The 144179-nt window shown below is 40.1% G+C and overlaps 9 protein-coding genes and 3 long non-coding RNA genes across 16 annotated transcripts; 2 read left to right on the top strand and 10 right to left on the bottom strand.

The window, feature by feature from the left end:
* Positions 1–32804: 32804 nt before the first annotated feature.
* Positions 32805–56936, bottom strand: LOC119502755. Its single transcript, XR_005210156.1, has 5 exons — positions 56066–56936; positions 53198–53291; positions 51577–51930; positions 35852–35971; positions 32805–33297 (listed from the first exon to the last, which is right to left on the bottom strand). It is a non-coding gene; the product is annotated as an uncharacterized LOC119502755 (long non-coding RNA).
* A 254-nt stretch (positions 56937–57190) lies between these two features.
* On the bottom strand, positions 57191–61110 carry hoxa1a (homeobox A1a). The gene is made up of 2 exons (XM_037794435.1): positions 60242–61110; positions 57191–58705 (listed from the first exon to the last, which is right to left on the bottom strand). Exons 1-2 carry the CDS (start codon positions 60852–60854, stop codon positions 58338–58340), a joined length of 981 nt encoding a protein of 326 aa, XP_037650363.1. The 5' UTR covers positions 60855–61110; the 3' UTR covers positions 57191–58337.
* Positions 61111–65813: 4703 nt separating this feature from the next.
* On the bottom strand, positions 65814–69441 carry LOC119503013 (homeobox protein Hox-A2a-like). 3 transcript variants are annotated; one of them, XM_037794432.1, is made up of 3 exons: positions 68127–69441; positions 67526–67724; positions 65820–66943 (listed from the first exon to the last, which is right to left on the bottom strand). In XM_037794432.1, the coding sequence occupies exons 2-3, from the start codon at positions 67611–67613 to the stop codon at positions 66192–66194; spliced, it is 840 nt and encodes a 279-aa protein (XP_037650360.1). In that variant the 5' UTR covers positions 67614–67724; positions 68127–69441; the 3' UTR covers positions 65820–66191. The 3 variants fall into 3 exon arrangements, with proteins under 3 accessions (XP_037650359.1, XP_037650360.1, XP_037650362.1); XM_037794434.1 differs by having other exon boundaries at positions 68245–69441; XM_037794431.1 differs by having other exon boundaries at positions 65814–66943; positions 67526–69441.
* Positions 69442–71411: 1970 nt separating this feature from the next.
* On the bottom strand, positions 71412–107018 carry hoxa3a (homeobox A3a). Of its 3 annotated transcripts, XM_037794428.1 has the most exons (6): positions 106914–107018; positions 99483–99568; positions 93475–93602; positions 82045–82106; positions 77542–78121; positions 71412–73104 (listed from the first exon to the last, which is right to left on the bottom strand). In XM_037794428.1, the coding sequence occupies exons 5-6, from the start codon at positions 78002–78004 to the stop codon at positions 72317–72319; spliced, it is 1251 nt and encodes a 416-aa protein (XP_037650356.1). In that variant the 5' UTR covers positions 78005–78121; positions 82045–82106; positions 93475–93602; positions 99483–99568; positions 106914–107018; the 3' UTR covers positions 71412–72316. The 3 variants fall into 3 exon arrangements, with proteins under 3 accessions (XP_037650356.1, XP_037650357.1, XP_037650358.1); XM_037794429.1 differs by lacking the exons at positions 93475–93602; positions 99483–99568; positions 106914–107018 and adding an exon at positions 83435–83973; XM_037794430.1 differs by lacking the exons at positions 82045–82106; positions 93475–93602; positions 99483–99568; positions 106914–107018 and adding an exon at positions 80185–80789.
* Positions 80789–86350, top strand: LOC119503018. The gene is made up of 2 exons (XR_005210236.1): positions 80789–81276; positions 85536–86350. It is a non-coding gene; the product is annotated as an uncharacterized LOC119503018 (long non-coding RNA).
* Positions 89178–93442, bottom strand: hoxa4a (homeobox A4a). Its single transcript, XM_037794437.1, has 2 exons — positions 91600–93442; positions 89178–90320 (listed from the first exon to the last, which is right to left on the bottom strand). Exons 1-2 carry the CDS (start codon positions 92036–92038, stop codon positions 89983–89985), a joined length of 777 nt encoding a protein of 258 aa, XP_037650365.1. The 5' UTR covers positions 92039–93442; the 3' UTR covers positions 89178–89982.
* hoxa5a (homeobox A5a) lies at positions 100957–103500 on the bottom strand. Its single transcript, XM_037794436.1, has 2 exons — positions 102217–103500; positions 100957–101281 (listed from the first exon to the last, which is right to left on the bottom strand). Exons 1-2 carry the CDS (start codon positions 102818–102820, stop codon positions 101031–101033), a joined length of 855 nt encoding a protein of 284 aa, XP_037650364.1. The 5' UTR covers positions 102821–103500; the 3' UTR covers positions 100957–101030.
* Positions 107019–107129: 111 nt separating the features above from the next.
* Positions 107130–110865, bottom strand: LOC119503017 (homeobox protein Hox-A7-like). Its single transcript, XM_037794438.1, has 2 exons — positions 110189–110865; positions 107130–109232 (listed from the first exon to the last, which is right to left on the bottom strand). The coding sequence occupies exons 1-2, from the start codon at positions 110565–110567 to the stop codon at positions 108907–108909; spliced, it is 705 nt and encodes a 234-aa protein (XP_037650366.1). The 5' UTR covers positions 110568–110865; the 3' UTR covers positions 107130–108906.
* A 3779-nt stretch (positions 110866–114644) lies between these two features.
* Positions 114645–121091, bottom strand: hoxa9a (homeobox A9a). Its single transcript, XM_037795200.1, has 2 exons — positions 117089–121091; positions 114645–115733 (listed from the first exon to the last, which is right to left on the bottom strand). Exons 1-2 carry the CDS (start codon positions 117651–117653, stop codon positions 115489–115491), a joined length of 810 nt encoding a protein of 269 aa, XP_037651128.1. The 5' UTR covers positions 117654–121091; the 3' UTR covers positions 114645–115488.
* Positions 121092–121732: 641 nt separating this feature from the next.
* On the bottom strand, positions 121733–128476 carry LOC119503408 (homeobox protein Hox-A10-like). The gene is made up of 3 exons (XM_037795197.1): positions 128184–128476; positions 123482–124529; positions 121733–122782 (listed from the first exon to the last, which is right to left on the bottom strand). The coding sequence occupies exons 2-3, from the start codon at positions 124362–124364 to the stop codon at positions 122508–122510; spliced, it is 1158 nt and encodes a 385-aa protein (XP_037651125.1). The 5' UTR covers positions 124365–124529; positions 128184–128476; the 3' UTR covers positions 121733–122507.
* Positions 128477–130243: 1767 nt separating this feature from the next.
* Positions 130244–133037, bottom strand: LOC119503409 (homeobox protein Hox-A11a-like). Its single transcript, XM_037795199.1, has 2 exons — positions 132199–133037; positions 130244–130886 (listed from the first exon to the last, which is right to left on the bottom strand). The coding sequence occupies exons 1-2, from the start codon at positions 132854–132856 to the stop codon at positions 130654–130656; spliced, it is 891 nt and encodes a 296-aa protein (XP_037651127.1). The 5' UTR covers positions 132857–133037; the 3' UTR covers positions 130244–130653.
* Positions 133038–135308: 2271 nt separating this feature from the next.
* Positions 135309–138512, top strand: LOC119503433. The gene is made up of 2 exons (XR_005210312.1): positions 135309–135776; positions 138120–138512. It is a non-coding gene; the product is annotated as an uncharacterized LOC119503433 (long non-coding RNA).
* The last annotated feature ends 5667 nt before the right edge of the window (positions 138513–144179 follow it).

The following is a 144179-nucleotide window of genomic DNA, read 5'->3' as shown; positions in this document are numbered from 1 at the left end:
ATGAAACAATGCAATGGTTTTATGTCACTCTATCTTCAAAGTGATTGTGTCCGTTCTCAGATGGATTGAATAACGGGGAGGAATCTGTTGTTTGCTCGCGTTATAAACAAACTGTAAAATGATCCGGCTCAAAGATGCATCTCTCAGGCCATCTGGGAAACACTATCCCTCACACTATTAACAGGATCTGTAAATATTGTGATGTTGGAACTGGTGGAAACGCTCATGTCAAACAATTTTTTTGAGCAGAATGAGACGGGTATGGCAGCTTGGTGGTTATTTCCTCCCTTGTTATATATTCCGTCTTCTAATTTCCATTGATTCAAAGTTTGAAACTGCTCTATGCAGCATTATGAGTGAAAAATGACAGATTACTGTTATTTTCAATATCAATATAGGGTGAAATACAACCACAAAATAAACTGTAACTGCCCTCCTCTTATCACATTAAGTAGACAGTAACACAATTTTTGGCCATAGTTACACTGTGTTTGACTTGGTGCTACATAATGTGGCGTTGGCAGTGCACCCCTCACTAACCCCCACCTTCTCTCTCTATTCCACACACACATGCACACACCACACACACTTAAAACCTTTTGCCTTTAAACTCAGGATATGAGTCCTGAGTGAGAGCAATAAAACCAGTCCAATAAAACGGCCCTCTGTTTCTCCTACTGCAGCTCCTTCTCTTCTCTCTACGCATACTGTATGTATGTATTTAGGTTTTAGGGTATTTACTGATTGTATGTCAGAATCAGGACTGTTATGTACACAAGTAGTGGAAAAAATAGGTGTATATATAAATATTTTAGAAATATATATCAGCAATGACCAGCAATAAAATACAAATAAAATAGTAAAATAAAATAAAACATCTATATTCAAGTCAAGTGTTCTGGAAGTTGTAAACAATACAAATAGTGCAAAGAAATAAATGCTGGATGGATATACATGGACTGGATGATTATGTACAATATGCAGTGGTGGATTAAGGTGGTCAGGGGGCCCGAGGCTACTCTTTGTATGGGCCCCCCACCCTTACTCATCATGCTTTAACGTTACCAAAAAAGAGTAATTTAGTACCATGTATAAAAGCTTGCTAGGAATATTACACCCTCACACACACACACTCAGGGAAAACACACACATTGAGACAGCCTTTAATCTAAACCTTGAAATATCTAGTCAATTTAGGGATTTTGTTTTTGTGCTCCGTGATCATATTTTCTTTCTGATATTTCTTGCCACTATTCTGTCCGGTATAGTGATTATTACAAAGCCAAATTCACCTTATGAACCTGGTCACATCACGGGGCCAGGCTCATAAGGTCAGTTGATTGGGTAGATGTGTCCCACTTAATTTTTTAAAATGTTTCTTATCTGCCAAAAGGGGTACATTTTTTTTTGTTTTTTTCTCTGAAGTACGTTTAAATAATTAAAAATAATCTGGGGCCCTTGCAAACATGGGGTCCCTAGGCTGCAGCCTATAGGCCAGCCTGTGCATTTATCCACCCCACAGACAATATGTACATTATTGTGGACAAATTGTGCATTAAAGAGTGTTCAGAGTGGTCATCTATCTGTCTTGTATATGTGGTATAAGTATACTTTACTTATATTTAAGTAATATTATTGTCAGGATATTAGATTAAATAATAAACAGTTGTACTTTTAATGACCAGAATGCAAATCTTAACCCACAGTTCACAAATATTTTATCTGCAGTCCTCATCCAAAACAATTTACAGTGTGACAAGGCGCATGGCTGTTTCTGGGATCAAACCTCACATCTTACAGATACAGGAAAGCCTCAATGCTGCAATTCAGAGATACATAACAAATCTGTAGGAGCCGTTTCTGTTTATTGTCATGGCATGTGGGCATATTATGTTGATGAGATGTATTGCAGTATTATTTTGGACACTTGGTGGCGGTCATTAGAGGCACAGGGTCGTAGTGTAGGGGGCATAGGTGACAGGAAGAGGAGGGCACACAGTTTACACCACACCGACCAGAGGAAAAAAAGAGCAACAACATTTGGAAAAACTGGTACGTGCATTCATTTCTATGTTTAAACTACTTTAATAAACAACAAACTAAACTGCAAATAATAACGACTGGAAATCGGTTGTATTTTGCGTAAAATCGAAAAAGATTCCTTCCTACCTGAGTATGATGGCAAATGAGAAAAAAGATACTGGAACAGTTGAAAATTGCCACAACAAAGTCTCGTCCAACTTTTAGAGGAATATTTCCAAAATGTCATCAGAGGACTCCAAATACTAATATAATGAAAATTTAGAAAAAAACACAATAGATTCAAAATCACTTAGCCATCCACACAACATTAATGGCTGAACTATAGTGTAACAAATACATGTCAGGATATAATAGGCACTTTACGCACATAATGCTATAATGGTATTTGGTCATACTGATATTTCAAAAATAGCATTGAGTATATCAAATGACAGAGAATGACAATAAACTGAGGGATTATTGCACAATGGGACTAAGACAGAAAAAAAAAAAAATCATGTCATCAGAAATCTCTTGAAGAACTCTCGCACATATAGTCCAAAAAATTGCATTCTTAAAAAAAAATATGTAGGTTGAAATCCAAAAGACTTGAGTCTCACATTCAGGAAAACATATTTCAAAACCTTTTATGAATTTAGAGGAAAAGGTCCTTACTTCCTTCTCTATAAATCCTTCCACTATGCTTATGTAAATCCTCCACTAATGAGAACAAAATCTCTTTCACAACATGCAGTGATGGAATAAGTACTCAGATCCTTTACTTAAGTAAAAGTAGCAATAACACAGTGTAGGAATACAGTTACAAATAAAAATACCGCAATCAAATTTTGACTTAAGTAAAAGTACAAAAGTATTAGAATCTAAATGTACTTAAAGTACCAAAAGTAGAAGTACTCATTATGCAGAATTTATAAGCCCAATTTGGAGTCCTTGTAAGATTGGAATAGTATTTTGTGAAGTGGAAGGTGTCATTGCGTTTTTCCCGCCGGTAGATGGCAGACTTGAATGAATAATTCTTGCAGAGGTATAGAGGAGCGCGCCTGGAGCTCCAGGGAGCGCGCAGCAGCAGCAGCCGGCTGCTTTCCTTCCTGCTCGGATCTTCCACCTCCGCGCGTCGTCTCGTCTCTTCGGGTGAAGAGTTCATGGTGCGGGCTCGTCGGCGGGCGGATGATGATGCGAGGCCTCGTGTCAGAGTCTAATCTCATTTTGCAGCGCGGTGAGAGCGACATGTTATATTACTGGAATCAGGGAGGGAGGGGGGCCCTAAAGAAAAGCTTTGCCAATAAACAAAAGTAACGGGCAGCTTCTCATTTATAACTATTAGGAACACTTAACCTTATGGTCAGGTTATGGTTAGAGATAAATCCACCAGCCATTTACTGCAGCGTTTTATTGAGAGGATACATACTGAATCATCGATATTAGATTTTAAAAATAAAAGATATTTTATTGGGGGCCTATTTGCATCTTTTAGTGTCCACTGCAACTTATGATGAAATAGACACACACACACATACACACACGCACTATAGTGAGATGCACTGAGTTATTCCACTATTAATGTACTGTTGATCAGACTGTACTTAAAACTCTGCAATACTCAGTGCACCTGTTTCTTCCAAATAAGAAGCCACCTCCATCACAAACACACACACACACACACACACACACACACACACACACACACACACACACACACACACACACACACACACGCACGCACACGCACACGCACACACAAAGAGCCACCACAAATTGTACCATGGTGCCGGAGCCAAACAGGGTTTGCTGTGTCCTTCAGTGTAAAGATGCACTTGAATGATAATGGCCAGTAGGGAGCACTCTGTGTAATCATAATGACCCATCTCCTATGAGTTATATCAAGATTTGTCCATATGAATTATGTTTCTGCATCATATACATACATTTAGGAATGATAAAAGTCTACTTTTTGTGTATCATCCGAGGTGTTTTTTCGTGGTGTGTGTTGTTGTGCAGTGCAGGGAAGAGGCGAAATTGCTTCAGATAAGAGAGCAGCGTTGGGTTTGTAGTTTGTTTCTATGCATAAGAACAAGCTATATGTTGGTTGTGATGTCCTGTAGTCAGATGGATATCTCTGATTTTGACGCAATATGTTTTGACAGAGAATGACAATAAACTGAGGGATTATTGCGCAATGGAACTAAGACATTTAAAAAATAAATCATGTCATCAGACATCTCTTGAAGAACTCTTGCAAATATAGTAAAAAAAAAAATTGCATTCTTAAAAGAAACTATGTAGGTTGAAATCCAAAAGACTTGACTCTCAAATAGAGGAAAACATATTTCAAAACCTTTTATGAATTTAGAGGAAAAGGTCCTTACTTCCTTCCCTATAAATCATTCCTCTATGCATATGTAAATCCTCCACTAATGAGAACAAAATCTGTTTCACAACATGCAGTGGTGGAATAAGTACTCAGATCCTTTACTTAAGTAAAGGTAGCAATAACACAGTGTAGAAATACACTGTTACAAATAAAAATCCTGCTTTAAAATTTTGACTTAAGTAAAAGTACAAAAGTATTAGAATCTAAATGTACTTAATGTACCAAAAGTAAAAGAACTCATTATGCAGAATGGGCCATTTCAGAAAAATATATATCATATTACCGGATTATAATTAGTGATACATTAATGTGTTCATCCCTTTTAATGTTGCAGCTGGTAAAAGTGGAGCTTATTTGAATGACTTTATTTAATGCTGGGTTACTTAACCTATAGTTAAAATGTGTAGTAATAATCTAAATCTGCAAAGTAACTATTAACTAAAGTTGTCAGATAAATGTAGTAGAGTAAAAAGAACAACATTTAACTCTGAGATGTAGTGGAGTAAAGTATTAAGTAGCATAAAATGAAAATAATGTACTGTGCAAAATTGTATTTAAGTACAGTACTTGAGTAAATGTACTTGGATACATCCCACCACTGACAACTTTGTACATTCAATTTGAAAGCCTCACAATTTTCTCTTAGTACAGCTTCAGCATAATATGTTCATTTTGTACTTCCAGTGGCTGAGAATTTCCATAGAGAGAAGTCACAGAGGAGAAAAGGGGTTCTTCAAATTCTGGTTGAGTTTCTGCTGTTCCACATTTCCACCAGTAGTTGGCAGCAGAGGACTAAAGCTGAGGATCACGGCTTCATCCAAGCACTCACTCTCACCTCCTCTGCTGCTAACATCGCCTGCATCTTCATCTCTTTTGGCACCTTTTACATGCTACTAAGTTTCATAAATTGCTTATATATGCAACTCACTTATTTGAGAGTATGTGCCACATATTATTCTAAAAATTGATTGTAATGTTACCGTTAACACATTAGCAACTGCACAAATTATACATAAGAAGGAGATGTGATGATCACTACATGATGTGGAATGTAGTGATAGCAGCAAAAAATAAGGCTGAAAAGCATTGGTGATCAAGTAACTGATGTATTTTCCAAGTTGCTTGAATACGATTCCTCTTCTTCTGCACTGATTAGGTTAATGCTCTCACACACACACACACACACACACACACACACACAAGGCAAGAGAACCAGACAGACACTACAGGCTGTGCTGCATGTGTCACCAGTCTGACCCAGACTGCACTTCCTGCTCACCAGACAACTATCGCCCTGTAGTGACACACACACACACACACGCACTTGCACGTACACGCACACACTAGCAAGAGAGCCGACACCAGATGGAGGTGCTGACATAGACAGAGCTGATAACGGGGTTACCCTCATCATTCCCACTTACACCCTGACGACTATGGGCCTCACACACACACACACACACACACACACACACAGACAGACACACACACGAGTCAGCGTGTTATCTGTGGTCATCGGCCCCTGCTCGCGTCACACTCCTGTCCCCTTATCAGCACCTCTTTGCTCCGAGCTGTATTGCTCGTCCTCCTGAGAGAGACACAGAGCGAGTGTGTGTGCATACAGTATGTGTGATTGTGGAGAAAGGGGTTGTGGTAGACGTGTGGATGCCTGGGCGAAGTGATGGAGGGAGGAAGTGTGGAAAGATAGCGCGGGTGCAGAGGGCAGCAGACAGACACCCAGCCTGGCAAAAGAGAGACGTTGTGAGAGAGGACGGCGGCGAGTGAGACTGGAGAGGATGTGTGGTCTGATTACAGAGGCGACTGTGTTGCCGGCCAGATGTGCTGCACCTCTGTATCTCCCCCCTCAGTTCTCCTGCTCTAATTCTGTCTCCCCGCAGCCGTCTCTACTTGGTCTTTTCTCACTAACTTTGACTCCTGGCCTTTTGCTCGGCTCCGTATCCTTCCTGCCGCAGGGCCCCTTCTGCCTTCATTCTTTCCCACAGCCGCTCTCACTCATCTGTTGTGTCCTCATCAGCTTTCCTCTGCAACTATCTCAGACTTTACAGTTAAAGCGAGACATTAGGGAATAGATCATCTGTGCTGTTTTTAGGGGGGTGGAAAAGGAAGTTGCATGGGCATGATTTGTGTGAATCTATGTTTTTCTTCCACCTCTAAGATCCCGTCCTCTCTCAACCCCTCTTCCTCCTCCACCTCCCGCCTCTCTCTGACCATTTAGCTCTAACAAGTGCTCTCATAGTTAATGAAATTTCCCTGTCTCTGCTCAAATTTCTGCGATTAATCTTACTGTCCCTTCTCCCACTTCTCATCCTCTCACCTCTTAATAACACCCCCATCTCTCTCTCTCTCCTCAGAGAAGCAAGAATTCCTGCCTTCCTCTCTCATCTCTTTATCTTTCTCCCCTTTCTCTCTGTTTCACCCCCCCCCCCCATCCTCTATTTTAATTTGCTTGTGTGTAATCATATGCACAGCAGAAGAGGACGAGGAAGAAGAGGAGGAGGAGGAGGAGGGCTCGGCCAACATTTGCCTAAGGCTCCGCAGCCTGGATCGATAAGTGGTCTTAAGTTTATCTGATTTTTATCAGCGGAGCCGACAGGGGGGCAGGTCGATGGGCTGTGCCCGCGTCAAGTTGACCTTTTCAGGGACGACGGCGAGAGAGCTCCCCCTGGGACCCCCACGGTCCCCTGTCACCGTCTGACTGGCACAAGTCTGTTGCGCTCAACGACAAAGTCTGCAGAGACGTCTATATCAGCGCCCGGCGCGGCTGACAGGGCCTGGCTGTTGTATTTATAAACTGTCCTTTGGCCGTGACACTTTGCCAATGATCGGGCCCTAATTTATGCAGGCAAATCTCCTCGGTGCAAAAATGAAAGCTAATAGAGTCATTAGCCGCTAATTCGAGCCGGGATACCTTGTATAAATTGGCTTACTTTGTAAAGCCCTCCCCCGATAATACCCTCCCTCCTCCTCCTCACCCCAGCACTCTCCCCTGTCTCTCTCTTTCATCTCTCACCCAGACCACAGCATACCATCACACACACTCTGAGCACACACATTATTTCAGTGCCTAAATGGTTGATGGTGTGTGTTTGTTTAATGGTGTGTGAGGCAAGATATCTAATGTGTGTGTGGTGCAGAGCAGAGGTTGTTTCCACCTCCGTATAAAATATACATACTCAATGTACCAGAGATGTTACACCGAAGAAGTGAGCCCGTGCATGCATGTGCGTACGAGCATGTGTGCTGCCGTCCTGCTGTCCGCGGCCCCAAAGCTGTTAGTGCTGATGTGTTATTGTGCCGCCTGATGGCTGATTATGACATTAAATGTTTATGAGCATTGATCAGCGATAGCCCCAAAGTGAGAGGCATTTCATATCCTCACTGGCCACTGCTTAACAGCATACTGATGGATGCACAATAATCTCCAATACGACTGAGACCTGCACACGCTGCATATAAACACATGCACACGCAAGCACATATTCAAACACACACAGGCTCACGGACACACGCAAAAACTCATAAGTCCGTGCTCTTACAGTTATACACAAACATGAGAGGATGCATTGTAGACATGACATTATTTATTGGTCAACTGCCATTTTCTTTACTCATTCTTTACATTCACATCTCTACATCTCGTGCTCAACTCTTTAAAAGATTTGAAAGCTGGATACTGCATGTTTATCTCCAACCACACAGGAATTGTAAAGGCAGTAAGACACCATATAGATCACAGTTACTTAATAGTTTGTGATCACACAGGAAACTTTGTTGAATGTGACTGCACAGGGCGGCATCACTATGAATAATGTCCATATTGGTTCTGACACATAAAGTAGTGTGCCCGTAGTGAGGATGGAAAATAAAAGTGTTTAGGTCAGGGTGGAGGAGGGGCGTTTAGCATGTCGTTAATCATTTTACTTACCTTAATTATGATCTTTCCCTAACCATAACCAGGTGTTTTAGTTGGCCAACCCTAACCACTCCTTAAAGGGACTATTTGTAAGATTCAGAAATGCTGCTTAACAGCGACACCTGTGGCCTTGAAATCAACGAAAGTCAGCATCGAGCTCGCGCTTGCTCGCTCTACATAGACATGAACGAGCATCGCTCAAAAGAGTGAGGCGACAGACGTCAGCTAAAACCACAATATCACTCTATATTTCACCTGCTTGGCAGTAATGTTAGCAGACCAGACGAAGGTCTCTCCATGAATCAATGCTGGTCCTAGTGTTGGCTTTTCCTGCTCAGCGCAGGCTTCAGCAGCAGGGCTCCTCAACGAGTTACGTTATTGCCTCCCGACCGCAGCAGGCAGCCAAAGACGACGGCACCCGGTCGGTAACGAGACGATAACGTAACTCGTTGAGGAGACCCGTCACTTCCCAAGACACGGAAAACCTCTGTTGGTCTGGAGGAGCTGCAGCATTTATTTCTGCACAAACGTCCACTCTACATTCACTAGATATTCTCAGAGCTAAACTAACTCTTCTGCAGTGTGTAGTGAGCGCGCCTTCACGTCTAGAGGTGGAGCGAGACAGCGAGGACGCGCGCGCTGTCTGAGTGAAGGAGAGCAGGCAGCGGAGACGAGGCTCCGGCCACACGCGAGCGCGCATATGCGAATGCGCATGTGTGCCGACCCGCTACATTATACGCTTAAAAAGTTACAAACAGTCCCTTTAACCACTGTTTATTTGCCATTAACGACCTTTACCTAACCCTAACCATACTGTTGTTGCCATGCAAAAATATTGCATAAAGTGAATATTTTAATTCTGTTGGCACTGGACGAAAAAAATGGGTTTTGCAGAATCTTCCAATATCAGTATTCTTGTTTGACAATAGGATTTCTATACATCAGTTTTGTCTGTTTTGTACAGTGGTGTGTCCAATAACCATCATGTATCCAGGCAAACCATATTATAAATAGAATTTTATATCTAAAAATGTATAAAAGGAAATCTAGGGGAGCCAGAGGACTGGAGTAATTACCAAGCAGCAATGTTTATCTTAAGAATCTATAGAAAATATTCTATTCAATAAATGTTTGTTTATACCTCATTCTGTTCTGTATATGTCTATTTATTCTGAAACCGACAGAGCAAACTGTTTTAAAGGAGGGAGGGATGTAGTGGGAGCGCTGGAGTGTCAGGTCCGACTGTGTGGCAACGGCAAATGGTTTACATGGCTCACAGGTCAGGACTGGCTCTGTATGCAACCGTTGCGGAAAAAAAACACGGGTGGCCAGCCTGAGAAATTTACTGACCTAAACTAATGTTGGAGTGAATAGCATGTATCCTCCATCACTGAGTGTCTCTCTCAGTGCATATGTATGTGTTTAGTAGGATAAAGAGAGCATGCGTTGATATGAGTAAAGCAGATTTGGGGAGGGCCCATTCACCGGACCTTTTCAGGCCATTTTCTGGCCTGTTTCCTGGATTTTGAAGTGCATATGTTCCATGTTGAATAGGTATACAGTTTAGCTAGACAAGACAGACAGGCAGACACAGTCATTTTAACACAGGCATATGCAGAAGTGCAAGAAATAGCATTCAGATAGTTTTATTTCTTTCTGCTAGTGATTGCGGCCAATGGAGGAATACTGTGGCAGCAGTGGGCAGCTCCCAGGTGTGGCTGTCCAGCTGTAGGACTGTGAAATGAAGGGTTTGCTGGAAAAAGAGCATGCATACTCAGCAAAGTCCTTGCAAGATAAAAATACAAGTTGTACATTTTTTTTTTTTTATTAGACTTTCAAATGTTTCAGTAGAGACAGGGAAAGTGATGAAAATCTGTTTAGACGAGCATGGATTGGGATTTGCAGACCTGTAATCATAGGTGCTGTGCCTCATAAGCAGAATGTGCTGCTGTGGTATCCAATAGCTACCAAGTTGGCCTGAACAACCAGCTATATAAGACTATTTATGATGTGAGTTATTGGAAATTAGGACAAGCTTTCCATGTGAGTTAGTGTGAAGCTAAATCTCTAATGCCAGCTATGACATATGCAGAATCTCATGCAGGAAGACCACGCCAGCTGTTTAAAAGAAGATCCAAAATTCCTGCATGTTTTCTCTGGAAAAGCTCACCGTCCTGACAGCAGGTCCAGGAAACATCCCACACACCCCGTAACAGCAGGCAGCAGATGGAAACGGCAACGTGGAATCACAAAATCTATTTTCAGACGCACTGGAAGTCACATATGGGAATAGGATCACAGACTTAACTCTTCATTAAGATAGTTAATCATCTATATTATTAACAATATGAAAAACTGAAACAATTGTGTTTGGCTCAAATTGGAGAGCTCATGGGACGGGCTGCCCAGATGTTCATTAATCCGATCATCTAAATAACAAATCATCCCGAAACTTTGGAAGCCACTTTCACTTTGTCATGTGGAGGAATCTGCTTTCTGCGGTTGGAAAACGTCCCCGAAATGTGCTGAAAAGAGTTTATTTGGCTAATACTTGAATGAAAAATACTTGATGCCTTTGATCTGTATACATGCACAAATCAAAAGCAGAACACAGCTCACCTCATTGCGCCCCCTAATTTGAATATGCAATCAAACTTTTTCTCAGACTTCAAGGATTGAGAAATAAATAATTAAGTCAATCCAATTACTTAATTAATTATTTCATTAATCATGTGCTCACACATTTCCTTCCCCTCCATTCGTCATGCGGCTCAATGGCTTCATTACGGATCAATGTGGAGCCGTCCACATCAAGAGTCGCACTGTCATCGTCAAGATTAATCAAGATGCTGCCTGCATGCAGAATGGGCTTCGGAGCCGTTGCTATGGTAACCGGCGTGTAACACCGTGAATCTAAAAGTGTTGAGAGATGACACGGGGATTGAATGTTTGCATAAACTAACTGGTGCTTAAAATGGATAAAATGCTGAGAATGATCATACACTTGTCAGAAAAAACTGTCCGGACAGAGCAAATAGTAAAATAAAAAAGAAACAAGTGGGGTTTTGTAGCCAAAGAAAATTGGAAGAAAGATGAAATGGCTGCAACAAAAATGTGCCACTAAGACTTGGATGTCACTCTGCATTCCAGACTGTGGTGAGAAAATTGTTCCAAGATTGAAAAATCAAATACCACCCTCCATGATATCATAGACAGAATCAAGGGTGTGTAGTTCGGTCATCCAAGAAGAGCCATAAGCTGCATCTTTAAAGGTACAGTGTGTAGGTTTTGGCGGCATCTGGTGGTGTGGTTGCAGATTGCAACCAACTGAGTACTCCTCCGCTCACTCCTCCCTTTCCAAGACTATGGTAACGTGAGCCGCCGAGGGCAAAACCGTTGTAACGCCGTTCACCTCGCTCAGAGGCCATCCTTACCATAATAACACTTTAGGAGCAACGGAAGTCAGCTGGTGGTACCACAGTTTTGCACTCTGCGGCTCACGTTACCATAGTCTTGGAAAGGGAGTCGGAGAACTACGGTGGCCTTCAGGTAACGTAAAAATGCGAAAAGGCTCGCTCTAGAGCCAGTGTTTGTTTGTCCGTTCTGGGCTACTGTAGAAACATGGTGGAGCAACATGGCGGACTTCGTGAAGAGGACCCGCTCAGTATGTAGATATGAAGTGCTCATTCTAAGCTAACGAAAACACAATGATTCTTAGTTTCAGGTGATTATACACTAATGAAAACATAGTTATGAATACTATGCTCAATTTCTGCTAATAGATCCCCCGAAATGTTACACACTGTTCCTTTAACCAGTTTGAGCATCAAAAAGTTCAAGTATTCAGTTTCCTCAATACATGTTTGTGAGTCAAATACTGAAACATGGATCACTCTTATAGGTCCATTTTATTATTGGGCATTTTTTCTTTTACTCATTTGATACAGTTTAATCACATACAGATTTTTAGGCATTTACAGCAAATGTGGATTTGATTGCCAATTCCCTATACAGTCTAAGAGCCTATAGGGCTTTACAAAATATATATAAATAGTAATAATGTAGGAAAAACATCTAATCAGGTAGAAGAAGTAGAAAGACCAGAGTGAAGATAATTGTGTACATGAACACATGGGTAACGCACTGTACAGAATACTGCAATGTTAGCATGCTGTTAATTACTTAATTAATTAAGGAGTAGTAAGGTGACGTTATTATAGAGCGACAAAGTCAGTATAGGGAGGTCGGATGGGTCAACAAAACACCAGATGCTAACACGGGAGACAGCTGTTTCCCATTTCAAACCGTTAGTGAACATAGTTTATTTGCATTGTTCCCTAACATTAACTACTTGCTTATTACCATGATGACAAAGGTCATCTAACCTTAGCAAAGTACTTATGTTTTGAACCTAAACCATTATCTTTCCCTAAACCTCACCAAGTCAGTTTAGCTTAGTTTTGCCTAAACGTTAACCAAGCCTTAACCATAATGCTGTCACATCATAAAGCTGATTTATATTCCAACAGTGATTTGTTACAGTTTCTACATCATTTTCACAGCAAAGAGAATTGAGCAAGGTTAGGTTTTAAACATGGTTAGAAGATTGAATGGACATTTGAAAGCCTTTTTTTTTGTTGTCTTGTCATGTTAGCTAGGTAAAAAGCCGCATGCATTTTGGGAAAACTTTAAACCAACACACATTAAAGTAGCAATTAGCTTTACATTGATACAAAAACATACAACAGAACACATACAGCGGATACAGAGGTCATGCTTGTTGTCATTTCAAAGTCATGGGTCTTTCTATTTACAACGTATCCTCATACAACGGTTCGTATGATATCTTACGATAAAGGTATTTCTCCTTTTTTTGTTCGTTGTCCTGCCAATGTCCAGCAACATGTGTCAATTTCCGCTTGTTACATGAATACAGTCTTTTCAAAATAAACCTCCATCTTCACAGGAAAGAACTTCCTTAAGTTCAGGCAACAAAACTACTTAGTTAGGTTTAGGAAAAGATTGTGGTTTGGGTTAAAATAACTCCAGAAGTGGTGTTACGTAACTTACGGGACAAATAAATCAATGCTGACTTTTGGTTTCACGCAAGGTACGAACACCGGTCTCCTGGGCAAAAGCTCGGTATTTTAGACCCACCCATCTACCTCGACCTCCTCCCGGCGTTCACCATTCTTTATATTTCCTGGCTCACAATTACATGAATTGCACTTAAATTGATTTTGTGGGATATGCATGAATTAAGTGCACTGCCTTTCGTAGGTATAGCCTGCTATTTTACAATCTGTTGACACAGTAGGCATTGAAATGTGTAAAGTTTGACCAGACTGATGAGAAACAAGTTGCGTGACTAAAATTTGGATAAAAATCTTTAAATTAATAATGTGGTCCTGCCCTGCTTTTCGGTACACAGAGTGCCAGCAGCAACCGATATCCGGTCCAGAGCAAAAGACGGCCTGACTGTGAACAGTTCCAGCTGACACGAAATAAAGGAATGAGTGAGTGGATGAATGTCAAACTGGTCTGACTGAAGCTGCTTCGGAGGTCTTTGCTGTCTCACCTGTGACCGCGCAGCTGTTTGTGCATTAATGTATGTGTGCTTGCACATCTGCATATTTGTGTGTTTCAGAGTGTAGACAAGAACAAACACAGGAGCTGCAAGACGAGAGAATAGACGAGAGAGGAGGATGAGGGGAGGGAGGGAGATCTTCCCTGTTTTAAGTCTAAATTCCTCGTTTATTTGTTTGATTAATTTGCGCGATGGCATGCTGTAACCCCGTTCTGTCACAACGCCTCCTTCACTGGGGTTTATTTTAGCAGGGCGGTAAGTGGCCCCATAATGTCACCGTAATACTGGGTCAGGCTTTTCCGAATGGAGGGATGGGACTAGGGGGGAAAGAGAGAACAAGGGATGAGAATGTGTGAGATGGGAGCAGGAGGAGGAGGAGGAAAACGTCCCTCGTTCATCTTCCGAAAGTGAGTGTTAAAATAACACCTGGCCTGACTGGAATCACTGTGGGTGTGCTGGAAGGATCTGCACAGCAAGCTAACAAGAACTGTCAGTGGAGATGCGCACACACTCACAGAGAGAGAGGCTAAAGCTCCATCTTAAAAGTGAGAATTCGTATTGCTAACACGCATGTGAGGGACCTGAACCTGCAAGCCTTCATCTGTCAATATCCTCGGAGGTCAAAACCTCTTGGTGAGGATGCAAATGGATGAAAATGTGCCATTTCACAGGGCTGTGTGTGTGTATGCATAGATTGTGTGTAAGTGCATGTGTGTCTCTGAGGTAGACGGTAGTGTTTAGAGGGATAGAAGGAGAGACATCTTGCATATTCAACGCTCTGTCGCCCGGCTGTCATCGGCCAACTGAGCGCTGAGGAGATAGGGAACTAGTCAAATTACCGGCCGTGCTCGATTCTGTCTCCCGCACTGACAAGTCTGTCAGAGATGGGATTTAATCTCTTAATAACGAACAGGGCTGGGGATGTTTTTTCTTCCTTACATCTCTTACTCCTCCTCTCACTCTTTTTCTTTTGACCATCTTCTGATCACATCTGGTCATGTCGACAAATCACACGCATCTCCGAAAGAGAAATATCCATGTCTGAATATCTTATATTCCCCGCTCTCTTCCCTCTGTATCTCTCCATCCCTCCATCTCTCCGTCTCTAATACAAGCTGTCGTGCTAGATCATGATTGATCAGGGCCTTAGTGGCCAACGCCGGCTCTCACTCTCCCCGCCGCGGAAATGAATGGGGATCAGATGCGCTCCGGCTATGAAGTTGGACGCTGAGTTATTGGTGACTCGAGATCGAGAGAGGAGGAGAAGGAGAGATGAAAATGAGGAGGAGGCAGATGAAACGAGATGAGAATCTACTCTGGGATGTATTTGCTCTTAGAAGTTTTGTGATTTCCGGGAGGAGTTACGAAACACTTGAATTCATGATACCAAGTCCTCGTGCCTGTGATATGAGAAAAGCCCATACTTGTATCTCTCTGCATTTTTGTTTCTGCTTACCTTTAAAGGAGCAGTATGTAGCATTTCGGCTATTAGCAGAAATGGAATATAATATTCATAACTATGTTTTCATTAGTGTATAATCACCTGAAACTAAGAATCGTTGTGTTTTCGTTAGCTTAGAATGAGCCCTTCATATCTACATAGGTAGCGGGTCCTCTTCCCGGAGTCCACCATGTTGCTCTGCCATGTTTTTACAGTAGCCCTGAACGGACAAACTAAACACTGGCTCTAGAGAGAGCCTTTAAACTGTGATAACGTGAGCCGCAGAGTGCAAAACCGTGGTACCGCCAGCCGCTGCCTGACTTCCGTTGCTCCTAAAGTAGTTAAACGTCCAAGTAATCCTACAACTATGCATAAAATGTTGATGTCTACTTATCTTGTCATTTGCTGACATAATGAGGTCGGCTTTGGCATAACTCATTGAGTAATGCTGTTTTTTTTCATTCTTCTCACAACTACTTCTGTCACTTTTTGCATTTTGAAAATCCATGAATGTCTGTCTGTCTGAGAAACTGTCCGAAAGCGTGCGCCATTTACCCCTTTGGTACTTTTTCGTCACATTTCACCCCTCATCCAGCCTTGACATGTTGCAATTAGGAACAGGAATAAACATTTTAGACGTGGTCGGATGACACTGACATGTCGTACGAACTGGTTTGTTTGAATAGTAATGGGTAATTAAAACTGGCTTGGCAACCAGGTTGTAATGTGACTTCACCTGACACTTCTCTGCTTTGTTATGAACACGTGAATGAAGGAAATAAAGAAAACAGTCTTTGCATATTCTTTGCAGCGCAATACTTTAAAGCCAAGTAAACACCACATCACTGAATGGTTGTTGCTTCCTTAAAGGAAACCTGCAGGGTAATAACTCAGATTTTACTTTTGAATCTACAGCCATCGGTTCTATTGGTTTTAGACAACACGTTCTCATCCCAACTCGTCACATACTGACACTTTGTCAGACATCTCGCGCCAATTTGATGTTGCAGGAAACACATGCTCAGAGTTGTGAATTAAACAAAACACTTACATAGATTTCGGCAACAAAACCACTTAGTTAGGTTTAGGAAAAAACAACGTAGTTGGGCTTAAAATTACTTCGTTTTTACACTGAATTAACAGCTGACTGTTAGGTGAAACGTAACGCATGGGACACGAACAGCGGTCTCTTGGATGAAAGCCTTGTGTTGTTGGACCCATCCACCACCACTCCCATCTGCCCTATGTGTATCTTTCACTCTTTAAACTACATCACCACAGCACTTTCCATGTGCTTTTACTGTTGCCACGGATGGGTTTACATTGTAGTTAATGAAAAGTCTGGTGTGTCTGCTACCGCCACTAAAGGGTGCCTTGTGTGCCAGTGGCCGTGACAAAGCATCTGTATTTGACGCCTTGGGAATGAGAAGGGGCTGTTATAGAACCAACGGGAAAATTAACATGAGTAGTCAGGTGATGACAGATTATCTACACCACTTATTTGGTATAACAAAAAGCGAGCACACCTTTACTGTATGAGTTCGCACAACTATGGAAGTCCAGGAAGTCGGTCTGTGAATTGTGATGGATGTTTACAACAGAAGTTTTGGTAATAACTTTACCGATGTCCTTTGTTTGCTCTGCAAAATAAATTCTAACCTGCAGATTTGCTCGTGTTTGTTGCTCCGTTGGACCTATTCTTAGCTCTAATTAAATCCTAGTTTTCCAAGAAACCAATTTGTCCAGCCCATCTGCAGCAAGAGTAAACGCTCAGAGAAAGTGTTGTGGTGATGTAGTTTAAAGTGTGAAAAAGACACACAGAGCGGGTGGGAGGGGAGGTGGATCGGTCCAACAAACACAAGGCTTTCATCCATGACACCGCTGTTCACGTCCCACGCGTTACATTTCACTTTACAATCAGCTGTTCGTTCATGTCCCGTGTTCACAATGTCAAGTAACATTTTCACTGCACAAACAAAGTAATTTTAAGTCCAATCATGTTGTTTTTTCCTAAACCTAACCAAGTGCTTTTGTTTTGCCTAATCCCAAATAAGTGTTTTTGTTGAATCCACAACATTAAGCATGTGTGTACTGCGACCAAAAAGTGACGCCAAGGGATCTGAGAATGCGTCAGTATGCGTCAAGTTGGGATGAGAACGTTTTGATTTGTCTGACTGATTTAGGTGATTAATTGATGACTAGTTATTGTCCATATCAGGCAGGGGTTTGTTAAATAATAACAGTTTTATCACTAGCTGTTTGATACTGAAAATGTTTATGTCACACACTTTAATTCTCAAACAGTGTTTTTCCAGCCCCTCCCTCCTACCTGCTGGCTGTGAACTCAGCATGTGATTGGTCCCATGGTCCCAGAGCTTTAACACGAACGGTCCACACCTCGCACCCTCAGGGTTGCAGCTGCCCCCCCTCCTCCTCCATTCCGTATGGCAGTCACTATGGCGACAGTTGTAACTCTGGTGATTAATGCCCCAGGAAATGAAAGTGTTGCCAGGGACGATGTGGGAACATTGTAACTTCCTGTGTTCCGCGGAGGCTGGAATGCTTTGGTGTCCGACATCGAGCCTTTAGCTAATTAGCTAAATCAGCTCGCTGGGGCTTAATTAGAAGCAGCTCGCAGACACACCCGTGTCCAGGGGCTCTTTAATTACCCTCAGGTTCATTAGGAGAGAAGGGCCTCCAGCTCTAATTAACTGGCTCTGTGCACCTATAAGGTGTGTGTGTGTGTGTGCTTTTGTTATGTGTGTATGAATGCGTGTTTGTCACCCATATGATACTAAAATTAAAAGACTCACTAAACTGTGCTGCAAATACGGTAAGCAGATCACAGAGTAGTAGAGATAGAGTAGTGAAAGACAGGGTAGATAACTGGATAAGAGATAGTGATAGAGATTTCTGCAGCCAGTGAGTGACAGCTTTGTAGAGCAGTAGAAAGGGGATGGAGAGGCAGAGTGAAGGAGTGTAACAGAGTGTGTGAGAGGAAGTGATGAAGATGGAAGGAGAGAGATGGTGCCAGTCTTGTGTAAAGGAGGAGTGTGTTATCTGTCCTTTCATGGCGGTTGTCAGCCGGAGAGGCCAAATGCCTTCATGTTGTCTCACCATATACTAACAGCAGTAATTGGAGAGACAGGGTGATGGAGTGACGACACACTCGCACTACAGTGCACGACATTATACAAGCAGAGAGATGCAAAAGCATCCGTACACATCATCTGTTTCTGATTGCAAAATATACAATTGATAAAAAACAACTACACCTTAAAGGATTGGAATTGCTTATCTTACAACAGATCATCGAGAATAGACCCTTTTCACAATGAACATTTTGACTTGTTATAGTAGGAAAAGCACAGGTGTTAGCGATAACATTTACAAAGTCTCTGCTCTATTCAACGTATCCTCATCATTGTTTCGTTTGATATCTTACGACAAGTTATTCCTAATTTTTCTTGCGTTTTCCTACAAATGTCCAGCATCAATTTCTGCTCAAGTCTTTTCAAAAATAAACTTCCGTCTTCACAAAAAACAACTTTGTTAGGTTTTGGCAAGAAAACCACTTAGTTAGGTTTTGGGAACAAAACTACTTAGTTAGGTTTTGAGAACAAAACTACTTACTTAGGTTTAGGAAAGATCGTAGTTAAGTTAATTAGGGAAGTTACGTGACAAAAACTGTTTAGTAAGGTTAGGAAAAAGATTGTGGTTTGGGTTAAAACAACACTGGAAGTGGCGTAACAGAAGCATGGAAGTTACGTGACAAATAAATCAACACTGACTTCTGGTTTCACATGGGACAGTCCGGTGTTTTTGACCCACCTATCCACCCTGACCTCCCCCCTTTGCGGCGTTCGCTGCTCTTTATAATTCGTGGTTCACAATTACATGGATTACAAACAAACTGATTTTGTGAGATATACACAAATTACAGTGGATTACTTTTCATAGGTATAGCTACGAACGGTGTATGAGAACAGCCTGCTTTATTCAAGTGTCCCAGTAAGTCATAACAGTGTGACAATGAGCCAGCATGCACAATACCAGGAGCCTGAAACTGGAGCAGCTAAATGGAATTCAGCCATCATTTATTTTATTATTTAAACCTGTACTTTTACTGTGAGATGTCAAAATGTCTTGTGTGAAAAAGGCATAGGGTGTACAGTTGTCGAGAATACAATTTACAAGCAAGCTAAACTGGGCTAGGCAGAAGGTTACTTTATCCAATCAAAAACATTGCGGCAACTGCCCTCATCAATAGACATTTCTCATGGCAAACATGTTGGCATGTCATAGCAGGAAAAGCACAGGTGTTAATAATAACATATATGAGTGCACTCCATAGTTCCAGGGTGCTGGTGTTGTACATGCTGGCTCACTGTCATGCCTCACTGGGGCTTTTAATGGAACAGAGGTATCATTAACGGAATTGGTATCATCTGCTTTCCCAGCTACAAGTCAAAACAAAATTAGCGCGTATATGCAGGTTTTTTTAAACACAGAAAAACCCACTAAAATAGAAGATAGACTCCTTTCCCATTGCATTGTCATGGATGTATAAGTTGCTAGTAGACGAGTATGCCATAGTTCTACGACATGCTTTGAATTGGAGGGGTGTTCAGTCGGTCGCAATCTGCAACCTCACCGCTAGATGCCACTAAATCCTACACACTACTCTACTAATCTAATCTTGTCATGGATTTGATAAATTATTTCTCCTCAAATCTCTGTTCAACCTCTTAAACAGAGGCAGCTATTCAGTATTTCAGAGGTTGTAGCAGGGTCAGTTTTTAGGGTAGAGTGGAGATACTGATATCATATGAAACTAGAAAAGGGGTTAAACAGTTTATTGAAAGCCTTGCTGTCAGTTTCTTGAGGATATGTTGCTTGAATCCTAGTAACTATCAATACTACACTATGATAGGTGGCTATATGGAAAATGCACGACCGGATTTATTGGCCGAGGTATTAACAGTAAGGGCGGCTGTGGCTTTGGAGGATCCTCATCCTCAACAACTAGTGGTGTTTGGTACACTGTTGATCCTTTGCACTCCAGATTTAGCCGCTTACATAGATAAATGCATTACTTCCATGTCCTGCTATCGTCTCCTGACAGTAACCTCCAGCAGAAGAAGCATATTTATCTATTTATTGATGAATTGACAATTGTGAAAGAAACACTTTTTTGTTGTGAGCTTGGGTCATTAATGGAATACAGTGTAAATACAGTTTTTTTTAGTGCTGGGTGAGAATTTCAACATCATATTGTTTGCCACAGTGTTGTGTGAGTATAATGTATCCCATGTCTTTTTGTGATCTTCAAAAAGTGCTGTGCCATACTATGTCAGGCCAGCGTGAGACGAGCTTGGTATGGATTCATTGATTGACAAGATGACTGGAAGCTGCCACGCTTGAAACATTGAGTTGGTTCAGTCGATTTGTCCTTGGCTGACAGAGAGGACTGTGATGACACACAGAACGGGCACGCTATCAAAACACAGAGTCAGGGCAATAGAGTACAGCAACACACAGAGAGTGTGATGGGAATGCATACATGGTAGGGAGAGGTCAGAGGTTTCATGATGATGATGATTGTGATAATGGTGATGATGGTGAAAGTTCACTGTTTCTGCATTCAGTTACATTTATTCAGTCATGGTTGGCCAATGATATCCATGCAGTGAGGTATGAAGATTTTGTATTTGCAGAAAAGAGATCATTTGTATTTGATCGATTGAAGTATTGGACGAGAAAAAGTTGGATCACTTGAATCAACCCTTGACAAAGTTAATGGCCATGCTGGTGATGTTTGTGATAATGATGCTACTGTATGTAGGTTATGATGTCAATGATGATTGAGTCATTATGAACATTCAAGGTGTTGGTGATGATTATGATAGTGATAATGAGGTAATGAGGCTGATGATGATTGTGAAGATGAAGTTAATGCCATTGATTTGTATTTTGGTGGTCATGGTGATGGTGGTAATGTTACTAATAAGGTGATGAAGATGTTGGTGATGCTGCTGTTAATGACATGACATGAACAATATTGATAATTACACTGATGACGGAATTGATGGTGGTGCTTGTGATGATGATGACATATTGATGTGATATTGAAAATAATGATAATGGTAGTGGGGTTGGGGATAATAATGGTCACGAAGATGATTATAAAAGTGATGGTGATAATGATCACAATCTCACTCCCAACGACGCTTGGTCAGTGGCCCTACGCTTCAAACTATGACGCTCTAGATGCTCCTCTAGCATCAGTTTTGGACTCAATTACATGTATAGTGTCTTTTCAAAATAAACTTCTGTGTTCACAGGAAATGTACTGTTTCCGCTCGTTATATACAGTCTCTTTTCAAAATCAAATTCCAACGTAGGTTTACTTAATTCACTTGGTTAGACTTAGGAAACGATTGTGGTTTGGGTTAAAATAAGTAACTGGAATTAGTTTAGTACAGAAGTTACGCAACAAAACTATAAGGTTAAATAAGTAGATGTTGGAGCGCCCCGGTACCTCACCTGGTAGACGCCCCATTTACCAAGGCTGAGTCCTTACAGCAGCAACCGGGGTTCAAATCAGACCCATGTCCATTTGCTGCATGTCGTCCGCTCTCTCTCCCACTTTCATGACTGTAAGTATCTGTATCAAAGAAAGGCAAAAAGTTAAAAGAATAATCTTTAAAAAAGTAATAAATAAACATTGACTTGGTTTCATACGGATCATGAACAGGTGGTCTCCTGGGTGAAGAACGCGTCTGGTTTTTGGCGAGTTGGGAGTGAGAGTGGGTTGGATCACGGTGATGTTGATGTTTAGTGATTGATTGATTGATTGCATTTATTTGATGATTAAAAATCACATAACACCGCATTGCCGTCATTGCATATTTTAAAAATCACCGAGGTTGAAAACACAAAAAAGCTCAAATGCTTATTTCCATTGTGATCCTCTAGTATAACACTTAACACACAAGACAGCAAGTGCAGACAATACAATCAACATTTAAATAGCAGGCGGCAGAGATGAAAGATGATGAAGATGTTGAGGTTTTGGACAGTGCTGATGACGATGATAATGATAGAGTTGCCAATGTTGATTTGTGCTGATGATGATGTGTGGGTAATGTAAATAATGTGTTAATCATTGATATTGACGCTAAGGACAATGATGATTGTAAGTTTAATAATGCATTTGATGATGAGGATGGTATAAACACAATAGCTAGTAACAATAATGACGGCAGCGATGATAATAATGCTGTTGAGGACTGATGGTGCTTTCTGGTACTAGGATCCACATACTCTTTGTGAAAAGTAATAATTATATATTTGATGGTAACGCCATATATTATACACCTATTGTGTGATCTAACAGATCCTTGGAGTGTAAGTGATCACACACAGACACACACACACACACACACACACACTTACACCGTCGCAGCCTGACAGTCCTCCCTCTCCTTCCGACTGTAGAGAACGCACCTTCAGCCATTCATCAGTGTCACCCTGTCGCCGTCGGTTACGGCCCGAGGCCCGTCGCGTCTTCATTACGGTCCGAATAAATCTGAAATAAAACCACAGATGATTTATTAGCTTCCGATGGCGTCGCGCTGGTTAGCATGGTCTGCCGCCACTCGGGCCTAGAGAGACAGTCCTCAGACTTGAGCAGCAGAAATCTGATGTGACAGGGAGACGTTTGTGTGATGATATCAGTCTGTGATCACAAGTTCTGCCTGATGAGAGGAGGAGGAGTGCATCCGGGAAACTGTCACACACCAGCAGCGTTTATTTGCTGCATGTATGTGGGATATTTTGTCAGTAATGCTCAGACCGCAAGGTGCCTTTCAGAGAAAAGCACGATGAATTTCTTTGCTTCTGTTTGATTTTATGCAAAATCCAATTTTTTTTTCAGAATCTTAATAGGGAACAACTGGTTTATTTCCTGTTTGAATGAATGCATTCATTTAACATTTAAACAGAAAAACATATATAAAGGGGATCAAGATTTTACTTGATAACACAGTATCTTTACCCATCTATCTTTATATAAATGAATAACAAACCTCCAATGGGAAACAGATGTAAAGAAGTCTGAAGTCTGTTTTTCACAACTGCTACATAAATATTTTACAAAGTTAACCTCATAATCCCCTAATTTCAATCTTGAAAATAGTCGTTGAACCTAAAATGCTTCCTCACATTACTTCCCGGATAGTTCACCGTCAGATCCATTTAACATGGTTTGCTAGTTTTCTTCATTTTAGCAAAGAAAACAACAAAAGCCTAGGTTACCGACGCGTCAGACCGGCAACGACAAAGTCTTTCTTGTACACTTCATTTTGAATTTGGACGGATCATTAAGATCAGATACTCAGATCAAAAGTTGTTTTCCCCCCACATGAATAGTGAATATCGAACTAAAAGTGACAGTTGTACTGCAGTCGGTGCTACCGGTGTTACACGGTGTTCGGGCACACACCAATTACATTACTTGCCCACCACCCCACCATCGTTTTGATTTTTTTTTTTAATAGAAATAAAACCCATTTAGTTCATTTTTGCACATCAGTGCCGTGTTATGAATACATAGTCGGACGACGGACGCTGCAAACTGAAAGTGAAAATGTCTGCTTCGTACGGAGTCTCAGCACAGAGCAGCAGGAGTCCGATTTCACACACACGGGACGAGAAAGTTGAAGATGATGGCGGAGGATTTGGTGAATCCAAGGTTCCAACGTATCCAAGTGAAAAGCAAAAGCGCCTATTTGTCAATATTTCAGATTTAAACCCCATGCTATAAAAGAACCATAACGTTAATGAGGCAATGGCCGTGCGGAGGATGGAGTGTTCACAGCTGGTGTGCGCGGCACGGCGGCGCCGGGTAAGCTCAAACGGAGAGGCCAGACACACAGCCATCCAACGATAAAGATCAAAGTAAGCACTCTACATATAGGCTATTGAGCGTCTTTTTTCTTGTAAAATGTCTGGTGTAATCGGTAACACTGGTGTTCAAGTTGACATCCCTAGTGCTGAGTGTGTGTTAGACAGGTAAAAATGAGTAAACACCAAACTACACTTGTGCATCACTTTAATTTCAACGGTCTTCATGTTGCTCCTCTTTTATTATTTAAATGCGCATGTGAGTGAGTAGGAAAATAAATAATCTGAGATGGATGTCAAATATCTCGTTCTCTGTCCTTTTGTTGTTGCTTCTGTCCAGCTAAAAGACAAAAGGTTATTATTTAGACTGATATTTGTGCTGCACGCCGTGGAGCCTCTAACCCTGGATCGGTCCCAGAATGGCCATTTCGGCTCAGGACAGTCCAGATGACAGAGCTCCAGCTGACTCCAGGCCAGTTCAGCGGGGAGAGGCACAGCTGAGACCTGCAGGTGTCACATTGTCCTGGTTGTCACTAACCCAATTACACCTGGATCGCCGGGGACACTCTCGCTCCAGCGTGCAACATGAAAGCTCATAACCGCTCACCATACATACTGAAACAGGTACACATGCAGATATGAGAAAAAGCATTCATGTGTAGTGTGGGGGAAGATGAGGTAAGCTTGCGCAAAAAAAACTGACATCCAGGAAATTAATTTCTTAGGCTACTTGTCGTTAATTAATTATGTATTAGAAAAAGGCAAATAGAGAAGAAGGAAAAGAGACGTTAAAGGAAAAGTGGATTTTCAACGCCCTTCCACCCCCCCTCTGCATATCTCCGTCCCTCCTCTTCCTCATTGTTCCTTCTCTTTCTCCTATTGCTCTTTTACCTTCAGCTACAACCAATCCTTCTGGCAGTCACTCTACTCCACTCGCTGGTCTAATGGTGAGTGTGTGTGTGTGTGTGTGTGTATGTATGCGTGTGTGTGTGTGTGTGTGTGTGTATGTGTGTGTGTGTGTGTGTGCGCTCTAATGGTGTTTAATGCCCAGACTAATGGTTTCAGCAGGGAATCCTTGTGCGGAGCTTGAGTCCAGGCCTGGGCTGATCGCTGGCAGGACCATCCCTCATCCTGATACCGCATGGAGGTGAGAGCCAGGGGAACGCGCACACACACATTCATGCACACACACACTGAGACACACAAACTGTCTCTGCTTCTCACTAGCTTGCTTGCTTGCTCACACTCACCTCACTCCTTTGTTTCCCATCGACTCCTATCCTGCATCTCTCGCTTCCTCACGCTCTTTTCCTTATCTTCCTCATAGCATCAAATCACTCAATCAGTCCTGTGTTTAAAGGGTAAGATTATATTTTATATATATATATATATGCTTCCTTTTGGTCAACAATTCCCATGAAAAGACCAAAAACAACAGCAAATTGATCCAAGGGTATTGTCTATGTAACTAAAGCCTGATAAAGCTTATTCCTCTCTGCTAGAGATGTCATCAGTGAGAGACACAGTTGCACTTCATTAAGATGAACATAGGTAGTTTATTTTGAATCTAATCCACACGCAGCACCATAAATAACAAGGTAGTGCACCCAATATGTATCCATCCATGCCTGAAAATAGTCCCCAGCAAATACACTATTAATTCTTGTTTTGAATAATGTTTGCTAAAAACTACAGTGCCCTTCAGTTTTAGGAAATTATTTCGTTTTTATTTCAAAATTTAATTACATATTTAAGGATTTACCTTTTCCAGGAACCAATGAGCTTGGGGTTGAGAGCCACGGACATGCTTGTGAAGTCCGAATTGTTGCTTTTATTTATTTACTTATGAGGGACAGTGCAAATTAATCAACATTTTAGTTTCTACCTCGATGTAAATGTGCCAGAGATAAAGAGCTAATTTTCATCTGTAGTCCCTATAGGCAGGTTATAACAAATTACAAATATTATCAATACAATGCTTCAGCAAGCACTACAGAACAACACAACACAATACAATGCAATAAAATACATAAATACATTACAAAGTAGCGGATATAAAATCAATGAGAGCATGTAGCGGCAGTGCCAGAGATGAGGTTGTATGATTACTCATGATACATGTCTGGTTTGCTTTAAACCATTTATTAACTTTATATTTAAAGGTTTGGTAATTGATGATGTCTCTTAATTCGATAGGAAGACAGTTTGCCCAAGCTTGCTATGTCTGTATTGTACAACACTGTCCCCTCTGGTGGTTGCCCTGCTGCTACTATCCTTCTGCATTATGAACTGACTCAGTGTGGGAGGTGCAAGCCCATGTAAAACCTTACAGATGAGGCGAGCATCTGCAAAATGATGGTCTTTTCATGACATTTGTTGACAACATGAAAAATATAGAATGATGCAAGGATTATCCTTTAATTTTTGATTCAATATTCTGATGCTTATTACTCATATTGCTTACTTTTTGTAGTTTTTGCTCTTATAATAACCATACTAACAATATGTCATAAAAAAAACATGATTATGATGTGCACACAAAGTGCAGAGAACTTTTGAAATATCCTGGTTAAAAACAAAACGTTCACAAATGCAAACTGCAAGTATTTTAGTTGACGGTACCATATACGAGGCACTAAAGGGCAGTTGCTTGGCCTCAAGGTTGCTTGCTTCTTGGATTAAGGGTAGCTTTTGGACCTCAGGGACCTGAATCACACGACCTTAACTGGCAGGTGGAGAGGGCTAAAGATCCTTTTAGATGCTGGAACTGAAGTACAGAAGACGCGTTTGGCTTGGCATCAAAGTGTGTGTGTTTTGCGGACTCGCATACAAGGATGAATTGACTGTATGTGTGATTCTTTGTGTGTGCATGAGGGAGTTAAGATACATTTCGAGAGGAGTAGAATCAGATTAGGGGAAAGGGTTAGTGCGGCTGTTGTGTATATATATATATATATATATAAAAGAAGGAGTGGAGGGGTCATAGCTTGTGGGAAAGAGGAAAAAACAGCAAGGCTAAAGGTGATAAGATCAAAACAGTGAGGCTTTGGTTAATATGAAGCTGTGGGCTGCACAGACTGGCTTTAAAAAGGAAAGGTTAGAGCAAGATGAGGGAGTGCAGAGGTGGGAGAGTGCAAAGTGGTAAAGGCGAGATACAGTATACGATGGTGCTGGAGTTGGAGGAATAGAGTGGGAGGGTTGGGCTAAGATAAAACACGAGGCAGAGGAGTAGAAGGGAAGCGAGACTGGCGAGGAAGCAGAAAGGAAAAGGTGTTGGGGGCGAGAGAAGGGCAGAAGGTAATGGAGTGCTGGGGAGGAAGTGAAGGGAAGGCAGGGGGTATTTGGGTGTGGGTGTGTGTATAGGGGTGTGTAGGCGGTATGGGGGTACGCTGGAGCAGGGCAGTGGGGCTAGGGGGGTGTGTCAGTACAGATGCTCTGTGACCGGGTGTCACAACTCGGGCCAGGAAGCTGAATCCGACGATTAATCACCGGGCCCCTCCGCTTGTAATCAAACGGGCTCTGGCCATGATGTATGAGCCATGTCACAATTACTGACTCGCACTCGCACGCTCGCGCACACACACACTGCACTCCGAGTTGATCATGTGCACACATGCATTCACACATGTATGAGGATGAATACACACACGCTGAACAACCTCTGGCGGCTCACTAGGATTATGGCTGTCTTCCAGGAGGCCACTGGGGCAGACTTCAAAGACACAAACATAAACATCGTACAAAGCCAACACATTATAATCTTAGTCAGCAACACGGGGGTAGCAGAGGAGAGAATGTCAGCATGGGGAAAGACGGGGAGAGAAAGAAATAGAAAGTGAGTCAGTGGGAGTTCAGGACTAATGAGGAAGACAGATATACTGGGTAATGGGAGTAGAAGAAAGACAGATGAAAAGATTGGAGAAGTAAGGAAGAGTGAGGGCGAGAGAGGCTGTAAATGAACGAATCAGGGAAGAGATAATGAGAGAGAGAAAGAGAGAGAGGAAGTGAGGGCCGAGGAAGGGATGAAGAGGTGAATCCGTAGGGATGGGGTGTAAAGCTCTTTGGTCAGCGGTTTCCACAGCGATGGTGGACAGGCCAGCTGACAGGATGAATAATTTAGGACGAGGTGTGGACATCGATCCCACAATGCACTTCTGCCTGACCACATTGTCCCAAGCACATATTCTCAGACACACTTGGGTGTACTCACACACACAAATCATCCTCAGCAGTTCCTCAGATCAGAGCTGACCTCAATCAAGCCTTCATCCAGAGACTTGATTACTCTTTTACACACCTTGCAGTATCTAAATATTTGGATTTATTTTTAAAAAAAGTGAATTTGATTGACTTTTTCCATCATATTTGATAAAAGAAAATTAAAATTTGATGAAATCCAGCATGTAAGTAACCGTTATGGAGTCAAAAAGCCCCACCAAGATATTTAGGACAGAAAATAGACATAACTACCACACAAACACACACAAACACACATATGCACAATCTATTTTTTGGTCCTATGCTGACAGACACTGATGGCTGTGAATTCTGCTGCTTTCAGTAGCCTCCACTGCGTAAAGTCTTTCCTGTTTGGTCCACTGACTTCCTGTCTACCGCAACCTGATACTTCCTGGTTGAGTCAAATGTCTTTGACCCCACCGGCCTGCCGTCCAAACCAAACACAGCCACTTCCACCTCACTTCTCCTGTAGGAAAGAAGAAATGGACACAGAGAGGGAGCAAATTTTGGATACTGCGTTTACTTGCAAAGTCTCTCGCTGAGCAAATCTGCACAATCAAAATGGCTAATATTAATATTTTATGAGTTTATTACTTTGCCGAGCTTCATATTAAACATCGGATATGATGAACATCCACTTAAGTTGCAGTCTTACATTTTTTTTAGTAACATTCCCTCAGCCTCTGGCACAACACAAGACCATTTTTAACCCCGCGGAACAATGTTTCTCCCAAATCTCTCCGGCTTTGCAGGCACCTCTCCTCTTCATTCATCACACAGCCTGAACGAGTGACCGGGGAATGACCTCGCTTGCGCGCAGACACACACACGTTGTAAACACACACATACACACACAAATCCACAAACACGGTATCAACTCGCACAAAAGCACGATTCATTCATCACAAACGATGGATACCTTGGAACACATGCTCACACACGCGTGTGCCTACACGCACACACGCACACACACACACACACACACACACACACATCTAAATGCACGCACACTCACACGTAGCGGTTTCTATCACATCCGTTACAGATGGGTTCTCCTCCTCCTCAGTCCTAAATGAATATAAATATGTCTGTTTGACATCATTCATCTGCCAGAGAGGAACACATTTACCGCGTCCAGCCAAAAGAGGCAGTGTTACTCTCTGCTCCGCTGGGGTGGGATGCATATGGAAAGGGGAAAAGGAGAATGGGAGCAGGGCTGAAAACACTTGCAGAGATAAGGATGATCCAAGGGCGTCTAATAAGGTCGGTGCAAAGCAGTAAATTTGGCTAAATATACTTTATGAAGTTTCTTTCTTTCACGCACACAGACATGCAGGAAAACAAACAATATCCCCCGTCTTTTTAAATACGTTTTATTCTGCCGCTGTCGCCCCCTAATCAAATCTGATCCCATCTCTCCCCTCTTGACAGGTTGCATTCACAATAAAGCATTTGAAAGCCCATTAGCTCCCACTTTCCAGCGCCATAAAGCCAACAGCAATCTGATATCATCAGTAACAGTCCGCGAGAAGATGACGGCCAGACGACAAGTGAGATGCGGACGGACTAAAGCAGCTGAGAGGAGGAAGAGATATCGGTGATGGGAACAAATTGAAACAAAATGGCGGGTGATATGCCGCGAGGAGATGCTTAGGGAGATGTCATACGGGCCGGTGGCGAGAATTTACAAAAGAAGGCATATCATCGCGTGGCGTCTTAGATAACGATCGTTGGGAATTGATGTTTTGGGAATCGAAAAAGAAAGTAATGCACCTGTTGAGAGACGCTTTATTACAATCGGATGTAAAGATGTTTCAGGTCATGAAAAGATCCTTTCAATTATCATCTGATAACCATTAAAGTTCACCAGACATGACCTGTGTCCTCCAGTCACCACGTCTTCATAATGTAGTGCTCGCGGAGCCCTGAGGGAGGCGACAGTGGTTTCAAAGTGAGTCGACTCCTGCTGCAATCTGTGCTCCATATGTCATTAAGCTCATTAGGGAAACACTAGGTTAACATTACAGCTAGAGTACCAGCCTTCGCTATGGGAGCAGCCGCGGGTCGACATAAAAGCGGCGTCTCACTTTGTCTCCCTTCCTCTCTTTTTCTGGCCGCCTGTATTAACAAGCCATTGTCTTTTTCTCACCACTATGCTCTCTGAACTGCATCCTCCATTTCCTCGCCTTGAGTCATTTCTCTTTCACTCAGCCCTTTTTATGCTTTTCCCCCGCTTCACCTTCACTGGCCGTACAATGCACCACTGGGGGCAGTAGAAGAAAAGATGTCGGCTTTTTTGGAAAGCATTTAGGCAGCGCTGTCTGTCAGCATGGAGTAATGACAGCCCATGTAAATGTCCTTCCTCTCGCTGTCCTAGAACATTCCTCTTTACTGTATAAATATGTATGATATTTTGAACAGAAACATTAGAAATGTCTTCAAAATTTAGTTCACCTGACGTCTTTGTTTGGCTGAAAAATGACCAATCACAGTGTTCTCCTCCAGGAAAGCAGGAAACCAATACGGCATGTTCACCTAGAGGTCAGGTGGAGGTCAGCGTGGAGTGTCATGCCTCCACTCCCCCTCCTCCTCCTCCTCCTTCCCCATTCCTGTGACAAAGAGAGCCAGTTTGGTTGCCAGGGAAACAGGCTTTTTCCATGGCGATGTTGGAACACGTGGGAAGGGCAGGGCGGCTTTGTTTCGCCCTGTGATGAAGGATTCTCCCCATGCATGTTTAATCGCCAGACTTATGGTCCCAAACCCAACAGCCGAGCCCATCTACCACCGCCTGATTATGTTCAATGGGGCTTCTGACACCCTCATTTCGCCAGTTTTATCACGCTGTGCAGCTCCCTCCGCGGGCACCTTTAGCTATTGTTGCACAGCGCTCCTGATGAGTACAGCTGAGACCACAGATAGTCAGACCAAACAAGGAAGGTACACATGTGTCTCTTTGGGAGTAACCGAAATGCGCCTGACCAAATAAACACACTCGCTTTACATACAAACACTCTGAAACATGCATAAGACCGGGCACACAATCCTTTTTGTCTTTTCTCGTATCTCGGCACCCACCCACCACTGTTTGGCTTAGCACCGTGGGGGGAAAAAAATGGCCGATCACCATGGCAACGGTGTGTGCCGTTCTGCTACAGCTGTGATGTATGTGGTGACACTTTTGACCCTCTAGTGAACTCTATAATGCAGGAGCTGTGCAGGGTCCGGATAGACCCTGTCTGCCCTGCCTATCCTGCCACATAGTGCACCATAGGTGTACTGTTAGCTTTATATGACCAGGTCACCATGACAACAGATACCAAAGACCCAATCAGAAATATCAAGGCTGCATACCTTTGTCATGGAAACAAAATAAAATCTCAACAAAGTCTTCATCAACGTCAGTTTGCTGTGACAACAGGATTACCTGCTCTTACAAGGATTATGTGTTTTCGCAATGTTGATTTTGTAGATCAAAATATAATCAGACACCTTTAGTTACATGCTAATCACTGGACAATCCTATTCACCTTTACCAGACATAGTAAACATTTCATTGTGTTTCCTTGTGTCAAATATTCAGCTATAAACACTGCAGCAGCAGAAAGGCGCCAAATGTTGACGTCAGATCTGCCACATTCACTGTCTTAACACAAATCTGAAAGGCAAAGGCGGTCTGTTTTGGAGGATTCAAGGTTTGTTTGGCCCTCGCGTGTTTGTTTCCGACTCGCCTCTCAGTTATGTATATCCTTCATTGTCACACAACACAACACTTCTTCAGAACCTCTGTTGGCATGCCATTTCCACTGACATTTACAAATCATGCACACTACATACATAGAAAGCCCGGATGTGCAAGTGAACACGCGTGACACAAGCACTGGCTTGTTGTGTGATGAGACAGACAAAACACAGAAAAGTCACGTATGCATGCGCCACCACCATCACACAAACAGACGTGTCACTGCCACTGCAAAAAACACAGCACACAAAAACAAGGTGATTCAATACAAAGCAATACTCGGGCACACAAGCGCTCTCAATCAGCACTTGTCTCTCCTCCTGTCTGGTTGGTTTTGCAGAAATGTAGCACCTCTTCTGCGTATCCACCACTAGGAGTGCTGCAGCTTTGCACAAAACCAGCGCTCCTCCAAATCTGCCACAGCTGCTGCTGCCTCACACTGAGCTGCTGTGGAGCAGAAGAAGGGGAGTTGACACCCAGTAAATGCAGAGAAGCAGACACCTTCTTAATCATTCACATTGCCTTTTTTTTTTTTTTATTAAGAAACAATCGGTTCCACATGGTACCAGGCGCATAGAACATATATAATGTGGGACATACAGATAATGCAGACAAGTGACTGCGCTAACACCAAAAATATGTTTGCAAAGAAAAAGGGCTGCTCTTAAAATAAATCACATTTTCAGTGGCTTAGAAGATGACAATCACAAAGGGAAAAGAAAGAATAATGCAGCCTCCGTTATAACACAGAGCACTGCCTGAGCTTATATGATTTTTTGTTACAGTCACATAACGTTTCTTATGTAAACTCAGCCCCGTTCGTTGCCCAGAAAATGTTTTCTTTTGCTCTGGCAAGTGCAGAGGGAGGAATTTTCCACCTTTTCAACAAAAAAATGTAACAAAACAAAAACAAAAGGGACATTCCATGTCCTGTTGCAGCTCCTCAGTCCTGTTTGTCCAGGTCACAGCCTGGGAGGGTCATGACCCTCTAGATACACTCAGACTTGCCATACCACTGAGAAGTCAACCTGCAGGTCTAGAGAGAGAGAGAGAAACAGAGAGAAAGAGAAAGAGAGAGGGAGAGAAAGAAACAGGGAGAGAGAGAGAGAGAGGAAACGTTGTAAGTTCAAAACTGTCAATGCAGCAGTACATGAGGTGATTCTAGTGACATTTAAAGCCATGTTTATGCGCTTAAAGGGACTGTTTGTAACTTCTTACACGTATAAATCAATCCGGGTCGGTGTCCCATGCGCGCTCGCGTGTGGCTGCTGTTCAGACTCTGACTCCAACACAAACTACATGGAAACACCAAAGCCGCAAAGTTATATCTAGTGAAGCCCGTCTTGCAAAACAGTGTTGGCCGCGGTCGGAGGACGCGGGGGAGACCGTAGCTTTGGTCTCCAGGGCCAGAGTCTCTGCTGTACTCTGCTCCTCTGCCTGCTTGCCTTCATTCACACACCGCGCTCGTTCTCGCTCTTTCATGCGCGCACACTACACACTGCAGAAGAGTTAGTAGCTCTGAGAATGTCCAGTGAATGTACAGTGGACGTTTGTGCAGAAATAAATGCTGCAGCTCCTCCAGACCAACAGAGGTTTCCCGTGTCTTGTGAAGTGACGGGGCTCCGCAACGAGAAACGTTGTCTTCTCCGACCAAAACTCTGGTGTCTCCCCTGTTCCCTCCGACCGTGGTGTGAAGCTGAAGCAGGAAAAGCCAACACTAGGATCAGTAGTGATTCATGGAGAGACCTTCGTCTGGTCAGCTAACATTACTGACTGGAGCAGAAACTGACACATGTTGCTGGACATTCATAGAAAAATACACAAAAAATAAGGAAGAACTTTAAGTAAGATACAAACCTTTGCAGGAGGATACGTTGCTATACTCTACATGTATACTCTTAATTTATACATGTGTTAAAAGATAATGCTGTTTTTTTACAACTTGGATATAATTTTTGTTGGTTTGGCCATCGGTTCTACAGGTTATGATAACACAATTGCTAAGATTGGGGAATGTGGCAGCATTGCTAAAAAGAAGACACAGACAGTGGATAAGACCCTCAATTCCAAAGAGGGAAAACTCTTTACTTGTAGTTTTTTTCTAATCCAAATCAACTATAGACCGACCGCTTGGTTTAACTTTAAGATACTTCACTTAATGTAGTTCTGTATACACAGTTTTCCTGTGCAAAGGCAGATTGTTACTGACATTATAGATGAGCTCACTTTGGATTTTTATCTCCAGTAAAGTGGTTTTGAGAGTCTCTCTTCACCACTGTCAGATTTTCACTGTGTTCCCAGATCTCAGCAATTAATTTGGTGAGTACACCAGTGTTATCACAACCAATAAAAAATTATGCACAAAGCTACAAAAGTAAGAACCACGTTGTTGTTAAATGGAATTATCCTTTGTCACTCAATTTCTGCATGTGCTTACATACATTATATACATGTTACATACAAGATCAGCCCTGCCAATCATGGTCATCACGTTTGGGGACAGTCCCCTCCGCCCGTCCACCCCTCCCTGTCCCTGCCTGTGGTCCTGCCACTGATGTTGAGCGGGTGACCTTTTCTCTTGGCTAATCCACACCAAAAAGCCCTAATTACTGCTGCCGCTCCACCAACCTCCCCTGGCCCAATAATCAATACAGCCGATTGGCCGGCGGATCACCCCGTCAGACACCAGCGCTTTAAATGTGACTCAGTGTATGTGTGTGTGTGTGTGTGTCTTGGAGGAATGTAGTGATAGTGTTTTCATGGCAAGAAACAAACAACCAAAGATAGAAAAAGAGAGAACAAGAAAAAGAAACATTGCACGAGCCACAGAGGCGTAAACAGAAGACTGCAAAGTAACCATCAAGCATGCACGCACTTGTACACACACACATTCCTCCCTCCAACCTGAATGTTGTGACACCAGTTGACCTTATTGAGCTTCTGCTCTGTAAAGAGTCCCTGATTAGAATATCTTCCCTTTAACCTTTAGCAGAGTGACGCGCCTCCCGAAAGCAAAGAAATAAGCCATCGGTTTATGCAGAGAGGTGAATGCATGCTGTCGTTATTTCATTAAGCTGTGGCATTTCACTTTACGTCCTGATTGCATTGCTGCAAATGTCGCTTTTGTAAAACAGTAATACTTGCCTTTTCAATGTTTTTTTGGAACATGCAGGTGATGCGCTCCTGGAGATATACTATGATGAGCTGACAGTGTAGAATGTATGCTGCCCAGAGCGCTCATGCTTCTATCGCTACAAATTCTCACCTGTACGGGTGTGTATGTGACGCATCTGTGTCTGCGAAACGCCCCGAGAACATTTCAGAATCAACAAAAGGCCAGACACAATGCTATCAGAAAGAAAAAGGAAGTTTTGTTTCAGATGCAGCTGCATGAACATAGTCATATCTGTGAAACGAAGGAGGCAATCTCTCGATCTCCTCCTTGTCTTTGCCTTTCTTTCTCCTTCTGTCACTCTTGCTGACAGTCTTTGATTGTATTAGACAAGTTAATGAAAAGCAACACAGAAGAAACGACTGGCAGCCCTTCGTGCAGCCTGCACCTGCCAAAGTGTATGTCTGTGTGTGCATACCTGCCAGTGCCTTATGTCTGGCTGTCTTGTGTCCTCGGGCGTGCCAGCCAGTCAACACGATGATGAGACAGTAAGAGAGTGATGAGAAGCTCGTCCATACCTTCGGGGGTGAGGTTCGTTCTGCAGACGTGAAATGGTTATGAAATACCGTTCCCACATTGCAATAAGAAAGCTGACGGAAAAAAAATAATTGTAAAAACATTGTGCTGTATTTTTAGACCCCATTGTCATGAGCCCTAGTTAAAAAAAGTGACAATGTTATATGTATTTTTAATGAGACTCGCTGAATTACATGATTGACTATGTACAGTGTGTCAGAATTTTGCAGATCAGTCCATCAAACATGTAAACTACTTGAGCGTTTAATAGAGCTGCAGGTACATTACGTGTCATTAGCCAACAGTATTATACAGCAAATTAAATTCCCGCAATCTAAGACACATGCAGCCACAATAATGCAAAGGTTTCAGTATACCTTTATGCATAAATATGCTTAAGAACTATGTCCTAAGAGGCTCTGCTCAGTATTTCTCAGAATTGTGCTCACATTGGATTCTGCACCTCACGATTTACATCCGACATTCGGTGCCAATGCAGGAAGTAGTGAGCCCTTTATGTAGCAAGACAGAAAGTACGGTTGTGGAGATCAGGTGGATGAAAAAATCTGACTTCCATGTAGGCAACACATTCTCATCCTAACTCGTCACATACCTCCGTTTTGTCACCCCTTGGCGTCACTTTATTTTTGGCAACAAAACCACTTAGTAAGGTATAGGAAAAAAACAACATGGTTGAGCTTAAAACTACTACAGCTGATTGTAACGTTAAAGTGAAACTTAATGTATGGGACACAAACAGTGGTCTCCTGGATGAAAGCCTTGTGTTTGTTGGACCTATCAACGTCCCCTCTCGCCCTCCCTGTGTGTGTCTTTTCACTCTTTAAACTATACGTCACCACACTCCCGGCGTACTTTCTCTGAGCGTTACTGTTACTGTTGGGTTTACATTGTAGTTAATGGAACGCCCGGTGCGTTTCATATCACACGCAGACAGCCGTGACAACGCCTCGGGACTGGAGTTCACGTCACATATCACAAAGTTGCAATCATTTTTTTAAATGTGTATCTGGTAACTTCAGTAAAAACACAATTTGTGATGAAGACAGCCATCCACTATCATAAACGACCCACTGATTGGACAAATCTATACTTCAGAAAGGAAATGTATATACAGTATACTTCAGAAAGGAAATGTACATGTACAGAGGCTGCTATAGTTTTTTGTCGGTTTTGTGGTTCACCAAAAGGTGATGGTTCTATTAAGAACCATTTTGCCACAAGTAATAATTTGTCTGTGCGGAACAAACAATAAGCATTATAGTTACTATTTCAATAACTAATAGCTACATTTTTTCTGTCCATCACCAGTGGTTGATGAGATGACACCGCCTCTGTGACCTGCGGTCAGCTGTGGTTAATATATCAGATCTGGCTGGTGACCAGGACAGAAGGAGTCAATAACTTATGAGTATCTACTGTTATGACATTGCTTGTCATACTCCAAAAGTATGCTGTAAACACGGTTTCTGATATGCCGTTTTAATTCTTGGTAATACAGTGTGCCGTAATTAGGAAATAGTCATTGATGATGAAATGGGCAGCTCAATCCCTCCCAACTTAATAGTAGGTATCAAGTCTATAAAGCCACCCACCCACACTAATAGGTGTATTATATTGATTCAATAGGTGCACCCCAAGATGGAAATGACAACCCTATATGTGTTTAAGCGACAATAAATAAAAGCACAGCACAAAATGACCATAATATGTCTGTGGAGGTTAATTGAATCAATAGCAGTGACTCAGCAGTTGTTCTCTGGATACTTCAAAACTCATTGTGCAAACTAACATAACATAAAGTCTCAAGCAGATGATGTTGCAGGTCCTTAGTTGCTGATTGAGGTCAATTTAAGCCACGACTTTCTTATTGACCCTTAAAGGGAAACTCAGTGAGCCTTGCACAGGTTTAAACTAGTTCAGTTTTAACAAACTTCCTAAAGAAGGAGGTATGGTAGGCCATTCCTGGAATGTCAAATAACAAGCTCAGCAATAAAACAGATATTAGAAATCTTCTCTCATATTCAAGGTCATATTCTTTGCCTCTTTGTCTAGTGGTGAAGACATGAGCAGAATCTCTACAATGAAGTCAGTGAATGAAGTTTTTTCATAACCGACAGGCATGATAGCAACAACTAGAAAGATAAGACTCGGTATGTAAAAACTGGAAACTCAAATACTCAAAATGTTCCTGTAGGCTGAATGTGCTCCTGCCAACAACCTGTGCATATGTGAGTGTTTCTGTGTGAGTGTGAATGTAAGCCGTGTGAGCATATGATGGTGGACTGAAGACATGCAGCCCCACAGAGAGCTGCCCCAGTCAGCCTGGCCTGCTGAGTGAAACCCTGTGGTAATGTTTAGCTTAAGGGGTGAAAAAGAAGGTGAGTGGGGGGAAAGGAAGGAGGGAAGGATGAGAGGATGACAGGGTTGGGGGTTCTGTGGGTAGACAGAGAGTGAAGGCAACGAAGAGGGTTTGCGGTTTAAGGAAGGGAGGGATGGGTCACGGAGGAGTGACGGGGAGAGGGAGGGAAGGAAGGATGAAAGGTCCAACTGGGACGGAGCGCAGGAGAGGGCTCGTCACTCAGTCGTCTCTCTCTGACACCTGAACCTCCGCTGACCGGGTCGTGACTGCCTCGCTGGCACAGGAGATATCACTAGGGGGGCTGACCTTTGACCTCTCACCTCCTCATCGCCACCACACAGCCTCTCGCCCCGCCTTCTCAACCACCCCCTTGCTTGCTTCCCCGCCTTAATTTCTTTTCAGCTCTCTCTCCTCCGCCCCCTTCACCAGCAGTTTGGTTACCCAGAGCTATAAGAACGGTGCTTGGCTGATTCGTCATGATCTCTAAGTTAATGTAGAGAATTTGCTTTCATTGACACAGTTTGATTCTGATGTTTAAAATCAACGCAAAACAAAACAACTTTCCAGTAAATTATTTAATAAAATAACACAATTTCATGTGAGGGAAGCCTCAGGCCATGTTCAGACAGACATTAGCAATGCATGGAAAAAGGCCTCCCCACATTGATGCCAATTAGGCCACTGTATTGATACAGCCAGGGCTAAATGGGTAGTTCTACTTTTTACCTGGCGACTGTTGCAATGGAGGATAAAATGATTGCCACCATAGTAACTTGTCAGAGTTGTAACAGTTGAGAAACGTGTTTTGATGTGTGATAAGCCTACCTTTATCTGATAGGGCTGAATACAGCCTCTAGTGTATTTTTAGCATAGTGGTGTTTTGGGGCTCAACGCTCCTTAAAGGTACCCTGTGGGCTTTTTGACCACTTGTGGTGCTATGGAGCAATGCTTTGACGAGTGGGTCTCCTTTTTTTTCTGTATTGTACAAACGCATGAGCATGCTAGTTTCACGCTATTCCACTGATTGACAGTTAGTGGCAGTAAAAGTGCTAAGAAGTGCATCAATGCGCCCGCAAAGGCAATGAAGAAGACGACTGCTAGTTAGCACGATTAAAGATATTCAAAACATCACATTTGCAATTTGCTTTGTTTTATGAGGAAGAAAATACACTCAACCCATTTGCTAGACCTCAAGTTGACAATTAATGTTAACATAACTTTTCTATGTTTTTTTCACAGGCTACCTTTAATCCTGTTTACAGTGTCGACGGCAAGTAGAGGTTTCCACACCATACATTTTATTACGTCAAATTACTAAAATATATAATGTAAAGATGGACATTTTGACACCTTAAACACACATGATTTGTTCCTATTTGCAGTGAGCTACTGGGACCTTATGCTCTGAAAGACAGCTTTTTCAGACGGAGGGCATACGCAGTTAGGACAACACACACGCTCACACAAACATGCACACACACACATATCCCTGGGGAGTCGGGCCTAATCCCGGGTTTACATTGTTAGGACAACAGGGATAATCCTGCTAACAGGGTGTTTATCTAGAAACTGCAACCACTGAATCCCCAACACACAGTATTGACCCAGAGAGAAAAAATGGCAAGGGGGTGAGAAAGCAAAGAAAGAGTGAGAGCATAAGACGGCACAACCAAGAAAGGTGAATAAAGAAAAGAGAAAAAGTCAGTGGGAATTACGGAGGAATGACAGTAAAAGGTTGCACTGGAGGAACAGACAGAGAGAGATGGAGGAAAGGGGGTTGGAAGAAGGAAGACGAAGGTCTGTGCTGTCAGGTATGCAGATGAGTGTGATGGCATCAATGCAGGAGTGGACACAGCCAGTCCCTCAGGACAACACACCAACCAGAACACACACACCGAATGGCACACCAGAGAGCATATAAGCCTATATTAGAGATAGAAAACACGGACACATAAACGGAACACACGTGTCAATATACATGTAATAAGATCATAAGGGTTGAGATAGAGATAATTTATAAGATGATTTATTTATTTTTTTTAATTTAAAGAGCATTGTCAATAGGGATTGATTGATTTATGTGTTGTTTTTGCATTGCACTCTCACTTAGCCTTGTGACAGACTGGTGGCCTTTCCAACAAAGGGGACCTTTCCACCGTTGCTCCTATCACAAAGTAAATGAAAGAATGTAAACACAATTACTGTGGGTAAAATCATTTAAGGCACGATACTGCCTGATTGAAGGTTCATTTTTTGTCATTCTGCAAACGCAGGGTTGCACAATGTGCAATACATCCATCTAGTGTTGTGGCGGTGCTATCTTTGGCGGTAGCCTACAACCTTTATGACATTGCCTAAACCAACAATCTGGTTTATAGTTAAATGACAATAAGCATCTACGTGTTAGCTTTCCCAGCTACATACCATTTGCGGCAATGTTATGGTAGCTAATTTGAATTTCCTCTGGTATATCTTTGAGGTAGCTGCCTCATCAGCTTGCTGATAATCTTTATAAACAGGCAACGGGACAAGATTTTGATGTTGAAAGTGTTCTGGTTTCCGTTTGTTGTCTGAGTAGTATTGACCACTGACGTTCGAGCAGGCTTTGGTTGAATGCAGATAAATGCATTGGAATGCATTGGTTGGAATGCAATCTGTGAACCCATCGACTATCGTCTGACGAGGATTTAGTTTTTTACTGGTTTAAAATCAGTTTGTTAACTGGTTAATGGCAAAACAATCCGGTCGTACATATCGTCTCTCAACTCCAACTCTCGCATCTCAAGTTGCTAATTGGCCTGTAAACAATGAGCAGCGCATGGAAAAGGAAGTCTTGGCCCGGATATCCGTGGGCTACACCGGAACCCAAAAAATATAGCGCCTTGCCTCCAGAGACTTATCCGTTACCAGACCGATAGCCGATGGGTTCCGAGATTGGCTTGCTGACTGCCTGTGAGAATGCAGTACGACTATGTGAATACTGGGTAAGCTATTGTCGGAAGAGTTTGAGCTTCACTATATGCAGAGAAAATGGCATTTAATGGGAGTTGGTTACTTTAAAACGTTTGCCTTAATACAAATAACATTCAACAACTAATGAAAAAGAAATGGCTTTTTAATAATATGCACAAATGAAACCAAATGAGATCTTGACATCCAACTGCTAACCGACAAAAGACACACTGCACCACACATTCATGCATACACACAAACCGTCTATACTTTTCCCTACAGGGGCTCGAAACTTCAGTGGCTAACTGCCACTCCAGTATCTAATGCTGCCTGTCGGAATATTGCGCTAGCTGGCGTTAACTTCCTTTTGGGGGAGGTAAGGCGGGCAGGGGGGGATATCGGCAGAACAGCGGCAAGCTTTAGCATGCATGTCAGGGCCGGGGGACGCTCCCTGAGCCAAATGCCAGTCTATAGATCGCAGAGGGGACTAAAGATCACATCATCGTCCACCCGGACACGGGTGACACCGGACAGCGGACGTGGGAGAGAGGCAGGAACGAATGATCCCTGCCAGGACGAGCTGTTATAGACAGCCGCTGTCATTACAGGGCAAACATGCGCCCGTACAAGTGCACGAACGCACACACACACGGAGTAACACACACACGTACACGAGCCGTGACGACGACGTTATAGACAAGCGCTGTCATTAGAAGAGTCTCTGTGGAGCTCAAATGATAACGAGCGAGGGGGAGTAAAAGGAGGGGGGTGTTGACGAGGGTGACTGTCCAGCTGTCTGCAGGTGAGCATGTGGTGTTGGAGAGGTCAGCTTGCTTTAACACACACACACACACACACACACACACACACACATGACTACCTTTATACAACGGACACAAAGTACAAATTACAAACACCCATCATGCATTTCGGCTTTGCTAGTCATTCTCATTTACACTATTTTTCTCTGGTACCAGAGTCATGGAATCTTATGTTTTTGTCTGTACCGGCACTTTGGAGGTATGTTAAGTTTAACTACGGTTAGTTCAATTTATTGATATATAGAGTAAAGTAGCTACTCCCAAAAACAGGAAAATATACCAATTAAACTCTAAGACTGATAGCAACTTAAATAATAACTACACATAATTATTTCTGAAATGTTAATTTGTCTAATTCTATATTATCAAATTATATTGAACTCTTAAATCTTCTTGTTTATAAGAAAAAATCAAAATGACGTATGTTGACGTCTGACTTTTTGAAATATAATGCATTCCAATACACACAATAACACACACACAAAGTAATTATGCAAATATTATGAGCAGTCAGAGCTTTTCTATAGTACACAAAGTATAGATGAAAGTGGGTCTTGGAAACTAAACTTGGTGTGCTTTTATCAGTTTCATTGTTCCTAGAGCGTTAACCCTAAGCACAAAGTAAGAATTAGCCCTAGATCCAGTCGTGACATTTCACATAAGCTTCCAACATAAGTGAGCGGCATCAACATTTTGTGCAGGTGTTGCCTATGTCATTAGATTAGCACTTAATATACAACGTCCTCTGTCAGAAACGAGAAATTCTTTAACATGTCTCTCCATCAAAGTGCTATTCAGTCATTACTGTCATGATTGTGCTAGGAAAGGGACACACACACACATGCACACACACGCACACACACTTTTTCACAAGGCAGTATTGGACCCCTCCACTTTTTACATTCCAAAAACTACTTCATAAAAAAAACTGTAGAAACAACTCCCAGAACAAGAACAGGACGTATATTGTCAATTCACATACCATAAAGGCATATATTGATAGTTACCACAGTTACGTCCAGATCTACATAGATGCATCAGTGAGTTTAGTTAGTAAAATATGAGTAGCATTTAATGTTCCAGAGTTTTATCCCAAAGGAGGGAAAAGGATCCGCAATGAATTATCATTTCACACAGGAGAAATGCTTGCAATATTGTTAGCAGTGCAGTGGATAGAGGATACAAGACCATTGATAGCAAACATTTATACAAACTCAAGCTCATCAGCAGACCAGACAGTTTGATAGAAGCACGACACACAGTATACAGAATCAAAATGATGATATGTCTTACAGTAATATTTTTATGGATATGGATATGGATTGGTATCAAAGGAAATTAAATGGCAGATAATGTTGCAAAGGAGGTTACAAAAAATAATTACATTGATTTGGCAGTTAGCTTCAGCAAAACAGAAATCAAGAGCATTATCAAAAAGAGATCTAAGGAAAAGTGGCAGGAGCAATGGGAGGAAGAGAGGAAAGGGCGGTGGTTTTACTGAGTTAAAAAGAAAGTGTGAGAAATTATGTGTATAGGAAGGAACAGGAGAGATAAGACAATAATGTCAAGACTTAGATTTGGACACACTGGACTAAAAAATATACTATTCAAAATATAACACAGGTAGATGTGATTAATGTGGGCAAATATTTTTGACAAATAAATATGATAATTTATTATTTAAAAAGCACTAATTAAAACAGAAACAGAAAACAAGTATATTAAGTCATTAGGAACAAATTAATTAACAAGGTCATGAAAAATTGGAATAATGGAATAAAGCACCTGTGAGATATGACAAAAAGTAAACCTCTGGGGTCTGTGGGTACCCCAGTTGGTAGGATGAGGGTTAAATATGGTTTAAGGTAATTAATCTCTGCATGTGTAACATGTTCAGCATCAGTTTAATTAGTTTTGGCGCAGTTGTAATTTACTCCACATGATGCTCTTATTTCTATCATTGCCTCTCATTACCAATTGATTCAATACTGTAACATGGCTTTGTAAGCATAAGTATCTCATTTTAGAAGGTGAACATGTGCTAGTAATGGCATATTAGTTTACTCAGTGATTGAAAGAGCTGTGAATATATATTGATAGTTTCTAAAGTGGATAATTAACCTCCGTTTGGTATGTAACCCATTTCATTATTGTGATTACTGGAATGTCACAGAAATAGATAATTTAGTGTTTCCTAAAAACAAACTTTCATACAAGCTTAATTGTATTAAAATAATTAATTAATTAACAACAAAATATATGTGCAGTAAATTAAATGAAAGATATTTTATCAGTGCAAACTTGTTATTTCATATACCGAGGTTGGTTTGAATGTGTGCAACATTCATGATTTTTATATTTGAATGATTGTGTGCCTGTAATGTGTTTTGTTTTGTTGTGTCTCTGTGCGCCAAAATATTCTCTTGATACTTTGATCATTTTTTCAGATTTCTTTCTTTCTTTTTCTTTTTTCTTTTTTAAAAGAGCTGTTGTAGAATGGAACCAGGGGAATTAGATATTGTGTGTTGAAACCACTTGACGTCCTATACATGTAGCTGTAGTTGTTATAGTAACGTTATTAATAGTTGTTGATGTAGTTGTAGTAGTCATAAAAAATGTTATAAAAATGTCATAGTATAGTACACCATAAAATGTCATAGTATAGTATGCCATTAAAATGTCATTAATAACTTAATAGTATAGTTTGTAATAAAAAGTGCCATAGTATATTATATCATAAAAAACATCATAATGCAAGTGATAGTAAAAAGTAAAAAGTAATATTATAGTATCTCAATAAAGACGGCATTAAAAGTCATAGTATAGTATGCCATAAAAATGTCATAGTATAGTGTGCAATAAAGGTGTCTTTAAAAAGCCATAGTATAGTACTGTATGCCATGAAAGTGCCATAATTCTTTACAATATAGTATATCATCAAAAATGGTTTAATATAATAGGTCATAATGAATGTCATAGAAAAGGATACCATAAAAATGCCATAAAAAGTCATAGTATAGAATACCTTAAAAATGCCATTAAAAATGGCATAAAAAATTTCATAGTATAGTATATCATCACAAATGTAAAAAAGTATGGTATGTCATGAAAATGAATAAAATGTCACAGTATAGTATTTCATAATAATAACAACAATATAATATCTAATAATACATTTCTCATGATATAGTATGCCTTAAGTAAGGGATAATGTACAGAAAATGGACCCCGAAGAGTTTATTTCACAACAATGACCGGCTAGCTGTACATTATCCCACTTATTATACGATTATTTACTTATGAAATCAATGATTTGACACAAGAACGGTCCACCAGAGTCCGGAATCAGAACTGCACCCATAGCAACGGTCTGCTATAAAGAAATAACAAAAATAACAGACCGTAAAAAAGTCATAGCATAGTATGTGAAATAAGTAAAAAAAAATGTTGAATGTTGAAAAAAGAAAAAAACAAGTCATTGTATAGTATGTCATAAAGATCACAAAAAGTCATATTATAGTATGTCGAAAAAAGTCCCAAAAATGTTATAGTATGGTTTGCTGAAAAAACTCATAAAAGGTCATACTATGTCGAAAAAAGTTGTAAAAAGTCAAAGTATAGCATGTCGAAAGAAGGCACAAAAAATAATAGTGTAGTATGTTGAAAAAAGTACAAAAAAGTCATAGTATAGTATACCGATGAAAAATTCATACTTTCATGTCGAAAAAATTCATAGTATAGTTTCTCTAAAAAAGTGATGAAAAAGTCATACTATAGTATGTCAAAAAAATCATAGAATAGAATGTCAAAAAATGTGAAAAAAAAGTCATAGTATAGTATGTTAAAAAATGTCACAAAAAAGTCATACTACAGTATGTTGAAAGAAATTCATAGTATAGTGCATGTTGAAAACAGTCATAAAAAATCACAAGACTTTTATTGACTTTAAACTATGATTTTTTTTTCACTTTTTTCGACATACTGTACTATAACTTTTTTTTATAATTTTTTTCGACTTACTATACTCTGACTTTTTATCACTTTTTTTTCGACATGCCATATTACGACTTTTTTCATCATGCTACACTATCAGTTTTCATACTATACTTTGATATTTTCATAATGTTTTTTGACATGCTATATTATGACTTTTTAATCACTTTTTTCAACATAGTATACTATGACTTTTTTGTCACTGTTTTCAACATATTATACTTGGATATTTTTATGATTTTTTCCACATATTATACTCTGACTTTTTTATGACTTTTTTCCACATATTATACTCTGACTTTTTTATGACTTTTTTCAACATATTATACTATGACTTTTTATCAAATTTTTCAACATACTATACTATGACTTTTTTGTCATACTATGCTATTTCTTTTTTATCACTTTTTCGAGATACTATACGCTGATGTTTTTATTACATCTTTTGACATGCTATACTATGATTTTTGAAAAAAGTGACAAAAAAGTCATAGTATGCTATGTCGAAAAAAGTCATAGTAAAGTGATACGAAAAAAGTTATAAAAATGTCATAGTATTGTATGTCAAAAAAGGGATACAAAAGTCACACTATAGTATGTCAAAAAAGTGATAAAAAGTCATAGTAGAGTATGTCAAAAAAAGTTATCAAAAAGTCATATTATAGTATGTCAAAAAAGTGATAAAAAGTCATAGTAGAGTATGTCGAAAAACTTGGCAGCAGCGTAACTTGTTTAATTGACAGCTGATTGGCAAATAATCAGTTTGTGTTAGAAGAGGGCTGGATGTCTGTGAATTGGATTGGATTGGAATTTAGATTTACCAAGTGACTTTGTCTTATCAAATTTGTTTACATATTCTTTGAACCTTCGTTGTGAGCGACTCAGAAATGGACGTGTTGGAGTATGTTGAAAAAAAGTCCCAGTATAGTATGTAAAAAAAAAAAAAGTTATAGTATAGTATGTCAAAAAAAGTGATACAAATGTCATACTATAATGTGTCGAAAAAAGTCATAGTATAGTATTTTGAAAAAGTGATAAGAAAAAGTCCTAGTATAGTATGTCGGAAAAAAGTGATAAAAAAAAGTTGTATAGTATGTTGAAAAAATTGATTTAAAAAAAGCCATCCTATAGTACGTCGAAAAAGTTCTTAGTATAGTATGTCGAAAAAAAGTCATAATATAATATGTCGGAAATAGTCATAGTATAGTATGTTTTTTATTCAACATACTATACTAAAACTATTTTCTGACTTCTTTTGGCATACTATACAATGACTTTTTTCCAACAAAGTATTTTCTGACTTTTTTCAACCTACTATACTATGACTTTTTTTTGACATTCAATATTATGACTTTTTTATGATTTTTTTTCTACATACTCTATTATTACTTTTTTGGGAATCTTTATTGCGACACACTATACCAGGAATTTTTTTAACTGGAAGACCAATACTGAGGCTATTTATAAGAAGAGGATGAGCAGACTCTATATCCTGAGGAAGCTGAGATCATTCAACGTGTGCAGCAACATGTTGGAAATCTTCTATCAGTCTACTGTGCCCAGTGCACTGTACTTCGCTGTCGTCTGCTGGGGGAGCAGCATTGGACTCTCAGCTTTATAGTTTCCGTCCAACAATTGGCTACTCCACTCTGTTTTGCTTCTTCCATAACCTTGCAAAAGTGAATTTGCGCAACTTTATACTCTCACTCTACCTCATTGCATTTTAAAATAATGCAACAAATGCAAAAAATGTGCACTTGTTTAATGTATAAACATGTATGACTGTAGTATATTATCCTATCCTATCTACCTATAACAATTTACCACAGACAGACTAAGGGCCGGCTTAAGGCATAGGCCATATAGGCGGTCGCCTAGGGCGCCACCTTCGTTGGAGTTCTGGTCGCCCTCTAAACACATTTAAGACAACAATATCAGGAACCAATTGTTTATTTATATTATAATAAATGCAGTTATTTATGAAACAAAAAATCATAATCCAAATTTCACCTGGGGCACCAAAAGGGCTAGAGCCTGGCCGGTATGAATAGTTTTGATGCAAAATATTTGCAGGCGAGTATTTCACATTTCCGTTTGTTTATCAGTCATGCTCCCTGTGTGTAAAGGCCTTAAGATGGGTTTTACTATCATCATAGCTTTTGGGAAATCAGGCCGTGGTTACCTATGAAAAGAACAGTGCAGAAACATGACTGGAATCCAAAAATAAAACAAGAAACTAGGAAGACATCCACTTTCACAACATTATGGTTTATGTAGGATGATGTTTTCTGATGGCCACTGCTGCTCTGTCAGCGCCTCAACTCCCAACAACGTGATAAGACGCTTTTATCTGGTGTGTTTACACAACTATAAACATACAGTATCTTACCGATTTTACTCAGAATCAATTTGTCTTGCTAAGCTTACTGTTACGAGTGTTGTGAGATTCAAATCTAGACTGTTCTTTGCCTAAAGGGGACAGGCAGCCTATCAGTGCATAGTTTCACTCTGCCTCTCAGACTCCCACAGTGTGATGTGCTCCAGGGCATGTACAAACGAGAGGCTTAGAGTTACACTAAGCCTTGCATCTGTCACTGAAACATCTCTGTCATTCTTTACAATAACAAGCTGCTGTATTAACACTGCCTGTTTTAACATCCATGCTGACTCTGCAGCTGTGTGTGTGTGTGTGTGTGTGTGTGTGTGTGTGTGTAATTGCTGGCATCAGAACACTCAGAAAATGCACTAACAAGCCAAGTATTTGAGATCAGTAAACTTGACTTTGCATCTGAAGGGAGCGGCTTACATAATGACTCTAACAATTTTGAAATACGATCATTACAATTAGTGCTATTAATATCAGATATGCTCCAACACGTCAGTCAAACAACTGGAAGAAAGAGAAATCTTGACAAGTGCAACAACTGTGTCAATTCGTTCTGAAAATGATCTAAATGTCTCGAAGTGACCTGGGCTGCTGACTTGTCAGCAATCATCAAAGAGGTCGAGCGCTCCATTTTGTGTCAGTTAACGCACAAATTGCTCCCTAATCCCTCCCAGATTGTGTTTCCAGTGGGTCTTCTGTCACATCGCACGTGAACACCATTGCTCTTCCTATGGGGCGGACTGACAGGTGGTTCACAGGTAAAACGGTGTCAGGTGAGCTCAAACATCCCGACAATTGCTGCAAGTCGCTCCGAGCAGAGTCCAGCGCTCACACGCTCTCCAAATTTTCCCTGACATGGAGACGTTTAATCTGAGGTGTTGAAACCTCTCTTCTGCCCTGGAGCTGTGTGTGTTTGTGTGTGAAAGTAGCAACTGTGGTTCAGTGTTTCTTTCTCTGATATGTTAGCAATTATCTCCTTGAGGCCATTTTAACACGTGCTACTTCACCTGTCTAGTTATTCATTAGACCAAAGGCTCAGGTCCTTGATATCAAAGGCTTGGCTCAGGCTGTACTCGCTTATTGACAAGCACTCAGGAAAGGCTGTGGGGTGTGTTGCTGGCTATGCAGTTTAGGGTTTGGGATTATGTTTTAGCTTTGTATGTTAATCTTACATCTTTGGCTCAATAAGAAAATGACAAACGAGCATAACAAAAGGCACCACTGTGTATGAAAAACCACAGTATATACCATACAAAGCGACTGGCTTTTTTCTCGTTGTTACATTTTAGAAGTTATTTTTTAGATAGTCATGATTAATTAAGGCACAGTGCGTACTGAAGACAGAAATTATCTGGCTCTCTGTGACAAAATATGAGACTATAAAAGATGAATGCAAATTGTTTTCTTTTATTTGCCAAAGAAGGAAAAAAGGGCATTATTATTATTATATTCTTACAATATGTGACTTCACTATTAGTGTTCTGGGTTTACATGCACTAGGACAAACAGGCCACCTTGGTGGCTAACATCACATACTGTAGATCAGTGTTGAGCAGCTTTACACTAATGTGTTGACTTTTTCCAGTAATGAGTAGTGTAAGGGATTACAATTTGAAATCAATTACAATACAGTTACCAATCCCAGTAATGCTCAGTTACTTTGACAATTTGGGGGTGGACTTGTTTGCTGTCATACCGGGAGTTTGCTAAAAATGTCTTCTCTCAACAAAAAGAAAAACCCCACAAAGTTGGCAGTTTGATCCCCAGTTCCTACTCTCTGCATGTCGTAGTGTCCTTGAGCGAGACACTGAACCCCACATTGCTCCCCGGGCACTTAAATGCAGAGGTTAAATGTCATGTATGTACCTGTATGTATATGATGAATCTAATAAAGTCTAAGTTCAGAGGACAGACAACTGTGGGTTGCATTAGCTTGGCGCAGAATGTGGCAAAAGGGGCTTTCCGTTAACTCAGAAGTTGTCTTTATTTAGTTGTCTTTATTTAGTTGCATTTATTCACGTTGTGTCTTCTTAGCTGCTAGCTGCTAGTCAGCTTAATCTATATTCAGTTGGTTAGCTGTCAGTTGAGGAGATTTATCTGGATTGCTGTGTGCAGTCAGTCATCGGAGCTGAGCTAACATTAGCTATTGATGATCAGTAAATATCTCCTAACCTTAGCCTGTCTGTTTGTTAAACTACTTGTTTTGTAATTGTACACTTGGTAAATACAGAAAATGTGCCGTGTAATTAGTAAAGAAATGTAATTCATTTTTCAATGAGAAATATGTAGATAGAGTAGACGAGAGTAGAATTATTGATATGGGTGTTTTAAACAGTATGTCCGCCATTATTATGCAGAAGACCACTCTTTTTTATTATTATAGAATTCTATTCAAAGAGAAGATAGTATAGTGCTTTTAATTAAATCATTTTTTTTTTATATCTGCTATGTTTAAGACAGGATCAATTGCACTCACTTTGTTGTAGTGGTGACATCTACTCCCCATATCAAGGAACCAGAGCTTTGTATTTGCAATTAATGTAGAAATGTATTTGCAGATGGTGTTTTAAGGGTATGATTTGTAGAAAACGTTTTATATTTTAAAGTTTTATTGTGCCCAGATTTACAAATGCAAAACTGGCCTGGATTGATTTTGCAACAGTACAATTTTTGTGATGAAAATAGGTAGTTTTCAAAAACCTAATTTCTTAAGAAAAGCCTCAAAAGAGCCCACATGTAGATTAAACACAGGTCAAACATAATAGTATTTCTCTTTTGAACAATTTCAATATTGAGTTGCAACTGTTTTTAATGTATTTTACAGAAGTCGCAGAATTTTTTTGTGTCTTATTCATGTATAGCTATTCTGGCCTACGCATCTCTTCAGCCAGGATGTTCCTCAGTGGATATTCCTGTCTGATTGGTGTGTGTGTGTGTGTGTGTGTGTGTGTGCGTGTGTGTGTGTGTGTGTGTGTGTGTGTGTGTGTGTGTGTGTGTGTGTGTGTGTGTGTGTGTGTGTGTGTGCGCACAAGAGAGAGAAAGAAAGAAAGAGAGACATGGGATGAACAGCCTGTCTGTCAGGTGTTGGTACTCACATTAGTCACGTACAAAACAAAGGATTCTGGGAAGCGACGATCGCCAACACAAAGAGCATCCAGACTCCACTCAGCGTCATCCGATCTCTTCTGTGTGTGTGAGTAGGTAAGTGTGTGTGTGTGTGTGTGTGTATGTTGGGGGGCTTTCTTTAGAGGGTGAGGGCGCCTCATTGGCTGCATTGCTGGGGTCAAGCTGAGGTCAGGACATGTGTGATGGATGGACCTCTGTCTCTAGACCACTGCCCTTCTCCTAGTCCTCTCTCCTCCTCTGGGCCTCAGACCCACTACAGCGTCCTGCCAGTGTGCTCTCTCTTCTGTTCACTTTGAGTCACTCCATTTTGCCAAGTAGGACCGCTGCAACACACAAAAGGAACTTAAAGAAAACTGCAGACAAGTCGAGTTGAGGTGAGTTCTGCTGTGGACGTGCAGCGCTATACAGTCAGCCTCTAACCTACCACCTCATCCCAGCCTTTCCTCACTCTAAACACCACGACACACTTTACTGTTTCAGTTTCATCACATTCATACACAGACAACTGACCACATGATGTCATCTCTCCTCTCTATACCACATCTTCTCTTCCTCCATCATACTGTCAATCCCTCTATCGGCTCCGTCCTTTTATCGGCACATGGAGACGCACATCTGTCGATGGAGGAATTCATTTTGGCTGCCAATCACAACAGGGGAGTGGTCAATGAGCACTGATGTGCCAATACCTCGACTACCCTGATGAGTGACTTCTGTCTGTCTGCCTCTCTGTCTCTCTGGGCTTCCAGCACTTTCTGTCTGCTGTTGTGTGATCAGACCAAGAGAATATCTGTCTACCCCTCACTGTTTTGATTTTTACCATGCCCAACTGTGTATGTGTCGAGGGCAGAGTACTATAGCTGACTATAAACAAACCACAACTAAGATCTATGTGTAAAAGCACAATCTGATCAGAGGCCTCGAGGACACACTGACTACATTTTGGTTCATATCCCTGCATCTTCTCATTTGCATAATGCCCTGGACGCCTAGGATTTCTCCATTACAATGGAGAAATGAGGCTGAACCTCAAAAGCTTTCATCAATAAGGTTTTGATGGCAATGTCAAATGGATATTTACCATAGGTGGTACAATGATAAGGCCTTCTGAATTTCCCCCTCCCTGTGAAAGCGTTCTCGTTTGTGTCTAAATCCTTCTGTTTCCTTCTATTTCCTTCTATCTTGGTAATTCACACTGAACTTCATGGTGATTTTTTTCTGTCTTTTACACACACACACACACACACACACACACACAGAGAGAGAGAGAGAGAGAGAGAGAGAGAGAAGCCTCTAAGAAAAATAAGAAAATGAAATCAACAAGGTGAAACTTCAGAGGCAGAGGTTTGACACTCCAGGGGTGAAATCTTTTTTAAATGTGTTTCCCTTATTTCTCTCAGTGTGTCTTCTCTTTCTGTGTGTTTGTGTCTGTTTGCATGATAGCACCTGTGTATGCATGTACAAACTCGTCCCTGACCTAAATATCCTGAAGCACCTGTATTTGCACTTGTTGACGAACAACCTCAGTACAAATATCTTGCACATGTGACTGCAATTTTGTGGGTGAAAGTGTGTTTCTGAGATGAATACCTGTAAACTGTCAGGTGGAGGCCCATGAGTCTTGTTGTCAACTCTGCTTCCTTTTTATGTCTCACATGTCATCTTTCTGTATCCACCGATACTGCTAGAGAAAAAGAGTCAAATGATCACAAGCATCTTGTTCTTTAACTGCTTTAATTCAGTCTTAAAGAACTCATATATTGTGAAATAAAATAATTGTCATTCAGACACAGACTGGTAATTTTAACTTTAACCAATCACATTTGAGGAGGTGAAATAATACTTTTTGACATTCTCCAAACTAGTGACAAGTCACAATTCAGATATTATTATGGTGATACATTATTTAGTACTATAATAGAAGGACATAAAGATTATTATTATATAGAGAAGAATAAACGTAAACACAAGAAAATGTGTAGAAATACAAGATACATGTATATTTTAATTATTGGGGAATTGTATTTCCTTGTAATTTATGTAATTCTTGAATATGCAAATAAATTATAAACCAAACTTGGATACAATTTGTTTTGCTTTTCTTTCCTCCAAAACACAATTTTCCTATTTTTATGTTGATATTTTTTTTTTTAATTGTTTCTAACCCTAACCCTTTGTGGCGGCCTTCTCTCTTGTCTAGTAATCCGAAATTGTTTGTATTGTATAATATGAAAATATATGTTTGGGATCAAATCTTCAATTTGTTTAAATAATTTAACAGGTCAACGCATGTCATTTTATTTGAAGTATCCTATACACGTCATTGGTATAGGCTGGATTTTATTATAGTTTCAAAATATTTCTTGTGTATTACTCCAGCTCTTCAGGGGAATATTCAAATTTGAATGACTATATATATATATTTTTAATTTATGTCAAATGAACAGCTTAAAACTTTTTTTTCCGTTGCTGTGGTTATTTAGAATAGCTAACCTATTTGACCAAAGTCAAAAAGTATTTTCTTCATATGTTATCCCAGTCATTTCCTTGGCACAAATGCCTGCATGGTTGGCACAAGCAAAGCGCACGTCTATTTTAGGGCCTATATCAAGGACGCGCAAATGAATTCTCCTCTAGTCTAATTTCTGCTTCACTTCCTGAAGTCAGACGCTTCTTTAAACATCTATTCCTCCTTCACAAAGCCTTAATGGTTTTCGTCAAACATCTGTCATCGTCCGTGTGTTTATCCGAGGGCTCTAATGGGAACCAGATTCTGGCAGGACGGACCAGTAAAAACGTCCTTATTATATAGATATTTTTTTCTGAGGTCATTTCCAGCATTTAGCACCCAGTGTGAGGGTGTTTTTGGTGAACCAGGCCGTCGGAGCTGGACTGTAACTGCGTTGTTGAAGGGCTTGTTTGCCCAGTGTGGTCTGTAAACTGTTGTTTAGGTGTGGGTGGTGCTGTGACAACAAACTCAAACTGTGACCGAGGTTTGACCCCAGGGTTTCTTTTGAGGATCAGCTGCGTTTCTAATCTGTGTGGCTGCTGCAAAGCTGCACAGAAGCCTGGAAATAGAACTGTGGAGCTAAAACTTCTCCATGAGGGAGAATTTGTGGGAGTCTCCAGAAACATGTATTAATTTTACTAGTATTTTATTTGAGATGATAACACAAATTAGCAAATAACTGTTTAAAATGTGTGAGAAGAGAAAATAACTTTCTTCACAGTGTTACTACAATTTCTACTTTGTTTCAATCTAAAGTGATTTATCAGGTTTGGACTCACACACACACACACGAAAAATAAATTAGAAATTAGAATTAGAATTAGAATTACAATCTAGAATTAGAATTAGAATTAGAATTAGAATCTGCGGCCAAATGAGTAAATATGTTCCAGAATGTTGTCAGTCTCTGCTGCACAGAGGGGGATTTATAATTGCGAGCAAAATAGGACACCAGATGTTTAGATTTAGAAGAATCACTGTGAAAATGTGATATAAGTTATAGGCTGCTGATTCGAATAAGAAATATACAAAAATAAAATTGTCGATGGTCGTAAACAAAATAAAAAAATACTTCTAAAAACTATTTGTCATATTTAAATATGCAGATTAGGCAGAAACAAATATTTTCCCAAGCCAAGTGTATAAAATCTCGCTATATTATAAAATATTAAGTTCTCATTAAAACTCGTCATATTTGTCAAAAAATATTTTAGGAGATCTGACCGCAAAATAATACGCTATTACCAAGTGTTTAAATTTTTTTTCCAACTGACTGACTTTTAAATCAGTCTAATAGCAGCGTTTAAATGTACAGTATATTCCTTTGTTCAAAATAATGTAGGACAATAACATTTAAAAAATAATTAAATTATTTAGATAAAGTCTTGTAAATGTAATCCATATGATTTCCTCGGCCTATCGTTTTCAATAGCCCATAATAATTTTAAAATATGTTAGATTATTTTAAGAAAAAATAGAAAATAAAAATACTGATATAATAGGGCACAGCAACTAAGTACTTTTTCGTTTTGCCTTAAAATGTACTTATATTAAAATAGTAAACATTTAGAAATACATATTGCATTAACATTAGATTAAAATACCGACCTCTTGTTGAAATAATAGTTTGTCATGCGCAGAGCACAATTTGATTTATCTTTTTTAGGGGGAATAGATGAGATAAATGTTCACCTCATTTTTATCCAGATTGGCCTGAAAAACACAAACAGGTCCCTTGAGCAACAAGTCTGTTTACATACTTTACTCTTTACACCGAAACAACTCCTCTAACAACACAAGGAGGGTGAAGTTACCAAACCAACATTGCCACATGTTTCATACAGAGCAACCTAAATATAGAAAAACACCTGATATAAAGCATCAACAATATCGAAACAGGAAAACTAGGTGAGAGTAATAATAAAACAGAGGTTGGCTACATAACTTACTATGTTTGCTGTTGCTGAATGAGACAGAGCAGCCTCAGCAGGTCTCCACAGCTCCAATAGAGCAGCTCTTGCAGGTGGATCCAAGGTAAAGGTGAACGTCGCTCATTAATCATGGCTCTTTCGGCGTTTTTTGCCCTTTTATGGTAGGATGGACTCGCAGCCTGCACACCAGGAATTAAAACAGCGAAAGAATCAGGGAACACCTTTTTTCTGTTTGGAAACTGGACAGAGAATCATTTATCAAGTCAGGTAAAAATAAAAATAAACTAAATTTCCTGTTTTAGAATCCAGTTTAGACAAACTTGTTTAAATATTAATAAAAGTTATTCAACTTCTAATAATCAATATGATCTTTAGTCACTCAAAATGCATTATCTGAAAGAGCAGGGACAGAGAATCATTGATAAAGTCATGTACAAAAATAAAACTAAACTAAATTTCATGTTTACAGTCCAGTTTAGACAAACTTCTTTGAATATTAATAAAAGTTATTCAACTTCTAATGTAAATCAATATGATCTTTAGTCACTCAAAATGCATTGTCTGAAAGAGCAAGGACAGAGAATCATTGATAAAGTCAGGTAAAAAAATAAAACTAAACTAAATTTCCTGTTTAGAGTCGAATTTAGATAAACTTGTTTAAATATTAATAAAAGTTATTCAACTTCTAATAATCAATATGATCTTTAGTCACTCAAAATGCATTGTCTGAAAGAGCAAGGACAGAGAATCATTGATAAAGTCAGGTAAAAATAAAAATAAGCTACATTTCCTGTGTTAGAGTCCAGTTTAGACAAACTTGTTTAAATATTAATAAAAGTTATTCAACATCTAATAACTTCTAATAATCAGTATAACCTTAGTCACTCAAAATGCATTATCTGAAAGAGCAGGTTAACAAATCAGGCGTAAATATAACAGAACATTAATTAATAGCTATTGTTAAAGCAAAAATGTGGAGCTGACCGTGTGACATACAGTGCTGCAAGTTTTCACTGCTCCTCTTGTCATCAGGTGGTGATGATGACACCTCCTTGTGACTTGGAGGAGCTGAGGAGTTAACGCTGACAGGGCCAGTGGGGCCCCATCCTTGTCGATAGCCTAACCTCGATGTTTTAATCGATAGAGTTTCTTTTTTTGTCCCCTCAATAAGCCGAGAGCTCGATAAGGTTGTCATCACAAAATGACGCTGACGTCCGCGCTCTCATCTCCTCTCGTGGATAAACATGCCTTTATTATGCCAATAACTCTTTTACCCCAGGGACTGGAGCGCGCACGGACGCATACATTGAGGGACTCTGCTGCGCTTGAAAGAGACACGTGCAGCTTCTCAAACGATGGGAACATGGACAGAGCTTAGAATAAAGGTCTGATAGGCGGATTTAGATGGAAGATTTGCTTTTTAATCCTCAAAAAATCCTTTCTAATTCTGTCTCCCCCCTCAGCAATGACACAGATGAATAGTTTTTTTTAGAGGTAAACGCACTTTAATACACATGATTGACCCGTAAACGTCTCTCTGGACAAACCATTTTGTATTTGCTCCACTGGATTAAATATATAACAGATGAACATACATGGCCTTACATGACCGGTTCCTCCAACTGATAAAACTCAGTGCCCTCTCTAATAATACATGAAAGCATTACGCATCATGCGAATCTCACACAATAGACATTCAGACAGTCGCGACAGACAAACACACAGAGGCCTTAAACACAGAGGTGACAGTGATTAAGGAGGTACTATAACAATACACTCTATAGGCTAACAGATTAATAAACGAGGTCATCTCGTTGATTGTATGATGCCTAATTGACGACATCCAGTGCAATCACCCATGGCCGCGTGGCCATTACGCACAACTTTGGCACATTTGAGGTATTTGTTTGTGTGTGCAGCTTTGTGACTTTTACATTGACACTCTCTCAGCAGCACTGATCAGGAGCAGGTGTAAGGAAGATACTGGATATCTTTTTGCACCAACATAGTCGTGGTGCAACGCGCGTATTTAACCTTAAATTAAAAGAAAATTGACACGTTTTAAACCATCGGCCTACAGTTGTTTGGACAGTAATGCTCTTCCCGAACACAATACACAATAAAAAACAAATCCATAACGCAGAAACAGTCCATATTAATGCTCCACATAGTGCATTAATTCATCCTAAATGTCCACATGTCATCCATCAACTTTGGTACACTGGGTATGAGCTTTTTGGTATATATAGGCCGCCTGTGGCCCAAAGAGGTAAGGAGGCAGTTTTGGTTCTTAGTTGGAGGAGTAAGGATCAGACACAGTGGAAGATGTGGGTGATGGAGTAGATGGGGCTGAGATAGACTTCTCTGATGCTGCATCGTCCATTTTCTCTTGATTGCTCTCTCCCGGGTCTGAGGATGGAGTTTTGGCCGGCAGCAGCCCTTCTTTCTCCCTCTTCTTCTGCTTCATCCTCCGGTTCTGAAACCAGATTTTCACCTGAGTCTCATTCAGCTGCAGCGCGGCCGCGATCTCCACGCGCCGCGCACGCGTCAGGTACTTGTTGAAGTGGAACTCCTTCTCCAGCTCCGTCAGCTGCTTGGTGGTGAAGTTGGTTCGGACCGTGTTGGGCTGACCCCCATAACCGTACTCCCCAGACCTGCCTGTAGACAGAGATACAAATCACCGTGAACAAGGCGAAAAAAAAGTTACCCTACATGTCCTCATGCCCACAACCAGATGACTAGTTATTATTAGACAACTGTTTGTGTCTGGGAGCAACTTTTACGCAGCAAGAAGCCTTTTTTACGCAGCAGGAGCAACTTTTACGCAGCTGTCAATTAATGGCATCTACTTTGAAATATGCTTTAATACATGTGTACATGCATGGTCTAACATAATATTAGCATCTGTTACTATATCCTTCTGGGAACCGAGTTAAAAAAAAAGTCTTCCAATTACTTGTTTTGTGATGATTTCCTTCCTATTTAGGGTTAAAAGAAAATCTTACAATTTAGGCTTTTTGAACTTTATGTTTTATTTTACAGCATGTCCACTGTAGTGGACCACAGGACCATTTCAGTGTGAAAAGACTAAAAAAAATGAACAGATTATGGCCGTAAAGTGATATTAAACCAAGAATACATTCAACTTGATTAAAAAAAACACACATGCCATATCACTGGAAAGCCCATGATGTCCTCTTTACAATACACCAGGGGTTGATAGAGTAGGTCAAAATATCCACTACAGAGGACACATGTCAATGGGCTGGGTCTCAGGAGGATATACATTATAATACTTATACAATAATAGGTATTCCCAGCCTTCTGTCTTTTCCTATACGACAACATAACAAATTATAAACATGGCACAATCAGCACTAAGTGTCAAACATATAGAATACAATTTAACTCCACAACATGGCTTCAAACGTGTTTATATTCCTGTGTCCCACACACACACGAACATGTCAACATTGTCTGACATCACTTAAATGTAAAGAGTTTTGGATCACTCATAAACCAAGGTTGTTTACAGTCAGATTATTTCTCTATTTTTCAAGTTCAGTGATTCAGAGTGTCCTGTTGTACTGCAGCACAGCCTGGCTCAGTAGTATATCTGTAAAACTTCAAATTAAACTTTATAGCCAAATCAAAATCTTACTTGTCTGTCTGTCTATGGTAACAGTATGTCTATTGTATGTGTACTTTTTCTCAAACTGAGCTGCCTATGGATGCAAAATTAATTTCAGTGCAAACAAAGTAATATATAACAATGAAGTTGTATCGTATCGTATAACACTTTGTGCCATCGGCACTTGGCACTGTAATGGAAATGCTGTCTATAATCCAAGATGAGTCCTAATGAACGTTGAGATAAGGATCTCAAACAGATGAAATGTCTTTGTTGTATTTTATTCTTGCAAGGAAAGGCACTGGTTATACAGAGTCACACAAAGTCTGCAGAAGAGTGCAATGCAGGAGATTATTGCAATGTGATTATATAGAAATCTACAACAGGGACTGTGAGAAAGGGAGTTGTTTTGCACAGATAAGGAGTTGTTTTACTCAGACAGTGTCCCAGTAAAAGTCAACACTCAGTACTTTCCCACTACAAGAGACGAAGAGCACACAGACAGTAACTTCCCACTATTGCATAAAGAGACATAAAGAGTAATTTTCCATTACAGCACCCACCTGTTTTTGGTGGGTTCCTCTTGACTTTCATCCAGTCGAAGGTCTGTGCAGAAGATGCGCCCTCAGACAGAGGTGAACAGCAAGCCTCCAGGTGAGCAGCGTGCAGAGGTGACAGCGGGTTCGAGCACCCAGGAAAAGGGGCTGCTTGCTGCTCGTGCACGCCGCCATAGGCCGCGTGGGCATACTGCAGTTGACCCAGTGGGTTGGCACTGTAACCTTGGCGATGATGCTGAGACACCATCGAGGAGGAAATGTTACCCGAGTACATCAGTGGGCCGCACTGCTGGGGGAATCCAGCTGTGGAGTCTACCTCCTGGTTGAGCGCGTAATGGTTGTACGTGGCACAGAAACTTTGGGGTGCATAGCTGGAGCTGCAGGCCGGATAGGAGAGACCTAGAGAGCCTGCAGTAGACTGGTATGACCCCGGCTGATGAGGGATGCCTTCAGGGGAAGCCCTGCTGCTCCCCATGAAGCGCTCATCAAGCGTCCCGCAGTTGTTGACAGTCACCGCGCACGACTGGAAAGTTGTAATCCCGTGGTCCGAGTGGAAAGCCCTGACAGAGCATGAGCCCCCTTCACCGCTCATCACCGGGTAGTCTAAGAAGCTGCTCATTGTGGCATTGTTCTGCCAGGGAACCGAGGGACAGACACCCTCTGATATCTATTCCTCTGATATCTATTCCTCACTCTTACCCTGAGTGACCGTGCCAACCTTTACCTATACTCTGTCCTTATCATAGGAGGGAGGGGATGTGCGCACAGGCCGATATCAATGAGCTGTCACGTGGGCTCAGGTCAGCCAGTGGTACTTGTCCTTATCTCCTTAGCCCGGTGACAGATTGGTGTTTGAGTGGCTATTTAAATTCCAGGGCGCTCGTCGATCAAGGTGACGTTGCGTCGTCACTATAATGTATTGGCCGAGCAAACAATGAGCTGGGAGGCAGACGGCGGTGGACAGCTCCGGGGTTGCATGAAGAGCGGGGGAAAACGAGCAAAAACACGGTGTCTTCCATTCTAACCCCCTGCTGGGTGCTTTTCCCACCTGGGGGGGAAAAGATGAACGTTTCACCCTCTGCAACCTCTCCATGAGGACGACCTCGCACTCTGACCTCAGGTACGGTATTTTTGGAATATAGAGAGGAGAATATATGTGTGTGTGTGTGCGTGTGTGTGTGTGTGTGTGTGCGCTGGTGCGTGTGACTCAGATCATTTGGAGCAAATAGCCAGATTATTTTTTCTATTTTCCAGTTCAGTCATTCAGAGTGTCCTGCTGTACTGCAGCACAGCCTGGTTCAGTAGTCTCTCTGTAAAACCTAAAACTAAACTTTATAGCCAAATCAAAATCTGCGCGAAGATCATTGGCCAACCTGTGACAGACAGCCTCCTTTTCAAGCAGCTCACAACAAGAGTATGCTCAGACTTTGCCAACAGCATCTCTTCGGATCACTTACAAGTTTTAAATATCAACTTCTGCCCTCCAAGAGGCGATTTAGAGTCCCTACATTTAACCTGCATCAGGCTAAAGAACGCTTTTGTAATGGGTTCTGTATGAATAATTGTGATGTGTTTTGTTTTTTGTCTGATGGGTCTTACTTGTCTGTCTGTCTATGGTAGCAGTATGTCTATTGTATGTGTACTTTTTCTCAAACTGAGCTGCCTATGGATGCAAAATGAATTCCAGTGCAAACAGACAATAAAGTTGTATCCTATCATTATCATATCGTATCGTGTCGTATCGTGTCGTATCTTATCGTTTCGTATCGTGTGCACGTGGTTGTGCGTGTGTCCTCCGTGCTTGTCTGTATCCGCACGCGCATAACAGCCGTGATGTCATATGTATAATGGTGTTACTCTCTGCTGGATAGATGGATAGCTCATAGTGTGTGTGTGTGTGTGTGTGTATATGTGTGTGTGTGTGTGTGTGTGTGTGTATGTGTGTGTGTATGTGTGTGTGTGTGTGTGTGTGTGTGTGTATGTGTGGGTGTGCTATATTGCCACAGGCTATGTGGGGCTATCAGTGTCCCATTCCAATGCGAAGTGTTTCACGCTTTAACACTGCGAGGGATTTGCTCAGCAAATATGTTCACAGTGTGACAGTGAGGGAGAGGCAGGAAGGTTTCACTCCTCATGACTCAAAGCAGAAAGAAAGTGCTCGAGTTCAGTCAAAGAGAGCTTTCTAATAACTTTGTTCCCCATCAAGGTCGCATTAGAAAATGTTTAGCTGCTTTTCAGTACTTGCTGCGAGGTCACAGGTGATGTAACGACAAGAAAAGCTATTAAACATTAGGATGATGTAGTATTCATTTTTTCCCTCTCCCGGGGTCATAGGGTCTGCCATCTCCTCTGATTTCACTCCCACATGTATATTCATTATGCATGTATAGTGATCAAATGATCTGATAATGCGAAGGCTCGTCGTAGAGCTTAATGTAGCCCATATAGCCCGAGGTGCGACTGTGGGCTGATTATCCTGTTAAGTTCATCAAATAAAGCTGTTGCTTTATTGCTTGAAATTAATGGCCACGAAAAGCTGCGCTGAAAGGAAAAAAGGACAGGGGGTGAGAGAGAGAGAGAGAGAGAGAGAGAGAGAGAGAGAGAGAGAGAGAGAGAGAGAGAGAGAGAGAGAGCGTGGGAGAGCTGCGATGCAGCGCGAGCAGAGTGCAGAGACAACCTCTCACTGAGGAAGGAAAAGAAAGGGGAGGGGACAAGGAAGGAAGGAGGGAAGGAGGGAGGAAGAGAGGATCACATGGAGGGATGAGCGCCCCCAATGGCCGTCTGTGGTTAAACACCCAAAAGGCTTTTCAGTGTGTTTATAAATGCACGATGACATGTATTCAGATAGATAGATAGATAGATAGATAGATAGATAGATAGATAGATAGATACTGTAGATGCTGTACATAGATAGATATATAGATACTGTAGATAGATAGATATCTAGATATATACTATAGATAGATAGATAGATCAATAAATTATAAATAAAGTACCCAAGATCAACATAACACTGACAGAGAGCATAATGCTTGCTTGCTAATACTTATGTACTTCTACCTGAGAAATATTTTGAATATGACTTTTCCTTGTAATGGAGTATTACAGTGTGGTACTGCTACTTTTACTTAGGTAGCTTAAGGAACTGAATACCTCTTCCATTACTGCTTTTAGATTTAGATGTATATAAGATTAAATATAAGTACTATTAACAGACATGGTCGTCTTTTCAAATTTGATACTAAAAGTTTTCAGCTATTTCAAGCTCATGGGATATTAAATATTTTGAAAATGACTTTTCCTTGTAATGGAGTATTACAGTGTGGTACTGCTACTTTTACTTAGGTAGCTAAAGGATCTGAATACCTCTTCCATTACTGCCTTTAGATGTAGATGTATATAATATTAAATATAAGTACTATTAACAGACATGGTCGTCTTTTCAAATTTGATACTAAAAGTTTTCAGCTATTTCAAGCTCATGAGATATTAAATGTTGAATATGACTTTTCCTTATTACAGTGTGGTATTGCTACTTTTACTTAGGTAGCTAAAGGAACTGAATACTTCTTCCATTACTGCTTTTAGTTTTAGATGCATACGATTAAATATAAAAACAGACATGGCCAGTTTTTCAAATGTGATTCTGAAAGTTTTCAGCTATTTCAAGCTCATGAGATATTAAATATTGAATATGACTTTTCCTTGTAGTGCAGTATTACAGTGTGGTACATCTACTTTAACTTCTACTAATACTTCTTCCATTACTGCTTTTAGATTGAGCTGTATATAAGATTAAATATAAGTACTAAAAACAGACATGGCTGTCAGTTCAAATTGTATACTAAAAGTTTTCAGCTATTTCAAGCTCATGAGATAATAAAGAAAGTAAAAGGGTGACGCAAACTTCCCACCAGTGGAAAAAAAAAGCGCAGTGGGGTCAATACTACCACCTCCAAACCCCCTCCTCTCCTCTCTGTCTTCCCAGCTGCCTCTGCAACAGTAGCGAATGGGCGCAGTGGATCCCTGCCTTGTGTCTGTCTGCCTGTGGAAACTTCAGCCAGGCCTTCGGAGCATTTCTCGGCTCTTTGTGTGAACACATGTGAGCAGAAAAGGCGCGCTGTCTCGGAATGATTTGGTTATACTGGAGTGCAGAAGTGTAGAGGATCTACCCATTTACCCCTATACCCCCCTCCTTAAACACACACTCACATTGACACACATACACTCACTCCCACAGTATAGGCTAATGCTAAACCAGTCGATAGGCTTCTTATGGCTTCCAGATTATTCGATAAACCGCCGCTGAACACTGGAGGTTATGAATATCACACGTGTAGATGAGTTTCTGGATCGATCCGTGCAACCGGTGGTTGTTTTTTGCTGCTCTTATACGCATACAGCTGTTAAAGTGGAATAACCTATTGAGTCAAGCTGAGCATGCTCTAATAACTGATTCCCATAAATCAACTCAAGTGCAATACAATAGAGCAAGACCATTCATAATCCCCTATATTGAACTTCCTATACTGCTCCAAATAATGTTGTAAAATCCCCCCAAAAAACGCACAAACTGTGCGTAAAAGTGTGGGCAGATATTGCATAATGCTCCTCTCCTACACAGCTATTCTTAGTAAATGTGTGTCTGATAAATTGCCTCAAGTCCAAAAGTAGCCTATTGAGTTTGGGCTACTTCTAAAGAGTGCAGACTCATAACCTGAGCAGCCAGCCTCTATTGCATACACTGCTGCTGTCCCAGAGCCAGAGCAGTGTTTAAACAAGCAATAAAAATGAATTATTACCAAACGCATGCGAAGACTCAGCCCCTTTTTAGCACAGGAATTGGGGAGTCCCGTATGAAAATGTAAGTGGGGTTTTATTTGTGCACATTACGCCACAATTGGTCTCCTTAATGTCCGTCTCATTCATGCCACGGAGTGATTTACGAGCTCCTGAAGGCAAACATGGCTCGGGTATTCGCCTGCAACATGCACACAATGTTAAGAGCCCTCAGAGTCATGCTATATAGATCCTTGCTGGCAGTGTTTGCTTTTACTCTCCAAAGTATGAAGTTTGGAGGTGAAAATAAAAATAATCTGCATTAGGGTTTCTGTAGGCAGCTTGAAATATAGTGCCTGCATGTCTGTGTAAATCTAAGATTTTTTTTAAGTAATTACAGCAAAAGAAATGCTACTATTCTTGCATCAATAATTGGATAATAAACTGCTAATTACCAGACAACTATATTTAAAAAAAAAAAAAAAAAGTTTAACACCAAAGTTTTAAATAAGAAAATTAACTGCCTTTGCATTAATTTTATAAAAACAAAATACAGATGTTTTTATGTTTCAGTTAACTTTTTAAAACAATCCGCATTATGTTGAAATTAAATCCTACAATAAAAGTAAATTTCCATCGTGTGTGTGCCTTCACAACTCAACGCGGAGTAGAGACTATTTATATTCATTGCCAACCTGTTGTTGAATTTGCATAACGTCTCTATCTTTTTATGCCCTACTTTTTTTTATTTTGCATATTTTCTACATGAATAATTCAAGCAAAAAAAATATCCAGTCTGTAAATAGAAAAAAGAAACGACTCAAAACACCAGGGGAGAAAAAAAAGGATTGTAGCAAGTTAATTGTATTCTAACAAAAATATCCAAGACATTGGAAGCTATACAAAAATAAAATGACCAGGTTCCATAGGCCTATAATATTGTATAATTATTCACATACACTCATAATTTTCCATTCCAAGAGATCAATTCTGTTATGGTAATTACAAGTTTGAGTAGAGCTATTTTCAGTGATTTTCATTTCATCCTTACCTTTGTATTAAGTCAAATATCAACAGAATAAATGTGCCGAATATACAAATAACATCAGAGTTTAATAGCCTGATATTTATTGTCCTCGAGGAAAAAAAAGGAAAAGCTATTGTGATTGATTTTCAGTTAATAGTTCAGATGCTGCAGGTCGATTGTAGTTAGGGACTCCGAGAAAAAATAGAAACTGTCCGTAGAAATGTCCACGGGGCTGTCCAGAGACTCGCACAGGCTCGGCGAGGCTGCATCGGAGAGCTGCAGGCAGGAATCCGACGAGAATACTTGAAAATCGTGTATAGAAACATCCAGGGCCGGGGGACTATCGCTATTGTCTGGGCCAGAGCAGGCCGAGCCCGGGCCCATTGTTGACATGCAGCCCGGAACAGTGGGTGCCTGGATGGGGAAATGTTTCAGATTTTTGTCATTGCTGTTCAGCGACGCAGCAGCAGCAAAGCTCATGGACTCTCCATTGTGGAGCTGAGTTGTGTTATTCTGAAAGGAGCAGGTATCTCTCTCCAGCAGAGCTCCACTCCTCTCATACAGAGGGCCTTCTTCCTCGTCCTCCTCCTCCTCTTCGTCGGTGTGGATGCCGTCCTCTGTGCACGTCCCTTTCCCATCCCCGTTGTGGTTGTGGTTCTCCTTGCTCTGCGTCTGCCTCTTGTGCTTCATGCGCCGGTTCTGGAACCACACTTTGACCTGCCTCTCGGTGAGCTCCAGCAGGGCCGCTATTTCCACTCTCCTCGGCCGGCACAGATACTTGTTGAAGTGGAACTCCTTCTCCAGCTCCAGCAGCTGGGTGTTGGTGTACGCAGTCCTCAGCCGGCGAGAGCCTCCTCCTCCTCCACCTCCACCACCGCTGCTATCCACAATCTCAGGCGAGCCTGGGAAATAAGCATGGGGATTAAAAAACGCAGGGCACTATACAGTTACATAACCCGGCTGCTCGTGCATCTCCAAAATTATGGCTCTCACAATCCACTAGAGAGTGGTTTGCACAACATGCTGCAGCAAAATGGCCGCTGGAGCTTATTGCCTGTGTGCAACCCCTGTATCCAAAAGCCATTACAGCATTAAAGATACTGTTTTACACATAAAATAACAGTCCAGCATGAGCGTGTGCACTAAAAAGCAGCAGCGAGGTCCAGGCTGTGCGTGCATGGGGATATACTATAATGAATGCTCCAGCTGCCCTCCTCGGCAACGGCACTCCATCACTCTTCATTACTGTCACACATCAAAACTCTGCTATACGGCTAGGGGGAATAAATCATCTTACATCACAAAAACTTTTTACCCAAACTTTTTTTTTCTTTCTCTTGCTTCATACACAATCGTAGCAAAAGCAATAACCATAAATCAATCAGAATTTGTTTTTTTTTAATGAAAGGCCTATACTGCATGAGCTCCAATTTAGCAACAGATAGTAAACACTTTTTTTGCAAGTGTTTTTGAAAATCACCCACCTTTTGGAGAAAAACACTCGTGTCCATTTGAGATGGTGGAAGTAGAGGTCGGCAGGTGGCTCCTCTTGGAGGCTTTCTTCTCCCGCATCCAGGGGTACTCCGGCGGTAAGGAGGCGGTGGGCAGCGGGCTGCATCCGTCGGGGCTGTGTCTGGGCCGGCCGTGCCGCGGATGGCTGCTCGGATTCAGGCTAGGAATGGTCTGCTCAAAGGGAGGAGGAATCAGTGTCGGGCGTGAAAGCGTCGAGCTCTTGATTGATGAACTTTGAAATGAATCAGCGACAGGGGGGAAAGATGTCAGGCACTCAGCAAGCGACGGCTGACTATTGATAAAACCGCTCTCTCGCTCGAATTCGTAATTCATCTCCGCTCCCTCTGAGAGCACGAGGAAAAGTTTGCACGCGTATTTTTTTTTTTTATATAAATGTCGCGGCTCAGTGAGGACGAGAAATAAAAAAATCATTAAAAAAAATCTCCTGGTGGTGTTTTTTTTTTTTTTTTCTATATCACTGATTCAACCGTATGGGGACCGAGCTACTATTAAACTATTGAATTCATGGAGACAAGGTTGAAATTGGACCGAATTTGCCTGTCACATGATTACCTCTGCCCAATGACAATTTGGGGTTTAATCAAAAGGAGCCACTGTTGTGCCTGATTGATCCAAAAACTCTGGTGAAGAAACGCCTCGCTCAGCTGTGAGGACGACTGTTTTTATTTACATCTTTGTCCGCTCAGTTTATCCTCTTCTCGCCCTCTCCAGTCCAGTCCACTAAGCTACAAAATGTGTTTTTTAAGAATGGCTGACGCTCACTATTACAGGGAAGGAGCCCAGCCTAGGGTGCGCGGATTCGTGCACTCCTCTTTCTCGTATTGTTTGAGGATGTCAGTCGAGAACGCCCCCACCACTCACACACACACATACACACACACGCACACACAAGCACATACACACACACACACACATTTCATGCCAGTAGCTATTCATACTTGCAAGAGTCAGGCTTCAGAGGTGAAAAAAAAACATATCCCAAAAAACTGATATTGAGACTTCTCGACAAACCCCAACAATCCAGTCTGCTCAGTGAGTTTTGGGCTCCAGAATAAATATAATTCTCCAAAGATGCATAATAATGAAATATGAAGTGCATCCATTGACATGTGTTGCAATAAAAAGCCCATCCATTAAGTTAATACTGACGGATATGACAGTCCCATAACAGCTGTTTAACATTTTACACATTGGGTCCAGAAACTGTGTACAAAGATACACACGCATATATATGCATGCGCACTCGTATAGGCATTGTTATTATATGCTATTTATGTGACCTCTTTAGATATAATATCAAAACACGTATATGTTTTCGTTTATATCACAAAAGGTCGATTTTATAACGAGGTCATGCGCGCCCATGTGCGTGCACAAGCCCACAAACACTAAGATAAACACACAGGAGCTCTTTCATTTTGGGGTTTGGTAATAGTCACATTTTTCGATAACCAAAAAGTGCCATAATTGTTACCTTATTTTAAATATTACCCTAATATTTAGAATGGTGTTGAAAGTAGAAAACCACAAGCCTATAGAGCAGGGTTTACTTAGAGGACAGCAGCTATACAATGATGTGAAAGGCATCTCACTGTATATTTCCAGTATCAATTCTATACCTGAAATTCCAACGAAGCAAACACCATCACGTTCACAATCGACCATTTACAATGAATCCATTTGCAGGGTTATTATGTAAATGGAATCGTTATTGAATGGCGCTTCCCTGCAGTGTTTGGTTTTATAGCCCTTCCACAATAATCTGTGAAAGCCACATTTGGGATGTTTTTCGTCAAGCAGTACATGTATTTTCATTCTCCCTCCCAAAAAAAATTATGGCTTGGTGAGTATAAGAGAAGGGAAGAAGAGAAGTGGTAGGCCTCTCTCAGTTTGTTGCTTATATACCAAACAAAGAGTCCTGGAAGCCTGTGCGCGATCAATCTTACTCGCCAAAAGGTCTGACAGCTCGGTGCCCTCACAACACATTTAAGGCTTCTAACTCTCCCCCGGATCAAATGCAGCCAGGAAGCGGCGAGAAACACTGGCCACTCAGATTAGAACCAGTTTTCTGTTCGCAGTTGTAGACGGGCTGTCGCTGGAGGGATCTTTTATAAGATAAATAAGAATCCATCTACCCGAAATGCGACCATTTCCTTTTTTGAAGGAGGCGGCATTAGTGCGCCAACGGTGAGTATAGGGCGAAGCAGCTTCTCCACCTGGCTTTTATCTTTGAATTGTGACTGCATTTACACAAAAGACACTATTTGTCGTTTTGGTTTTAGACATGCAGTATGTGTGTGAGAGGACCAGACCGTGTGGTGGTGAAGGACAGAGTTGCTAGGGAGAAGAGATGGATGGCTTTTTTTTGGAATTACGCACAGGCTTTGTGTGCGAGGAAAAGGAGTGGGTGGCGGCATTTAGTGGACCCCAGCCTGTCCTACACACTTGTCTTTACAGCAGGATTGATTTAGGAGCACTTTCCCACGGATGGAACACGCAACGAAAAGAAAATACAAATCTTCTGTTTCACTTAAAACGTTATTTATGTGCTACCTGTGTGTATGGGCGCATATGGGTCAAATCAGCGTCTTGCTGTGCATGCGTGTGCGTGTGCGCGCGTGTGTCTGTGTTGGATGCAGGAATACTCAGCTTTTTTTTTTTTTTAACTGTGACACACCATGGTTCAATTGTTCTAGGTTTCCCTGCTAACCATATGTCAGGGTTACTAATGTTCATGCCCTTTTATATCAATCAGATTGAAAATTATTTCTGGAGAAGAAATAATACTGCACAAAGGCAAAAGCACAAAGAGTAAACATGGTACAAAAATGTTTTTTGGTAATTTGATGAGAGAAGTAGAGAGGTCTTTGAGCTATGCTAAAACAATGCTTATATTCTTTTGTAAATCTCAATTTTTTTCAGAGGAAAAAAAGCAGAGATTTACAAAACAATATACTCATTTAGCTCCATTTGAGCGTGTATTTGATTTTTTTCAGCAATGCCTGGAATTACTGCAAGCAATTGCAATTAATTATTATTATATATTTTTTTAAATGTAGAATAATTTCTATGAAGGCCCTTCATTTGAACAAAATACACACAAAGGAATTCACTGCCGTTTTTCAGCTTTCCACTGATAATTTGCTTTGCTGTAACCATCCTCACAACCGAGGCTTTCCGTGTTGAACTGGCTTCACGCTCGCATCTGCAAATCTGTAATATAATGAGAGGAATAAGCCCCCGTTACGTTTCTACTTCAGCCTGTATCCTGTGACTGACTGCACATATCAGGGAATTATTTTTCAAACGATTTCTCATTTAGCTTGTTGTCTTCTTGCAGAATCTCCACAAGGGCCCGGCTGACATTTTTATTATTATGGATGTGCCCACGCAGATGAGAGGCCACCCGAGTTTTCTTCACATCGAATCAAGAAGAGAGGAAAAAAAAACACAAGTAGCTTTCATTCAATATTTGACTTTATCTGCGGTCATTTCCCTTTCTGTTATTGAATATTAAATATGGCCACTGGTTTCACAATATTTTGTATGCATAAATATTATATAAATATATAGATTTACCAGTTATTATTCAGGGTTTTTTATTTAACTATTATTTTTTTATTTTGCCAATTGTCTAAAAAATATTTTTTGTTATCACCTCTACTATTCTTATACCGTGATGAATTGTATAACAACAATGACAATATGTAATAATTGGAAAAACTAGAAATATCTTTTGACATTTTTTTATTTAGGAAACTGTCTTGTATTTAATTTTGTGATCATGTGAAATGCTTCTGATGTGTGTCTAAATTAAAACTGCAAGGTTTGCTGCAATTATATTTCAATTCTTTTATTTATTTCTTCGAACTGGAGCAGCGTGGAATGTAATGACATCGAAAAAAAGAAAATTGAAGATGTCTGTTTCTTTTTTTTTTTCTTCAAGAAAAAGAAACTGCTAATGTGTGTGTCCTTCTTTCCACCCTTATTGCATGACTGATTGATTTTACATTCGCTGAGAAAATAAAAACACCTCCTCGAAGAAGAAGAAGAAGAAGAAGAAGAAGAAATGGAAATGTAGCCTGTAATAGCAACATGGTGTGCTGCTGACTCTGGACTACATGTATGGGCTGGAAAAGGGCCGAGACGCTAATTCAAATAATACCAAAGGACTCTTTTTATCTTAACACCGAACAAAATAAATAACATTAAAAAAAAGTCCAATAGAACAACACAAGCAAGGGGAGGTTGCGTGTAAGATCATGACCCTTGTTTTTGAAAATGTATGTCCCATATAATCCTAACTCGAAGGATCCTTTCACAAGTGCAACAAAATGCAAAACACAATTCTTCAACTGCGGATAAATAAAAGACGGACAAATTCACATTAAAAAAATGAATAACATATGTTCATAATACCCTGTTTGAGTTTCGATTTTAAAACAAGTTTAAAAAAAAAAAAGATTAAATAGGCCTATGCATATACTGTTTCCCCCCTCCCTCCCACTCTACAGCCAAGATAAAGGTCTTTGTGAGACAATGACAACGAGCAAATAGAGAAAAAATTCAAGCAAGTCGTGATTATTTATCCTATACGCTACTTCACACATCAAAACTATAGAGAACATAAACAAAAGCAGAGAGAGAAGGTGGAAGGAGGCGCGGAAACAAAGCGGTAATGTGTCTGGAGGAGGATGAGAGACAATGGGGCGGAGTGATCCAGAGCGTGCGCCACACAGCTGCTACAGATGCGTCAGTTTGGGCGCTTCCTGGATTCTTCCCTGAGAGTAGTGCGACGTTAGGTCTGTGTACGTCGGTGTCGGATCACACACTCCTCCGTGATGCTGCTGACTGTTGCTGCCCATTGTGATTGCTCCATTGTAGTCCATGTTTGTGGACGGCGGCGGCGGGTGCGGGAGGTGGGTCAGACCGAAAACAGAGGTCCCAGAGCTGGGCAATGAGTCGATGTAACCTCCGCCGACATAAATATTGGGGCTGCCCGTTTGCATGTGAGTCCCGTAGTTGGTGCCATTGCCTTGGAGAGGATGCGCGTCATACTCGGGCGTGGCCGAGTCGGTCCCGGGATACCTCTTCTGGGAGGGCGGGCAGTTGTTCAAAGGAGGTGGGTAAATGCCGTATGCATTTTGATGAGGTTTATTGTAAGACGTCGGTGACTGGGATTCATAAGGAACACTGTTTACAAGAGAATGCATAGAGTTGAGGTATCCAACACCACCACCAGAGGCAGGTCCCACTGGACTCCGAGGAGACTGTCCTCCAGGTGAAGGCATCATCCCCACACCTTTCTGATCCTTCTTGTATTTCATCCTGCGGTTCTGGAACCAGATTTTGATCTGTCTCTCGGTGAGGTTGAGCAGGTTGGCCATCTCCACCCTCCGGGGTCTGCAGAGGTACCGGTTGAAGTGGAACTCCTTCTCCAGCTCCACTAGCTGGGCGCTGGTGTAAGCTGTCCGGGCCCTCTTCGATGCTGCTGACCCAGGAGGACTCTTGTCTCCGGGGCAACTCTCCACTGTCAAGGGAGGGAGGAGAGGAGGAGGAGGGTGTCAGTAATCAGTAATCCATTACAGAAAGAGAGGGAGGGGTATAAGGAGGCAGAGACAGGAGAGGGAGAGTGAAAGTAAAACCGTCTGACAACATGCTGGTAACAGATAAGTTCAGTTCAGAGGGGGTGGTTTACTAGATAAATATGCCCTGCTCCATATTACTTAAAGGTCCCATATTATGAAAAAGTGAGATTTTCCCATTTTTTAATTATAAAGCAGGCTGAAGTCCTATATAAATACTGTGAAAGTATCGAAACACTCAATCCACAGGGAAATACACACAGCCCGTATTCAGAAACTCTGTATTTGAAACAAGCTGTCAGGATTTCTGCCTATTTGTGACGTCACGAATATACAATATTTAGACCCCTTGACACAGTTTTAAACATAAACATTCTAAATGTGTCCCAGTTTATTTCCTGGTTGCAGTGTGTATGTGAATGACATCAGCTGACAGGAAGTACACATGGACCCAAGCTGTTGCCTAGCAACGCAATTCTGTTGCAATTCCGTAAAAAAAATTAGCTAAAACGGAGCGTTTCAGACAAAGGGTGAATACAGGTATATTCAGGCTGACAGTATGAGGAAAATAAACTTGTTTTTTTTAACATTACAGCATGTAAACATGTTCTTGTAGAAACACAAAATACAAGTATGAACCTGAAAATTAGCATGATATGGGACCTTTAAATAGGGGTTTCATCATCGACCCACTCTCTTCCCCTCCTCCCTCTTTACATGCGTGTGCGTGTACGTTTATATGTGCAAACACCTCAACACTTTGATAAATCCACTGCCTACTGCAAAGCACAAAGGTTATCATGAGAGTTCCATAAGACAATTAACAATCAGTGTATGGGCCCTGTGTATGTGTGCACGCTACACTAACTACAATATAGCTGAAGAATAGTGGGTCAATATTTGATATGAACCAGGTAACCTCAGATTTCCTACTAAAACATTTTGACCCTCATCTCCCCCTGTAGTCAAAGAGTAGCACACGCGTAATGCAAACACAAGCATTATGTATTCCTCAGGGTGCATGAAGCAGCTCCCTGCCCTCCCTGATAAGCCTCCCCTTCTAAGAGGCTGGAGCTTGGCTGCAGAATAGCAAGGTGTTGGTCTACTAGCAGCTGTGGCAGGCGGCCAACACTTAATAAATTTCACTACCTGTCGCCCAAACGTGGAGCGAAAGGAATGCAGCATGACATAACCTGACCCATTAGGTTAGAAACAGAGATGAAACAGCAGTTAACACGAGGAATACCCATGTATGTAGGTCACTGGCGATAACGACTTATTATGGTATGCTCACTTACCAATTCATTTTTTTAAAGGCTAGTTAACTTGATTTATAAACGACTGATTGGTCACGCAGGATTATTGTTATCTGTCTGTGCGTAAAACGTGCGTAAAAGGCTTTTCACAAACATTAGCACCTCAACGTGTTGTTAAAAGTGATGAAAACCCCCTCCCAGACATAAATAACAATGAAAGGCGACATAATGCTTTGCATTTTAAACTGTTACTGCAGAAGAGTACATATAACTTAATTAGAAAATGACATATATTACAAAATTTAGATTTGGGGTGTTTATTTGCATGGAAAACATAAACCCCCACCCTGGCCCAGCAAGTTTCCCTCTAATCAAAACATCAGAATCTGGCTTACGTATGTGCGTAAAGCGTGCGTAAAAGATTTTTCATAAATGCTAGCACTTTTACCAGTTGGTAAACATTTATGAAAACATCTTCCCAATTTAAATCACAATGAAGGGCACCACACGGTTTTGTATTTTAGCTCTTACTGGAGACGACTACCTACAACGTAATTAGAAAATGAAGCACTTAATTTACAAAATAGAAAGGTCATAAGGTGATGAGCATCTCTGAAATTTTTAAGTTACGTCTACACAAGTAAACACCCCAAACACAAGTTCCCCACTCTGTCCCACCAAGTTTTTCCTCCAATTAAACAGCAGGATCTGGGCCTGCGTAGGTGCGTAAAATGTGCGTAAAAGGATTTCCAAACATGTTTGCATTTCAACGTGTTATTAACAACGAATGAAAAACATAACATTACAAATAAATTATAATAAGATTAAAGGCACCACCTTGCTTTGCATTTCAAACTTTTACTGTAGGAAACTTACCCATTTAATTTAAGACAAAGAAGGTCATTGGAAGATAAGCATCTCTTCATTTTTAGGTTGATTTTATATAAATAAAAACCCTAAACTCCCCAACCAGACACACCAAGACTTCCTGTCATCAAAACTGCAAGGATCTGGCTTAAAACGTGCCAAAAATATTAGCACATAAATACAAAATTAAGCCACACAACTTATTTTTTTATTCTCAAGTACTATCTTTACCTAATTGAAATATTACCAACAAAATTTACAAAATAAGAAGTTCATGGGAAGATGAGATTCTCAGATTTTTTAAAGTTGGCTCTATGTAAATAAATCCCCCCCAAAACAAACCCCCCACTCTGACACACCAAGTCTCCCTCTAATCAAAACAGCAGGACAAACTGAAACAACTGTTGTGCATGTTTGTTTGTTGTCTCTCCAGGAACATTATGTGATCAGTGGAGAAGCGTGTTTACAGTAGAGGCAGGACAGGTCAGCTGCAGGGCACAGGGACAACAAATGGTGGAATCTTCACTTCCAATGTTGAGGCACATGTTCCTTACAGTCTATAAACCTTATAGTGTATTTATAGTATATCATGTTTGGGGGATTTTGAAGAATTTCCAAGAAGATGTGACTAAGTCAGTAAAGGATGTGGATGCAATAAAAGAAATACCCTGACTGTGTCACAAAGTTGTTGATTAAACTCTGTGGTCATTTTTTTTGGCTGGGGTTCCTGAATGACTTTAGGATCCCCCAGAGGGAACAAAATATACATATAATGCAATATAATACCACAAACCACTGACTTGAAAATGATAAAAAATTAACACCTATTTGACACTGGCACAGAACACATACTGTAAACAATTGCTGTTAATTTACAGCAGGATTTCAACAGTATTAACCTGTTATTGCTAAAAACAGTGCTTTAATACAAAAGAAAACCTGTTAAATTACGCTCAAAGGCCGTTTTTTAAATGAACTATAATGCATTCTTAAAAAAACAGCACTTTACTGCTGATCAACTGTCTAAAGTATCATCAGTAACAGTTTCATGCAGTATTTTTTTTAATTCTGGGACCTGGTCTGCACATGTGAGGCTTGTACATTGTACATGATTGTAAAATCAGTGAATTAGCTTTGTTCTTCACTCACATGTTGTTATGGTTTGCATTCTGTGCTTGTAGCCAGCTAGAGACAGACATTTTGGGAAAAGTGTCAACAAGTCTATTACAGCCTTTTTCCTTACAAGTGCCTTTAATTATATTTAGTGTGACTATTCCTATGTCTGTAACCTGCTAAGTCTATTCATCTAGGCAAAAAATAATGTTGTATGTAAAAAATAACAACCTAAAATTTAGTGCATTAAAACAAATTAGTAAGATAATGTAAAAGAAAGGTGAAAAACAGCTATGTAATGTATCTTTAAACAATAAATTAACTGTAAAATACTGTGAAATTAATTAAAAAAAACAGTATTACAGTATATAATAATGTTAATTTTACAGTAACATAAAGGCAACCCTGCTGCCAGTTCTTTACTGTTATTTTACTGGGAAATTCTTAACAGTGCACTGAACATTTTGGGTCATTGTTCTGTTGCAGTTTGCCCCCTATAACTCCTATCCCCTTAACCTCACCACCCACCCACACCCTCTGTGTATTGTGTCCTCTTTCAACCAAACTTATGAATACTTAAGTGTTTTTATTACGCAAAAAAAATGTGGACAGTATTCACTGCGTTCACAGGACTTTCTTTGTGCTCTCTGTCCCAAAAGCTCGGACACAAATTGGGGAAAGGGCTTTTGCATATTCTGCACCCTCAGATGGAATTTGCTCCAAAATGACCTACAAATCAAGGCGCTGGTATCATTAAATAGTTTTAAATCTATAATGACGGCTTTAGAAGCAGACTCTATGGCATGCCAATGTTTTAAGCCCCCTTGTTGTACAGCTGACTCCCAGAAAAGTTCCTTTTTGTCCCCCCATTTGTCTTTAGATAGTTCTCTTTTAATGCAAATTTGAGTGCTTTTAAGTGTTTGTGAATTGTATTTTATCTCTATCTGTGTCTGCAACTTTGTGTTCTTGCTGCTGACCGTCTTGGCCAGGTCTCTCTTGGAAAAGAGGTTCTTAATCTCAATGGGACTAACCTGGTTAAATAAAGGTTAAATCAAAAATAAAAAAAAATGTAACTTTCTGGTCAGGGGCTATCAAGTTATGTGTGGGTGTGTCTGGGTGTGTCTGGGTGTTTGGTGTTGAAAGTACCTGAACTGGAGCTACTGGTGGGTTTCTGCTTGGTGTTCTGACGGGATTCCTTCATCCAGGGGAAGATGTGTTTGCGAGCAGTAGAGGAGGTCGGAGAGCCGCTCTTGGCACTGGGTTGGCTGGACCCGTTGCTTGTGTTTTGGCTGATAGCACCGGGGGATTGTGAGGGAGGTGGTGGGCCTGACACCGGCACCTGCGGTTGATTGCTTTCGGGATGAACCTTGGACTGCGCCGCCTGAATGGCTGTGGTCCTGTCGCAGCTCTCCGCCATCTCCCCCGGCTTCTGCAGAGCCACGGAGCCGTCAGGAGACTGCAGGGAGCAGGCAGGTCGATGGTACTCACTTTCCACATGAGAGGCCCGGGGATATTGGACCTGATTGGCATCATAACTGAAGCCATTTGCGCTTTGATATGGGTAGCCACTGTAAATTGCGGAGCTGTCGTAGTAGGTTGCCTTTTGCATCTCGCCGTTTCCCAATATTTATTTCAGAAACTGACAGGGTCTTGACACCCTTGTAGAATAACATTGGCACCCCGTGGTCACGTGACGCCTCTCCGCCAATGGCCTCCTCGGGTGAACCTAGGGTTACAAGAAGCACTGTGAGGAGAAGAAATGGTGGCGATCCATCTTACTTTTCAATACATGGCCTGACACGGGAGACTATGGAAAGCAAGATAGGGCCAACACTTCTGTAGACTATTACCGTTTACCTTATGGCTTTACACAGGGCACAAAAGGCACGCACTAACCTTGTATTACCATCTGTGCCAAACCACATCAAAACAAAAATCTTCAAAAAGCATTTCAGATTTGCCAAATCAATTTTAGGAGCTAACAAGAAACTGCATGAGATTTTAAACGTCTGGGCGTATTAACAATGAAATATAGAGTTACAGAACACCTTTAAAAGAGAAAATGCTGTAGGTAAAAAAAGAAAAGGTGCTTATTAGCGGGTTACCACACAGGGAAATAATATTGTGTTATATTGTTATTGTACCAACAGGGCTGTCAACAGTATTTTCTATTTAGCAGGTGAATGCATTCCATGTGGCCCACAAACTTTTAACCCATTTTCACTATGAGTAAAACAAAAAAAATCTTCTTCCAGTAACAGGATATATCTCAATGCGCTGTGCTTCCTCGGCCACCTGACGCAAAGCATAAACAACCGCATTCTCTTCCTTTTCTTTTCTTTTCTTTTTTTTTTTCTTCCTTGCACGCATGCTGCAAGATAACTGGAAGGGCCACGAGGAAAACCTGAAAAACCGGGCGAGCATCCGTGCATCTCCATGGCCACGGTGTGAACTTTTCCCTTGCAGGCCCATAATAATGGCTGGCTGTCGGTGCTGTCTGCACGGCGGCCCGTCGCGGTGATATATGGAGGTCAGTGGAGCTCAGAGTGAGCGGACCGGTGAGCAACCGAGCCCGGTATACTCAGGCGGACAGAAACCCGGCATGGCACAGCTAGAGCCTGCTGCTAAACCGCCATAATTCACGCAGGTAACCATGGGAATCAGCCTCGAAAAGATTATTAGGGGAACTATAAAACCATAATAGATACAGATCCACGGGTCATCATCATGGGGAAAATATTTTATGATGTGACATTACTAATGAAATAGTGGAATATTTAATGTGTACTCCCCGTGTTTTAATCATTGCCATTAAAAAAATAGCAATGCACAATGCATAATAATAATAATAAAAATAATAATAATAATAACGATTATTATAATAATAATAATAATAATAATAATACGCTGCAATACTTTTAAATAAAGTCAATCTTTTTCAATGGGCCTACAAATACAATCTTAAGCCTCCTTATTCATTTACTAGTTGGTTGTGAAATCATGCAGTTATTTATGTCTGCACACAGATTTAACTATTGCAAGTCGATCCAATCAAGAGACTAAATAACATGAATAAAAACTCAATAAAAATTAATAATAAAAACTCAATAAAAAAATAATAAAAATATTTGATTGCAACCCTAACTTCACTTCCAAATAGGCCCTGGTGTTATGTGTCTTGATAGTAAATGTGACCCTATAACATTAACAATGTTAATACTGTAGACTGCAATAATAATAATAAAAAAAAAAAAATACTTCCTGATTTCACAATTCATAGGTGCAGCCTATAGTATAGTTCCGGAGCAGACTACATACCTACAATGCATTTTTTATTTTCATAAAATGAACCCAAAGATATGAAATTAAATCTTAAATGTCGACCAACTCTTGGTTTGTGCAGCCGTGCAAAGCAAATCAGTGTAAAAATGAGCCCTGAGCTGCTCCTCAACGCAGTTAAACCGCAGACTGAAAGAAGGTGTCTTCGCTCTATATCTGCACTCACGATGACCTGGAAAAGATATCAGAAAGCTTTGTGGTGTGTATATCTCCAGGCGAGCCGTTTGCGATAGTCATAAAAGACAGAGAAAGAGAGACAAATGACAGACTTTTCTGCGCAGCCCTCTCTGCTGCTCCACGTTAGAAGAGAGAGAAATCTGGCTGCCTGACTCTCTGTGTGTGTGTGAACTCTTCCTGAACCGAGATCTAAGTCATACGGTGATAAATCACCGCGCGACACACAAACTCCGCCATTTACAACCGAGGGGAGCCTATTTCTGGCCTGCTTACCTTCTCCTCTGACGACGAATGCAGAGCACCAGGCGAGATTTTCCTCATTCAGCGGGCGAAATCGATCAAAGCAGTAATCCAGAGGAAAAGTTTAAAGGCAGGGCTGGCTGAGGCTGAGGCAGCAGCAGCAGCAGCAGCAGAGTGCCTCCTGCCATGCACCAGGCATTAGCAGCCACAACAAAAAAGGGAAGAGCCAAAGAGAACCCCCTTTCCTTCTTTCCTTTTCTTTTTTCCCCCCCTTACTCGACGTGGATGGGTAAACTGAGATTACGAAAGCAGGCGTGAGCAGTCAGGTCAGCGAGATAAGAGTTATCTGGCCTCAAGATTGAATTCATGCTATATAGAGCAATTGACCAGGGCTTTCATAGCAATATTAAACTCCAACCAAGGCTATACTAGGACTATGTGATCCTTCACCAGTACCAATGCAGACACCAGTGAACTGCCCCGAACCAGAGCGTCACCATAGACAAAAAAAAAATTATGCAAATAAGTAAGCGCCTTGTGAAAGCCAGTTCACATCACCTCTCCTCCTCCTCCCCCAACCAAATGAGGTAGTGCATGCGTCTAGAAAAAAACATAATGTTACAAATAGCATGGAAAGTCCATCCCTAACGTGTTTTTTAAATCTTTTTTTTTTGTTATTATTTACTCCACTAAGTGGGATTATGAGCCCAATAGTGGACGAGATGCTGGAGAGAGAAGTGGAGAATACAAAGGAATAATCAGCCGCTGCTGACCATGCTGCATTTCCATTTCCACGGGACATAAAGGGCTTTCTATCCAGCGGCTCAATCATTAACCCGCATTTTTTGCATAATAGTCCTTCAATCTTTTGGCACAAGGGATTCGTTTTCATTCCAGGTTGCCAGGTATTGCCACTGCCACGCTTGGCTTATTCCTGGTATGAACAATGCAATATTATTTTAAGATTAGAAAGGACAACAACTTCAGATCAAAGCCTGAAGTATATCAAGGGGAAAACCCCACCAGGGTGTGAAAAATGGGAAGAAGGTTCATCACCAATAGGCAGAGAGGAGGACATGCAGCGAGGAGCAGAGGAGAGGAGAGGAGAGGGAATCCCTCTGCATGGTAATGTTTCTTATTTGCAGCCAAAAGGAAAGAATGGAGGAAAAAAAATAGATTTATGTCCTCTCAGCTTCCTCAGGCTGTAAACACATCCAGAGCTGCAGCTTCTCTGCTGGTTTCAGGCTCTGGGACAAAAATCCAATGACACAATTAAAAAGGGAGACCACTCGGACGGCGTGGGAGGCTGTGTGGGACAAAAATTCACGCGTGAGGATTTTTTTTTTTTTAGCCAACTCGGCTTTTTCTTTTGGAAACCAGGCGAGTCACATTGTATAATTATTTACCTCTTTGTGTTTTGCTAAAAATGCTGATCTCTTTAATTTGAGGCCCTGAGCTGAGGCTGAAATGTCATGAGGTGGTGGTCGTGCGTAATAAGGCGTAAAACAATGTGGCAGGAAAAAAAATCTGAAATATTGATGAAAGAAAATCCATTTTTTAAAAACTTAAGCGCAAGTAAACTAGCTACAAGCAGATGGCTTTCAGTGAAAGTAGTTTTTGAAAGGAGTAAGGCACCGCTCCAAGAGCCGCGATTCCTCTCGTCACTTTTATAGTGACAAATTACACCACAAAGACAAGTGGAAGAGAAGGAATTATTGCTCTCGGGCTGGTCATATTGCTGCTGCTACACGGAAATGTACAAGCCATATAGGTTGCTGCTTCCATGTCTCTGTGAAAGGCTTCGGTGGGCGTGTGTGGTACTTATTAGAAATTGAATAAGGATATCACCATCAAGCATTCATAACGCAAATCAATAAAGATATATGGACTTACCGAAGGCAGTTCAAGGTGTCTCGGAGACCTTTGCGGTGGCCTGAATTCACTCGGCTGGATTTCTGCAATGAGGAATAATAAACATGCTCAATTTCTCAAGAATATAATACAACCTTTTAACGTGTTCTGGAAAATATATCAGTGTGGATATTATTTTTGAATAGGAGTTGTATAGAAAAGGTATAGAAGTATAGAAAAGGTGATTATAAATAACAAGTCTGTTGTTATAATGCGTAATTATTTAGGCCTTATTTTTTAAAAGGTGGAAAATTAAACAAAAACAGGATAACCCAAATCTAGTAAAATTCGATGCAATCATTCTCAGGATAATTATTTGGGTCAAATATTATATTTAGCAGCAGGCTCCAAGTCTTTGTGTTAAAATATGAATAGGAACAATTACAATCTAGATTACTTTGTTGCAACAAAATATCAACCGAAATATGTAGAAAAACACAAAACCATAAAGAAATAATAATACACAACCTGCATGAATAAAAAACAGAATGCAAAGATCCTCCTCAGACAAAAATAGCATTACAACCACAAATATTGCTGCCTATATCAGCGTAATATCACTAATAACATCAAAATGGGCCAATGCAAATAACGTGTTTTGTTGTTTCCCTACTGGCCGGTAAGCATTTTCTCCAACAAACGGATCGAATAGTCATTAGCTCTCGCGCACCATCTTCCCCAAGTCCCCGCGCCCATAAATCAAGCTCGAGCGCCGCGTGACCTCAGCGCGGCCGCGCGGTCCTGGATGGCACTCCGTCTTCCATTATATCCTCGTTTTCCCTGGCGAAGCGACACAACCCCACCGCTTTCCACATGCTTTTTTATGGAAGCTCGTCTTGATGTATCATTTACGCACATAAAAAAAAAAAAACACACGTAAAGAGGCACGAGATGTTTGGTTTTTATAGGAACCGGTTGCACCTCGGTAGCAGCCGAGCGCTCTGCTTGGGTTTTTTTCTTGGAATATTTAAATGGCTGCTTTATTTACAAACGGTTTGCACAGGCCTATTTATTCAAATGGCTGCTTGTGCTATTAAAAGATGTGAATAAAACAGCATTCTTTCCTATACTCTTTTCTAAGTTTACAAGGAAACCAATAATGGCTTTTGATATAGTGTTTAGCTTTTGGAAGCATAAAATGAAACCTATATTTTAATAGCCCAGACAAATCCTCTACATTGTAACCTTTGTTGTGTGTAAATATTCGGAAGGCCTATTTATGTTTATTAGCTCTGATGAGATATTAACAGATAGGTAAATATCACTTCTTGGTCTATATTTGCTCCTGCAGAAACCCTGGAGCCCTTATTTTACTGACCTCTGCCTCGCGCAGCAATAACTCACGACAGTAATGAACAATCGGCGGAAATACCTCAAAATAAAATCCATCCTCCCAAAGCTCGGGCTCTGACTCTGTCCGCGTGGAAAAAACATATCCGTCCGTGACAGCAAGTGTAATACATCCACAAACTCGGGATCGTCTCTCTCTTTCAGTCTTGCCTCTCTTTTTCTTTTTCTCCACCTCGACAAAACAAAACTACAAAGCCCGGACTCCCATCACGGAAAGTGGGGGTAACCCGCATATAATGAGCATCATATGGCACAGACCGGGGCTCCGGTTTTCTTCCCCGTGCCATAACATCGCGCAGTATTATGCGCCCCCTTCTCACGTGACGCAACGTCAACTTAAATCCCTTTTATTTGAGCCCGTGAATCATTAATGGAGGCAGTCATTGCCCCTGAGGAGAAAACGGATCAGTTTGGAGGGAGAAAAAAGAGGCACTATGTGACACATTGCAATGTATCTGGCAAAGAGGAGCGAGTCTCTTGCAGAGAAGCAGCTTTTCCACGTGTCGCCCCATTCAGAGTGGAAAGACTGTTCTGTCAGTTTTAAAGTGCCATATATTTTGGTGCCTGTTAGCGGCTGAAAGGGCTGCTAATCCTGCCTGCATTATGCTGAGTTGTTCAAGTGCAGCCAAGCTCTGCTCTGCTCTGCTCTGAGCCAGCCAGGACTAAAAAACCCAGAATGTTTTGCACTGCAGCGTGATAATTCGCACTATGTGAGAATATGGAGAGGGGCTTTCCATACAAAATACCATTTATGAGTGGCATAATGATTACTCATCACTCCATCTTCTCCTTTTCTCTTTTACAACACAGCCAGGGCTATATACATGGAGATCTTTACTCAATATCGCCCCCCACGTCCACAGTCGCACAGTTTTTAGTTGTAGCACCACTTAATCAGAATTTGGTTCTCCATCAGCAAACGCCTGCATGCCTTATGGCCAAATGGGGGAAAAAATGTCACACATTTACCTGTCCTACATACATAAGGAGAGTGTGCGTCCTGGTGGGTCGTGTGTCAGTCAGCATGTGAGTGGAAAGTGGAGGAGAGGTAACCAAAGAGTGGCTGCTCGACCCTCGCTGATCAGTACATGGACCCATGCGACCTAATGTTTCCTATGACCAGCTGAGTGATGTTAGAAATTACAGGTTTGTGCAAAGGAAGAGTTTTGGAGGGTTTGGGTACGATGGCGACTAATACATAATGCTGCTGTTTGCATTGCATTGTCAAAATCCATACAAACAATAATTGGGCTTTGTTCCACCTTTGAAGGCATACATGTTTTTGACTAAGCTTTGCAAGAATAAATGTAGACCGATGTATCTTCTTCTTCTTCAACTTTAAGAAAAGTTACAGCTATACACCTATACAGTATTTTTTACCTATATAGCAACATGTGTGTTACCACTTCATTTTAAACAAATTTGCAAAATGATCTAGTGTCATAAAACATTTGAAGGTTAAATTCTATCATCTGAAATTGTCGTGGTTTGAAGATTTAAAAAGTTATGGAAAATTAGACCTGCTCTCTTCTATCATATTTATTGAGAAATCCAAGGTTCAAATAACGTTTAAGCACAAAACACATGAACATATTATGTCATTAATGTAGTTTTTAAGTTAGTTTTGCCAAAACCACCATAATATAAACAAATTCCTATCTAAAGAGCATTTCATGGTAGATATCTAACTTCTATACCTCCACTTTATTGCCAAAAGTCCTATAGCCCCGGAAGAGCTTCTCTCCTCTCGGCACCGTTTGGCGCTTGTTTTCCGTCATCACCGAGCAGCGGGCGGGGAAAAAATACCACCACAACTATTAATCATTTTTGGGCGGACATGGACAGCATCCCACTCCCACACCACCACCAACCAGCCTTTGTCTTCTCAAACTACAACTTGAGCGGTAAACTTTTTAAAGAGAGGAGCGGAAGCAGACCAGCTCTTATTAATTCACCTTCAACACTTCTAAAAACTGAAAAGAAAAGCGAAGGAACATCAATGATCAGGACTAAAAAAAAAAAATACTTTTACGCACAGGTTTTTAGACGCATGATTATGTAAAGTTATGTTTTGTTAAACTGAATGTGTTATCTTGTTCTCTCTTTGTTCTTTTCAATTACAGATGTGGAGCTGTCACTGCAGGATTATATGGTTGGACATGACCGTGCACTGAAACTTCTAAAACTGAAGAAAAGACGAGGAACATCAATGATCAGGACTTTTACGCACAGGTTTTTAGACGCATGATTATGTAAAGAAGACTGTTTGTTAAACTGAATGTGTTATCTTGTTCTCTCTTTGTTCTTTTCAATTACAGATGTGGAGCTGTCACTGCAGGATTATATGCTTGGACATGACCGTGCACTGGAAGATAATCCCACATTGCCTTTCGCCACCGCACCTGAACTTTTCCCTGACCCGGGTAAAGGCATAGAGAGTCGAGTGGGGAAGTTATTTTGGGTTCAAAAACAAGAAGATTGGAAACCAAAAAGGCCATCAGCTGGTTACTTTTTTCACTTTTTGTTGCACTTTTTTCAGACTTTCCTTTTTACTCAAAAGTAGAAGTTGATTGATTATGTTTTAAATCTCAACTGTTTTCACATAAAACAAATATTTCAGAGTTATTTACACAAATCAGGGCTCCTTATCACTGTCAGCAAAGAGGAGTTAGAGGCGCAGACCTCTGGATGTTGGCCAGACGGCGGTCCATATCTCCCCACAATGTTGACACTCGGAGCTCTTAACAGCCAGGCTTGGGTTACCGATACACTCAGGCGAAGATAACTCTTTCTGCAAGGTTTACATCGGCCAACATCAAGGCTAATGCGAAATTCAACGCCTTAAGCCGACTTGGAGACATCTCTCATGCAGACGAGCTATAGGACAACCTAATTGTTTGCGTAAAGGTGATTGTAATAAAGCAGTTTTCATGTTGAACTTACTGGCTCTTTTTTTATGACTGAAAATGTTCCCAGATCATATATATAACAGGCTTTTGTTCAATAGCTGTCCGTTACATTCTGGAGGTAAGTGCAAAGTAGCCCATTAATAATAATAAAAATCATTATTATTATACACATTGTCACATACAAGGACTTTGTTAATGTTTAACCTGTGTCTAAATTGACTATTGTGTTCACTCTCATTGAAAGGCTCTTTCAAGCAACATATAAGCCCTTTACATTGTTACTATTGTTAAATACACTGATTCTCATTTTTATATTCAACTGTGAGATAAATATATTAATTACAATTATTAGAATTAATAACACATAGTAAACGTTGCATTGTCAAAATCCATACAAACAATAATTGAGCTTTGTTCCATCTTTGAAGGCATAAATGTGTTTGGGCTAAACTTTGCAAGCATAAATGTAGACTGATGCTTCTTCTTTTTCTTCAACTTTAAGAAAAGTTTCAGCTATACAGTATTTTTTACCTATACAGCAACATGTGTGTTACCACTTCATTTTAAACAAATTTGCAAAATTATTTAGTCTCATAAAACATTTGAAGGTTACATTTTATCATCCGAATTTGTCGTGGTTTGAAGATTTAAGAAGTTATGGAAAATTAGACCTGCTCTCTTGTATCATATTAATTGAGAAATCCAAGGTTCAAGTATGATTTAACGTTTAAGCACAAAACACATGAACATATTGTGTAATTAATGAAGTTTTTAAGTCAATTAAAAAAACGTTTTTCAATCAAATTCAGAAATAATATTAATTGAGTTTAATAAGCAAATTGGGATATTTGCAGGCTCAGAAACTCTGCAGCAATGCATAGCTGGAAATAAACAGATCCTATTACAATATACACGAATATGCGCCAGAAGATCATGAAACAAACTCCACATCCGGGATATTTTATACCAATTTTTCCAACACCTCCACAAAATGTAAAAAGAAAAAACAGCCGAATCTACTCACAAGTCATGACGGTCTGAGTCCAGCGGACAGAGTTTCTATCTGTCAGAGGAGAAGAGATCTGACTCGCACCCTGCAGAGAATCACTTCAAATGAAAATAAGGCAGATTTTCACATCTATTTCTGACCCCGGGGCATTCATTATTCAACAAGTCACGTGAACGAGCGAATTAAAATTTCAGTACATTGGAAGTGACCTCTATTCGCGAATCAAATGACTTGAAATCTTGTAATTTAACTAGTTGGACTTCTTGGAGTCTGCGCAAAAATCGGTGCCAATCAGCCTCAACGCCATCTTCTGCACGGCTTCCATGTCTGCAGCGAGTGCTGCTGCACAGAGGGCTGGATAGTATATGTGCGAAGAGGGTTTTAACATTTCTGCGGGATAATTTTTCTCATGCATACATAAAAGTTGCGTGAAATATGCAACAAAAACGACACCAACAAGTATAAAAATGTGTCTTTCACTCAGTGGCTTTTACTTTGGTGAATTTTGGTGAATGTCAGTTTTATGTAATTTATTATTAAATGCATTTGCAAACACATTCATTATGTTATTATTGACATATATATTGAGCAGAAACAATCAGTGCCAAAACACATTGCAAATCATACTAAATTACATGCACAATGCCAGCATGTTTCAGCTCATATCTTGCCCTCTCTACACGACCTGACAGGGGTGTTTCTGTGATATATTGCAGACGAGCTGTCTCTAAGAATAATTTTGGGAAAATTCATGGCTCAGATTCACACCTAAACACCCGTTTTTGTTTCCGCGCTGTCTCTGGGTAAATCTTAAATGAGAAGAAGAAGAAAAAGCTCGCGAAGGTCTCAAGCGCTGATGTATGATCTGAACATTGTGTGTGTCGAAAGGTCAGAGGTCAGAAGAAGTGCTCGGAGCCGGTGATTGGCCAGAGCCGACCGTGTCCTCTGGTTGAACTCTCTATTGTTTGGATGTAGCAGGTAGTGACCAACACTCACACTCTGGTGCACTAAGGTTGGCTGAGATCTCCTTATTATGGCGAGATAGAACAATATGTGAGGCCGGATACATTTAACAATTTGGGATTTTGTTTGATTCCCATGTGAAAGCTCTTGCAGCTCCTAAGCAGCTGATACTGCCTCTTGAATTCCAACCACATCTCATCTTTATCCCCCAAAAAATGCGCATGATTTTCATGCACATTTTACGGATTAGGATTCCAGTCAGTTGAGCATTAATAGAAATAATGCAATCAGACACATCAACACTTTCTACGCAATGTGTTGTGTTTGGGGATACGTTTTTGTAAGACATTCCCAATAGGCTTCACATATTAAACACCTTAAAATGTTTTTTCCTTCTCTGTAAATATTACTTTAAGAGAAACTGCACAACTTTACGCACGGATTAACACGCTATTCTTCTCTGCAAAATAACATAAAATATAACAAATTGATATTGATTCTATTCAGATGAAATAAAAAAAAATACATATAAAGTATTATCAAAGTGTGGCGCAGTGAATTATCCAATGCTCGGACACACTATCATCATTTTACGCACGCATCTCCAAACATTAGAGAACTGATTCAAATGCTTTAAATACAAGTTTTAAAAATTAAATCCACATCTACTTACTGTAGTGAAAATAAACAGCATGACAATGAAATATTTAAGTTTAAAAAATGCAATCCCCAAATTAGGAATCTATTTTTTAATTTCTTTTTTTTTTTTAAAGGAGACACCTACATGCATTTGGCACGTTAATACGCACGGCTTCAAAAATACATGTTGCGCTCAAATCAAACCAGCATTCGCAATGACAAAATATCCAAAAACAAAGTCAATCTTATAAGTGAAGTACATATATTTATTTCACAAGGACATATTGAACCTACACTAGCCTACATCACAACGACCATTACTGAGACAACACATACAAATATTCACAGTTTAGAACACAGCACAACATGGGACGGACTAGCACAAATAAACCTATAGACCTTTACAACACCGACAAACATAATTTCTACTTGACGAAATGCTTTTCCTTATTGTGCCTTCATTATGATTTGCCTATGTACATTAAAATGTGAAAGTCTCCGTGGACTACATTCAACAGTAAACCAACCCACTCAAACACACAAACACTGTTACTCTGACTGATGCCTCTAAAAACAGCCGTCTGGTTCCCTATAACAGGCATCTATAGAGTCTCGCTAAATATCTTTCAAGTATATTAGAGCTTTCCATGAGCAATAATAATAAAAAAAAACATAAAAAAATGAGTTCAAACTTACTTTTGCCTCACTCACTTTTAACTGTATAACGATACATTGTTTTGATCCAAGTCCTACTTTTTGAAATGTGCGTTATCCTTCTTTCATAATAATAATAACAAATATATAAACACTTCAGTTGCCAACCGTGGCAATTAAAAGGTGGATTTCAAGCTTATATGAAGAGGGCGAAGGAAAGGGTACAAAGGACGTGACAGAGGGGCCCAATGGCAGAGGCAAGGTGAAAGAAGATAACACCATGTGTGTGTAAAATACTGAGAATCGGTCCATCAAATTCCACTTGTGATATTTGCCATCTCAGTCTGGATTGGGGTGTTTTTTTTTTGTTGTGGGATGGGGTTCATATTCAGTGCACTATAGACCTGCGGTGCACGGCGTGGGGACAAGCTGCTGGCCTGTTTTGATCTGCTGCTGCTGCTGGGCCCCCGAGGACACCGAGGACGAGGAGGCCGAGCTGGACGAGCGGATCTTGGTGTTGGGCAGCTTGTGCTCTTTCTTCCACTTCATCCTCCGGTTCTGAAACCAGATCTTCACCTGGCGCTCGGACAGACACATGGTGTGCGCGATCTCCACCCGCCTGCGCCTGGTCAGGTACCGGTTGAAGTGGAACTCCTTCTCCAGCTCCAGAGCCTGCTGGCGGGTGTAGGCAGTGCGGGACCTCTTGGGCACTCCTCCAGTGTAATTGGGGTTGACTGGAAAGGGGGGGGGGGGGGGGGGGAGAAAAAGCCATACACAGGCAAAGCAAGCAGGTGTTACATGCATGCGTTTATTCCAAAAACCCATATAGTCCCTCCAAATGGGCACATTGCAAGGTAGCATTCCAGACTTGCAAAGTGCTGCTTGTATGTTTGAATGCAATAAAAGCATCTGTCGAACAATGCACAAAATACAATATAGGACAATAATCACCCAATTGACCATTGGGAGTAAAAGGAAGCAAGCTTGGGGCGAGTAAACAAATTTGTTTTTTACATCTGTTATTATGAGTGTTCTACAGTGTTGTTATACTACATGGTATACAAGAGTTTGTCGCCTACTTTAAGTCAAAACTGCTCAACCAAATGAAAATCTACTCAAAGATTGCAGGTCAACCCCTTGAGAAATTCTATGAATCAGCCAGTTATCATAATAACATCTTAAGGCTGGCTAAAACACCATCGTCTCTGAACCCCAACCATGTTTTGAACAGTGAATATGAATTGTTACAATCAAATCGGAGATACAGGGTTTAATAAGGTTAGACTGAAGCACTCTTTTGTGCACCAGTCAATCCTAAAATTAAATATGGAGCCTAATAATCCCAGATCAAATGTACGTTGAAGGGCCCTGAATATCGTCTTCTTGTGATTGTAATGTTTAAATTCTATGTATCCTTGTTTCTTGTCTTTGTCCTTTCTGTGATGTTGCAAATAGAGCTGCTGTGATGCAAAACAAATGTCAGACCTGACTGACAATAAAGTATTATCGTATTATTGTATTACACTATCTAAGTAATTTCCAAAAAAAAACGATATCACATTTCTGGGTTTTTGGTGGGAAAATCACAGCCGCTCTGTTTTGTTTTTCTCTCCGCCTCTGTTTCACTAGTTTACGCACATGACCTTAATATGGAAGATGCCGAGTAGTACAAGCACTCGCATCCAGGGACATATCAAGCTTAGAAAATGATTAACAAAAAACAGCAGGGTGTTGGATATTACAGGTTTGGCTCGGCTCCAGTAGTGGTGTGGAGGTAGGTAGTTTGGGTTTAAAAAAAAAAGCAACAAAGAGCACATGGCCCCAGACAGACGAAACACAGGCAATAAAATTTACGAGGGTCCTTAATTACCGACCCTGCTGCTCGATAGTCGTAAATTGCTGGTGTAAAAGGGCTGCTACTAGTGCTGCCTCAATAGGCTTGCAGTGTGTTCCAGTGGTTGTTTCTCAGTGGTTCTGCTATTTGCTGCTATTTAAACCGTAACGATAACTCACTGTTGCTAACGTGGACCTTTTTCATCCAAGGATAGACCACCGGCTCCTTGCCCTTCGCCACGCCGGGATATGCATCACTTGCGAGGCTGCAGTCTTTGCTGGCATTCGCCCCTGCGCCACCACCACCACCACCACCGTCTGGGGCCGCGTTGAGGCGAGGTCCGGTGAGGCTCTGTGGAACCGGCTGCTGTGCGTGATGCGCATCGCCAAAATCATCCAGTCCGGTGCTGGCGACATTGCCGTAGTCGTAGCCGGATTCTGTGTAGTTTGACCTCGGATAGGATGGCTCGTCGTGATGGGGGAAGCCCGTATCTTTTGGCCGCTCGTAGTAGTCACCAGGGTTGGGGATGTATCCGCTCTGCTGGTGCTGGTATTCGTCGCATGGAGGAAAGGAAGGCTCGATATAGTTGGAGTTTATCAAGTAGGAACTCATGGTCATTAATTTGTGAAGTGCAACAATACTAATTTTTATCGCGCTGTCGTTTTTCTGATCTCCACATAAACCCTCCTACTCCCCCTGTCAAATGTACAAAGTTGCCTGGTCACGTGCGAGGCGCGCACCAATCACTGCGCGCACTGTGGGCATCATGTAAACAGGAACCAATGGAAAAGCATGGCATTGGTACCACCAACACTGCTCGGGACTGGCTTATACGTTGATGTTTTCCTTTATTAAATCACAGTATATAAAGCAAAAACCAATCAACTAACTTGTTTACTGCATGGAGCCAAAACTTATGTGGGTGAGGCTTTTCCTGCATATGATAAAATCTACCTCCTGTGGAAAAGAAAGTGGATGTGAAATTCAAACCCCTGACAAAATAAAGGTTACAAACAAAGGACTATTTCTAATAGTGGCGTGTATAGAGGTTGTTGGAGTTTAAAACATGTTGTCCATGAGTCCAAACTTGAGTCCTAATAAAGAGACACAGGGAAACCAAACAACACTCCAACACAAGAGTACAAATTGTAAATGTTGCATATCAGCCTATATGCAAATGATCGAAAAAGACAACAAGCTTCAGCCGCTGCTCTGCGGACAAATAAGCCTTGCATGTGAAGCACTTGTGCATCAGTAAAACCTGGTAAATACCCGCTTATGACACACACATAAACAACAGAAAACACCCATCTCTCACGTTGCACACCTGCGTACATGCACAAGGCCCCCTTTTTCATCACTTCATGTGGACAAAAACAGATGTTTTCTGCAATTTGCCAGGACATAGCAATAATTTAATGCTATTTTTTTGCTCTGTGTTTATTCCACATGGAAGTTATCTGGCTCTGATCGCACGGCCATCACGTATTATCAGTCCTCTTGTGGTAACCGCCACTGAAAAGCACATCCAAAACACTTGCAGGACACGGAGCTTTCATTATAGCCCCATGCCAAATCAAAGCGAGGGATTTTAAAACCAGCATAGACCACCTATACAGCAAGACATGCCACAACTGCTCTGTACAGCACACATAATCTCGCATCCTAACACATTTTTCCAAATCTGATTAAATTTGGAAAAATATAAAAAAAACTTTTTCCCACAAACAATTTTACAACATTTCAATACAAATATGTAACATCTGAACATGTCTCTCCTGTGCGTCCTGCAGCACCAGTTTACAGTAAACAACCAGGGCTAAGATAATAACATTGCCATGTGTGTGAGAAAATATGTTTAGAAGAGAGGGGGTTACTAAAAGTTTCAAATGGAAAAATATTCCAAGGTAGATAAATAAATACTAAATCATAAAAACAATAATTATACAATTTAATTAAATTATTTTAGGGAAGACTCCCATATATTTAAATATAATAAAAAACATTCTAAAAAATGCACATTTCTAAAGGAAGAAAATATAAAAGTGTCCTACCGTGCTCCTCGTCCCCAGCCATCACGTCCAGGTCCGGTTTCCTCCACATGTCCGAGGTGCCACACTGTATATGTGTCCCAGCAGCTCTTCCACAAAGCTGTTCCACACTGTCCACGTCAACAAGGCCTCTGCATGGAGAAACAAGAGGCCAAAACTTAGGAAATATTGAAAGCTTTCTTTTCTCTCCTTTTCTTTTTTCTTCTTCTGGTCCCCCCCTATTCTATTCTCTTCGCTCCTCTAAACAGAGATAACTTCTGCCTGACCCCAAAGTGACACCGTTTCCATTTTGTTTCTGATTAATCTTGCCCATTGACAGTCTTTGTTAAACAACAAGGCGTGCCCTTTTTTTTCCAAAGAGGCGACATTTTCATATCTGTTAGACGCAGTGACCTGGGGTTCACCCCGGACTTGGACTTCAGTTTTTTGCAGGGTCTGTTCAGCTTCTGGGGAGCACTTAGTGTGGGTCAGCACCCGGGAAGGTCCCAAAAGGATTTTAAAAATGTGCAAAAGACTTTAAACTATATATAGAAAATCACACGTCGAAGTATGTGTTAGAATTTGTGGAATAGGGGATCCTGCAACTCTGGAGATCTGCTGCAGATGGGCTACACATTTCATATTATTTAGGCTACATTATATATATATTTTTTCAGATCTCCATCAATGACCTTCTAGTTTTTGGATGCAGACGACTTAAAACAGGTGAAATATCAAACGTCGAGGTATGTGTTAGAATTAGTGGAATAGGGGATCCTGCAACTCTGGAGATCTGCTGCAGATGGGCAACATATTTAATATTATTTAGGCTACATTATATATTATTTTTCCAGATCTCCATCTCCATCAATGAACTTCTAGTTTTTTTTGGATGCAGACGACTTAAAACAGGTGAAATATCTCTTTTTTTCCCACAGCAACCAGAGGCAGGCCTCATTTTTTCCTCTTCAAAAATACCATTTTTTTTTAGCACACTGTTGCTGTAAGGCAAAGCTGCTACCACCTTGTGTCTCTTACAGGCTTTCTCGCACCTAACTCATTGTAAATGGCAGCTGATGTTCCTCTCGCCATATATCCACTGTATCCGTATGGCCAAGAGACCACCTGAGAGGCAATATGTCAACATAATGTCAGCGGTAAGACGACTTCACATCATATCTAAATTTACAGTCTGCTGCCAGTCTATTATATACAGGTCCTGTATAAATATGGGCCAGATCAGCTCGGCTATTATCCACTTACTCTGTTTTTTTACAGGTCATTCTACTTGTTGCTATATGGACTACCTTTTTTTTTCTTTAATGTTTCACCTGTGAATAACTTTATTAAAACATATTATCATGATTCAAGAATCCGGCTACAAAAGAAGCATTTTTAGATAAGCGTTATCTAGTCCAGACCTGCAAGGTGCTGCTGTATGTTTGAATGCAATAAAGCATCTGTCGAACAATGCACAAAATACAATAGGACAATAATCACCCAATTGACCACTGGAGTAAAAGGAAGCAAGCTTACACTATCTAAGTAATTTTCAACTAAATTTAAAAACCCATTTTGCTCTCAATGTGAATAAAACCAGTTTGTGTTATAGAGATTTTATTATTTTAGTTTATAATAATCTAACAGCCGGATCACGGTGTTCCCTTTCAGAGCATATACTGTGAGGTGAAGGCCTATTTAACCAATATACATCATGCTGACAGTTTACTGTAAATTTAGATTATCAGAGAAGTGCTGTGACGATGGTGACAGATTGCAGATGGCTCTCACAAGGTCTCTTGTCTATACGGAGCTCTGACGTGCGGGATAAAAAATCCTCTCTGCATTCAAGATGTGCCAAAGGATTCGGGCCAGAAAACACCTTTATGGAAATATTTAAACACTGGTAATAAAATATTTTTCTTTTGTACAGTGTGTCACGTGTGATTGTCCTTTTCCATCGCTTTTATAGCAAGAAACGAGCTTTCACAATAAAGCTGAGGATGGTCAGCTTTAATCTACAGCTGCACACTTTGATTAGACCTATAATATAGTGACCTTTAAGCCTTCAGCGGTGGTTAAAAAGAGGCTAACAAAAGCAGCCACATCCTTTAGAAAGTGAATGGACAACTTCATTATTTCTTTAAGTAAAGAGCTCTTATAATTGTAAAATACTGAGCCAGAATATTTCAGAGAAGGACACAAATAACGTTTCCAAAAAGCAAAAGATAACGCGTCTGACTGCAGTATATAGTAAAGATATTACAAGGTTAAATAAGTTGCACTTTAAGGTGAGTTAACAATCAGACTGCAAGCGTTTGAATTACAATATATGTAATTTTGCTTTCTGATGAAAAGAAAATTATAGGATAAACGTGAATGAAGTATAACAACATTTATCACTTTGACTTTGGATGAACGTACTTGCAGCCTATCGGGTCGATTATTTTCTTTAATTGACGAGATTTTACTTTTAAATTCAATAAACAAAGTTGTGAATGAACATATGACTCGCTTTCAATGAATTTGTTTATACGTTTCAACATTTTGCAAAGTGCAAAACACCTATTGTCTCGTGCATTGCGTGTTATGCGTCTATAAATGCGTTATATTATTACAAATAAAAGAAGATTTCCAAAGTTTCAAAAATAAAGTGTTTATTTTCTATTCATTTCGTGTCAAGATGACAATAAAAAGTTGATGAAATCGAAAGTACCAATAGTCAGATTTTATTGGTCCATTTTTATCAAAGGGATCCCAGATGTTAAGTGTTTTTTTTTATATTCTGGTTCAAATTGGAAAACTGCCTATTTTTTTTTAACAAAACGTTGTTATGATTTTATCTGTTGCAGATGCAATTCAGCCGAGACACAGTTTTAGACTTTTTAAGCATAAAATCAATAAATAATTTTTATTTTGGTTTAGTTTGTTATCAACCATTTTTTTTCACTTTTATGTTTCATTGGGCCCTAAAATCTTAAACCAAAGGTTCAATATTTTACTTTAAGAAATAGCTGCATTCATTTTTCCGAAGTAAATAGGCCCAGTAAAAATAAAACACATATAGTAAAATATATATTGCTCCATAAAAAAATGATTTTTTAAAACTTTCTTTTCTACGAGTCACACAAAAAACATCTGTGCCATTTCTGTTTTCTTAAAAGGCTTCTATTCAGCGGATCAGGAAGAAGAGGGGCTAAATGTTTTTTAAGGGGTCCATTTGGGGGCTCAATCTGGGGGCTTGTGGGCCTTCCCATTACCCTGTGACCGGGTCGAGAGTATCAATCCTCAAAATGCTAATTCTGCCCCTCGTCCCCAAACATATCAAATGCAATTTATTCAAAGGAAATTCACCAATCAACCGCCCTAATAAAACGCCAGCCACTCCATCTTGTTGCTGGATGACGGCTGGGGGGGGGTCCCCTCCTCCTCCTCGGTCCCAAACGAGAGGTCACCGAGCATCCAGGGTTCACCTGGAGTGCACCGTGCAACATATGTAATTCAAAGCTATTCTGTCTTTTGTGTGGAGAGTCAAGATCGCTATTATAAGGCTGGCATCAGAGTGAACAGATGACGGAGACTTGTTCAGCGGGGTAAACTTTTGACCCCAATTTTTCCTCCTCTTCTTCTTCTTCTACAGCTTATCATCTCCCTCATCTGTCCCAGCACCAGTGAGATATCTAGTCCCTCTCCAAAACGAAAAAAATTGACTCGAACAATGTGTCTATCTCTTGCCATCACGATGATCATTTTCACAAATTTCATAATTAGAGAAAGATGCCAACACACAAGACCTCAAAAATGCAATTGTAGCTTTATGATGTTTCCAACGAGGGAGTGAAAAGATAAATCCAATAGGCTCCCACTCAAGACTAATAGGGGCTGTAAAATATGCAAATCATTCATTAGTGCTATAGAGCAAACCACAGCAGCCAAAAGTCTTTGTTGGAGGCAACACTTAAAGTTAGACTCCCACCTCTCTCTCTCTCTCTCCTCTCATAGTCTTCTGCTCCTCACAGAGCACAGGATGTTATACCACAGGCTCTGTGTCCCTCGGTAAATTCATTTATACGCATTATGCTTATAGGCAACGCCAAGCAAACGTGTCATTAACGTGCAGGCGCGTGTGTGTGTGAGCTTGGTACCGTGGATGTGTGAGTGGTTTCTCTCTCTCGCTCCATACAGCAGGGTGACAGTGAACTTGGCCTAAAGCGAGCTCTGCTGGTGGCTCTGAGAGGATGCAGATTTATCTTGGTGCTGTGGCTGACCTCCAGATGAACCTATACAGCGCGTCTCTCTCTCTCTCACTGCCTGGCAGTTTGCCTCTCTGCACATGGGGCCCTGTCGAAATTTATCCTTTTGAAATATTGGCAAAGGTTTTAATTTTTCCAAATAGTCGCGCTATCTTTCTCTGTGTCCTGTTGTATTTTCAGTGTGACTAAAAATCAAACTGGAAAGAGTGTAAATCCCGAGGTTTCTCATATTAAATCACTCTATTTCCTCATTCGCAGCATCTCTTACTAAAAGGCAGGAAAAGGGCATTCAATATAGGCTCTATATACCTACACAAATATACTATGAACTGTGCTTATCTTTGACCTGTTAAAATCTATTAATGCTTGGTAATGGTGACTCCTTCACATAACAATGAGAAAAAAATGTGTTAAGCAGTAACTCGAGGGGATATCAGCAGAATTATTCTGGTAATTTGAAAATCTAAAAGTGCATCCCAAAAACGTCTGTTTCATGAAAAAGAGCGAAAACTTAAATCAATTTATGGAGAATTTGACCTCGTCTGTGGTGACCAGGTCCTCTCCACTATTGGTGCACATGTATTCAAGAAGTCATCTAAAGTGATAAATATATTTATTTATTTGCAGAAAAAAAACTGTACTTATTCTAGACTGAAGGCCTCTGCACCGAAAATAAAACTTTGCATTCAACTTATGGTGGCTGACGGACAATGCAATCTTTTCGCAAATCCGCCCATGCAGGTATCAACTTTAAGAAAGCTGATTTGCAAATTTGTTTTCTGCCACAAACTCATAAAACTCAAAAAGTGATATATCCAAAAAAAAACGTAGATGTTTCCATATTTGGCCTGGAAAAAAATCAAATACGTGAGAGTCACACACTCTTTACGCATGGACCTAAAAAAGAAAGAAAAAGACCAACACGTCCAAAAATGAAGTCAGAATCAATGTTTAAATTTTTTTTTTCATTTTCAGTCCATATTTTTTGGTATCAGGGTCCGCTGGTGGCCGGTTTCTCTCGGGCACTGAGCGGCCAAGAGGTCACCACAAAGCGAGAGTGACTATTGAAGAGGTCATCTGAACTTTTCAACCCAAAAACACAAAACGACGTGGCTGACTGACACAAAGCGGAATTCCTTTTCAAACGTCCTCCTGCTGCTTGTTTGTTTCCATGTTGTGTTTACTTGACAACTGTTTACAGCCTGCCCTATAAAGCCCTAAAGCCATATACACGGTGCCAACATGTGGAGCGCAGAAACAACAACTGTAACTTTTTTTTTTTTTCCAAGGATGGACCCAGAACTTCCAAAAAGTCATCATAACACATACAGAATCCAATGAAACTGAGCGAGCTGTAAAACCTGTACAGGCCTGCATTAGCTCTTAACTTTATCAAGGAAATCTCCACACATCCCTTTTGGAAAAACTTTCTGGTTCACCAGTCTGTGAATTCTCCAATGTAATAAAACGACAACAACTAGAAGTTTGTGGGGGTGGAAATGGACACAGAGATAATTATCCAACATGTAAAAATGGATTATGAGTTTACACCACAGATGGAGGGAAACAAGTTACATGGAGGAAGGAAGCAATTAAATAGCCATGAGCCGGACCCAACCCATGCGCAACATCTGCCGAGACCAGTATTCAGCACTGCACAACTGACAAATTAGTGTAATGGACTAATAGGGACAGATAGAGGCAACGAAATACAATAATAAGGCTGTTTAACACAGGCTGGCTGTTCCAGGGCTACCGGATAGTCTGAAGAAAACTTACCCAGAGACGCGCTCCTCATCCTGGAGAGCGTCCGGTCCATTACTGAGCACGCTGAGCAACAGAGACGGTCAAGTAACACTTACAGCCTGCAAAGAGAGAGTCAGACGAAGCCCTCGCCGTCAGTGCGATTATATGTTATGTGCAATATACTGTCAACTCCCCAAAACCATAAAACTTACTTTAATGGCCACCACGTGACCGTTTATGGCCAGTGAGCCTATCTGGCCGCGCTCCGGATGATTTTTACGATCTAATTCATAGACAAAACCCCCCATTCATTTAGCGCCCCAAATGTCAGAGAGCCAGAATCGGCCCTAATAAAGTTTACAGCTTGAAAAGTCGAGCTGATTCTCCGGGAATAGCCCAGGAGTCTGTGCGCAAAAGGGACAGACTCCTTAGTGGCCAAGGACCCACTAAAAGCACCCAAAAGCTCCACAGAAAGGTGAGTAAAACATGAAGCTTTCATTCAAGTTGGACCTGTTGAATTCAAGGATTTCACTCGAGGAAACTTTGTCGATTTTTTGACAGCTCATACAGGTGACTTAAAGATTTTTTTAGACCAAACTTTGACTCTTCTCTTCCATGACGCATGCAGTCGTGGCAGACGCGTAAAACGAATTGTGAATATTCTTCCAAAAAAGGTACACTCTCTGTAATGTTGCCGTTCCAGTAGAAAGTTTATTATAATGGCCATCATCATCATCATCATCATCATCATTATTATTATTATTAATAATATTATAGTATATTCTTGACTTCCAGTCTTTGAAAAACATTTACAAAAAGCTAAATCACGATGGAGTTATACACATAGGCAATGGAATTTACTGTGGTGGACCCTCCACATTAAAAACAGCTAGAAAACAAAAAGACAAAACACTTTTTTACTTTTGCGCCCAACGCAAACAGCAGCAAAAAAAAGCAAAAAAACAAAGATGCAAGGCACAGCTACTGTACACACAAGACTGAGTCTCTGTCCATACATGTATGTGTTCACAACGCACACAATAACCACACAACGGACTCTGCTGGCTCTACACTTTTTGGAAGCAAGTTATCTGACAAGTTGGTACAATACATCAAACAAATAAATACATACATATACAGTACATACATATAGAAAAACCAAGGCTAAACACAAAGGCAACCTCAACCCTCTATTTATTATTAGGCTGGTATTGTTCTGAGTGCTTCACACAACTTTTACTGGATTTATTTGCGGTAGGTAGGTAGGTAGGTAGGTAGGTAGGTAGCATTTCCAAGCTTTTGACGCTTTTATTATTTTTTTTTTATTGTCCGAACAAGAAATAATTTAACATTTATTTTCTTTCTTTTTTCTACTAAATCTAGACAGAACTGTACATTTTTTTTTTTACTCACATAAGCATTACCACGATGGAAATAAAAAGTAAATCATATTATAAGGAATATAATGGGACGGTTGTTGGACATACAGCCCATTCACAAGTCTCTGTTTGAAATAGGAGGAAAGTTGATATGACAATTTTTATTTTTTTATAGTGCTCGCTATCAGGTGTAGAGTGAATATCAAGGCCTGTAGCCTCCTCCGCCTGCAGCCGCCATGTTCATGCTCTTCAGCTTGTTGTCTTTCTTCCACTTCATCCTGCGGTTCTGAAACCAGATTTTGATCTGTCTCTCGGAGAGGCAGAGGGCGTGGGCGATCTCGATCCTCCTCCTGCGGGTCAGGTACCGGTTGAAGTGGAACTCCTTCTCCAGCTCCAGGGTCTGGTACCGGGTGTAAGCAGTCCTGGCTCTCTTACCCTCTGGTCCTGACAAATCTGGTATAGAAAGAAGGATGGAAACCACATTTTTTTACATTTTTACAGAGTTACAGTACATATTTAAACCAAATAGTGTAGAAACTTTTAAACTACATTTCTCGCAATTTTTTTTTTAACATTGCCTTTTTTTGGTTTCTGCAGGTAGAAATGACTTTAAAGTTTAAATGGCGCCTAATAGAAGCAACCAGTAGCAATGTAAGATACACACCTTTTCAACTTCACCTTGCGAAAAGGAATTAACACAGTAAACAAGGATGTAAAGTATGAACTATCTGACCTTCAAAAATACACACACAAACAAAAATATATCTAATACAATTATAACCTTAACCTTATAAATAACATTTTCATAAAATGATCCCGTACGTGGTGTATATGCTGAGAATACTGGAAAAGCAGCAACACACCAAACAGGTGAGAGGCGCATGGCGCTATACATGCCTCTTTGGAAAAAGTAAACATATTTTGTACCCCAAATTGTCAAATTTTTGGTCTGTTTTGCTTCTAGTTAAAAACTCTGAATAAGATATAAATATGATGACACCTTTTACCAAACAATAACACATTACCAGCTCCTCTAAAATCAATACAAGATCAGGCTACATGCCTCTTTGGAAAGTAAACATATTGTGTGCCCCAAATAGTCAAATTTTGATTTTGCTTCTAGTTAAAAACTCTGAATAAGATATAAATATAATCACACCTTTACCAAAACAATAACCCAACACCAGCTCTCTAAAAATCAATACAAGATCAGGCTACATGCCTCTTTGAAAAGCAAACATATTTTATGCCCCAAATAGTCCAATGTTGGCTTGTTTTGCTTCTATAGTTAAAAACTCTGAATAATAAATATGACCACACCTTTACCAAACAATAACACCAGCTCTCTTAAAATCAATACCAGATCATTAAAAAAAAAAGCAGTTTACCATGATTTATATGTAGTTTTCTCATCCACGGATATATCTGAGGCTGTGAGGAGTCGGTGCCATTATTCTGAGGAGTTGTTGCTGCGCTTCCTGCAGGCTTTTCCTCCTCGAGTTGGGAAGCTTTGGACACACAGTCCCGGTTGAGCAGCAGCGTGCCTCCGGTCGAGGAGTTCGAGCACGGGGTCGTTAGAGAGTTCTTCACGGCTCGGTGTTGTTGAGACTGAGTGTCGGTGACCGGAGACGAGGTGGCCACCGAGGAGGAGCACGGTAACGGGTCAGGTGGAGGCGATAGAGACGAGGTCCCGGTGCTGCTGGAGGACTGGGAGTACCTTACCGGCTCCACGGAGGGTGTTGTCGCCGCTGAGTGACTCGGAGAGTAGCCCTGTGTCCGCTGCTCGGTGCCCACAAAGTGTCCGGTACCAGTCCGCCCCACTGTTGTTAGGTCCATCCCGTTGTAGCCATAGCCATACCTGCTGGAATGCATGGCGGTGCTGGAGTCTCTGTATTGCTCGTTTTCCGTATTATGGTCTCCATAATTATGTAACTGGAAGTCCGCGCCATTGGGATAGCGACCGCAGAATGAGTTCACAAAATAGGAGCTCATTTGTTGACAATTTCCACCAGTTTCTCTTCGTTGTGCAAGGTTTTGTTGTTTTTATTATTTAAAGGTAAAATAGCATGTGTGCTTGATTTGTGGCTCTTAGCGCGCTCCTATAGCACCCCTTGCACAATTTATGATGAATTATGGAAATGAGTGGGACATGGACTTGATTCTCTTCTTACGTAGGCACCCAAATATGGGGGTACGGCGTGAGTGTCACGTGCTTTTTGTTGACCAGTCGTAAATCCTGCTTGGTGACCTCCAGAGGTAAACTCGTGCACGGAAGGAAATACTGGGTGGGATGAGAAAAGGGCGCGCGCCTCCAGTTGTGCGCTCGTGGCTGGAGTCTCGAGCTCAGGGTGTTTTTGGATTGTCGTGGTGCGCCATCCTCTGGTGCAACTGTTGCACTGCCTGTCTGCGGAGCTCTCTATCCGAGGCGTGGGCTCCGACACACACGGGGTCATTCAGAGGTTAACGACCATTGCGGCAAAAACCAACGGTGCTCCCTCTAAACAATACAACAAGTGACATGCTGAGAGTGCAATCTCTGCGAGGATAGTGTAGGGAAATAATTCGATCAGAATCTGTTATGCATGTTATGATATGATAGAGGCGATGAGTGCAAATAAGTGTGCGCACTTAATAGAATAAAAGCCCATTCAAAACACACTGCGTTTTTTTTTCACATTTTTCCATATAATCATAAAACAACTCAACAGCCACTAATGTTGGAAAAGACTAATGAATAAATGTTTTAGGGAAAGATAAAAAGCCAAACATCACATTGTCGAATATTAACAAATATGTACTTTATGCCACATTGATGAATGAATAACTTTAAATGTATGCTTTATATATGAACACACGTAAAGCCACTTTACTGGTTATTTTAGTGCTGGTTAACAATAAGCAGTCAGATGATATAAGCTTTGTACATGTAACCCGATTTTATTACGCTGTCGTGTAACGAAGAATCGTTGCTCATATCGACTTTTAAACAGCCAACAATCTTATCAAATTGCATTTTTAGTATTTGTATGCTTGTAAGATATCAACACAAGATCGAGAACAACATAAAATCTCGTTTCTTTAAGCAGCTATACTCATAGTGGAGTTTTGTACAGTCACTCTGTAATCTATCTATTCTAATCTATCTATAGAAACAAAAGAGGCCAAATTTGAAATAATTGAAAAAAGGAAATATTCGAAACGATTAATGGATAAAATGAAGCTAATGCCTTTGAAATGTTTAGTTTAAAATAGCCACAATATTCAGATAATAATTCATTTTTTTTATTTCTGCATTGTGCTATAAGCTATTCGTATTTAACATTAGGCTACAAAGAGGCAGCGTAAAACATGATTATCTGTTTTTTTTTTAATTCCACTTCTCTAATATAAAAAATAAAATATAGATCATAGACAATTTCTGTGACGTAAATAAAATGAAGGAATTGTCTAATCGATCGATTACAATGCAGCACAGACGTAAAGGAAAGATGATTGATTGTCAAAAAAATAATTAAAAATATATATATATATTTGCCCTAAGTGGCAGCAAATCATCTGATGTCAGAGGAGAGATTTGTGAAACAATTTGTTTGTACTGAGCCTTGTTGGTTTTTGAAAAAGCTGACTTTTCAGAATGAAACGGATCACTTTCCAGAACATATAAAATATATATATTTTTAATATAAAATATAAAAACTGAAACTCTATCCAGCTCTTAACCTGGCCAATGCACTTGTTGAAAAGTGTAAATCAGTTATGTACTATTGCCCGTGCTAATCGTGAGCAGGAATACAAAAAAACAGGAGACCCACAAAGAGCCCGACACATGCAGACACGAAGCCTAAATACAGGAGGCATGGCGCCTCGTCCGGCGCTCCCAGTTTGGTTTTTCTTCTTGTGGAATTTTTATGGCACCTTCGTCTCTCGAAGGCAGAGACTTGTCCACATGCTATTTCCCCACAGCTGTCCCTTTACCCAGCACAAGCCCAATCATGCGCTACTGACAAAAACAGCGAGATATAGATTATTTATTCTGTTCCAGGTATGTGCACCCTTTTGCGCCCAGAAGGCACGATGTGAGGAAGGGGTGAATACCGGGCTCCCACATCCAGTGGGCCTAATGCACACTAAGAGGAGACCTATAAGGAGTGTGTGTGTGTGTGTGTGTGTGTGTGTGTGTGTGTTGGCTAAACAGTCAGGCTCCACCAGCTGATTTATGGCTGGCCAATGGCAACAAAGTTCCCACGAAAATTATTTCCCCTGAGTCGAGCCAGGGACACACCCAGGAACTAAATAAGAACCGAAAGAAAGGAGATGAAAGAAGTGAGTGCGCACTGGTGTCAAACATGTCGAGCTGGGAGCGAGCCTGGGGTCCACATGCTGCAGGATAAAACAGGCAGGCAGTGCACTCTGCAGGCGCCCTCACACACCAGCACCCGTCAGTCCAAGAGTATACTAATAAAATCTCATGATATTTTAATACATTTAATGCCTGAACATCATTACGCACGGCTGTAGCACGACTAAAACTTACATTCAGGATAGTTACGATTTTTTTTATGGATAAGCAGAGCAATTCTTAACCCAATAGCGACAGACACACTTCTTTACCAACAGAAACAATTGGATATTGAGAGCAGCAGCAGTCAAGGCACCAGAAAAAAGCGACTCCATAATGTGAAACTAGTATTTTTGCAAAGAAAAAACAACCATAGAAAAAAAATGGAATATGGAAAATTGGCATTATATTGAATGCATTTAACTATACATTCGCTTTTATAAAATTGATATCCTGGAGAATCTGTCCATGCTTTTGCATTTAAATATTCAGAACTTGAAAGCTCGATCTACCAATAATTTATTGCACGAAGCAAATCTTCTGCAGTGTCTCGATATAGGCTCTCCAAGTGCATAAGGAACACCGTGAACAATATCGATATGCAAAAACAAAATGCAAACTATTTTTTTTCGAACAGAAATATTTTACTTTTCTAAAGTCCATCAACAGGGACATTCTTGTATCAATTAAAGGTCATTCAAACGGTAAAATTATCGTGTTTTGCTCACTGAAAAAAAATCCTATTTATCCTTTAAGCGTACAGTGAGTCAGGGCCTGATCCTGCATGCACTACAACGTATGAATAACAACTTTAAAGCATTACGCATGGGCACACAGGTAGAAATAGAGGTCGACTGTTGTGTCCAGCCTGCACCGCAGGACATTGGTAGCAAAAAAAAACAGGCAGAGCTGCAACCAACAATACCCTCAGTGTGTCCACAGGAGGGCGTCAAAGAGCACATCTTTTGGCCAACGTCCACCCAATGAAGCCGAAAGACCATTTCCCATTCAAATCCAACAACAAAACAAATACAGTATTGACAGCATGCAAAATCCAGCAGCAAAGATTAAAGCAACACAAGTGTTATATCTGATATCAGATTAATCAGATATCCAAATAGCATCTGCCATTCAAATCACAACATGAAACCAGTTCTTCCACATGATTTAAACCTCTGAATATTTAAACAAACAAATGGAGGTGCAATATTTAAATACAGAAACAACAAAACAAATACGGTATTGACAGCATGTAAAATCCAGCAGCAAAGATTAAAGCAACACAAGTGTTACATCTGTTATCAGATTGATCAGATATAGACAAACCAAATATAGCATCTGCCATTCAAATCACAACATGAAAGCAGTTCTTCCACATGATTTAAACCTCTGAATATTTAAACAAACAAAGGGAGGTGCAATATTTAAATACAGAAATGTATTATTATTATTTGCTTAAGTTGATTTGCATTGCAAATTCATAACAGAGCAGTGTTAAGTTTCAGCAGCCAGATTAAAGCAAAACAAGTGTTACATCTGATATCAGATTGATCAGATACAGACTAACCAAATCTGCCATTCAAATCATACCATGAAATCAGTTCTTCCACATGATTTAAACCTCTGAATATTTAAACAAACAAATGGAGGTGCAATATTTAAATACAGAAATTTGATGATGATGTTGATTTCAATTGCAATTTCATAACAGAGCAAAACACAGTGTTTAAGTTTCAGTTGTCTTACCTTGTGAAGGTTTCTGCATGTAAACAGTGGAGGTGATGGGAGGAGAGTTGGCAGGTGCAGACCGGATAGTATCCAGCTGAGTCTCCGGGCGGAAGCTGGGTCTTCCTGGGGGGTCAGTGACGCACCGGGTCTCCAAAACACTCATCTTTTCCACAAACGTGTCAGGACACCGACAGCAGGGCACCCAAAACCATCCAGTCATGTCCCAAAGAAGACAAGCTCCTGCGCGTCGAGCCTCTCTCTGCCTGCCTGCATGGCCGAGAGAGAGAAAACTCCCAAAAAAAAGGTGTAAAAATGTAAGAAGGTCGCTGGTGAAAATGGAAAAACAGCCGCGTGGAAGCTCGAGACCGTTAAATGAAAGGCTGCTCTATTCCTCTATTGGAAATTATATATAAAAAAGTTCATGTTCACGGGCTCCCTTGCCACGTGACAAAGCTGCAAACCAATAGGAAGAGGAGCCGGGTCGTAAAGTTGTATTGCTATGTTGTAAATTTTCATAAACAACAACGGATTTATGACCCAGCGCTGGAGGGAGAGATGGGGAGGTAGGGGAGGGGTTATAGAGAGAGCGAGAGAGAGAGAGAGCGAGAGAGAGAGATGAGGGAGGGGTTAGGTCACCGTCAGGCGCCATCTTCTTACCGAGGACAGAGGGAATACAGAGTTCAACAGTAATTTCCCTTCATCTGCAGCTTGCCCCATCTCGCATCCTCATAGTTCACATTCCCCAACTTAAGTGTTTACCTTAACACTCATAATGGACTGCAACATGTTTCATTACATGCAACCTAATATTGGACTGCACTTACTGGGTGACATGGGAGAAACATATTACTCAACCTCGGCTGTTTATTATGATCATGATTGTGCTGTGATTACACAATATTAATTTCGCAAATATTACATGCAAACAAATAGACAAGTAAAAGCTATTTTATTCAATTATTATATTTTTTTTAATTTACATTTAATAAGACATTCCCCAGAGGTTATTTATTTGTTCACGTTACTTATAATTCACATTGAAAACCTGGGATCTGATTCTAAATAAAATCACAGTATTTGCACATTTTTAGATTACTACTCATTTTACACTGACAAAAAGGAAAGATACTAAAAAAAAAGGTAATGCTGTTTAAATAAAAGTGCATGCGTTTATTGTTGGCGTTCACAAACACGTATGGCAATTTGAGCCTGAAAAAATCTTTTCTTAATAATGAAATATAGGCAAGAACATTTTTTACAATACACGGCTAAGACTTCGACACATTTACGTTAATATATTACTGTTTAATAAGCAAGTTGACTTTCTTTCTGGGAATTTGAGGTAGGTTACATCTGAAACTAAACTAATAATACGTGTTAATCCGGGGATGTATATATATAGAGGGGTAAATAAGTATCGAAAACAGACATATTAACAAGTGATAAGCAGTTATATTAAAAAATAAAAAACAGCGGTACATTTACTGAAATCTACAGAAGCAGCTAAATCACAGTTGGAGGCATTTAACTAACAAAATATTCACTTTTAATTCGCCTAAGGCACATTTTGCGCAGAATGTTGTATTTGTGTTCCCTTTTAGAAAATACAACCGTCTGTGTAAAAGAAGAATTACTCGAATAGGTAGAATAGATAAGTTGAATTCCTTGTGTCAGTGTTTTTAATACTAGCAGGTAAATATTAGGTAGTTTTTCGTTAAGGAATGTGAATTCAGTAGTACAATCAGGTTTAAATTACATATCCTATTGCATATATAAAAATAGAGTTTGGATAGGTAGGCCTAGTTATTATCGCTCTTCCATGCGGAGCCTTTCGATGTATTTGGGGTTTAATATGAAATCCTACAGCCTATTAAATACTTATTACATAATTGCCTTCAGTTGTCAATCAATTAATCCGCCTACAAAGCTCCTATAGTGCATGAATGGTGTGAGATATATCCTTATCCGTACTAAAACAGCTTTCATGTAATGCTTTGTCCGTGTCTTTTCGTTACTTTGCAGCCGGTTCGGACTCCAAAGAGGCGCTCCGGGCGTCTCCAGAGTCTCCAGCTCCGGGCTCTGCGGCCTCTGACTCTGACACCGGCTGGATCTGGATACCACCGGGGGTCGGTACCGGAGGCTCCTCCTTGTGATCTTTCTTCCACTTCATCCTGCGGTTCTGAAACCAGATTTTGATCTGTCTCTCGGTGAGGCAGAGGGCGTGGGCGATCTCGATCCTCCTCCTGCGGGTCAGGTACCGGTTGAAGTGGAACTCCTTCTCCAGCTCCAGGGTCTGGTACCGGGAGTAGGTCTGACGCCCTCGCTTTCGGTTTGGATCTGTGGAAGATAAGATGTACTACTTGCGAGAAGAAAAAAAAAACGCATTTTTTTCCCTGCATGTATAAAACGAATTGTGATATTGCGTAAAACCATTAATTAAAGTGGTGTTGGAACAATAAAAACTTGTGGTTGGAATCATTTTGACACTCATTCATTTATTTTTTGATGGTGCAATTAATTGCGGCTCTTATTTTGACATTACTTCTCCCCACATACTAAAATCAATCAATAGGGGAAACATTTTTATTATTTATTTTTTTAAGTTCACTGCATCTATTTAAAGCAGTCCTGCTGGGATGTTTGGCTCATGCCTCCTTTGATACTCTGCATGCCTTTCCAATTAAAAGCCAGTGATGCTCTGCGCGCAGAAGGGAGCCATAAGTAATTAGATTACAGCCCCAACCAACACCTTTCTCCACTCAAAATTATAACAAATGCTTCAAATGACTTGCATTCTCTAAATCCACTTGACTTCTTTATGTATAGCCAACAATACTGGTTGCATATTGATCCCAGCAATGTGTACGGACGAGTTTCAGAAAAAATGCCAGAGCCCTCTGCAGTGCAGACCCAATTAGAAAAGGAGCTGCAGAGTGCAAGAGAACTGATTTACACACAACAGGCCGGTCCTTTTTTTTTTTTTTTTTTTTTACAACCACAAAGGGGAGAAGAGGCTATAAGAGTAATAGGAGTGCAGAGAAAACCCCCAGCGGCAAGGTCTCTGCGTATACTGAACACACACACACACACACAGAAGCGCTGGCCAAATGAATTTATGGCTGCAGAACTCATTAGTTGCGCAATAAAAGTTTTACGATTCTTTTCCATGCAACACCAATGGCTTCACGAAATTAATTGAACCACTATAACAGCCAATGTAAGTATCCCAATGTTTTGTAAAAAGCTTTGACCCTGCAGGGCTTTGGAATAAGACAGAAGAGACAGTATCATACCTGCTGCTCTCATCCAGGGGTACATCCGGTACTGTTTGTCCGGCGGAGAGGCAAGGTGTCCCGGCTCCGGATGGCAGCAGCTGTCGGTGAACAGGCGGTTCTGGTCGAACAGGCTGCAGTGAAGTGTGTGCGCATCCTGGCCATATCCAGAGGTAAACATGGGTCGACTCTGGTGGTACACTGCATTATTGACGCTGTAAACTCCAGACAGAGATGGCGCAAACGCGATGGCCGCAGCAGCAGCAGCAGCAGTCCGAGCCGTGCTATAGTCCTCTCCACTGGGTCCAATACTGCAAGACGCACGCTCCACGTTTGGGAAGAGAGAAGAACTACCCGCCGTATATTTGCTAAGAAGACCATCCACATAATAAGAACTCATATTTTTTTTTTCTCTCTCTGATTTGTTGGCCCAGAATCCTCAGTGTCGTTTTTACGAGGTAGCGTGATATATGACAGCAATACACCCTAGATTTACACCAAACCCCATTTTTACACTCTGGACCAAAAGAACTCACCCCACGTGACTCCGGCCTGGTCGGTCTCGTCCAATCAGCAGGCAGGTATGGATTTCATTATGGCGCAGGACTGCAGAGTGGGATTAACACTTCACACACACATAATTGCATACACACATGTAAACACACACGAGAGAGATTCTCACAATCCCAGTGAGGTAGTGATCTAGAGGTTATTTAGGTTATACAAGGTCATTGTTTTATATCACATTTACTAGCATTACAAATAATCATCTATTTAAAAAAGCTTTATTCTTATTTTATTTTATATACCTTCGAATACTTTTAATCTACTTAATAATAATAATAATAATAACAATAATAATAATAATAATATACACTCACTCAATCATAGACTACACTAGTACACATCATATAATTTATTTTTTATATAACTATAAAATAACTATTCCGACAGAATGATTTTTGTTGGTTCGTCTTGCTTTTAAAAACAGTACTTACATACAATCTCGTGTTATAAAAATATATGTATTAAATATAATATATGACAATATTTTTTATTATATTTAACTTTTGTAACCGTATAAATAGCGTAAATAATCCACGATGTCCAGAAATATACTGTTTATTTCCTAGTAGGTCTGAAAATAATAGCTTTAAATACTATGTGCACTAACACTGGATTTTTTAGATGAAAATTTGGCAGAAATATAAATAAAACTTAAAAAAAATTGCATTAGCGAATAACAATATAACGACAATTGTTATTGAATTATATTTTAAAAGAATAAGGCCCAAATCATCCTCTAAATATTTTACTGGCATGATGTGACCTATAGGGTCCATAAATGCCCAATAAATTAACAAATTAAAGCATGCCTACAATAAAAAAAATAAAAGATAAAAGACAGCAAATGGTCAGAATTACACTGTAAAAAACGAGACTACTATAACAAAAAAATAAATGATAATAACAACAATAATAATAATAGACCCTAAATTTGTTATAATATCTGTGAACATTGCCAGCCGATTATATTTTGCTTATTCTAACTTAAAACAAAACCCTTCAGGAGAAAGTTAAAACAATTCAAATATAAACTCATAAATGCAATGAGGAAAAGAGCTCATAATAAATGTCTTTTAAATAAATTATTAAATCTATTAAAGTTTTAACAACCCTGCTATCAAACAAGGTAACTAAGTTTCAAACGATGTGCGTCTATAAAGTTGTAGTCTATAAAAACATCCGACAAAGACAAACATTATACAGAGAGCTACAATCTGAGTGGAAAGCAGCAATCCAGCAGTCAATATTCATTCTTCCCTGCAGAGCCGCAGGCTGAAACAAGCAGCTTCTGCACTGAGACTGTAAAATAGGTGTGAAATTATTTTTGCTGGACTCTTAAAATTGTTACTACAGTTGTGTTTCCCAGTGCGGGTTTCATTAGGGAGGAAGTGTTAAACATGTTGTGGAACAGTGTCGCCACCTTATGGTTACTTGCTGGTACTGCAGGGTGGTGGAGGCAGCAGTGCGCAGGCGTTTGCTCTTTTCTGCTGGGAATAGAGTACAAGATAATAAAATAATAATAATTAAAATTACTATCAAAAGAGTAACGTTACGTTTCCTCGTTGTGTTTTTAAGCATGGATGTCTTTAAGCAGACTTGTCCAGATGTATTTTTTTTTTTTTTAAAAAGCATCATCTATAGGCCTACCACTGCGTTTGAAAGCTAACTGCATGGCTTTATTGCTCCTTCTCCTTTTTTTAGGACGGTCCTAGCAAAGGAGCAAGAGGGCGGAAGGTTCCCAGGTAGAAACAAAGGATCGCACCCAAATGACCGTGAGTCCTACTCAGAGAATCCAATAAAGCTGATCATTTCCGCTCGGCCCTTTTGTCCAGAGAGCAGTCCCACAGAAAGAGAAGAAAAAACAAATGGGTGCCATTCTGGAAAAACGGCCTAATTGTGTCTGGACGGCCATAAAGCCATTAAAAGTGGAATGCCAGACAGTATATAGCAGACCAGGCGTTTTATTGCACTGTCTCTGGCCGAGCCTTTGAAGTTTGGGTCCATCTGCGTCCTCTAACGCGTCACAACAGCAACTCCAGTTTGGACTAAAGTCCGACTTAGCCTCTATAACTACACTGTAAACAATTGCTGTTAATTTACAGCAGGATTTCAACAGTATTAACCTGTTTTTGCTAAAAACAGTGCTGTTAAATTACGCTCATAGGCCGTTTTTTAACTGAACTATAATGCATTCTTAAAAAACATCACTTTACTGCTGATCAACCGTCTAAAGTATCATCTGTAACAGTTTCATGCAGTATTTTTTTTAATTCTGGGACCTGATCTGCGCATGTGAGGCTTGTACATTGTACATGCTTGGAAAATCAGTGAATTAGCGTCATTGTTCTTCACTCACATGTTGTTATGGTTTGCATTCTGTGCTTGTAGCCAGCTATAGACAGACATTTTGGCAAAAGTGTCAACAAGTCTATTATAGCCTTTTTCCTAACAAGTGCCTTTAATTACCTAAATAGTGCATTAAAACAAATCAGTAAGATAATGTGAAAGAAAGGTGAAAAACAGCTATATAATGTATCTTTAAACAGTAAATTAACTGTAAAATACTGTGCAATTAATAAAAAAACAAAACAGTTCAAACTGTATTTTTCATTAACATTACAAAGCTGTAAATTTCAGCGACGGTATAATAATGTTAATTTTACAGTAACATAAAGGCAACCCTGCTGCCAGTTCTTTACTGTTATTTTACTGGGAAATTCTTAACAGTGTACCATAATCTACCAGTTTATTTATGTGCAGTCCTTAATAAGAACTATAATGACCTAGTGGATCTGATAGAGTTTGTCTCTGATTGACCATCACACTTATAGCAGCTCTGAAGCTTATAGCTCACATTTGGATTTGCTGATTCTCTTATATTGTGTGCCAAATATTTCCAACCAACATGCAGAGACTTGAACCAGCCTTACAAAAGCAGAGGCCATAATTTAAGAGTAGTCTTTAAAACCTTTTGGGATGAAGTCACGTTGCCTTTTGAATCCCCAAAATCCTACAGGGCTGTTATAATATGTATTCACAAAATCCCAGTTCTTTGGTATGTCACCACTGCGCTAACGATGAGGCTTTAAGCTGAGAGGCCTGGTCATATCTGAGCTGAACTGCAACACATCGGCTGCTGCATTATTTTGGGCTTCAGCTGTCGAAGTCCTCGATGTCTTTTTTTTGTTTTGTGTCCTCTCGCCTCGTAGCGCTTTGCACCCCATAAAAGGTTATAGCGGTAATTGTCTTTTATGGCTGTATACAGCTAACAACATCCTCTGCCAAGACGCAGCTCTGTCCCCAATCCAGAAACACACACGCACACACAGATATTCACCTATAGGTGTGTGCGTCAGTGAGTGAGTCAGTCAGTCAGTGTGTGTGTGTGTGTGTGTGCGTGTGTGTGTGTGTGTGTGTTTGTGTGCTATTTACAAATTGAAATGCTTGAGAATATTTATTAAAACCTCTACATTTTTTGTTAATTTGCACCTATTTTCTCTTAATAATTGCTCGATTATCCAAATATATCTGTGTATTTTCAGTGTGTGTGTGTGTGTGCGCGCGTGTGTGTGTGCGTCAGTGAGTGAGTGAGTGAGTGAGTGAGTGAGTGTGTGCTATTTGCAAATTTTATATGCTTGAGGCTATGTATTAAAACCTGTACATGTTTTGTTAATTTGCACAAATTTTCTATTATAATTACTCAATTATCCAAATATATATATGTGTATCTTCAGCGTGTGTTTGTGTGTGTGTGTGTGTGTCAGCAGTAACCTTCATATTTTTGCAAAGAAGCACCAGAAAATACTTCTTTTCTGCAGCAATAATTCGTGGAATATTATATAATATAAACATATAAATCATTTTTGATGTGAGGCCAGAATGAAATGATAATGCGCATGCATTCGCAGATAGGCCTATAATTTGTTTTATTTAATAAATAAAGTACAAATTACATTTGTCAACCAAAAAGTCAGACGGTCAGCAGACCGTGAGGTATTCAATAAGTAGCCTACAGTGTTTTATTTAATTTCCTCTCACTAACAAACATTATGTACTTTCAAAATGTTACTCCCTGAAATTCATAGTTCAGCATCTAATGCAAGCATATCTACTATTATCCGCCATCGGGGAAAAAAATAGGTTATTGTAGGTAGTTGAGTGACATAGGTAGTCAATCGTGTCGTGTGATATATATATAGCTTCTATAACATATTTTGCTTTTGTGTTTTAGCATTTTCAAGAGGTTTCTGAGGTCAACCTACTTCAAAAATGCAATGAGTCTTGTTTCTACGGCTCCAATGTTAGATTCAAACTCATGGTCATCAGTCATAGTTCTAAACAGTAAGGGAGAAATAACAATAAAAATTAATACATTTTTACAAACTATACGCTCAGGTTACTCCGAGATAGACAACAAATAGACCTATACAAACACACAGCTAGAAACATCCATACACAAACAAACAAACAAGCACAGGGACCAGGCCAACTAATACACTTTAACGAGGTATTAATTCAAAATAAGAAAAAGAACAAATACAAAAACGAGTGGGCACCGTTAAAATTGTGCAATATAAAGGTAGTCGCATCAAACTGAAGCCCAAACATGCTGTTTTTTTTTTACAAGACAAATAAGCCTAATAGCTTCTGTTATATAGAACAATAAGACAATGAGTTTTAAAAACAAGGTCCAGCAGAGTTAGGAGCTCCCACACAACACAAAGCTCATTAACAGCCTATATAACTGTAAATATCTAGTCAATCTCTTTCGGTAGGCCTTCTTTATTAAACTTCTTCATCTTCATCCTGCGGTTCTGGAACCAGATCTTAACCTGTCTCTCGGTGAGGTTTAATTGCCTCGCCACCTCGTACCTACGGTCCCTGGTCAGGTAGGTGTTAAAGAGGAACTCTTTCTCCAGCTCCAGGATCTGGTGTTTGGTGTACGGACAGCGTTTTTTTCTCGTGGCACTCGCGTGGAGCCAGTTGGACACTGGGTTATCTAGGAAAGAGTGTGGGAGGGGGGTGCATGGGACATTGGTGTGAGGGACTAGGTGTCGAGTGACCAAATGCAAAAAAAACTAAACATCACTCATAAGTTGGGTTCAGACCAAAAAAAAAAAAAAATCTGATGAGAAGAAAAATGGCTACACATGTCTAACCGCATCCAAATATAAAACTCTCAACTAACGTTCACTTTAAAAGCTAAGCAAAGGTTATCTCATATAGCAATGGGGAGCTGGGCCATTAACAGTCCCCCCATAAGGAATATTTTCCTTTGTTCAGCTTCAAACATTAAACACATTTTACAGACAAACGCACCAAAAGATATGCGGGTCATATATCTAATATTATAGGCAGCTAAAACAGGTATTTCCCTTTAAAAACATATAGCTAGACAATATTGTTGTCTGTGCGTCTATGCTGATTTAAAAACATTAAAAGCATAATGCTTATATGGTGTTATTTTTCTACAATAACCAGTTTTCGTGATTTAGACAAAGATATGCCTATTTCAAGTTGGACACTGGGTTATCTGGAAAAAGTGGGAGTGGATGGGTGCATGGGACATTGGTGTGAGGGACCCAAATGCAAAAACAAAACATCACTTATAATTTGGGTTCAGACCAAAAAAAAAAAAAAAAAAAAAATCTGATGAGAAGAAAAATGGCTATACATACACATCTAACCGCATCCAGATAAAGCTATTTCTCTCAACTCACGTTCTCACTTTAAAAGCTAAGCAAAGGTTATCTCCACATCAGATCTGCTCCCTCTACAGAGTCCTTCAAAGCAGCACAGCTCAAGACCCACCTCTTTTCTTTGGCTTTTGAATGTACTTGAATTGTGATTACTAATTGGCCTTTTTTATAATGCTCATTATAACATATCTTTTACTCATGGTTTTTTATCTTGGTCTCTGTCTGTGGATATGTGTGAGATTTTGTTTTGCTGTCTGCTCTGTTGACCTGCTTTTATTCTGCACTATGTCTGTGAAGCAGTTTTGGTCAGCTCATGTTGTTTTAAAATGTGCTATAGAAATAAATTTGACCTGACTTATCTCTTATAAGCAATGGGAGCTGGGCCATTATCATGAGAAGAAAAATGGCTATACATGTCTAACACGCATCCAAATAAAAACTATTTCTCTCAACTCACGTTCTCACTTTAAAACCGAAGCAAAGGTGATCTCATATAAGCAATGGGAGCTGTGGCCATTAACAGTCCCCCCATAAGGAAATGGCACGTTCAGAATGGCATCTGTTCACACGCGCACCTCCATCACGCATCCTCACAGCTTTATGCGGTATAAATAGTAGACTAATAAAACATTAAGGACTCCTTGCAGCCACTTACTTGGATCATGAGCCGGTTTCTCCTCCACTTCCACGATCGTGTCCACCCCTGCTGCCTGTCCGGACAGTGCGTCCTTTTCCACCGGAGATGCCACCGTCGCCACCGTCCCGTTGGCGTAATCGGAGAGCAGCAGCGCGGTGTGGGAACCGGAGAGCGCGCCCGGTGTCAGACCCTCCGGTTTGATTCCGTAGTGATGCGTCGTCGTCGGTAATCCGGCCATTGGAGGCAGGGAACCGGACATAGGCTCCAGCAGCCACGACTGATAGCGGCCATCTGTGTCCGCACCGACGGGCCCCTGAGGATGCCCATAGTGGTGATGATGATACACGGAGGAAACGGTGCCCGGGAATTGCGCAGGGACGTGGCTCCACGACGGACCGAACACCGGAGGTTTGGACGGGAAAGTGCAGGTCCCGAGCTCTCCGTGGTCACCGATGATGGAGGCCGGTTGTCTCGAGTGCTGCAGCCCAGGACCGGAGCTGTATCTCGGCACAGAGAGCTCCTCAGTCTCGGGCAGAATGAGGGAATCGACGTAGTAACTAGTCAGTGTTCCGGATGTCGACATGGCAAGAATAAAAATCACACGTTCACATGTACGCAGTCATACATGCGACAACAAAAAAAGTACACACACACACCACACACATGTATACACACGCAGTAAACCTCACAAAATAACAATGTGGAGAAATCAAGTAGCAACTTGGCCCCACAGAGAAACTACAGTGGGCTTGTAATGGAGAGACAGGCTGCCATGCCATTGGTTAGCAGACACACACGTGATCATAAAGGCTGAACAATAAAGGATAAATCAATCCCTTTGGTCATTAAATACTCACCCGCTCTCCTATAACAACCTCTAGTTTTTAAAGCTATAAGAATCATCAGGATGTGAGTTAGATCTGTTATCTGTGAGAACTGAAAATATGAATGAAAAACATATTTTTACAGTATTTTATCCTGCTTGCTGCTGTTAAAATCCCTTTCTTGGTTATCCAAAAACGATACAGTATGTTTTTTTGGAGGCCTTATTTTACGAGCTACTTTATAGGACACGTAAGCACCCTACCATTGCTGTTCACCAAAACACATTGCTTCTTTAATACAGTGGTGGCCACTGTATTAAAGAAACTCAGCAGCACCAAGGATGAAACAACATCTGGATCTCAAATTACAACTATACAAATTACATTTTCTTTTAAATTTTTGCTCCTTTTCGGCTCCATCAGCCATCCTCCAAGTGTCCGTATATTTTCCTTTGTTCAGCTTCAAACATTAAACACATTTTTACAGACAAACTCACCAAAAGATATGCGGGTCATATCTAATATTATAGGCAGCTAAAACAGGTATTTTCCTTTAAACATATAGCTAGACAAGATTGTTGTCTGTGCGTCTATGCTGATTTAAAAGCATTAAAAGCATAATGCTTATATGGTCTTGTTTTTCTAGAATAACCACATTTCGTGATTTAGACAAAGATATGCCTATTTCACGTTCACCGTATACGTTTTAGTATATTTGACAGGAACAGTGAATATTGATAACATTACGGAAAATATGCCATAAATTTGCCAGAAAGGCTAATTTGCATCTGTAGTTTCCGTTGCAGGCAATATTTAATAATATAGTATGTTGGGGCTATATCTCTAACATCTAATAATCCACATTACAGCATATTCAAGAATATAATGCAGGACTATGGTTGAAAAAAAAAGCAATGAACATGATTATTTCTTTAAAATTGAGAAGATTTTATTTTGAAATGTTTAATCAGATTAACAAAAAGAAAAAGGACAATTTTATTTCAAAGTTAGTTGCAGCTACAAACTATTACTGGTTTCGGCTATAATCACGCTGTAAAACTACTGGCCTATATAGAACAAATAAAACAACATAATTTACTGGATACTTATGACTGCATGTTATAAAATATAAAATAGGTGTTTTACAAACTGGTCACATATTATGAAATAAAAATATAGAAGACAATAAATTAAAATGAGAAAATAAAACTAGATAAATGTGTTATTGGCGCACTGAATTTGACTCACGATAGCAGAATATTTATTAAATATTTTTCCAAATAACATTAACGGCAGATCCCGGTTTCTCCTCGCTGAACACACCGTTTAACGTGCTTATTATTTACACCGCCGTTATCACTTGTATGAGCCTATGCTGCCATCATCACCGCCATCAACAAATTAGCTCTAATGCCTGCTTGCAGCCAGAGCCTCGGTGTAGCGTTACACTTAAATAGAGCTAAAAATACTAATGTGGTGCTTGTGGTTTCCTCCTTTTAAAATGAAATGGTGCGAGCAGTGGCGAACACCAGGAAACAACAGCACATTTAAAATAGATGGAGTAATAAAGATAGATAAATTAATTAATACAAGAGTAAGGAAATTGACCGATAGAAGCGTTATAATTAAAATAAATTAATATTTTGTTGAAATTCTAAACTTCAAATGGCACAAAAAGCATTTAGCTGAAAATATATTGATGTATCAAAATATTAACAATATACTAGGAATGTATGGATATTACAAAAATGCATTAATAACTTAATCTCAATGTGGATTTGCACACAAAATGTGGTATAGCTCTGTGCGTAACGTCCACAATATCCTATAAACACATGTATCACAATATTAACAATATACTAGGAATGTATGGATGTTACAGAAATTGCATTAATAGCGTAATATCAATGTGGATTTTCACACAAAATGTGGTATAGCTCTGTGCGTAACGTCCACACTATCCTATGAACCCAACTCCAACATTAAAATAAATTGATATTCACTTTATTTGTTGAAATTCTAAACTGGCACAAAACGCATTTAGCTGAAAATATATTGACGTATCACAATATTAACAATATATACTAGGAATGTATGGATATTACAGAAATGCATTAATAACTTCATCTCAATGTGGATTTCCACACAAAATGTGGTATAGCTCTGTGCGTAAAGTTCACAATATCCTATAAACCCAACTCCACATTGCAGATCCCGTCTATACAAAGCAGCAACCTTGAGTTCTTACACATTAAGCTGCGTGTTTTATTTATTACCATCAAATAAACGAGAGAGAGAGCTTGGCCAACACCCCACACAAGGCCACAGGCAAAACTCAACACGCAGGAATACTCTCCACTATTACATTTAGGAAAAGGAGCACAGGAATTAAAAAAAAAAAAAAGCACAAGCTGTCCATAATAATGTGCATTCTGGTTTTCAAACTATATCACCTCGCTGGTAGTTGCACTTTATTTGACCAACAGACATCAAACAAGCCGTGGGGGTAAAAAGGGAGCGCCTATTTGTGCACTAAAAGTTAGAATAGACAAACACCTTCAGAGGAAGGGAAAAGACGCCACTATGCCAATGGCTCTCTCAGGCTGTAAACCTAAATCAGGGTGTTTTTTTCACCCAGTTTACCGCAGGGGCTATTCACTTCTTTTGCCTTCTGCAGATAACAGCCTGTCTGGCGGATCTAAATATCGCCATAAAGCCCTTCCCCTCCTTTTGTCTGAGCCACTATATTGCGCAGCGGAAGCATCCGGTGTCTCGTTGCCCACGGAGGTCGCTGTTGCCCCATTCACCTTCCACTTCATCTCCACTGCAGTGGTCGTAACCGAGGCCTTGTCTGGCGTGTCTGCGTCACTACTACTCACGGAAAACACTCACGGCTTTACCCTTAATCCCCCAAGTCCACGACGCATACTGCAGCTCAGCTTTGATCACGTTGAAATTCAGCACACATGCATGTGTAAGGCTCATTTTAACGACAAGCAGCGAAGTCTAAAGAAACATTACAGGAGACAGGTTAAGAATATAGCCTCGAACACAACAGCCCAGTCAAACCACTCCCATGGTTTATCAAGCAGGGAGGTTTTTAGAACATGCTTCCAAAAAACACCAATTTGCATCATCCTTTATCTCCCTGATTTGCTTTTCCTTTTTCTGTTTTCGATGTGTGGAACTGGGGCAATTAAGACAGTTTCATGTTGCAGCGTTAGAAAATGGACCCCAACAACATGAAACTACCTAAACCACTCGACCAGTCGATCAGGGGGCCTCAAAGTGAAACACAATCAGCCAATTTCGTCGGTCCAGTCATCAAGTGTCCAAAAAAAACGTCTGTGTTGAGAAAGTACAACTGTTTTCGGTGCAATAAGAAGGAGCAAAATGGGGCAAATTCACAATGATAAATGGACTTACCCGATCCTTGAAACGTTAATCCCCAGAGCAGTATTCCCAAACTAAAGCAGGAGGTAATGTTTTATCCACAGTGTATCTGTACAGTTGAGATTTGTAGCTGAGAGCCAGGCCTCCTCTCCGTCTGAAAGGCTCTCCCACGACTGAAGCAGCTCTTAGAGGAGAGGGAGAAACCTCATATAGCAGCCAGTCATAAAACTCTACAATAGCCGGCTGGGCATGCAGCTAGACGGCTTACAGCCTAATATCTTAATTATTTCCGACGGCCATTACATTAGCCTCGAGAAACATTCCGGTTCACAAAAACTAGTGAGTCTCCAGCCCACATTATTTTGGATTTTGGATTTCAAACAAAGCCTTTTTTCCTGTTTATGTATTCTTTGACTGAATAAATATAAAACCCACAGTACAAACATACAAGCAGCTACTCCTCAAATGCGAGCTGATAATTTATTAAGCATTACACAAAAAACACAATGTCATATGTACACAAAAATATACAATAAAAACATTCCTATTTCACTTTTGCGCACCGTTTTTCGTGTAAAACGTCCTGATTAAAGATTCAACTCATACATTTAGCTCGTACATATAGAATAGGCCTATATCATGGTAGACTACATCTAATGGTCAAAGGTGAATTATTATTATTCCCTTGGTGGTGATACATGGGCATTATATTCCAGTGGTTTTAAAATTGATATTTAAAAAAAAACAAAAGTAAAATAGGGGAACTTTATATCATGCAATTCCAATTAAAATAAATTCATATTTGTTTGGCTAAATTTAGAGAAAGGTTATTGAAAGGGGAGTGGGCATTTTAAGCCACCTTCCATGGCACTATGTGTTTTACTATAATAAAAAAAAAAAGAAATGCGTTGCTTTAAACTCCACTGACGACACTATCCAACCATACGACAGAAGTGACAGAAACAGGTCGACAACACAAAAACACAAACAATCAAATAGAAACTCATAACATTCATTTTTTTCTCCCCCTTTTCTCAGTATAGCTCAGAGGACGATGCATCGACTTTTAAGCGTGTCTGGAAATAAAACCCCACAGTGAAATGAGTCATTATGTGGACAGAGTGGTGAGGATGGGTGGAGGGTTTGGGTGGTGGGAGGGGATGGAGGGGGGGTATTGATTTCACCAATTATCTTCTATTTCATTGTGATCACCTTGTTCATCATGAAAATCCGTAGTTGGAGGTGAGCTCCCGGATCCTGTTCTCCCGCGTCATTTTCTTCAGTTTCATCCTGCGGTTCTGGAACCAGATCTTAACCTGCCTGTCCGTCAGGTGGACGCCTTTACTGATCTCTAGGCGGCGCTCTCGGGTCAGGTACATGTTGAAGAGGAACTCCTTCTCCAGCTCCAGTGTCTGATGCTTGGTGTACGGACAGCGTTTCTTCCGGCCGCTTTTCGCTGTCAGCCAGTTGGCCGTGCTTTCACTTTTTGTGTCTCCTATAAAGAAAATGCAAAGCTTTTACGCACTGCATCATGGGGATCTGTGAGTGTGTGTGTGTGTGTGTGTCTTATGCGTAAACTATGGGTGCTTTGTTTGACTCATCATCATTATAAGTAATGGTATATAGTAATAGTTTGAAAATATTACATGACATTTTACACCAATAGTGCAGTGAAAAAACATTGTATTAGTGTCATATAAATAGTGAAAGAATACAAAGACATTATGGCACAGAAAAATATTAAAAAAAGGCCTACACAAATACATGTAGTCCTATTTACGCGTACATTTTACGCAGCGCTCAAAACAAACACTGGCTAAGGCTTATAGGTAGTTCAAATGTATTAAATGGTATGCATGTATTTGAAATTAATTTCTTAATTATCCATTTGTTTAATTAAACCAAATCTAGCTTTTCCCCTTACATCATTGACTCCTTTTTTCAATTTTACGCATAATCTTTCGGTGTGTATTCATGCACATATGCATTAAATAATGTACAAATACTGTAAAAACTTGGAGACTAAAGACTTACAAATGCAAAGTTTCCACACCCGTGTCTCGACTTGTCACTGCAAGTCTAACCAGTCAAATAGAAACTTCACAGGTGCCATAAAAAAGCCTACCTGAGCTGCATGAAAACAGAAAAACAACAGTGCATGACCACACCTATGAATGATGAACTATATGCTTACCTTTAGTGGTCTTTGCTGGACTCTCTTTTTCATGCTCTTCTGTCTCGTCAGCTGAGGACGCTTCTGCTGCATCCGAGGACTCGCGTGCCTCCTCGTTCCCCGGTGCAGCGCGAGGAATCTGTCCCGAGGACACCGTGGGCTCCTCGGTGTTCCTCCTTTCTTCCTGCTCTGCATGCGCCGTGGCTGGAGCAGTTGCAGTCGGTGGCGTACAGTGGAAGCGAGCAGCAGTAGGAGCAATGGGGTGTAGGCCAAAATGAGCATGGGAAGGGTTCGGCTGGGGGCCGCTGCTGTTGTAAAGTTTATGAGAATGTGCGTGCGTCTGAGACAAGCGGAAGTAGCCCGGCACAGGCACTGAGCCTTCGGTAACTGTGCAAGAAGTGGAGCTGAGGCCGGCTGCTGTTAACCTCGAATATGTCAGATCTTCCGCGGTGGACGCTTTAGGGCACTTCGGCTGCTCATACAGGCAATAGGTGCTCTCTTCCTTAATATTCTGCGGAAAGGAGGAGCAGGGCGCGACCTGGGGACCCACCAGACCTGGGTGCTCTTGGTCCATCCGACATGACCTCTGCGCGTCCATCCACATCTCCATGCTGGACATGTACGCGCCAGAGGAAGAAGAGGAAACCATATTTTGGGTCCCCACCACCTCGTTGCGCTTACCCATACCTGGGAAGTATCCATAGTTGTGTAGTCCGTAAGGCACTTCTGTAGGCACGCACACCGCCGCGCTTGCGCTCCCTGCGTAGTGACCTCCGGAGCTCTCGGTGCGGCCACTGATCAGAGAGTCCACTAGAAACGCGTTTCCTGACGGGCTGTCCGAACATGACATTATTGTTGTGGTGTATTTTGGCGAGGGGAGAAGATAGCCCTTTCTGGCTGACATTTCTTGTGCAAAACATGCTGGATATGATTAGAGGCACCCCCCTACCCCCCCTCCTTTCTCCACCGTGCAGGACTAGTAAAAACCAATGGAAATGCTGGAAGATGGGTAGTCCCCTCCCACTCTGCTGCTACGTAGCACAGCCAGGAGCGATATCCATCATGGTAGCTGAGTGCAGAGAAAGAAAGAAGGCAGCAGAGCAATCAGTGTGTTCCCTCACCTCGGCTTATTGCACCACCATTATAGAAGTATAGAAGGGGCGAGGTCCAACATGATGCAAAGTTTAAAAAATACATATTTATAATAAATAATAAAGCATTTCATTAATTCATTCTTTAAACAAGCTTTAACTTGTCTGAAGCACTGATTGCTCCTTTTCCTGTATGCAAATAAAATGTAACCACAAAGCCATGCATTAGGTGCAGCACAGTAATCACAGTATCAGATTTATAAAAATCTCAAACCTCAAGTCAAACTGGTGGAAGGTAAAATAAAACTACAAAAAAAATCCAACTTTTTTTCGTTGCAAATGCACAAAAAATACTGGTTTAGATCAGAATCAGAATCAGAATCGTGTTTATTGCCAGGTGTAAGAGGTATACACTAGGAATTTGCTTTGGTTTTGTTGGTGCAAGTTAAACAGTATAATAACAAAAGAATAGATAAAAACGTTAGAATAAAATAAGAATAAAAAAATTGAATTTCTACCAATATACAATATACAAAATAAGCTGTAAACAAAAAATAAACATGATATAAACTAGATTGAGTAGATATGGCCTTATCAAGTTAAAATAATATATATATATAGGGCTGCAGAAGCCGTCAACAACGACACACAATAACAAAGCAATGGAGACTTAGAGGTAGTAAAGTGTGTTTAGAATTCGCCTTTAGCGAAATGACTTGGCAAAAAGCCGTTTTGGTGCATCCTCTAGCCTCCAGACAGTCTGAGCTCTTCTGCACTAAAAACAAAGACTACTGTTGCCTGAAGATAGAGACTAATGTCTAACATACCTTGTTCTTTCTTTATGTACATGAACTGTCTGACGTAGACATTGTATGCTGCTGTTCATTGTTTACATATCACACCTACAGGCAGCTGAACAGATAGATGTTTATGTTAACTAGTGTTCAGCTTTGTTATCCTTGTTTTTTTTGCTATATGTCTATTTTATGTATACATACATTGAGAGCAACAAAAAACGGAGTCATATTTATTGTATGTGTACTCATACATGGCCAATAAAACGGATTCTGATTTTCGTTTATTTATCGTTCCACAGGCAAAGTCTCTGAAGTATTCAATATCAAGTTTACAAAGTTGATCTGTCTTGTTGTACTCCTGAAATGACTGTATTACATCAAACATAACCAGTTTAAATTTAAGATATTGAACAAAAATTGGATTATGTAAAATTCATAGAGATGAACCAAACTATCCTCGTGCGTAAAAACAACGGCAAAACCATTCCTTTGTCACCAGTGATCAAATTAAAGCAATAAAACGTACAGTAACGAAAAAAGGCTTTTATAGAACAAATAATTGGCCTAATGTTCGACGAATTACTGCCCCTTTAAAACATTAAATTCTTAAAATACCACATGTAATAATATATACAACAACTTCCTTTATTAGAGCCTATTAGGTACTGGCATTCTCTTCGTGATATATAAAACTACTGCGCATATAATTTGACATTTCACAGTAAAACATTACACTATTTTTCACAGATGTATTTAAAATTAGGATTTGTAATAATTATGGTTGTATTTCTGTTTTTTTCCCTCTAATTAAGGAAATTAGTTCATCTGTAAAACAACTGGTCATTACGCATAGCACAAAAAAGGTTAAACCTGCGTGTACTTTCGTTCAGAGGTTATAAGAACAAAGACGGTTATAAGAAACAACAAAAATACATTAAAAGAAAATCCAAACTGTGCTCAGTATAGAAAATTAAATTTGTTAAACTGCCAAAGTATTGATCACGTTCGCTGTGCAAGGGAACAGGCACAATGTGCCACAGCACAGCAGACATAAAGCTTGCACATACAAGTCATCCTGTCGGTCCAATTTGGGGCAATAAGGGCCACAATAAAACTCTCCTTCCATCTCGTAGTGTCCTTGGCCATGTGCACTCTATTGCTCTCTCCAGGTTGAAGTTAATCTCGGCCAGCTTTGCCATTACCAGGCCCAGGTGGCCGCAATAGCCCCCCGGGTTTGTTTGCAGCCTGTTGTACTGCAGCGAGGAAAATTTGGGGAGAAATTCATAAATTGAGCCCATTTAGGTTTTGGTCATTGACAGCTCATTTATGTACACTGGCTTAGATTTTTAGCGCGTCGACTGTGGACATTTGTCAATCTCTGCTGCTCAAAACGCACATATATCAAATGACTTAAATGACTGGAAGCCTGGTTGGAGGTTATTTATGTATATATGAATACAACACAATAATCTATTTAAAAAGGGGAAAAAAATACATGTTGTAGAAATATTTAAAGTAAAGAGCTTTTTTCTTTTGCAGTGCGGTAGTTTGAAAAAGACAAAGGCCGTGCGCCTGTTCAGTAAATTCACCAAAAAAAACATAAAATAATTCACTACAATGCTGACCTACTAAATAAACACAAACAGCAATGTAAGTCCAAAGTCTGTGTACTCTTCCACACAGTTCCTTATGGGACATATGAGCCAGTAAAGGAAACTAAATACATCAATTAATTATGTGTGCCCAGTATTAAATTGGTTTGGCCTGCACACACTTCATGGTGTTGTATACTGGCATGGGGGCCTATCGATATCTTTGTGTTACAGTTATTAATTGTAGCTATTAAATCTTCATTTTCACAGCTGCCCGGCTATTATATCCTCAAAACAGTTCACTCTGACCACTGGCTTTGATCCGGCCCATATAAGAGGCCGTTTGAGTCGTATCATGTTCGTCTCGAGTGCAGTTATGAACAATAATGCGGGCGTTTTATTACATCCAGCGGAAGCATTTATTTTTCACGAGAGACAAAGGAGAAAGAGACGCATTAAGGTTCAGAATAGCCACTCGGACTGACACCGAATAGCCTCAACATAGCGCAGCTCTGTATCTATGACAGGAAGGAAAAAGGGGATCTGATCACAATCACATCGACTCTTCTAATAGCAGCTCGCATCCACTTGGCACGCACAGAGAATAATGTGTTTTTTGGAAGGACGTCAAATGTTGTTAGTGGGATTCCCTTTGAAGAAGAGGAAGAAGAGGAATGAGCATACAATGCCAGCTGCTGCATGTGTATTTTTTAAGATGAGCATGCATTTATAGCACGAGAACCATCTGAAGAATGAAATCATTTTGTTTTGTATCCAGCAGCCGCTGCTGCTTACTGTTGCATCGTTACAGGATACTGACTGTATCCATTTATTTTTTTTAAAATAATAATTAAGACAGACTTTTTTTTCCCCCAAATCCAAAACATTTGTGGTTTAGACATGGACTGGAGTTGCAGCAGATCTCTCCAGGTACAAGCCGGCCCATGCTATATACTTCAACCATTAAAAAAGCTCCAAGCTCAGCAAAATGAATAGCACATGCAAGCATGAAGGCTTGGCACAGATGTGTTGCCTTATTAGGGCCCCCAGGAAGACTTTCTCTACCGCACGGCCCAGTGAGCACCAGACAAATGTGGAAACTAAACACAAAACGACTCTCATCTTAAACTAATCCTCTCATGCAAAGAGAAGAGCAGACACTCTGACTGTCTGTTCTTGCAACAACAGATCTATCTCATCAAGCTCCCAGGCTGTGTCCACAACAACAACAACAACTTTTTACCTGCTTTGCATTGGAGTTGAGCTTTGAGACGACTACTAGATCCACGGCCACGGACATGACATTGGTACCCAATAGCGCCGCCCGGTGGTGGAGGAGAGTCTAATCCGGAGTAGGAGCCATCCACTAGACTGATTCGAGGTGGATAAACGATACGAAGCCTCTCAAATGAAGTCGACCCAGTGAGCAAACCAGAGGCTGTCTTCCTCTCCGTCCTCTCCTCTCGCCTCCTTGGTAACACAAGTTAATAACCTTGGGTCTCAGACGGTTTATTGCACTGCACTCCAATTGTACAAATGCCCCAGACTCAGACAGCTTTTATGGCCGCGTTGCTGCGGCAACGGGGAGGATGTCCCGTAATTAGGGAAACGGAATTCCAGCGCGCTGTAAAGAGGATGCGCGAGGCAAGGCCGGACTATGGCAGAGAGAGAGAGAGAGGCAACCATAAACTTCAGCCTAGCCTCTCTCCACCGCGTTTATGGCCCTTTTGACTGTCATATATGAACGCCAATGCGCTGCGGCTAGCTCCCATAAACACAGCGATAACAACAGCAAATATGGCGACCCTCGCCCAAAGGAGACTGTTGTTGTTGGAACAGTGTTTCCAAAAGCCAATCAGCTAAAAATGACAGCTTGCACACAAACAAACTACATACAGTGAAGTAGAAACGAATTGAAAATATAGGCTACATTGCGAAATGCTGAATGTTTGGCAACATTAAATGTTATAGAGATAGATAAAGGTGGATCTATAAGCTATCCACACAAAGATTTCCATCAGATGGAATGCAAGAGTTGTAAATTATCTTATATGGCTCAAAATATTGAGAGACAGGGTTCGAAATTATTGCACAAATAAAAGCACAATATTTGTGAGCACAATCATTTCTTTTTAGTTGATATCTAGGCAATATTTGATCCATCTAATCCCATAATTAAAGATTTATGATTCTTCTAAAACATTTAACAAGAATCGACAGCTTCAGTGTTTAATTTGTTACTTTATTAATTTTTAAAGACTGAACATAAAAACATTTTTTTAAGTTTGCACTGTGTGTGTGAGTGTGTGTGTGTGTGAGTGTGTGCCTCTATCAGGTTCATAATTTGCATATGAGCCCTCAAATCTGCTGCACTTCAGCGATTTTTAATTGTTTGCAACATACCAAAGCACCTGCTTGGGATAAATCTATTGCAAGAGTGAGTTGAATGTGTTAATTTCGCGTGCGTAAAATGGTTCCACATGTGCGTAATTTTCATTCACCAAAAAAACAAATGCTTATGGGGGAAAAACAATGACCACGCAGAATTTTTTTTTTTTTCAATGATCTTTTCATTTGTTTTTTATTATTTGGAAATATAGTATAATACACAATAGTTTGGGCATACCAAGCAATTGATTCAATGCGATGACCCTGACCAGCCTTGCCCTGACAGCACACTTGAAAATGCAGCTTTTTTTAAATCTTCTTTTAGACTGCAAGTACCAAAGGATCACGAAGTCATGAAAAAAATATTCTGTTATGCGTATCAATATGAGACCGAAGAGGCCCGCAGCGTATATACCTGTGTGAATATGTTGGGCGTGTACCTCAGTGCAACTCCACACGGATCCAGTGGGCGAGCTTATCTCTCTGGTTTTGGCCTGCATCATCAATACTCCACTGATAGTCTCCAAAAAATCGAGAAAGGTCAACATGGATTTGGGTTGTTGAAAGATATACGCAAAATATAAATACTTCCAGCCCTCATTGTGCAGGCTATAACAGGAAAAGCTCGTTTTGAGGTCAGCCCAGACTCGACACGGAACAGCCTGCTTGTAATAAAGGACTTTGACTTGGTTTAGCCGTGGTGGCATTAAAAGGAGATAGTAAACGAGTGGGTTACAAAATAAATAAGCACACAAAAAACAGAAACACATTACATTCTCATCCGTTCGGACTCATTATTTGGTCACACCAATATATATATATATATATATATTCAGTTATTAAAAGTCACATCATCCTAAATAGATCCACCACTTTTTCTGGTTTTAAAAAACAGAAAGAAAGTTTAAACAAATCTTTTTTTGAGTACAAAATACACTGGGTGAGTCAATTAGTGACTTTCTGCCCGCGTGAAAAGGGAAATAAAGAAAAGGCGTCTGTGAGTCACAATAATATTAACATGGGCCCTTGCAAGAGGACAAAAATCCGTTTCTACATTTTCCTCAGAAAGTGAGTCTGAAGGGCAAACCCAGAGTCCGCAGACTGACTTAATTGATGCTCTCTCTCTCTCTTTGTGGGTTTAATTCAGATCGCAGGATACTGTTGTCCTCGAACTTGAAATTAACCATCGAGCAGTGTTGTTGTTGTCGGCCATTGTGGTACACAATGTACACAATGTACACTGAGGAGAGTCAGTCTGCCTGTAAACGCAGTCAGTCCCACAGCAGAGGACTATACGGAAGCTGTGACAGAGGTCGTGTTGACCCCTAAAGCAGAGGGTTGGACGTGTAATATTGTAATCTATCTCTGTTCAGTTTCTTCTCCTTCATGCGACGGTTCTGAAACCAAATCTTCACTTGTCGGTCGGTGAGGTTGAGCATCCGAGACAGTTGCAGACGTTTCTCCTTGTTAATGTACACACTGAAAAAGAATTCTCTCTCAAGTTCTCTGATCTGATATTTGGAATAAGGGCACCTTTTCTTGCGGGTCCTCTGTCCATCTACAGAGGGCACAAAAAAAGTGTGTCACAGAAATACATAAACATTTCAAATTAGCCATTTTACTATAAGATTTACACGGGCATGGAAGTTGCCCAGATTATACGCATGAGCGGATTTCCTCTACAGTAATAGCATATTTCCTATTACAACATGTCAAGAGTCAAATATAGTGAGATTCTATTACACTGCAAATTCTATTCTACAATTCGAAAATTCTATTCTAGAATTCTAAATTCCATTACCAAACCATTCGTGCTGGTTCACTACACAGAACACTTTGGCTTTGACCTTTTATTTTTAGCAAATCAAAAGCTCGCTTTCAAACATTAAGTAACTAATACAGCAACAGGAAAACGAGACCGTGTTGCATTAGACAGTTTATATTAAATGTTAGATTTATAGAACACAGAAGGGGGAAAATGTACAAATGGGAGTCCCATAATGGCTTTAACACAAGAGCTCATGTGTGCTATACACCTTAAAACCAGAACCCTCATTACATGCATGTGCTCCCTTTAACGCTAGGAAACCGTGAAACAAGCACGTTTATAAATAAAACATGGAATTAAACACAGGTCTGTGTAAGAATTCACATTCATAACTTGGGTGCTTTTTTTCTTTTTACATGCAAGTGCTCTTTTAACGCTAAGAAACGTTTAACGTTGGCTTCAAACACTTGATTTTAATGAGTTTTGTATGATATTATTCCATGTATTTATTTTGCATTCATGTTGTGGCGTCTGAAACTTTAATTATGTTTAAATGCTGCTGTCTTGGCTTTGCCGGGTCTCTCTTGCAAAAGAGATTCTTAATCTCAATGAGTATACTACCTGGTTAAATAAAATAAATAAATAAAATAAGAAACCGTAATGGCTTTAACACAAGAGCTCATGTGTGCTACACCTTAAAACCAGAACCCCTCATTACATGCATGTGCTCCTTTTAACGCTAAGAAAACCGTGAAACAAGTTTATAAATAAATAAAACATGGGAATTAAACGCAGGTCTGTGTAATAAGAATTCACATTCATAACTATGGGGTGCTTTTTGGGGAAAAAACGTCACAGAAAGTGTTACAGGAAAAAAAAAACACCATGTCTTTTCACGGCCAATTTCAATTCCAAACACGTGATCCTGCAGTTTATAACAAAGTTTTGTTGGGGAGGTGGTGGTGGGGGGGCGGGGGGGTCTACAGGCCCCCTCTCTATAAACCTTATATGCTTATAAAACAGCATATAAAAATTTTAACAGCAGCGCGCAAGATTGCAAAACTTTCTCTCATAACCAAAGGGTGCTGACTTTAATACGTACTGCTGCTGCTGCTGGATTTCTCCTCATTGTTGCCGGAAGATAAGTGCGGACTGCTCGCCTCCTCATCCCGGGACTCCTTCTCCTCGGTGTCCTCCTGTGCGTCCTCCTGTCCAGAGCCAGGCTGCTGCTGCTGCTTGGTCGCCGTTTTGTAGTCATTTGTGGAGGAGCTCTCCGACGCGTTTCCATACGCAGTTTCGTAGAACTGGTCGAAGACTTGTGGCAGAACGCCATTTCTGCCCACGTTCCCGTAGAAATTGGTGGCAGCAGCAGCAGCAGCTGCAGAGGAGCCTGTGTGGTGGTGGTGGTGGTGGTGGTGGTAGGGACTGTTTTTACCGAACATGTCTCCTTGAGCAGCCGAAAGACAGTCCCGGTGCACCATGTCCTCCGCGCTGTGGTTGTGGTAGCCGTGTGGCAAGTTGCTCCGGTGCGGCCATTTACCGGACGCTTCAATGGCTGCGTAGTCCCTGAACGTCACCTCTCTGACGGGCTGGACCTGCGGCAGGTTGGAGGAGTAGGAGTATGTCATGGGGCGAGTGGAAGGGGTCTGGGACAAAAATGAGGGAAGACCGGAGAAATCTGCACCAGCAGACACGTAATAAGTGCAGCTGGGCAAATACATGTTCGATCCGACTGGGACCCTTTCGTCAAAATCCATCATCTCGTATATAGTTCACCCTCTTGCTGCTATAATAATAACTCTATGTTGGAGGTTTGATATTCCTCTATAGCCGCCCTCCTGAACATGGCTCTCTCTGAAGCGACGCGCCTTCTTGCTTCTTCTTTGAAGCAGGTTCGCTAAGCAGAAATTTTGGAGACGTAGGCTGACGTGGAGAGCACATCTCTCCATCCACTCCACGGAGGAGGAGGTCACGTGACTACGCGGCAGAAATTGACAGATTTTTCAGGCTGTGTGCATATGGGTGTGTGTGTGTGTGTTTGTGTGTGTATGTGTGTGTGCGTGTGCGTGTGTGTGTGTGTGTGCACGTGTAGGAAAGAGAAGGAGTGTGTGTAGGAGTGTAAGACACATGACTGCTATGTGTCCTAAAGCTTGGCATTGGTGGTTTATTGCCATGTAGAGCTTAAAAATGAATTCCTTAACATGCAAAACCAAGAAAGAGGAAGAGAGAACTAGAATTGAATTATGGTGGTTATATTTTATCAAAAATATCAATATCAATTTCCCAGATGTTGTGTTGTGCTTTACTACACTATCTGCCATGGAACGATTTCTGTGCGTAATTTGAGCTTATTTCTAGTTTTCCTTGTTTTTAAATGATGTGCACAATACGGAAAATAAAAACAATTCTGCAGAATAACTTGTCCGAAATCCTACCTGACAATAACATTAACTAAACAAGCATTACTGTGCATGGACAGCATGAAAGATTTCCAGGCTGTGTGTAAATGTGTGTGTGTGTGTGTGTGTAGGAAAGAGAAAGAGTGTGTGTAGGAGTGTGAGACACATGACTGCTATGTGTCCAAAAGCTTGGCATTGGTGGTTTATCGCCATGTCGGCTTTAAAAAATGAATTCCTTAACATGCAAAACCAAGAAAGAGGAAGATAAAACTGAATTATGATGGTTAAAAGAGAGATTTCAATCGAAGGTTTATCCAAAAATATCAATATCAATTTCACAGATGTTGTGTGCTTTTCTACACTTATCTGCCATGGAAAGATTTCTGTGCGTAATTTAAGCTTGTTTCTCCAAGTTTTCCTTGTTTTTAAATGATGTGCGCAATACGGAAAATAGAAACGATTCTGCAGAATAACTTGACCCGAAAATCTTTCCTGACAATAACATTAACTAAAAAAACAGCATTACTGTGCATAGACAGGACATGGACCTTAATTTGAGGAAGGAGACAACCATCTTATCTCTAAAGTCTGCTTTTAGAAACCTCTTAGTCATCATCATTTGGTGGTTTTACAACATAGCATTTGGCCTAGTGGGCATTTGGTTATCAGGGTCATGTTCAAAGTAGCGGCTAATGTTTCAACTGGCTTTCAGCCTTGTGTTAACACCAGTATAACAAAAACCAAAATGACATTTTGACAGAATAAATACAGGATAAAATTGTAGTGAACAGAATACAAATTTAAGGTAAAACCAGACAGTGACATGTTGGTCGTCAGTGAAACCTTACACCAATAAACTCATATTTTAAATTGTAACGTTTAGATTAATAGATACATTTTTATTATTGTGATAGTTTGTATTTCCTTGTGAGTAACAACAATAAAAAAAACCGACACACTTCTCAGAAAAGACCAGAGGCTCACTGAGAAAAATGCTCAAGAATTATCAGTCTACCTCAATAGTTAAACCTCTTTAGAATAATTAATGTATTCTATTTTTGAATGATCCTCGTTTTACTGCTCTGTTTTTTCTGATATGAACACTTAATGGATCCAATAACAGCTCCAAAAATCGCAACATTCAAGCCCGCTCCATTTTTACGCACGGCTATTTCTTTACGTTTCGGTACAAATATTTATTCAAATGTGCGTTATCCAGCAAGAAGACACATTCCAGAAATTTACAACACATTTTTTATGTTTTGATGACTAATAATTTCCATCAGAACACTATTTTTTGCTATTTATTCCCATGACGCATCTATAACCACATTTGCGTAAATCCCATCAACATACACACAAAATGAAAGGAGAAAAACATTTCTAAACGCATCAAATTGTGCACAATTTTTAAAATACCTGAAGCTGTTTCATAGTTAAAAGCTCGAAAATGCATGCAACATGTTCTTCAGTAATCCATTAAAATCCTGATTGTGAATAATTTAAATATTTTAAGCCTATAAATTGTCATATAGGGATTTACAAATTATTTTAGATTAAATGGTTTACTTTCTACTTGAAGCTAAATTAAGATAACACATTTAGTAGTATCTTTTTAAGACGAAGGGAATTTCTTCTATTTGATTTTGGTAAACATATCACAGAGCACATTCCCTGGCTCTCAGCTCGGAGGCCACCGTGGAGCTTGATTTGGAGAGACTGCAACCTGACTCTAATATGCTGTGAATGAGAGACCTGAGCCCGGATTAAGACCTGGAACCCACAGCCCGATGTGCACATGACGATCCAAAGAGGGCTCCTGATGGCACATGTGAAACACAACCTTAAAATATCACACACACTAAGACTAACTAACGCCCTGTGAGTGTATCAAAACAGTGTAAAAACATGCAGTCCGTGCTATCTATCCACCGTCCAGTTTGCAGGCCATTTTATTTGGATAAACTACAGGGACACAAACAACGACCACACGCTCCGCCTCTCAAGTCAATCCAGACAAATTCTATGACTTGTGCTGAAGCTTTTAAGCTGTAATTGAGCACAGGATGCCCAGGAAAACCAAAGCCAGCTCTGGACAGACCTGCGTTTTTATAGCTGCTATAGTATTCTGCTGCGCTTTTTTTTTCTCCCCCTGGCCAGACAGACACCACAAAACAGGCCAAGCGTGATAGGAAGTCGCCACCTAAACACGGACTCAAACTCCAGCAGCTGAGGATTTTTTCAACGACATGGAAACATATAATGTCTGTAAACAACTAAGGTAAGAGTTATACTTACAAACAAATAAGACCTTTTCTAATCTGAGCAAATGTCAACTACATAGAAACATATCATGTCTGTAAATAACTAAGGTAAGAGTTCTACTTACAAACAAATAAGACCTTTTCTAATCTGAGCAAATGTCAACTACATAGAAACATATCATGTCTGTAAATAACTAAGGTAAGAGTTCTACTTACAACAAATAACACCTTTTCTAATCTGAGCAAATGTCAACTACATAGAAACATATCATGTCTGTTAACAACTAAGGTAAGAGTTATACTTACAACAAATAAGACCTTTTCTAATCTGAGCAAATGTCAATGACATGGAAACACATCATGTCTGTAAACAACTAAGGTAAGAGTTCTACTTACAACAACCTTTTCTAATCTGAGCAAATGAAAAAAAAATATTCCAAAAATAGAGACAAGCATTAAACATTAAAGCCACTTGTAAGTCAAAATGTGTTTTGTATTAAAAGGAAGTCGTTGTGCTGATCCTCTGACCATCCTGCTTGTGCGGCTTTTTGGTCATCAAAACAGGCAGTCTGGCGCTGCGTAAAAGCTCTCAAAGCCAAAGCTTTGTCTGTACGGTCGACTTCAAGTTCGGGGGAGGGAGAGGGTCCTTTACGGAGAGCAAAGGGCCCACTATGCCCCGGATGGACTTCCTTTAATTGCTTTTGCATTTACGCATGGCTTTAGGTTACAAGAGTAGTCGATAATGTGAGCCTGTAACTCTGAGCTGCAGAAAAAGTCTAATGAACTTCACCTTCGCACTAATAGTGCATCATGAGAGATATTAACGCTCTTTGAATTATTTATCTCTAAAATAGTAAACAACGGATAGTAACTCATACCATTTTGGGGAATTGCTCTCATTAAAATTAAGAATTTGTGTTGATAAGTTGATTTTATGCGCTTTTACGCAAAGACAATATTCAATTTATATCCAATTTTGGACAAAAAAGGAAACATAAAACCTAAAAGATAAACATTAATGCATGGTAATAAATGACCAAGAGTGACTATGCAAGATATCTGATATGGAGATAGAGAGATATTCCGTGTGTTTACTCACGAAACAATGTTTTCTTAGCCTTTAAGTCAAGAGAAGAGCTTTTATTCCTACGTTTCCTGCTGTTTTCGTACTATAGCGCACAACAAACACACACACACACACACACACACACACACACACACACACACATAAATAGACACATGCGTCCTTTGGATTCAGTCAAACACTTAAAACCAAACAATTATATCAATTCACAGATTACAACACAACATATTTGACTTTAAATTCTTTAACTTCTATCTTGGAGTGACTGGTTTTATGTCAGGCAGAGAATGCGACCCAGACAGCCCAACCAGTCTGCCATAAAACCTTGTTAGACAACAAGTAAACAATCAAGTGTGGGGAGGATCTGAAAGTAAAGTTTAACGCCACGGCAGGTATAGGCCTGTGGGCTGTAAAGCAGCCTTAAATAGGCGCATTCAGTGTCTTTGCAAAGAAACCTCCTGTAGTTTAGGTCTTCAAGTGAAATAAAAAGCCTAGAGCTTTAGTACAGGCTGGTTTTTGTTTGCATTTTATGGTGGAAAAATGGGCCACCACACCTGCGCCTCAAAGCATCCATTGACTATATTCTTTATCTCAAAGTGAGAACACCGAGGCCGAAAAGATACACAGGCAGTCTGACTATATAAGGAGACGGGTACCAACTGTGAACCTTTTGATGCATACACTATTATACATGCATTCAAACATCACAAAATACAACTTAACTAAGCATGGAGAGTTATAATGTCAGTGGTCATAGCTACAACCAAAACAAAACTATAGGCTGAGCAAATGAATAAATGTTCAGACAAAACATCCATTCAAAATCTAAATTAATGTGTTTAGCCAACTGTGACCTTTTGATGCACAAACTTTTACACATGCATTCAAACATCACTAAATACAACTTAAGCGTGGAGGTTTATAATGCGCACACAAGGAGCAGTGGTCATACAGCTACAACCAAAACAAAACTGAGCAAATGAATAAATGTTCAGATAAAAACATCCATTAAAAAATCTAAAATTAATGTGTTTACTTGTGGGTTTTTTTCCACATTATTTAATTCTTTTGAAGTGTTTTTGAACTTGAATTGGTGCATGCTCTTATGTTCAGCTGTTATGTTGCTGGCTGCATTGATACGAGTCTGGATTTGCTAGGGGATTATAAAACCATCAGGCTGAAACATGAAACTATCAGAGCCAATAAACGAGCAGGAATAAAATATAATCAGTAAATTTGAACCTGATTCGGAGAACAACTGTTGATTTATCCACAGGTGACAGAAATGTGGGCCGACAGCCGATGGCGACGACAGACGACCACACATGGGCCATGCAGAGAAACTGACCAACTCCACGGTCAATGGGAGCACCTCTGACTCTCCAGTGGAGACCATGCAGGTCTGCTGCTGCAGACGCCTCGTTTCCCAGGATACCCTCTGCAGGCTGATCCAGCAGAGTGACAAAAAGGACATAAACGGCACTTTAGTGGGGGATAAATGCAATTTTACAAAGAAAAAAAAAGATAGAAAGGAAAAGAAAGACAGAAATAAGTATAAGTGTAGTGATAGGGTTTCAACTTAATTTGAAAAAAAGGAACACATAATGTATAAACTATAGGCTACTGCGTCAGAAAACCCTCGTCTTAATTGCGCATTTGATATTTATGATACAAAAAAAACACATTCAGAGCATTAGAAATTAAATTGCCGGGTGAATTCCAGTCATTGCATTGTGTGCGCATGCTCCAAAATAGGCATTTTGATCATTTTAATAAAGAAAAGAGTCTGAAAAGGATGGTAAATAGTAGAACTTGTATTTGAATGGTGTTTTCGCCCTTGGATTCTTTTGATTTTAAAAAGATAGTCCAGGCCTATATACTCTAGATGCTGGTTTTACAAAGAAAAAAACATAGAAATTAAAAGAAAGACAGAAATAAGTGTAAGTGTAGTGATAGGGTTTCAACTTAATTTGAAAAAAGGAACCCACAATGTATAAACTATATAGGATACTGCGTCAGAAAACCCTCGTCTTAATTGCGCATTTGATATTTATGACACAAAAAATGAATGAATGAATGAATGAAAGACTTTATTTATCTTTATTTTAACATAAAATGAATAAAAACAGATAACAACAAACAAAACAAGAGTAATAGTGTCCGAAAAGGAGTAGGTAGAAGTAAAACTTATAATTCCCTACCCCTTTCTCACTTCTCCTCTAATAACTCATATATCATAGAATGATAATATAATATAATATAATATAATGTATAAACTATCCCAGATTTATTTACATTCCAAATTAAATATATCAACAGCATCCCAAGTTTATGTTCAACCCACATATCCATCCGGAGTTAAAAAGTAGATATAAACCAACCCTTAATGCAACCCTTATCACAGCTCTTCCTCATCCATATACCTCCCAAATATATCCTTTTTGTATAGCTGTTTAAAGTGATTTATATTTGTGCTCCCCTTCAACCCATCACCTAACCACATTCACACATTCACACATTCACACATGCATTCAGAGCACTAGAAATTGAATTTCCGGGTAAATCCCAGTCATTGTATTGTGGGCGCATGCTCCAAAAAGGGCATTTTAATAATTTGAATAAAGAAAGGAGTCTGAAAAAGATGGTAAATAGTACAACTTGTATTTGAAGGGTGTTTTTTCTCCCTTGGATGCTTTGATTTTAAAAAAGATAGTCCAGGCCTATATACTCTATAGATGCTGGTATTCGGCATCTCTACTGCATGTGATCTCCCACAATATAAAATAAAATATTTAACATTCTTAGATGGTAACATGGCTTTTGAGAATATGTCAAACCAAGTCCATGCAGTCTATTTTGATATTTAGAATAGCATTGCTTTTTTTAATCCTCCGAAACAGGTTAGTTGTGAAAATCCCGGTTAACAGAAACATGCAGCACATAGTCTGCGTCAACACGAGCATTTATTCTATACTATAATATAATCTATGATATATTTATTTATTTATTATTCGATTGAACGACTACACTTCAACGAAATCGTCGCCGCTGAGTTACACTTCTCGCTCTTGCCTTTTATTCACAGGCCTACTTTATGGACACTAGCATATTATTTTATAATCACTTTGGTCTCGCATCTTTTTTTTTTAATCCAAGGTCAGATAATAATGAACGAATCTCAGGACTGGTCATTTCATTCACATAATTTAACTAATCCAGGTTCTTATTCATCATACAATAACTGTTTCTACTAACATCAAAAATATCATGCATTGTAGCTCAACCAATAATCTATATTTGGGGAAAAAAAGACAAAAACATTTGGCGTTAGCCCTTAAATCCATTGATTTTGGATGAAAATAGTAACTGTATTGACACCAGTATGAAGCATCTGCAGCGTGTCCAGTGTGCCATGTCGTTTTGTGTAAACATTCTTCGACAGGAAATCAAATATTCAATAAAAACATGCTTTCTGCTGCACAAACTGACCTTATTTCATCTCCTGCAAGTTTATGTTTTATTGTTTGACTATAACCAATGTGTATTTTTGTCTTGAGCGAATTATTTTAATCTGTGTTTAGACAAAACAAAAGCCACACAAAGCAAACAGAGCCACTGTAATCCATGACGCATACATAAACACGCTCCTTTTAAAAACACACCTAGTCTATACACCCTTCATAAATGAACACAGTAAATTATCTTTAGCATTTATATTTCAAACCACATGAGATCAGGACAGAAAAAAAAACGCGTCTGAGGTGGGAAAAAGGCGCCGACCGAGGCTTTCACATAATCTCGGTCAAGTGCTTCTATTTGACCGCTGTCACGGTCTTTGATAAACGCATGTCTGCTCAGGTCTTTGTGCTGGATTACGAGATTATCTTCCAAACTCGCGCTTTCAAGCTTGACCAGAGCTATATTGTTGAGTGACTGAAGGTTGCGGGCCTATATAGCCACCATTACGCACAGAGATAGCGAAGGTCAATGTAAAGAGCAATGCACAGTGATGGCCTTGTCTGTGTTCTACCACACACAGGCAGGCAAACGAGAGACACACCAGGCTGTTTATTGCATATGTGCTCTATTTCACCTATTCACTGATCTGAAAAACACACAATGTATATAGTTTAAACTATACAATGAGCCAAATAGCTTTTAAAACACCTTTCTCATATTTTAATGATTATTTTGAACAAAATATTTATGAAAATTATATACAAAAACACGTATTTTAATGTTTAATGCAAAACCTGACATTTAGCAAATCGGAACAGCGCAAAAACAGCAAATTCCAGTATAGGATATGCATTTTCTGCAAAATAAATGATGGGACCTGTTGACTTTTTTTGCATTAAATGAAAGAGAAATGTGCCCTGATATAAAATTGACCATTGCTTGTAGTGAATATTTAGTAAAATTGATAAAATACAGCTCATGGACATGACATGTACCCCTAATTATAGAATCACTCATATATGATGATGCAAAATAAGATTTTTTGAAATTAATTTGACTAAAAGAAGCCATTACCTGGTTATTTCTTTAAAAGAGACCATTTTTAATTGTTGGTTTAACTCGGAATTGAATGATAAAATGATACAGGCTTTAAAATATGTTGTTTGAAAGCGCTTCTTTACAGACTATTATTTCCCTCTTACTCCTTCACTTATTGGTGGTTAAAGCAGATGATGCTTGGAGCTCCATGTATAGCTTTTTAAAGTAAATAATAGGTTAATTGAAGCATTTTTTTTTTTTTTTAAATTAACTGTAATTCACTATTTGTGCCTTAGTGTGGCGGCAGAACTCAATTTTTGCGCAGTGATCCAGATGGCTCATGGGAGGAGGAGGAGGAGGAGGAGGAGGAGGAGGAGGAGGAGGAGGAGGAGGAGGAGGAGGAAGAGGAGGAAGAGGAGGAGCACTGAGCTTTGGACTGTCCCATCATGTGTCAGAGTGGAGGCGGGACTTTTAGCCTTGTTTTGGTTCTCAGCAAGCCAATAAAATGCTGCTTTGCTCCCTCGCAGCCAATAATCAGCTGCCTCACTATTTACGTCACTGCAGTAAACTTCCGCTCTATTGGTGTTTTTGGACTACAGGATGTACTGAGCAGTCAGACATCTCGCTGTTCTCCCATCTCTGAGCTTATTATGGTATAACACGTGCGCGCCCCCGCCGTGCCTACGTCAGAGAGCGAAGCTGCGTTTACGTGCTCGCAGACGTACAGTCTCACATTTCTGTGGCTGTTTCACTCAATAAGCCAGCTGGCCATGAATGTGCATAGCTTATCATAACCACAAGATATCACACTATTAAACTATTTTAGAATACTCCACCATCCAGCGTTTTTAGTCGACTGTGTATATAATCCCGAATTCATTTTAATTAATTTGTTTAGGCTGCTGAATATTTATCATTTCAACAAAACTCAAACTAATCTGTGAATAGTAAAAACAAATCTCATATTAATGAGCATACCAATATTACAAATGTCCTCTGAAATGTTGAATAACACTCATTAAGATGAGATATTAGCCATTAAAAAGTAAAATACATAATTATATATTAGAAATATGCTTTGAATTGATGAATAACACTCATTAAGATGAGATATTGGCCATTAAAAAGTAAAATACATAATTAGAAATTAGAAATATGCTTTGAATTGATGAATAACACTCATTAAGATGAGATATTAGCCATTAAAAAGTAAAATACATAATTAAATATTAGAAATATGCTTTGAATTGATCAAAAACACTCATTAAGGTGAGATATTAGACATTAAGAAGTAAAATACATAATTTAACAAATAAGCTTCGAAATGTTGAAAAACCACCCATTGAGATGAGGTATTAGATTTAGTACAATACATAAAAACAAATATATGTAGCCTATGGCTACAACTGACATCTACAACATTATTAATCATCACTACAACTACGACTAATAAAACTAACAATACTAGACATAATAATAGAAAGAAAATAATAATAGCCTAATCATTTAGCTACCAGGTTCCGGATGAGGATTTATAGTTGTATAGTAGATTATTATTATTGTTATTGTTATTGTTATTATTATTATTGTTATTGTTATTGTTATTGTTATTATTATTATTATTATTATTATTATAATAGTCTGTTTGAGTTGAGAGAACGAAAACAATTAGTGTTTTGGGCTATAATAATATTTTAGTGAAAAAAAGAGATTCAATTTAAATAAAGATGTATAACTTATTTATAGTATAAAGTATATAGTATAACAACAACAAAAAAAGATATACACACCTTATGTACGGAATTGTGTATGACATATAAGGAGACATTTAACGCCTAAAGCTGTACCATTTAACTAAATAGGCTGAACCAGTTCTATCGCCACGTTAATCAGCCTAACAGGTGGAGACTCAGCTCGAGGAGCAGCAGCTCTGAATGAGGAGGGATTTGGTTTCATGCCTGACATTTGACTGCCAGTAAGACTGAATCATGTTCATTAATGCAGCCAAAACAAGCAGAGTGGGAAGTTGCGTTTTTGGCTGCAGTTGCACTTCGTCACTCAAAAAGGAAAATCTTTTAAAACAAGTAAATACTCACACCCGCCACTACGTTATTGTCGTCAGTGAACAATGAACGAGTGACTGGGGACGAAGCAGATACGTCTCTAGTACAAGCACACATTTGTTTTTTTCCAGCACCACAAAACCAGCGAAGGTTAGAAATGTATTCAGATCAAATTCTTTTAAATGAAATGTAAAATTCACCTCATGTTGATAGAGCACCAATATTTCCCCCATAGGGCCTATATATATATATTTTTCAAGTTAGGCATTTTAATGCAAGAAAATTAAAAAATCAAACAAATGCACCAAATTAATATCAAATTAAATTAAAAACATTAAAATTATTTTCAGCACTGTAAACGAGAGTATTTTTTTATATATATATACATATATATTTTAATTGATTATATTTTGTTTCTTATTCGGGATTAATCCAATAATCATGGAAAGCCTACAGAAATGGTAAAATCAAAGTCATGGAATTATTTCTATTTCATTCTTTGTTTATATGTAAAAGCTTATGTATATTTACACTCGTGTTTAAAAAGCTTAAAAGAGACAAACAAATAACGCGGTTAAACGCTTATAAAGTAGTATAATAATAGTTGTAGCCGACAAAACACGTCGACATCCGGCCGCATGCGACGTTTGAAAGCAGTCGCCTAAATATCGTTAAATGTGATAAACAATTATGGATTCAAGCTGACAAATCAATTAGTCATTTTCTACGATCACAATATAAATACAAATATAAGCAACGTCCAACGCCAAGGTCAA

Source organism: Sebastes umbrosus, chromosome 15 (genome assembly GCF_015220745.1).
Source record: "Sebastes umbrosus isolate fSebUmb1 chromosome 15, fSebUmb1.pri, whole genome shotgun sequence".
NCBI classification, from domain to species: domain Eukaryota; kingdom Metazoa; phylum Chordata; class Actinopteri; order Perciformes; family Sebastidae; genus Sebastes; species Sebastes umbrosus.
The sequence above is the reverse complement of the archived record's forward strand: the minus strand, read 5'-3'. Positions and strand labels throughout refer to the sequence as shown.

Bases quoted from the DNA above. Each gene is read 5' to 3' on its own strand.
- hoxa1a (XM_037794435.1), bottom strand. From the start codon at position 60,854: ATGAGCAGCTTCTTAGACTACCCGGTGATGAGCGGTGAAGGGGGCTCA. The intron at 58,706-60,241 runs GTGGGTGCTGTA...CTCTGTCTACAG, and splicing joins GAGGAACCCACCAAAAACAG to GCAGGTCTGGGGAGTACGGT.
- LOC119503013 (XM_037794431.1), bottom strand. From the start codon at position 67,985: ATGATTTTTTTATTTCTCGTCCTCACTGAGCCGCGACATTTATATAAA. The intron at 66,944-67,525 runs GTGGGTGATTTT...CTTATTTCCCAG, and splicing joins CGAGTGTTTTTCTCCAAAAG to GCTCGCCTGAGATTGTGGAT.
- hoxa3a (XM_037794428.1), bottom strand. From the start codon at position 78,004: ATGCAAAAGGCAACCTACTACGACAGCTCCGCAATTTACAGTGGCTAC. The intron at 73,105-77,541 runs GTACTTTCAACA...CTCCCTTGACAG, and splicing joins CACCAGTAGCTCCAGTTCAG to TGGAGAGTTGCCCCGGAGAC.
- hoxa4a (XM_037794437.1), bottom strand. From the start codon at position 92,038: ATGACCATGAGTTCCTACTTGATAAACTCCAACTATATCGAGCCTTCC. The intron at 90,321-91,599 runs GTGAGTTATCGT...CCCCCTTTCCAG, and splicing joins AAAGGTCCACGTTAGCAACA to TCAACCCCAATTACACTGGA.
- hoxa5a (XM_037794436.1), bottom strand. From the start codon at position 102,820: ATGAGCTCCTATTTTGTGAACTCATTCTGCGGTCGCTATCCCAATGGC. The intron at 101,282-102,216 runs GTAAACTGCTTT...TTTCTATACCAG, and splicing joins AAAACTACATATAAATCATG to ATTTGTCAGGACCAGAGGGT.
- LOC119503017 (XM_037794438.1), bottom strand. From the start codon at position 110,567: ATGAGTTCTTATTATGTGGATGGTCTTCTTAGCAAATATACGGCGGGT. The intron at 109,233-110,188 runs GTATGATACTGT...TATCTTCCACAG, and splicing joins CCCCTGGATGAGAGCAGCAG to ATCCAAACCGAAAGCGAGGG.
- hoxa9a (XM_037795200.1), bottom strand. From the start codon at position 117,653: ATGTCGACATCCGGAACACTGACTAGTTACTACGTCGATTCCCTCATT. The intron at 115,734-117,088 runs GTAAGTGGCTGC...ACTCTTTCCTAG, and splicing joins GAAACCGGCTCATGATCCAA to ATAACCCAGTGTCCAACTGG.
- LOC119503408 (XM_037795197.1), bottom strand. From the start codon at position 124,364: ATGTCAGCCAGAAAGGGCTATCTTCTCCCCTCGCCAAAATACACCACA. The intron at 122,783-123,481 runs GTAAGCATATAG...TTTTCTTTATAG, and splicing joins TCCAGCAAAGACCACTAAAG to GAGACACAAAAAGTGAAAGC.
- LOC119503409 (XM_037795199.1), bottom strand. From the start codon at position 132,856: ATGATGGATTTTGACGAAAGGGTCCCAGTCGGATCGAACATGTATTTG. The intron at 130,887-132,198 runs GTACGTATTAAA...TGCCCTCTGTAG, and splicing joins GAAATCCAGCAGCAGCAGCA to ATGGACAGAGGACCCGCAAG.